The sequence below is a fragment of the Talpa europaea genome, assembly GCF_964194135.1.
Source record: "Talpa europaea genome assembly, chromosome: 7".
Taxonomy (NCBI): domain Eukaryota; kingdom Metazoa; phylum Chordata; class Mammalia; order Eulipotyphla; family Talpidae; genus Talpa; species Talpa europaea.
Window position 1 is genome coordinate 86,303,287 of NC_140074.1, and position 106,804 is coordinate 86,410,090.

The window sequence follows — 106,804 nt, forward strand, 5'->3', positions numbered from 1 at the left end:
ATGTGACCCCAGGGTCTGGGCTCACTGAGATGTTGGTCTTTTTCTTATGGTTTCTCCAGATGCTTCCCAGGTGGGCTGACTTTTTTGTTTTCATTGATTCACTCTTATTGACAGCACATTTGTCTGGCAGGTGCAAAGGTAATCAAGGGCCTTGCCTCATCGAATTCGCAGACCTGTGGGAGGAACCAGGAAACTGTAGATGACAAAGGAATGCCAAGTGCTGTAATGGAGGAAGGCACAGGGGTTGTTAGGAACACAGAACAGGGCCCCCTAATCTAATCTGTGGTGGGATCAAAACGAGGTGGCTGAATATTGACTGTCCAGGTGGAGAAGGGCAGTCAAGACAAAGAGAATAGAGTGTGCCAAAACTGGTAAAAGTATTGCTTTCAAGTCTTCGACCCAGATTCTTCTAAACTCATTGTCGTGTGCTGTCTCTCCCTGCCATCAATATCATTTCTACCTGTGTTCTATATTCCATAGTTATATAGGTATTCCTGCTGGCAACTCCTTTATGGAGACGCTGTCCCTATTTACATTGCACAGATCTGCCAGTGTGCTTTTCTAAATGACAACTCTGAATCTGTTGCTACTTTGTGTGAAGTTTTAACAGTCTCCAGGTGTTAAAAAATGCCAAGTAGAGCTCACAGCATAAAACAGTACTGCAGTATCATCTTACCTGTGCATATTGAGCCTTGTATTCCTGGAATGCTCTTCAATTCTTTTCAGGATCTCAGACTTAAAATGTGTCCCCTTGGGGGCCTCGCTGGTGGCACAGGGGTTAAGTCTCAGCACTGCAGTTATCCTCAACCATTGTAATACTAGTTCCATCCCTGGCCAGGGAGGTGACCCACATGGCACAGCAGACTTCTCCTGTCTCACCTGATGCTCCCCTCAGCAGTGGATTTCTGTAGATCCACCTGTTCTGCTCCCCACTCTGTCTCTCGTGAGTCCTCTCACTCCTCGCATCTCTAGCCTGCACCCCAGCTCTTGTATACATAAATAAATCTTTAAAAAAAATAAAATGTGTCCTCTTTTCTGACCACCACGTTTCCTGTCTTCATCTACAGTACTGTCCTTTATTAATCTCCATAGCAGTTCTTACCTACTGTATCATGATCTTTCATTGTTAAGCATGTTAAGCATCCCAAGCTAGACCTCAAAATTCAAGTATCTAGTCTAAGTGGCATAAATGTTTTATTATAATGACTTACGTTATTATTCCAGAAATACTAGCTGCCAGGCTGTAGGGGCAGGAATGGCACGGAACTGGATCTCTATAACCCGAGCAGACGGGGTAAAGGAGGAGAGAGTCCTGGAGCCCTCAGTGGCTTTTGCATGCTTTTATTGGGATTTACCAGGTACAGGCCTCCCAGCCCCCAGCAAGTCTTTACTCTGTCTGGGCTCTCAGGCATTCTCTGGTGGTTCTGCTTCTGCTTCTCTGCTTTTGCTGGCGTCCCTGTGACGCTGCCCTTAAAAGCCCAGTCTAAGCCCAGTCTTAGCCCACGTGAATCCCACACCCCACTCCAGGTGCCCGACGTCAGGCATGCATTCAGGACCGCAGGTTTCCATCATTTATCCTAATGGCGGGAGGGCAGAAAAGCCTGATACTTTGTTTGTGTGGGACCCTCTATGGTGGCCGGGGATAGAAATAGCGCTGCAGAAGCTGCCGGCAGCCAGCTCTCAACCGATGTGCCACCAGGTGAGGCCCAAAACCTGATACTTTTTACCTTACCCTACAATCCACCCTCTCAGGGTTTTCTGCCAAACAGTCTATACAAGCCGTATACGTTTCTCTTGGCAATATGAACACTGCAGCCATGGCCCACAAAAGCAAATAGTATGCATAACAATATAACAACAAAATACAACAGAACACAAGTTAGTCCAGGCAGGGCACCAACCTAGTGGCAAAAGACGATTACTGACACCAGCAGATGATCCACCAAATCTGATGCTGAAGGCACTGCTCATACGAGGGAGAGGAACCACTCACGGCATCTACTGTCACACGCCAGGAGCCATCAGGCTTCCTGGCCTTCTCTGGCTGTAGTGTAAGCCACAGGCCGCATACCCCATCCACCCCCAGGAGGCACTCACTCTTGGACTGGCGATTCTATACTGTTGGAGGTAATTGCCCAATCCTCAGGGTTTCTGTCTGCAGTTACTCCAACACTCGGCTTTCATAGCCACCAATGCGACATACAGACCCCTGCACTCAGGCCAACCCATTGCACACGCACACGGGTCAGGGATCTGTGGATACAAGCTCCACATGCGGCCTCTCTTGGGTCCCCTCTTCGGCTTGGGCTCCACCACCAGCCACGTTCCTCACCAATCCCTCAAGGACAGGTTCCTCAGCTCCTCACCCTCACTCAACCATGAGCAGGGCATCACCCACAGCTGATTTTAAGAGACTCACTGGCCTTCTTGAGCTTACTTAGGCTGCTTAACAGCCGCTCATAGCTTCCAAATCTCCGCATCAGCTTTTGCCTTTCTAAATTGGCTTTTTCCTCTGCCTGGCTGCAAAGAACTTGCCGAGAGCTTCCTTCCTCAGCCAACTGTGGGCTCTTATACCAAGGCCCACTGGCCATGCCTTAATTTTAAACGATACCATACACCCTCAGGGTTCCCAAAATGTCACCTGCCAAGGTTCCTCCACCTTCTGACAGGATTATTAGTCCATTAGTCCAAGTTCATTCGCTTTTCCCTTTGTCCACACTGGCGAGCTCCGAATCAAGGCCCTCTCTTCCCCGATGATTCTTGCTGCCTCAGGGGTTGTTGGCTGGTACTCTAGGGTGTCACCTCCTCCAGGCGAGGTGTCGTCCTGCAGCTCCCAGACCTTGTCCATCTCCTGTGTCGCCATGACACGTCCAGCATTGTCACAGACAAACACAGTCTGCTACTCCTCAGTCCCTCCATGTCTTCAGAGGGCTCCATACCCATCTGCATGGATCATCTTGCCGTCTTACACCAAATATAAGGGCAGGAATGGCAAGGAGCAAGATCTCTATAACCAGAGCAGACGGGGTAAAGGAGGAGAGAGTCCTGGAGCCCTCAGTGGCTTTTGCAGGCTTTTATTGGGATTTACCAGGTAAACAGCAGGCAGGGGTACTGGGGGCCGGGAGGCTGGCAGGCCTCCCAGCCCCCAGCAAGTCTTCACTCTGTCTGGGCTCTCTCGTGCTTCTGCTTCTGCTTCTCTGATTCTGCTGGCGTCCCTGTGGCGCTGCCCTTATAAAGCCCAGTCTTAGCCCAGGTGAATCCCACCTACATCGGCCCACACCCCACCCCAGGTGCCCGCCATCAGGCATGCGTTCGGGACCGCAGGGTTCCGTCATCTATCCTAATGGCGGGAGGGCAGAAAAGCCTGATACTTTTTACCTTACCCTACACAGGCATAGTGCTAACTGCCTTTATATGGATTATCTCTCCTAATCCTCTCAACAACCTTATGGTTCAGTATTTTACAGCTACCTCCATTTTACAGATGAATCTTAAAGAGGTTAAGTGCCTTATCTGGAAGCACACAGCAGCTTGTGAGGATTCAGGATTGAAATCCTAGGAGAGAACTATGGTCACTGTGTTGTATCCTCAGACCTCTGGAATAGGAATGGGGGGAGGGAGGTGGCAAGAATGGTGGAAGCAGACAATAAAGAATAATCAGTTGGGGGCCTCCCTGGTGGCGCAAAAGGTTAAGCACCACACTATGAAGCAGACCCGCAGCCTCTGCAGCACGAGTTCAACACCAGGCCGGCCAGGGAGCAACCCACATGGCCTGGCAGACCTCTCCTGTCTCGCCCGCTGCTCCCCTCAGCAGTGTGTGTATTTCAATCTGCCTGTTCTGCTCCCAGCTCTGTCTCTGGTGAATCCTCTCACCCCCCTCATCTCTGGCCTGTACCCCAGCTCTTGTATGCATAAATAAATAAATCTTTAAAAAAAAAAAAAGAATAATCAGTTGGCTCTGAGTTATGGTCTCACAAAAATAACATACCTCTTCTAGACCCACTTTATACACATGGGCCTGCTCTGGGGAAGGGGGATGGGAGAAAAGGCGCCTTCCCTGCCGTTGGGTGACTCATTGTGACCCTGGCTTAGTCACAGTATGTCACCATAAGCCAGCAGCAGAAGCCATTTCAATGTGAATGTTGGCCCTTTGGGAAGGAGTGCCTGATCTTTATTTCTCCAAGCTTTGAGACAGAATATTTCACCCAGAAACTGCCCATGGGGTTCTGAGGTCATGCCTCTAAGCCTCCTTACTAGGGTACATGGACATGAGGGGGGAAAATATTTGTTTATTTATTTTAAAGATTTATTTATTTATGTATACAAGAGCCGGGGTATAGTCCATAGGTGCAATGGATGAGAGAATTCATTTCAGACAGAGTGGGGAGCAGAACAGATGGATCTACTGAAATACACTGCTGAGGGGAGCAGAGTGAGACAGGAGAGGTCTGCTGAGCCATGTGGGTCAGCTCTCTGGCCGAGGATCGAACTCATGGTCCATCGGCTGCCAATAGATAACTTCATAGTATTGAGACTTAACCCCTTGTGCCACCAGGAAGGCCCCCTGTAGGGTAAGGAAAAATGTCAGGCTTTTCTGCCCTCCTGCCATCAGGATAGATGATGGATCCTTGTGATCCTGAATGCAACCCTGATGGCGGGCACCTGGAATAGGGTGTGGGCAGATGTAGACAGGGTTCACCTGGGCTGAGACTGTGCTTTTTAAGGGCGGCGTCACAGGGACGCAAGAAGAAGCCGAAAGAGAAGTCAAGAAGCGGCAGAACAAACAAAAGAGCAGAGAAGCAGAGAGAACACCAGAGAGCCCAGATAGAGTGAAGACTTGCTGGGGACTGGGAGGCCTGCCAGCCTCCCGGCCCCCCAGCACCCCTGCCTGCCGTGTACTGGGTAAATCCCAATAAAAGACCTGCAAAAGCCACTGAGGACTCTGCCTCCTCCTTCACCTGGTCTGCTGGATCAGAAAACCTGCACTGTGACCATCCCTGCCCTTACACCCCCACATACATTTTGTAAAGCCAATATTACACTAATACCAAAACCAAACAAGGAAAACACAAAAAAGGAAAACTAAAGGCCAATCTCTTATAAACACTGATGCAAAAATCCTCAATAAAATCCTAGCCAACAAATCCAACAATGCATCAAAAAGATAAGACACCATGACCAAGTGGGATTTATTCCAGAGATACAAGGATGGTTCAACATCTGAATATCAATTAATGTAATCCAACAAATCAACAAAAAGAAAAATAAAAACCATATCATCATATCAATAGATACTGAGAAAGCATCTGACAAAGTTTAACATCCTTTATGATGAAGGCCCTTAAAATTCTCGGGATAGAAGGAACATACCTTACCATAGTAAAAGCCATATACAACAAACCCACAGCCACTATTATTCTCAACAGTGAAAAGCTGAAAGCCTTTTCCTTACTCTAACAGGATGGTCCCCAGGAAAGGGGGAGGTTCCAGGTTTCCTGCCCCACCCAAGGAAGGGTGGAGCTGAACAGGGAGAAGAAGCTGCAGAAGGGATGGAGGAAGGAAGGAAGCAGGATGGAGAGCCAGAAGGAGACCTGGAGGAGGCACATGGAGCCGAGAGACACGTGAAGAAACTGCGCTTGCCTTTTGGTCGTGGACTGGGTGACACAGATGTGGGTGAGAGGCCCATAGAAAGGATAACAATGGCAGCTTTTATCTTGATTTTGATTTTGCTCTTTTCCTTCCCGACTTGTCTGGTTGTTTCTGATCCTTTTCTGTGGATCCCCACTGAAAGGTGCTTAGGACTTGTAGCAAGCTTTGGGGACTTGCTCTGGGCCAATTCTGCTTGGGTGGACTTTTACCCATGAGGGGACGGGTAACTTTTGGGTGCTTGATTTAGAAACTATATTCTTTGCCTTTCCTGTATTGTTTCCTAATTGTATTAAAGTTCCTTTTCATTAAAGTCTCATATGTTTTGTGTTGATGCGGCAGATGGCAGAACCTATTTAGAGCAGGCAGGTTTGGGGGTCTGGGGTGCCCCTCTCCCTGCCCTGTAACATTACGATCTGGATCAAGACAAGTATGTCCATTCTCACCACTGCTTTTCAATATAACACTGAAAGTCCTAGCCAGAGCAGACAGACATACATGGAATCCAAATAGGGAAAAAAGAAGTAAAACTATCATTATTTGCAGACAATATAATAATATACATAGAGAATCCAAAAAACTCCACAGAAAAACTAATCAAAGTAAGTAAAGTAGCAGGGCACAAAATCAACACACGAAAATCAGTAGCCTTCCTATACGCAAACAATCAATCTGTAGAAGAAATTAAGAAAAACATCCCTTTTATAATTGAAACAAAAAAATCAAATACTTAGGAATAAACCTAACAAAAGAGGTGAAGGACCTATACAAAGGATACTATAAAACACTGTTAAAAGAAATAGAAAAAGAGTGCCTCCTTGGTGGCACAGCAGTTAAAATCTCAGCACTATCAAGCTATCACCAGCCAGAGTTCAACCCCTCACCCCCTGCCAGGGAGCTGACCCACATATGGCACAGCAGACCTCTCCTGTCTAGCCCGCTACTCCCCTCAGCAGTGTGTTTCAGTAGATCTGCCTGTTCTGCTCCCCACTTTGTCTCTGGTGAATCCTCTCATCTCCCGCACCTTTGGCCTACACCCCAGTTCTTGTATGCATAAATAAATAAAAATAAATCTTAAAAAAAAATAGAAGACGACGCAAAGAAATGGAAAGATATCTTTTGCTCTTGGATTGGAACAATTAACATTATCAAAATGGCCATCCTACCAAGAGCAATTTATAGATTCAATGCTATTCTGATAAAAATGTCAATGACATTCTTCAAAGAAATAAAAACAAATATTGATGAAATTCTTATGGAGCCACAAAAAACCTCAAATAGCCGAAGCTCTCCTGACAAAAAAGAAAGAGAATGGAGCTATCACACTTGCAGACTTCAAACTATACTACTGAAACAAAAATATACATAGAGACCAATGGATTTGAATAGAAAACCCAGAAATAAACCCACATATTTATGGAAAGCTAATCTTTGACAAAGGAAAGGAGCAAATAATATGCAATGGAACAAGGACAGTTTGTTCAGTAAATAGTGCTGGGAAAACTGGACCGCTACTTGCAAAAGAATGAAGCTAGGCTACTACCTCACACCATGCACGGAAAAAAAAAAACCCAACTCGAAATGAATAAAAGAATTGAACATGGGGCCTCCCTGGTAGCGCAAGGGGTTAAGATGCAGCCTATGAAACTATCCCCAGCCACTGTAGCATGAGTTAGATCCCCAGCCAGAGAGGTGACCCTCATGGCACTGCAGACTTCTCCTGTCTCACCCGCTGCTCCCCTCAGCAGTGTATTTCAGTCAGTCTGCCTGTTCTGCTTCCCACTCTGTCTCTGGTGAATCCTCTCAACAACCCCCACCTCCCCACCAGTAGCCTATGTTTTGTAAAATGCCTCATATCTCAAATTTGTGTATTTGCTTCCTTGAGGTGTTATTTAACCTGTTCCAATACTCCTCATATTTCCTGCAAAATGATAGCTACAGTCGGGTTCTTTTTTTATTTTTTTAAGATTTATTTATTTATGCATACAAGAACCGGGGTACAGGCCAGAGGTGCTGGGGGGTGTGAGAGGATTCACCAGAGACAGAGTGGGGAACAGAACAGACAGAGGTAATGACATACAGCACTGAGGGGAGCAGCGGGCAAGACAGGAGAGGTCTGCTGTGCCATGTGGGTCACCTCCCTGGCCGGGGATCGAACTCATGCTGCAGTGGCTGCAGGTTGCTTCATAGTGCTGTGTCTTAACCCCTTGTGCCACAAGAGAGGCCCCAAAATAAATCTTTAAAAAAAAAGAAAGCAAATATTGTATAGAAATGAACAATGATGTAATATGTGTGTATGTATATTTATACATATATATATAAATTATAAAAAAAAGAAAAGAAATACACTGCTGAGGGGAGCAGCGGGCAAGACAGGAGAGGTCTACTGCACCATATGTGGGTTAGCTCCCTGGCTGGGGATCAAACTCAGGCCACAGAGGTGATAGCACTGAGAGGTAACCACTATGCCACCAGGGAGACCCCCAAGGAGAACTTTGGGGAGGAAAGTGTGTTGAGAATGAAACCAGGAGGCTGGACCTTCCTGAAAAGGTCTGTGAGACGTTCCCAGTTACAGGACTGTTGAGAACGAGTTGTTTTGCTGCCATTTAAACCTCTCTCCTCATGGCCCCCATCTGTAGGAAAGATGCTCACACTGATGCCTTTTGCAGGGAAAAATCCAGGAGAAGGGGCCAACTTCCTTGTCTCTGTCCTCACAGAGTTGAGAAATCAGGGATATCTGAAGGCGGTGAGGGGCAAGTACATTTATCTTCTCTTCTGCTCTCTTTTCTCTGGTCCTACTGACCTTTCTCTACCTCTGACAATCCCCCAGGATTTATACTTTCTTTAAAAAAAAAAAAAGATTTATTTATTGACACATACAACAACTGGGGTACGAGCCAGAGGTGGGGTGGCTGAGAGGATTCACTAGAGACAGAGCAGGGAGCAGAACAAGCAGATCCACTGAAATACACTGCTGAGGGGAGCAGCGGGCGAGACAGGAGAGGTCTGCTGTGCCATGTGGGTTGCTCCCTGGCTGGTCGGGATCAAACTGAATTCATGCTGCAGAGGCTTCGGACAGCTTCACAGTGCTGCAACCCAACCCCTTGCGCCACCAGGGTGGTCCCCCTGGCTTTGGTCTTTTTTGTCTGTGCCATATCCCAAGTGCCTGGCAGAGAGCCTAGCACATATAGGCATTATGTAAATATCAGTTGAACGAAAGAATGAAATGAGAGTCAGTTGAGGCTCTTAATTCAGAGCAGAAATTAGCTTCCTGTAACAGACAGCTATCTCCTAGAGGTCACTGAACTTCCTGCAGGATGTGAGCTGGGGGCTAAAAGCATTCTTGGTTCTCTCTCAAAAGAACAGAGTCCTTGGCTGGCATCTGGGTTATTTGTGACATCACTCTCCTGTGCATTCCAAATCTCTAGAGAAAGGTGTGTTATCTGTTGGTTAGAAAGCTGGTAATTGCACCTGATGCAATGCTTCTTATCTGTCAACTTCTTGGAGCCACTTTTACTACTGATAGTGGGCAAATTACTGTGGTGTTTGCATTTTGCTGTCAATTGAGTGTAAATGTCAGAATCTAGGTGTGCTTATAGGACTGACAAGTCCAAGAATCGTACTTGCCATCTCATTCACTGAGAACTTCTGCACAAACTCCTCAGTAGGTGGCCTGACTTCAAACTAAAACTTTTCTTTAACCTGGTACCTACCATTCCTTCTACAACTCTTTCCTTTTGGGAAAACTGTTAGCCATCTGCTGATAAACTTAGTGATTACAGCTTACAACACTCATTCTCTTAGTTCTGGATACAACTCCACTTTTCTTTTGGGGAGTCATCTGCCCCCTTCTTTTGGCTCTTTCAGTCAGCTCTACTTACGATGCTAATGCTAATTCCCCTTTCTGTCCAAATCATTTTGGATTGGATTTGTCACTTGCAACAGAATTTGGAGATGATCCTTTGAGACTCACCTCAAATGTCACTTCCTTGTGAAATGCTTGCCACCCCTCATCCCCAGCTGAGTCAGTTTCTGTCAGGGTGCACTTCGGTGCCTACACTTTCCATACTGGGCTTCGTTTCTGCCTGCCTGACCAAGGACACACTGGTAGGGACCATGTGATGCTTCTCTGCAACTCACACCACCAGGCTGAACAGCCCATCGGTAGATAATCATGAAGGGGTGAGTCCAAGTGCAGCTAATGATCACCCTTGCTTTTTTCCCCCAGAGAAACTGGGCCTCCTTTCTTTTGGGGACAAGGCAAAATTATAATACAGGAACCCTGGTTGCCTTCTAGGGATCATCTCCCTTTCCTAGCATTGACAAGGACACCAGTGTTGGCAAACATATTGCTTTATTTAGTGTTTCTCTGGATTACAGAAGTGTCAGCAGTGGGCCAAGACCCCAAGGTGGACCCAGAGGCAGCTGGGCAGCCCCAGAACCTCTGAGGAAGTGGGGGAAGCAGCAGAAAAAGGCGATGCCCCTGCCGCTTCTCCCAAGGCCAGCCCCTTCCCTAGGCTCCCGGGACAGGGAGGGGTAGGTCGGGAGCAGTATGGGCCCCAGATCTTTGAATTGGGGACAACATGTGTAGGCAAGGTGTGTGCCATCCTAAGGCATGAACTTGGAAAGAAGTACTCTTCATACCTGGTGGCCCCCAAAGGTGATTGCTGGTCAGGAGCCACATGCACCTTTAAACTTGAGCCTATTTCATGGGGTCCCTGTCCCTGGGAGAGGCAGTGAGGTGTGCTATAGATAGGGCTGCAGTCCTGGCTTTGACCCAACCTGCTGGTTGACCTTGGGCAAGTCCCTTCCCTATTTGGGTCCCTGTCTCCTGCTCTGTAACACCAAGAAACTAGACTAGATGATGTCTCAGTGTTCCAAATTCTATGTCTAAGACTTTTTCCCCCACTCCAGGATGCCCTCATGCTGGATGATGATATTGAGAAGGCATTTTTAAGGCAGGAAGAGGGGGCTGCTGAGGTGGTCTCAGCCCCCACGGGGATGTTGGAGTGGACTGCAAAGGTACAGGTGTGCAGGCAGGCAGGTGGACAGACAAGGTGCCAAGGGAATGAGGACAGGGTGGCCTGGGAAGGGAAGAGGGCACTAGGGCCCAGACCACCTGACCTCTCAGCTATATTCCCTGCCCTGCTGGAGTCAGGGAAAACACATCCAGTGTGTCTTGGGTGGGAAAATGGCTTTTTTAAAAAATAGTTTCCTATAAAGCATCAAAAAATCTCAGAGAAAACCTCAGCAAAAGTTCCCTTCTTTCAAATATTTGGCATTGGCAGTGGGGCTGGCATGGCTGGCTCTGGCCCCGGCTTTCCTATTGCTATGGCCCGGCCTGGCCCACTCCTGGGGCAGCTTCCTGGGCCCCACAGCTCCCTCAACAGAGCAGTGAGTAGAGGTGGGAGTTTGTCAGTGGGCTTTGAAGTATCCCTGGGTCCCTGTCTGGAAGCTTGAGTCTTTGGTAACTGGGAAGGGGCAGAGGGGATAAGCAAAGCATTGGGAGGTGGGAGGAGTCCAGGGGGTGCCTTCATCACCGAGAGTTCAGCCGTGGTGCCACCTGTGGGGGTGGAGAAGGCCAAGTGGCGAGCGGGAAGCAGACAGAAGGTGGTTCAGGCATTTCTTTTCCCTGGTTAGATACATGTAGCAGCAGTCTGGGGAACACCCTGGCCTCCATTCTGGATACCCAGATCCCAAAATAATAGGAATCCCTTCCCAGCCAGAGTGGGCCACTTCTCCCACCCAGCACAACTGTAGTCCCCCTAGGTTGTCCTTGCTTCCCCATGCTGCCATCTTTACGACTCTCTACATTGTGGGGACACGTGTGGCCTTCTCTCCAGCCCTCAATGGGCAGTGGGGTGAAGGGGGCAGTATAGTGCCCAAACACAGCAGAGGAAGCCTTGGTGTCAGAGGCTCCACTCTAGCCCTAAGGCTGTCAGCAAGAAAGCAGGTGGTATCTGCCAGGCCCCACTCACCACAGCCAGGTGCCCATTCTTGGCCTTGGTGATGAGCAGTTCTGAGCCAGGTGTGAAGTCGATAATGCCATCTCTGCCAGGGCCCCCTGCAAAGGTGATGCTGGAGGGAAGGGAGTGGGTGAGTATGGGTGAGTTATGCCCCTATGAATATGTGCCTCCTACAACCCCTAACCCCTCACCTGCCCTGGTTGATGTTGATGTTGTTCACCCGGTCAGCACTGAGGGCCGTCTTGGTCAGTGTTTCAATCACATGGTCACTCTGCAGAACCACATCGCCCTGGGGGGCCCAGATCCAGGAGGGGTGAGGCCTATTCAGAGCTAGAGAACCCACCCCCACCCCGCCTCCCAGTTCCCAACCTTCTGTTTATTGTCTTCACGCTGTACGTGCAGCACAAAGAGGCTGTCGCTCAGACTGCTGACAGAGATTCCTGAGGGGGAAGGTCAGAGGTCAGAGGTCAAGGGTCAGAGCAAGGTCCTCCCTATTCAGCCCCTAGTCTGGCTTACCGGTTAGGTTGGCATAATCGATCCTCTGCTTGACTTTGGCATCCTCTACAATGACCACGGCGTTGGGTGTCAGCAGCAGCTGCCGGGACCGGGGCTTGTAGCCCTTTCGGTCATATTTTACTACAGGCACTGCATACTGTGGACAGAGGGCAGGGCAAGGGGCAGGCTGAAGGGATTCCAGGGGTAACTCCCTCACCCTCTGCCCACGCCCTAACTCCTTCCACCCCACCCCCACCACCCCTAGCCCTTGGGCAGCAGAACCGTGCAGGTCTCACCTGAATGGGCTCAGAGCCTAGGGCCTGCAGCACTTTGGGGCTGATCTCATCTGCACCTGCAACCCAGATGGGGGACAGGGACGTTGGAGGAGAGAGGGGACTCAGATGGCGATGGCGGGTGTCAGCACTGGAAAGGCAGGAGCTCACCAAGCCGTGTGTTGATGAAGAGCCTAGGGACACTCTGAGGGTAATTGTCCTTCTTGCCTTTGAAGATCTCACTAGCTACCGCTTTTTGCTGCAGCTAAGAAGACACAGGTGGGAAAGGGGTGGGGAACATCATGAGGTGGGGGGCCAGTTTCTAGAACCAAGACAGTCTCCATCATACTCTGGTCCCAGCAGCAGGAGGCTGAATCCTGCGCCAAAACTCCCATAAGCCCCTGTGGGAGGCCTGCTCTGCCTTATCCCCACCCCCGACCAGACAGTGCTCTCTCCAAAAGGGCGGTGACAGCATTGTGAGGGTCCAGGTCTGACTTTGGGGATAATTCCCCATCAAGCCTTGAAGTCCCAGAGATTCAGCTCTAACCTGAGATCCTGAGGTTGCCAAGGTACCTATCACTACAGGTTACTACAGGTTATCTGAGCTGGGCTGGTCCTTCAGTATCACCCAATACTGAGTTGGGACAATGACCATCAATGTCTGTCTCTAGAACAATGGCAGACATTCCAATCAATCAGAGTGAAACAGCAGCCTTTTCCACACAGGGCTCTGGGCACCTCTCTCAAAGCAGTGGAGCTGCCCCAGAAGACGAGCTCTATTTGCCACCCGGAATCTACTCTAGCCTCCGCTTCATCCATGAGGCCAAACAGGGGTGGGGATCCATTTGAGGTGGCATGGTGAGGGGCAAAGTACCACCTCAGGCCATCACTCTTCTGGTGCCCGCTGTTCCCCCTACCCCACTGGCTTGTTCACGCATGTCTCCTGGCTCTCCATACCTGCTGCTTCCACTCGGGCCTGATGTTCCGGCAGTACTTCCACACCATGTTCTTCATGCACAGCTCCCGTAGAAGTTCTGAGGCCTATGGGGAGGAGTGAGGTAGCGCGCCCACCCTGACAGCCAGGCTCCCTTCTGTCTAAAGGCAAAAGGTAAATGCCTCCTCCATGGCCCAGTCCAGCCCTCCTGGCTAATCCTAGTGGTTCCAAAGTGAGCAGGGAGGGCCCACAGACCTCACCTCACGCAGAGCAGGGGGGGGTGTGGGCCAGGAAGTGTCTAGGACATTCCTTGGCAGCTGCCGCCTTAGGTTGAGCAAAAATGAGGTGCGCACGTGGTCCAGGAAGAAGGCATTCTCGGGGCAACGTGGTGCGTGGCGCAGGATAAAGCCACGGATGAGCCTGGTGGATCCAACAGGGGTGCAGGTGAGAAATATGGCAACAGGCCCCCACACAACTACTGCTCTACAACCCTTTGCTGTGCCCTAGTACTAACCTCCGGATTGTCTGTGCTGCCCACTTCCTCTTGGCGGCCTTCCTCCGGCCCAGCGTTCCACGCCACCAAGACTGGATGCAGATGGCTATGAAGACCACAGATCACTGATCTATGTCTCCTCACCCCAGTGGCCTGCCCCAGCCCCTCCCTCTCGAATACCCCAGGGCACCCAAACCTGATCGCTTCACCCGGAGGAACTTCTGCCGCCAGTGGAAACCCCTCCAGGTGGCCTGGATCTTCGTTGCTGTAGTTAAGAAAGTCAATTGGCCAGAGTTCTGAGGAAGCAGCTGGGGTGGAGGGATGGGGGGAAGTTGGCACTGTCAGAACTCACTAGTGGCATGAATGAGGGAGTGGTTGAACAAGCTATTGAGTGAGGATAAATAAGTTAAGGGCAAATAAATGACAGAGAGTAGGAGGAAGCAAAGGAATGTGGGAACACGCTGGGAGTTTGTATGGGGCAGGACAGATGGTGGGGGCTTGGACTAGGAAGGAGGAGGCAGCTGAACGTGGGTGTGGCAGGCTTCCTGGAGAAAGAGCCCAAATGCAGTGATTTCTTTCCTGCTCCCCAGAAGGGACACCACTGGGACAGGAAGGGTGGGGCCTCTCACCCAGGCTTTGCCGCCGAACCTCCAGGGCATCCTCTGTGGCAAACAGGGTTTTGGGGAAGCGGATGAAGATCTTCGTCCTGGGAGGGCAGCGGTGATCAGCCCCTGGTGGCCACCCCTGTGGCCCTCAGCACCAGGCATATGCACCACTCACCTGCCCATCTTGTACTCTTCTGGCTTGTAGCCAAGGTGCCTGACCAGCACAGCCACCCCTTCTTGGGGCCGTCCTGCCCATATGGGCCATGTCTCTGGGCACAGTGACTTGTACCTGGGGACAGAGGAGCAGAAATGCACCTAGTCCCTTCTCTGGGGGTACAAACCAGCTTTCCCGGGCACCTGCTGGGAACTCCCACTTGTTCACAGAAAGCCTGGAAGGTCATTATTACTGTAAAGATGAGGAAAGCAGGCCTCCCTGGTGGCACAGGGGTTAAAGTCTCAGCACTTTCAAGCTACCACCAGCCACTGTGGCATGGGATTGAGCCCTGGCCAGGAAGCTACCCACATGGTGCGGCAGACCTCCCCTGTCTTGCCTGCTGCTCCCCTCAGCAGTGTATTTCAGTAGATCTGCTTGTTCTGCTCCCCACTGTCTCTGCTGAATCCTCTCACATTCCCCTCCCCCGCACCTCTGGCCTACATCCCAATTCTTGTATGCATACATAAATAAAAATAAATCTTAAAAAAATATGAGGAAAGTGAGGTATCCTCATCTGCCTAAGGCCACGAGGCTAGAAAGTGGCAGAGAGGGAACTCCAGACCCTAAACCAGGATAACCACAAAACTGCTATATCCTAGCTAAGTCAACCGGAAACTCTCCTCATAGACTTCTACTATCTCCTCTGGCGGCAAGCATGTGGATGTATGCCTCTCAAGGCCCCTAACCAGGTCTCTGAGGACAGGGCCTGGGCAGAGAGGCAGGGGTGTTTTTTCTACTAAGCTTGACCTTGGGGTGCTGCCGCGTGGGAGGCACTGCAGCTTGGAGGCTCAGCATCCTTTCTCTAAAATGGAGCCAGAATCCTTGTCCTCTCTCCCTCCCTCCCGGGATCTGGGTTTCTACCCTTTCACCCCCTTCCCCAGGCGCTGAGCCAGGCCCCGCCCCCACCTCTGCAAGAAAGCCTCGTATTTGCGGCGATAGGCAAAGCCGGCTCTGCGCACGCGCAGGTTCTCCATCAGCCCTAGGTACTTCACCTGGTGCCTGATCAGCACCTCGTCAAAGCGGCCTGCGGGAGGGGTAACGGGCGGGTTAGCGTGCTGGTGACTGGAGGGAATGCCCAGCCCCACAACCCCAAGGACTGGGAGGGGCCTACTGGGCTGTTTGGCGTCATTGGGCTTGATGCAGCGGATGTAGGCGGGCTCCTTAGACCTCAGGATCTCCACCAGCTGCAGCAGACTCATCTTGAACTGGGTGGCAACCTAGGGAGCCAAGGGTGAATGGGAGGTTGGCCTGTACCCTCCCTGGGGCAAAGCTGCAGATCCTGCAGAGGCCTGTCTCTGGGGGAAATACTTACTGATTCCCACCCCCACACTTGCTTGGGCTTCAACTTCCTTCCACCACCCCTCCCTTACAATAAAAGAAGGGGCCAGACTGCCTATGCCTACTGGCATCCCTCTGTCAGGGCTAGAGACCTTAGCTTAGGAACCTCATTCCAGTCTAAAAATCCTGCGCAGGAATCCTTACAACCTTAATCCACATCTCTCTTTGGCAACTACTCTTTCTATAATTTCAGGGTCACAGTCCTGAACACCTATGTGCTCAGTCATTATCACCGTACACCGTTTTGCAGGACTGCCAAGGCTTTCAGGCCTGTGGGAGAAGCAGACTCCTCAGCAAACACCTGTAACCCAGCCCAGTTCCATTTGTGACAAGGATGTATGCTGGGATGTTCTAGGAGCAAGAAGGAACAACCAATCCAGAACATGGAGCTATAAGCACGCAGGGATCTATGTTGGGAGTAGGAAAAACATTCTTAGAGACAGTGCCGTGAGTCACAATAGGAAGACTGAATTTTATCCTGAGGGAAAGAGGGAGACAAAGAGGAACTTGCAGAGAGGGAATGAAAGGAACAGATCTGTATTTTGGAATGTCTATAGCAGTTATGTGAAGGACAGTTGGTATGGGCGACTAGGAAGCCAGGAGACCAGGGAGGATATGGGGATGGGGCTGAGGGAAAGTTGAGTTATCAGGCAGCAGAAATGGGCAAGATGCAGTGGCTTTTTGGATGAGGGAGATAGGGGAGAGCAAAGAATCAGGGATGCTGCACAGGTTTTGGGACTGGGTGCAGGGTGATCCTTGCCATGAGTTAGGAATACAGAAGGAGCAGACCTTGGCGACAGGACAATCAAGGACCATCACAGACCACTGGAGGTGGGGTAGTGTGGGCTAGTTGAAGGATGTGTGGATCTGCAGCCTGCGGGAGAGACCTGAGCAGGAGTGGATGGATCCTTGTGGTGGGGGAGGAGAGGTAGGCACCAAGGTCACACTAAGGTACAAAAGGGGATAAGGGACAGAGGGCAGGGTCCCCAGGCATCAGCGCCATACAACACACTGTCTGTCTCCATGTCCTTCCTGCCAAACACGTCTCAGCCTGCAGCATCCTGGCTTCTACCTGCTGACCTCACTTCCTGGGACCGCCCAGGCACTCCTCTTGCCAAATTCAATAGTCACACCTTTGCACACAGTTCACTGGCATTCTTCCCACATCTGGCCACACCTGCTTTTCCCAGCCTATCTCCTTGATGATCTCTTCGGTTGACCTCCTGGTTTTTTGGTTGTTTTTTTTTTTTTGACTGTGTGTTGGGCTCTTTTGCTGCCTACAGTTCTCTTCCATAGGTCCACCTGACAAGCACCTACTTATTCCCAAGTTATCTCAAAATACTTCTCCTTCAGGAAACCTCTGTGGCCTTGTGACCCCCTTCACTCCTTCAGGCAATTTGCTGCTCCCGCTTCTAAGTTTCTAAAGTAGCTTGTGCACATTTCTGTGAAATCACCTCTTCATTTTTGTATCCTAAGTGTGTAGCAATGTTTGCCACAAATGTCTTCTGGGTGAGTAAATGCATTCACGCACCCACACAGACACAGGTGTACACACATGGGTCCACTCTTAGAGACAGGTGCACACATAGGCACACACACCCAGAAGCAGACATAGGATGCACAGGCAGCCTCCCACAGACACACATGGATACACACACAGGCACAACAGACACCCAAGCTCACATGCGCACTGCCAATACCCAGTTCATGAAGGTACGAGTCCATGCACACCCTCAGACCCATGCCCCTGGGTCCCCTAGCCTCCGTACCGTCTCTGGCCGCTTCTTGTCACTGAGCTCGCTCCGCTCGAAGCACTGGTTCATAATGGGATTCTCTGAGCTGCACATGACCTGAGAGGGTAGAACAGGGGGTCAGGGTGGAAGCACAGGGGCAGGCAGTACAGATTCCCTAGGGCAGAGGTCCTGCAGAGCCTGAGCCCGTCCCAAGCCCGCCCTCCACTCCCATCTGCCTTACTTCCTTCAGGTTTCTGAAGAGAAGGTCATTGTTTTTATCCAGAAAACCTGGAGGAGAGAGCAGATGTGAGATGAGGAAATCCCCTTTCTCCTGCCACTGTGAAGATCTAGCCCCAGGGTCCTCACCTGTCACACTGTAGGTCACCTCCCCCGCGTAGTGCAGAAGGCGAAACTCCCCACGGTCCAGAGATTTCCTGGTGCGCTGGTCAGCCAGCTTGTGCCTGGGGATGACAGGGAAAGGAAATCACAGAATAGTGACCTGAACTGTGCCCTTTGCTGCTGAAGAGACTTCAAGCAAAGAAGTAGGCATCTAGTAAGGGGCAGGATGTTCCAGGGCCATCCCACAACTCCCTGTGCCAGGTGGTAGAGAAGGAGAGCATTAGCCTCCCTGCACAGAGGTGGCCACTGAGGCTTCAGGAGGCCTTGGCCGGGGTCCCACAGTGCCAGGGCTACTGGGACCCCAGGTCTTGGCACTGCCGGGGCACACTGGGCAGAGGGCTCATTGTTCACTGCTGTGCTGGTCCGCGGCAGGCTTACTGCACAATGACTGCGGGTTGAGCGCTGCCTACTACATTTTAAGAATGGAATTTGTCCCAGGAGATGACTCAAGTCTTATGTGTGTTTATACCCTTTAGCCCACTTTCGTCTTTTAAGAACTATTTCAAGCAACTAACCAGAGATACAGACATAGATTTAAGACACAAAGATGTTTGTGGCAGTCTTGTTACTCTAGCAAAGCCTGGAGGCTGCCCAGGGGCAGTGAGAGTAGGCATATCTGTGGGTTAGAGCCTCTGGAGAAAGTATTTTAGTTTTTTGTTTGATGATTCAGGAAAATGCCCAGGATATAATATTATTCTGAAACTTATACACAATATGTTCTCCACTAGGGGAAAAATGTATAGAAAAAGGCAGGAAGGAAATGCCTTGAATTGTTAACAGTGATGACCTCTGGGTGACAGGATTTCTAGTGGCTTATTGCATACATTCCAACTTTTCTTGAACAAACAATATTATTTTTACAGTTAAAAAAGATTTTTAATCTACTCTTAAGCAAAAAATGCTTAGGGCTTTGGCGTTTGACAGCCCTGGGGACTGTCCCAGCTCTGTAACTTACTAGATGTGTGACAACCTGGGGCAAATGGCTTCACCACTTTGAGCCTCAATGAGCTGGAGAAAGCCCCTCGAATGCCTCCTTACAGAGCTGCTGTGGGCTAGAGGGACGAATGTGCACAAAAGACACAGGACAAAGGCGTGACCCAGGTCCTTGTCTTTGTCTCTTCCTTTCCCCACTTTAGGGGAATTCCTTAAATAAAAAGCAATTTCCAAATAAGGAAGCCAAAAAAATCTTCACAAGTTTCATTCTTAAAAAAGACTGAGGAAGCCACGCTGCTTGCTTGTGGATGTACTGCAAGCTGCTCTGTGCACCTGTCCTTAACTTAGCATCTCCTGGTGGCTGATGTTTCTGACTGTGGGAGAATCCCAAACTTCCACTGACTGCCCCAGGCAGCCCTGCACCCCACTCACGTCAAAAAGTGTGGATGGTGCTTGACTGTGTCCTCCAACTTCTCCAGGAAGGTCAGATCAGTGGCTTCCCCAGGACGCAGACACTCCTCATCCTGGGGGATGTGGCATAGGGTGAGGGGTGTATGGGGGAAGAGGCAGGTAGCACAGAGGATTCAGGGACACAGTGCTAGGAGGCACAGACACAGGGGAAAGGGGCAGATCATGGGGCCTCCCATAGACATACACCAGGGCCTCGCATATATGGGGCCAGCACCTCAGCTCACCCTCTAACACAGCCCTGCCCTGGCCTGCCCTGCCCCTGTTCAGACCCAAACTCTGTGAAAAGACCTGGAAAGAAGGGAAAGGGGTGTTGTCCTCCCACCCGGCTCTCAATACAAGGCCTGGGAGGAGCAGAGGGCTCACCAAAATGGAGATGATGCCCTTGAACTTCTCCTCCACCAAGTCACAGATGATCTTGTTGTTGAAATACTGGACAGGCTCCCACTGAAGGGTAAAGGGTAGGAAGGCATCATCATGGGGGGCATGGCACTCTCTCCAGGGATGACCGATGCCTGGGTTTTCCTTTGGGGTGTCCATAGGGGCACACCTATAGGCTTGCACTCACCGCGATGCCCTCTGCCTCATATTCCTCCTGTTCTGACTTCAGGGTGAGCTCAATGAAGAGCTGTTGCAGTTTTTCATTGCAATAATTGATGCAGAACTGTTCAAAGCTGTGAGGGAAACAAACACAACCCAATAGCTCAAGAGGGACACAGGAGGAGCAGGGGGAAAAACATGACAAGGCCCCTGAGCAGCTAAGGTAAGAATCACAGAGCAGGGCCCCTGTTGGCTGAAGGAGTCATCTGCAGGAAGGAAAGAGGTAGGGGGAGGAGGAGAAGGACCCGGATAGGGGAGAAAGGAGAGAGTTGGGCAATGGACAGAGGGGCGCGCTGGGCAGAGGGACACTGACCTGTTGTGCTGAAACACTTCAAAGCCATAAATGTCCAGGAGCCCAAGGACCGTGGTGCTTCGCCAGCTGGGGCTCTCAGCATCCTAAGGCAGAGATTCAACCCAGAGCATGGGTCCCCATGTTGCCAACCTGTAACCTCCAGCCCCAGGCTGGCCTGCCCTTTCTGCTGTCTTGGAAGCAGCGAGGGCTGAGCCCTCACCTTGGAGGCCAGCGACTTGTTGATCTTCCCGACCAACCAGGTGAAAGTGCGACTGTACACGGCCTTGGCAAGAGCATCTCGTGCATAAGCAGCCTGTTCCAGGTTCAGTGGGCTCAGGAGCTGCCAGTGCAAGACAGGAGGTGAATACCACAGACCTCTTCCCATCCTGCACCCTCTCAGGCAGAACACCAGGAAACCAGGACCACTCTGTCCTCACTGCTCCCAGTGAGTCTGAGAGTTAGGGGTGATTGTGGGGGGAGCAGGCAACAAGCGAGGACATAATGGTCACAGCAGAGGGAGGGTGGTTTAGGGACAAGAGGCCTCATTCCTGAGGTAAGTGTCTCGGGTTCCAGCCTGACTGTCACCCTCTTCCCATGTGATGTGGGCCTTCCTGAGCCACCCGCCTCATGTCATCTCATCATGGCAGGAGTAGACCAGCAGAGCACACTAGGGGACAGGGAAATGATGGGCATGGGGGCTGTCTTGGGACACCTGCCTGCCCTTCCCCTTCCTGAGGCAAAGATTTGGCCTCACCTCTTCTCCCTTGGCAATGATCTTCCTGTGTGTCAGGGCTTCCCGTAACATTGAACCTTCCACACCAAGGAGCTGCCAAGAGATAGGGTGGCCATGGTGAAGGTGTATTCCCCTTCACCCCATCTTCTCTCCCTAGCCCTCTGCTCACCCCCCTCACCCTAGTCAGATACTTGAGCTGGTTCTCTGTGGTGACCTGGGCGTTGCTCTCCTCATCGGCAGCAAAGTGGATGTTGCCCAAATGCAGGACACTGGCCACAATGCTCAGCAGGTCCTAGGGGGAGGGTCAGGGGGCAGATGAGGGTTACAGGAGGGGCAGAGAGCACCATGATGGCAGCCAGTGGATGGTCAGACAGCAGGGAACAGATGGGGAAGTGAATAAGAGGAACAGGGGGCTATATGTGGAAATGGGTTGTAAAAGTGGCCTGAGATTTTCAGGTTGTAATACTCAGCAGAGGCCTCACCTCCACCTCCTCCTCAGTGAAGTCAATGACTGCCAGAGCCTTCCTGACGACCTTCCAGTCGCTCTTGTCATTGATGGAGGACACTTTGGCACACTGGCCCTAGGGGAAGGTCGAAGCTGGGTTACTAGCCCTGGCACTGTGCTCCCTGGGTAGCACTTGCCCTGCCCAGCAGCTGCATACCTTCACCAGGTACAGGTAGCTCTGGGGGTTCCGTTCCAAGCCCAGCCTGCGTAGGGTCTCCTCCTCACCCCCCTCCAGCAGCTGGTAGAAGACATGGAAGTTTCTCTCCCCGTGATTCTGGTGCACTACTCGGGACTTCTCCAGGAGGTAACTGAGGATGTGGCCACCCACAGGAGCACCCTGGGCAGGCAGGAGGTTCAACAGCTCAGGGGGCCTGAAGGATAGAATGCACCTTCTTCTCCCTCCCACAGGCTCCTGGGCTCTGATGCCAGCTCTGCTGCTAGCTGCATGGGCTCAGGCACGTGACCCCTTCTGGCCTTGGTTTCTTCATCTAAGAAGTGAGGATATTCAGCCCTATCTACTTGGCAGCTCCACCTGGATGTCAACAGGTCTGGAAATAAACTACTAATCATTCCCCTTCCTCAAACTAATTCCTCTGAGTGTGTCCCCATCTTGGTCAATGGTTACTCCATCCTCTGGGTGTTCAGCCAAGACATTTAGCAGTCCTCCTGCCACCCTCTTTTCTCAAGTACCTCACATCCAATCAGACAGCCAATCCTACAGCCTTACCCTTCAAAACACCCAGAAGTCAACCACTGCTCCCCACTGCCACCACACATCCAATCTGTCACCTAGATTTAATAAGCATCAGCTTCCTAGCTGGTTCTCTCCCTCTTTTTAAAAAGATTTACTTTTATTTATTTATGCTTACAAAAACTGGGGTCTAACCCGGAGGAGCAGAGGGTGAGAGGATTCACCAAAGACAGAGTGGGGAGCAGTACAGGCTGATCTACTGAAATATACCGCTGAGGGGAGTAGCGGGTGAGACAGGAGAGGTCTGCTGCTCCATGTGGGTATCTCCCTGGTCAGGGATTAAATTGCCGCAGTGGCTGGCAATAATTTGATAGTGCTGAGACTCCCTGCGCCATCAGGGAGGCCCTAACTGGTTCTCTTACCACCTTTTAAAAGCATAAACCAGGGCCTCCCTTGTGGCGCAAGGGGTTAAGACGCAACTGATGAAGCTATTCGCAGCCAGTGCAATCCCTGGCCAGGGAGTGATCCACGTGGTGCAGCAGACCTCTTCTGTCTCGCCCGCTGCTCCCCTCAGCAGTGTATTTCAGTCGTTCTGCCTGTTCTGTTCCCCACTCTGTCTCTGGTGAATCCGCTAACCCCCCACACCTTTGGCCTATACTCCAGTTCTTGTATGCATAAATAAATAAATCTTAAATAAATAAATAAAAGCATAGACCAGAACAGTTTTTTAAAAGGAACGTCATCATGACATCTTTCTCTTCCAAACCCTCCAATGACCCCCCACCTTCCACTCAGAGTTAAAAAAAAAATGCTCTTACAAAGACCCAGAAGGAAGGAAGTGTACCATTTGACCTCGTCCCCTGTTCTTTGGCCCCTCACTCTCCTCTCTAGCCCCTCTGACATCCTTGCTCTCCTTGAGCACACCAAATACCCTTCCACCTCAGGGTCTCTGCACTGGCGATTCCCTCTGCTGGGACTGTCTTTAAAAAATAATAATAATAAAATAAAATAGTAACTTTCCCCACCCCTTACCTTGTTACTTTGTTTATTTTTTGCTATGGCATCTGTTACCTAAGTTACACCTTTCTGTTTATTGTCTATGTTCCCCAGAGGCAGGATTTTCCTCTGTTTTGTTTCCCTTCTGTACCACCAGCCCTGGACCATACAGTAGGTACTCAGTAAATATTTAATTTACTGATGCCAAAGACCTGGGTGCCTACTGAATGGAATCCAAATCCCCCTGCCCTTACACACCCACAGGTACCTTGAAGTCAAACTGCACATCCATGTACTTCCCAAACCTGCTGGAGTTATCGTTTCGGAGGGTCTTGGCATTTCCAAAGGCCTAGGAGTGGACAGGGGTGTGAGGGATGCCCGGCATGTTTTCCCAGCCCCTCCCTCCCCTCAGTTGCTATAGTCCCCTCACCTCCAGCACGGGGTTGCTTTGCAGCAGCCTGTCACGCACGGCACCACCCCGCTCAGGGGCTGGGCAGGTCTCAGCATAGAACTGCAGCAACCGCTTGGTGGCCTCTGTCTTGCCTGCCCCGCTCTCCCCAGAGATCATCACCGCCTGGTCCCGGCGCTCCGTGCGCAGTGCCCGGTAAACAGTGTCAGCCACTGCAAACCTGGGGCAGAGGCACATCAGGAGCTCAGAGGTGGCAGTCTCACAGGTGGGGCCACTCCCACAGCTAGTTGGAGTTCATTTGTGACTGGATGCTGTGTAGGGTTCTGGAGGATAGAGTCTGGGGAACCCTCAAGACTAAGGATCAAGGGAGCACCTTCACAATTGAGCATGAAGGTCACTTACAGGATGGGGGAGTTAGAGGTCATTCAATTGGAGATTGGGGTGACTCATACCTAAAGCTGGAAGGTCCCTCAGAGGTGGGAGTCAGAAGGTCACTGAGGTTGGGGGACTTGCCCAGGAGGAGTTGAGGGAAAAAGTCATGGGTGTGAATTGGGTGGGGGCTGGGGAGATCTTGCCCAGAGGGAGTTGAGAGATTGATCTTGGTGGAATGTGAGGTCACTCTAGGGTGAGGGGTTGAGGGATTGTGGTATTCCTCACAGATGGAGCAGTGATTCATCTCAAGTGGGGGTCAGGTATCATCTGAGTGAGGGTCAGGTGAGGTCATCTCTGATGGAGAGGAAATGGGGGTCACTCACAGGTGAGGTGGCACCTCATAGAAGCTGACGCCACGGTAACGCTCCATATGTTGCCGGGTGTAGATCTGTAGGTCCCGGTAGGGGTTGACAGAGACCAGGACAGGGCCAATGTATGTCTGGGGGTGGAGGGTGAGAAGTTTTTCCCAGAGGCCCCTGATGCCCCTTTCTTCCTCAGCCCTGCATCTGTACCCCCCAACATCCCATAGTCTTCCCGCTAGGGCCTCACATAAATGAGGTTCTCCCGGAACCGTCGCCGTAGGTTCTCGATGAAGGCTGCCTCACTGGTAAAGTTCTCCAGCAGCACAAAATCTTGCACCCCTACCCGGTCACGGGCAGTCAGTGCGCTCTCCATGGTTACCCGTATCCCGTCACTGCCCAGGGCCTGCAGAGAATGGACCATGGGAGAGCGTCAGATCTAGCAGGGTAAGGTAAGTCTACTTTCCCCCTCCTGCTGAACTGAGAGGGAAACCAGGGACACAAGAACAGAGAACATCCAGGAGACAGACCATGCTGGGTCTATATGCATTCTTTGACATGCTGGGTCACAAGCAGCCAGTACATGGAATACTGAGGACATGGGTCACACAGAACAGAGGCCACAGGGGACTCAGACACAGGACACTAGAACCCAGAGGACCCAGAGGACATGGGAATAAGGCCACTGAATGCAGGGAGGTGCTGGTTTTGTATAGAGGAGACAGAATCACCAGAAGGAATTCCTTGGAATAACAGAAAGAATGCTCTGTTGACCTTGGATAAATCCCTTCCCCTCTCTGAGTTGATTTCTTCTCAATGAGGAGTTGAATAAGAGCAGGTGACCTCAGGTCCCTGAGCTCTGAGCCATATGTGACAGTTGCTTTGGAGGACAAATGGCTTCAAGTGAATTCCGAATGGCATGCAGGGTAGGCGATCTCACTAACCCCTACCCACTAAAATGTCCAGGGACCAAGCAAGAGACCATCCTGAGGCCACAGGAGAGGAACTACCCCAGAGGGCCTCCCATCCCAGCTGGGCTCAACATCCACCCCAGAAAGGGGGCCCTCCCTCCCATAGCTGGACCACACCCTCTCCTCCAGCTGCCAGGCTCACCCTCCTCCGTCAGAGAGCCCTGAGAAGCCTCAGAGGGTGGGGGTTTTACCAGGGAAAGTCCAGATGCCTCAGGGGCCCAACAGAGGGTGAGACATAGGGCTCAAGAAGGCCCTCACCCCACACCACGCTCTCCAAAGAGGGTCTGAGGTGCTAGGAAATTGACACCAATAGTGTCAAGGGTCAGGGAAGAGCAAGGTGGCCGGAGGGGTGTGTGTGTACATCCCAAAGGGGCCACCAGGACTCCTCCAGTCCCAAACCACCCAGATCTCCGAGGCATAGTACCCCTCCAAGTCTGGATTCAGGGGCCTGCCTCCCTTAGGCCTGTCCCTCACCCCCACCCCCGATCCTGCCCCAAGCTGCTGCCAAATCTGGCTGAAGCCCCCGCCCCCTAGTCCTCGGGGTGAGGGGTCTCAGCGCTCACAGCAGTCTGGGGAGCTCCTCGCCCCGCCCCGGAGCGAGAGTGCCGCGGCCCTCCCTACCTCAGCCTCCTTCCCCTGTAACTTTCCGGGACATTTTTCCACCCGAAATTCCTGGGCCGCGCCCGCTTCCTGGCAGAGCCGAGGCGGCGCCACGAGGCGGGGAGGGCCGCCCGGGACCCCAGCCCTCTCCTCCACCCCCGCTCACCGACGCCCGGTAGCGCATCCTGCCCGGCCGGCTCCGCGCCCTGCTTCGCAGCCGGTGCTCGCGGCCCGGGGCTCGGCGGCCGCCGCGGCGTCAGGGACGGAGGGAGGGGAGGGAGGGGAGGGAGGGGCGGGCCCGCCCCCCGCGCCGCCCCCTCCGAAAGCCTCAGAAATGCGGGACTCCCTGGCTGCCACCGCCCCTGCCCGGGACTCGGACTCCGGGGTTCCTCTCCAGCAGGTGTGGGCGGGAGAGGGGCGAAGGGGGATCTCCGCGCGGGGGAGGGGGCAGGGGCAGGCGGGCGGGGTGGGGGCGGGGCTCCCCGCCCGGCGGGGGCTCCGCCTGAGTCAGGTTTTCCAGGAGGCACGTCTTTGGTTCCAGGGTGGGGCCCGGAACCCGTGCGGCCGCGGCGTCTACACGGACCCGGAACTCACTTCCGGCTGTCTACACGGCGCGCCTGGCCAGGCGCGGAACAAGGCCTGAAGCCCGCGGGTCCCGCAGGAAGCAGGATTTCCCTCCCCCTCTGACCCATCCTAGAGCCCCGGGAAAGTTAAAAATAGAACGAAATGTCCAAATACGGCCGGCGCGCCTAGGCGGGCGGAGCCTGGGTGCGGGGCACTGCCCACCCACACACGCTCACTGCCCACCCACACGGGGGTGGGCCCCGTGTTTTTAGGCCCCAAGAAAATCTGTTTAGGTTCCCGCATGAACAAAGATCGCGCGCCCTGGGGCCACAGAGCGCCTTTGCTGATCGCAGTGTGTGCTTGTCCCCTGTGGAGGTCTGTTTCCCAGCTGGGAAATCCACATTCGATTTCCAGCATTTGGGACCAAAACCCATCGAGGACACCAGCAGGTCTTCATTTCTCTCTCCTTTGGAGAGGCTGCCCTCTCCTGCCACTCTGGATCTCAAGTTCTGCTCAAACTGAACCAGCCCCCAGCAGCCCCACTCTGGCTGGGCTCTTGGGAGGCACCGGCCTGAGGGGTGAACCAGCTCGGAACCTACCCCTGGTGAGGGTGGTGATTGCTAAGGCTTGCCAGGCTTAGCTGTTATAAATTGTGACTGAGCGCAGGGCACTTCTCAAGAGCCTCTTCTTCATCCTTAAAATGAGGCTAATACCTGCCTAAAAGGGTCGTTGAGAAGGCTAAGATAAAGCCTGGGGCACTTCCCAGATATGCTATAAAGATCCTGTCCCTCTCTGGGCCGGACATTCATTCCAGACGTGCTTGGGGCAGACCTATTAAGGTCCTGGGCCCGCCCGCTCACACTTCTTATCTGACGGGGAAAGCCCCTCAGGCATGTCTGCCTGTTAGAGAAAGCTTTCGAGAGAGTGTTACCAGTCTCCACCTGATAGATAAGGAGCCCGAGGAGCGGTAAGGGCTGACCCTGAACTTGTCTTAGGCGGCAAAAGACCGAGCCGGGGCGCCCTCGGCGGAGCCAAGCAGGTGCTGACTGCAGCGTCCGGGGAAGGCTTATTACCCCCAGAGCAACAGCCGGGCGAGCCACGGCCCAAGGGACCCCGCTGGGGGTCGGGGGGGCGCCAGTAGGAAGATGGGGCCCTCTGGAATGGGCAGGGGGCGAGAGATGGGAGTGGAGGGGGAGGAATATTAAAAGCCACAGGCTGAGACGAGCTCAGGGTGGGAAGGGGCGCCCTCCGCGGTGCCCCGTTTTTAAATCTAGGCGGGAGCGGGAGAGGACTCAGCCCCCAGCCCACCCGGGAATGGGGAGGGCCTCAGAAGGCCGTGGGAAGGACATCGACCGAAGCGCGGCTCGGGTGGTAATGGGGGTACGCCCCCAGCGCAGCGGCGGGTCGGGGACCTGAGGGGGAGGAGCCCGGGAGCAAGGCGGAGCCTCGAGGCCGCAGCGCCCACCCCGCCTGCTGCCGCGTCAAGCGGCAGGAATGAGGGGAATCCGCGTGCGGAGGGGTCCGGCCAGTCATCCCCCAATCTCGCTCTGCGCCGCCGCATTCCCGGGATGCCCGATGGCGCCCCCACAGCCGCCGCCCAGAGGCGGAAGGAGGGGGCGTCTCCGCCGCAGGGCGGACCTGAGTGAGGGCACCAGCCCCCGGCAAGCCCAATCTGCCCGGCCCGCCCCGCCTCCCTGGTCCGCGCCCGCCGAGGATGTGGGGAGTTGAGGATGTGAAAGACGTCGCGACCAAAGCTGCAGCGCCAGGCGCTTCAACCGTCTAAGCGCTTTCTTCTGTTACACCGCTCAGTGCTCCCCAGCCAGGACACGAGGGGTGTTATTACTCCCATTCTACAGACGGGAAAACTAAGGCTGAGCAGACGAATGCCTTGTTCAAGATCTCAGGACTGTAAAGGAGGGAGGGACAGCACTCACTATTCTTGCAGGGCTGCTCTGAGGGGGTGGGGTGGGCCGATTCCCAAGCTTCTCTGTAAAGGCTAACATGCTCCCAGCCAGACTGTGACCTTCTTCAGTGACCCCGTGACCGCAGTGCCCAGTCAGTGGTGACCACACGTAGGCTTGAGGAATAGCAGCTAGGGGGCAACCACACCTTTGGGCCCCTCCAGCATGGTCCTGAGTTTAGGCACTGGCAGCAGGCTGGAGTCCAGCCAAGGTCCCAGAGTAACCCAGGGCTTGTTTCCCAATACTGTCCCAAGCCTAATCTCTGGAGCAACGGGGAGGATGGTGAACAGCCTCAAATATTCCCCCATGCCAGGACCTGGCAGGTCTGGAGAGGATATTCAGAGGAACACCAGAAGACTGCCATAAGCTGGTTTCCACTGTGGCAGCTTCATGGTCTCTTGGGACAGTGAAAGAACCACAACCTACACCTCTCACACGGAACAGGTACTCAATTGACTCTTAGGAGTGGGGTCAGGAGGCTGCCTCCACCAGGGATTGTTTCAGCTCAAGAGAACTGTTTTGAGGGGAAATGTGGGAAAGAAAGGTGTGGACTCTGAGACACTACCTGATTGCACACAGGGCTGCAGATCCATGAGCCTTTGACCTTCCAGACAGTTCTGCTTGGGAGTCCAACAAAAGTAAATGGAGTATCTTCCCCCTAACCGATCCTCCTGTCTGACACCCCTTACAAATAGAGAGGAGGGAGGCACTTCCAGCTAGTCATCGTGGGCTGGCATAAAAGGCCTGTTCTCCTCCTTCCACTCTTAACACCAAGGATTCACCACCTACTAAAATCTCTCCTCTGTTCCTCCATCACAACTTGGCTTCCCCATCAGGTGGCAGCCTCCTAATTGGGCCTCCCAACTTTTCTCCAGTCTGTGGTATTTACAAATGCAAATCAGATCAACCAACATCTGTTAAGAGAATGAAGATTTATAGAGGACCCTACAAGTACCAAGCCCCTACCTCAGACCCACTGTTTTCTGTCAGGCTCCTGTGTAGAACTCCAACAGGACCCCACAGTGCTCATTTATCCCACTGCTCCTGCTTCCTGTTGTGCAGGAGTGGCCCTCTCCAGTCGCTCCTCACCCCCGGCCTCCCTCACCACCACACACTCACTCGCTGGAGGTGCTGCAGGAACCCCTGCCATCAACCGCAGGTGGCTCTCTAAGCTTTTTGCGTTTGCACCTGCAGCTTGCTGGGCCCAGAGGTCCCTACACTCCCCCATCCCCACCTGACTGACTCTTAGTCATCCTTGAAGACTCAGCTCAGGTATCACTTCCTCCAAACCCATGCCTGACTCCCCTCAATACACAGCTCCCTCCTTATCGCACTGCGTTCTAACTGCCTGCTTCCTAGTCAGACTCTCCCAGGAGACTACTCCCGCCTGCTCAGGCAGAAGAGTGCAACCAAGGCCAGCACATAATAATTGGGGGCTCAGTAATCCTCTGAATGAATGAAATGAATCACAGAGCTCAGGAGTGTGAGCAGGAGGCCGGGACGTGCGGGTCAGCCATTCATTCTCATTCATCTCTGAACCCCCACACCCCCCACACAGGCGCCGCGGCGCGAGGGGCGCAGGAGGAACCAGGCCCCGGGGGGCGGAGAACGGGAAGGGGCGGGGCTCCGGCTGCCGCTCCGGAACCCACAGGCTGAGCCAGGCAGCCAAAGGGGCCCCAAGGGCGGGCAGGGTGTATGGGTCCGGAGACCCAAGCCGCTCCTCCCTGCCCTCCCGTGACCCACTAGTAATATAAGTCGCCACCAGCCCAAGTCCTGGCGCCACCGGCTTCTGGGACCCCCGCAAGGGTCGGAGGGGCCGAACCGACTCTGGGCCCGCGATCCCCGGGCAGGCGACCCCGCTTCCCGCACGGTACCTCCGGGCCTGGCTCGGCTCCCGCCGCTTGCCCTTTCCCCCATCCCGCCCGCCAGAGGCCTCTCAGGGCCACGCGGCTGCTGTCCGCCTCGCGTACCCACCGACTCGACTCTTCGGGTGCGCAGGCGGGCGGGGGCCAGTCTGGGCAGCGTGGCCGGCTCTGGAGTCCGCGGTGCCGGCACGTTCTCCCCGCCCAGGGCCCGCCCGGGGCCGGGCCGCTGCCTGTCGTCATCCCGGGCAGGGCTCAGACCCGGCGCGCGCGCGCCCTCGGCCCCGCCCCGCCCTGGCTGGTCCTGGAGCTGGCCCTTGCCCGGGTCCTTGGCGTTGGCGGAGACTTAGAGACTTAGTGCTGTGCACTGTGCAACTAGCTTCCAGGACAAGGCACACCAGTCTCTCCCTCCCTCCCTCCCTCCTTCCCTCCCTCCCTCCCTCCCTCCCTCCCTCCCTCCCTCCCTCCCTCCCTCTCTCTCTCTCTCTCTCTCTCACACACACACACACACACACACACACACACACACACACACACACACACAGCCAAAGACCCTACCCACTCGCTGCAGTGCCGGATGGGTGGGTGCCTCTGATGGGGTTATCCCTCCTCATCCTGGGGACTTTGCAACCCAGAGTAAGCCCGAGCCCCGGCCCCGCCCCCCCCGCCCCCCCCCCCAAGTGCCAGGTCAGGTCAGTGCTACCCCTATTGTGCCTGGTTGTGCCTACCTCTTTCCCTTTACCCTCCTTGCTGGTCTGCTCTACTGCTCTGAGCTGGCCAGTTCTAGTTCTTCAGACAAGAGGGGGTAGGGAGAGGCATTAACAGAGCCTAAGCACCGCTAGTCTTAACCTCACGGCAGCCCTGTTACCTAGGGCCTGCCGGTTCATAGCTCAGCCCACCGAGGTTCAGGGAACTGAAGAAGGAATTCAAACCCAGATCCCTACTTTGAAAAACCCTGCTTTTGGTGGCCCCTAAACCTTTATCCCTTCCATCCATTTACCTCTTCTTATCCAGGCTATTTCTGTCTTACCCCAGAACCCCTCACCACCGCTCACCTTTTCCAGAGGGGATTGCTTGAGGTGGGGAGGGGGGCAGATTCTGGGCCCTGGGGAGATACTGCCACCCTTCCTCCAAGCCCAGAGCATCCCAACTTACAGGTTTGCAGGACTTGTGGGGATGAACCACACGGATGATCTCCCCGGTGGGTATCAGCTCCACTTGCAGCGCCATTCTACCCTGTGGACAGCCAGCGTGCGGAGCACCCGGGGCCTCTGAGCAGAGCCTGCCTGCCCACTGACTCTCACTGCTCCCAGAGCCAGGAATCTGGTCACACGCTGGGATGGCCACTTGGTTCAGCTTCAACTCCAGCCCCAGGGGATGTGTCTGGTCCAGCGTCTCAGGACACAGCTGGAGCAGCCCAGGTCTGATTGGGAGGCCTCTTGGCCCAGCGGGTTGGGGCAGGAAGAGGAGGGGCTGAGGGATGGAGGAAATGCCTGTTGTCCCAGGTAACCAGAGAGGCTGATACAGACACCCATGGGGGACCCACGACTCCAGGTCAAAGGGTAGGAGGGCTTCCCCCCCCAGCAGCTCCATTGCCAGGCCTCTCCTGCCACCAAGTCATTGATGTCAGCCAGAGCGTACAGTTACCACTCCCCAAACCAGAATGCACATCCTGCTGTAAATCAAGAGTAACCATTAATAAGCATGCCCTCAGCATGTCACCCCAGCTTGCCTGTCTCCCACTGCAGCAGGTGAGACCCTGGAGTTTGAGAGGCCAGGATAGCTGGAAGCTGGCCATGTTGGGCACAGAAGGTTGGTGAGAGGCAAGAGGGCACTGTCAGAGGGCCCTGTCTCACCCTCCTCCAGAATCTCAATTGCTTGAGAGGTTGGTCCTTGTGTTCCCCGGCTGTGGACACTTAACCCTGTTCGCTTCTTACCCTCAGGTGCCCCCCACCCTGAATGTTCCTGTTTTTCTATCTTTATTGTTGCTAAATCACAGCTGACACTTTCCTGGCCTGGGACTAAGCCCTCCAGTCGCCAGTCATTCCTTATAGGAAGTGAGATGGGGAAACGGACCTTTCCAGAGGGAGAGGCTGGCATGGGAGGGGCTGGAACACAGCAGGCCTGGGCTGGCCTTGACAACCCCAGGGCAGGCATCTTTCCCCAGGCACCCATCCCCTCCCTCCCCAGTTTCCCCCGCCCAGGAAAGGCTAGCAAAGCTTCCTTCCTTCCTCCGGGAAGCACATCTATCCAGGGCAGGCTCATCCCAGGCGGCCACACAATAGCCCTTATCAGCCGTGGAGCCAGGCACAGAGACTTGCACACCAAGTCTCACACATTTCCTGTTTCCACCCAGCGGGTCAGGGCTGGGCCTAGAGCGGCCATATCCTGGCCAGGGCCAAGAGGAGGGAAAACACTCCCCCTTCCTGCTCCCCCTCTCACTCACTGTAGGACTCAGTCCTTCAGGGCTAGGAGGGGCCCTGCAACAGGAGATGGGTAGGGACCTCTGAAGAATTACTGGGAAGGGGGGTGGGCATGTGGAGCACAGCATGCTCCCTGAGCACCAGAAACAGGGGGAACCTTGGATTCAGAAGCCCCAAGATCAGCCCCAGGGCTGCATAAAACAAAACAAGGTGGTAGGTATAGTGTTGCTTTAATTGTCCTCTCACAATATTGTGAATAGGTACATTACTTGTACTTTACAGACCACTGAGACTCCTATGTGGGTGACATGGAACTAATTCAAACCCAGGTCTTGATGCTATTCCTGTTTTTGCAGCCCATGTTAATTTCCAATGAGCCCATGTTCTCTCTCTGAGCTTGGTTTCCCTGAACTAATGATGTGCTTAAATCCTCTTTTCCCCCACAAGGGGCAAGGTGGGCAAGTATGAGGGTTCATGTTTCCTCAGGTGTGTGTATAGTGGAGGCAGTATAGAGGGGGAATCTCTTGGGGGAGAGGCAGGGCAGAGAGAAAGAAGGTGACATTTTTGATCATTTAACCCAGGACCAGGGCTCAAGACTAAGGAAGTGGCGCGTGAGGACAGTGAACCAGTAGGAACAGAGTAAGCACCTTCTCCAAGTTGTCACTTCCAAGAAACCCATTCTGCTTAACAGCAGAGTAAATGAAGTGTCCAACAGCATAGATGGCATGCCTCAACTGGGTGAGGCACCCAGAGGGCTGTCACTCCAGAATCTCACCACATTCCCATCTGTCACTTTGAGTTACAAAGTCTAGTCTGGATCTACAGAGCCCTTGTTCTGGAGTCTAGAAACACCCCGTGTGCCTCTTCCCACCAGCATCATCAAAGAGTCACACACAAGTGTAAAAGCCATGTTTCTAATTATTCTCCAATATAACCAATAGAGTACAGTCAGTCACGGCCCTCGAGAAGCCAGGGGAGAAGTTCTTGATAGTACACACAGATTCCATGATGTGTACTTCTGTAGAAATTACAAGCAACTAGAGCATCCTTCAGTCTCAGGATGGACATGAGAGTCACAGTGCAGGCTCCCTGAGGTGTTCTCTCCAAGAAGGGCCACTGAATCAGAAGTGGATGGAGGCAAGTGGTGGGAGTAAGGACAAGTCATGTCCACGCAGCAGCTGGAGAATGCTCTCTGAAGACCTCCAGGGCCAGATTCTAAATATTTTGGTTCTCCCACTCCCACTTCTGGGTCCCTGAAGAGTTGAGAGGGGCAGTTTCTTGCCAGTGACTGCTGGTAAGGGTAGGGGCAAAGAAGCTCTATTTAGCAAGGACCACTCTGGGAAAATCTGTGGCCACAACTCCTCTACCACCTGCCAAACCTTCACAAGAAGGCAATTTGGGGGCCTGACCAAGCAGAAATAAATCTGGGTCCAAGTATGTGCTCAGGCCCTGGAACTTCCTAGGTAAGATTCCTTGGAAGGTGGGGAGGCATTTGTGCTGGCAGAAGGATATTCAGCAACCTGCCCATAAGCCCTACATAAAAGCCTGGGTAGAGGGCCCCTCTACCCTGCCATCTTAGTCATACTGCCTCTGCTGAGAGGAGGAATGATCCCAGACCCTCCACTATCCCTCAGGGGAACAGGTCATGTTCATTCCAAAACTCCTGGAATCCAGTGCTGCTTACGCCAATCGGTCTATGGAGTCTGTACAAATGTGAGCATCTCCCTTCCCCAGCAGGCCCAGGATGGCATGACAAGAATGCAGGTCTGTGCCAGATGGGGCATGTGCCTGGTAGGCCTGCTTGGTTGGGACTGGAAGTGTGTGGGGAGGAAAGTCAGGAACGGAGATATAGCCCACATCTGGTGGGCTGTCCCCAGGTCTTCAAGTTTGTTGACAAACTAGCTGGTTTCACTCACACCTCAGCAACAAAAACCTGTATTTAAGTGGTCAACTCTAGAGGTGTAGACTAGAGAGAGCAAAGGAGTGTGGCTAGAGCTCCCCCGGGAGGTGGAGGTTACTTGCTGCCTCATCAGGGGGTGGGCTGGGCCCCCAGAGCTCCTGGCAGTGGTAGGCAGAGCTAGCTGCCAGCTCTGGCCTCCGTCCTGGATTCACTCTCATCCCGGCTCAGTTCTGTGGTTGGGCTTCACCTGGTAGGTCCTCCCCCAAGAAGGTATGAGGTTGGATCTGCAGGGATAGAACAGATGGTGAAGGGAAGGGGAAAGAGCAATGCCTCTTTCCAATGCCTCTCCATCACTCCCATTACCCAATGTATGTAGCTCCACGGTCTGGTTTGGCACCTAGGCCTGTGGCTTTCAGAGACTTATGATGGACTTGAGTACCCTTCCCCTTCAACCCTCCCCTCATGGCACTCCTTACCTTGAAGGGTTTGCTTATTCCCACCACAGAATGTAGACTATTGCTATAGTAACAAAGGAGAAACTTATCCTCAGTCTCAGGGACATTGCTGATGTTGATGTATACCTGTAAGGGGGGATGGACAGGAATGGAGTCCTCAGGCCTTGGCCCCACCCAGCTCTCAGTGGCAAGTTATCCAATCCTCTGTTCCTTCCAGAAGACAGGAATGCCCAGAAGAGCCTGTCTGCTGGAGATGTAGACTATCACCTTAGGAAGGTCAGATACCTGGTTCAGCCTGTCGCTGGAGAAGACTTGATTGTCCTTGACCCAGACATAGGACACATAGTCATTAATGTGGCGCAGTCCTACCTGTGGGAGGAGGATTGGGTAGTTAGTGGTCTGGGAGGACAAGGGACCTATAGCAAGTCATAAGGAGATGCTGTCATTCCTAGGGCTGGCCCTCATACTGTATGCTCCACCCCTTAGTTGCCACCCCTAGTAGGTACGGTGAATGATGGTGAGCTCTTCAGTTTTTGTGTCCAGTTCCCACAAATGCTCAGGGTAGATAAACCAGAGGAGTATGGTTGATAGACTCCCCACTACCACATTACCTTGTACAGCCCAATCCAGTCCCAGGGGCTGCTGAGGAAGTCTGCAGTCAAGAAGTAGCTGATCAACATGTCGTTATCCATAGTCCACAGGCCCTCAGGTATCAGGGTGATCAGCGGGGCAGACACCAATGGCTTCAGCTACACACAGGGATGGGAAGGGGGTTGAAATCTCATAGCATCCTTCTTTTCTTTGCAATGAATGTTTATACTGTGCCCTTCGAACATGGCAGGGTCCATAGGGGGAGGAAGGGTACCTGGGGCATGGGCATAGGACTCAGCTAGACTGCCCTGACAAGTGTCAGACCTTGGATAGTCAACTAGAAAGAGAAAGGACCAAAGGCTTGTCAGAGTACAGCTGGCCTTGCCAGGGCAGGTGGAGCTGAGCAGCAGGTGGGTGCTGAGAGCCAAGTGCTGAGGGGTAAGAGTGGGAGGAGAACAGGGGAGTTGCAGAAGTTTAAGAAAGCTGCCAGTTAGCTGGCCTCCAGGGTTCCTGACTCAAAGGCCCAAATCTAATTTTGCAGAGGGGGATGGAGTTGTGTTCCAGCAAGAATAGCTATAGGCATGTGGAAACACTCAATAGGATAAAGACAGAAAAATCAGCAGGAAAAGGTGTAGACTTAGGGCAGCCAGCAGCTTGAAGGAGGTTAATGCCACCTTGATCACTAGATGGCAAGATACAGGATGGAGGGAGCTCCCCTTGCAACCTGATCCACATACGTTTAGGACAAATAAAAGTAAGGCCTACTTCATATAGTAAGTAATAAGTGTAATGGAAATCATTAGCCCCAAGGGACAGTAAGAGGAAATGGAAACCTATTCACTAAGGGTTTGAACACATTTTTGACAGACAGCCATCAACAGCTCCTAAGAAGAGCTGGGATACCTGACCTGAGAGGAAAGGCAATCATGTCCTCCTCCAGGTGTTCCCTGGGGATCTAGTGATATTAGAGTCCAGGGCTGGGGGGTTTGGGGCTGTGGCCCAGCATGGTTCTCCTCCGCCCAGTGCCAGGCAGCCTAGAAGTTCACCTCCAAGTCAAAGGTGCCGGTCACAGGTTTATGGTCACTGATGCTGTACATCATGTGGCTGATGTAGCTCCTCAGAGACAGCAGGAAGTGGGGAGCCAGCTGCCTGTGAGTGTGGGGATCAGCTTGGGGCTGCCGCTTCAACCTCCACAGAATGCGGTCGGTCCATGCAGGCTTGCGTTTTTTCTCACTGGGGTAGGGAGGAGGAAGAATGGGGAGAGAAGAAAGGGTTGGCACAAGAGCAGGAAGGTACTCCCCTGAGCCTTCTGGAGCCACTGACATCAGGATCTGTCAGTGGCCATGTAGTCCCTGGGCCAGGTGGAAGGTGCCCAATAGAATCAAAAGTGAGCTGGCTTTTATCAGACTTGGCCCAGGCCCCTCAGTCTAGTCTACATTTTTAAGGCTCAAACTGTGACTCAGAAACATTCCATTTCAAAGTTTTTCTTTACAGGTAGAGAAACTGAGACTTAGAGGGGAATGTTCCCAAAGTCACAAAGCCACTAAGTGGCAGAGCCAGGATAGAAGGTGGCATGACCACAGAGCATGTGTTCTAAATCACCAGGCCAACCCATCTTAGGTCGCAGCTTCATCTGTAAAATGGAGATAACAACAGTTACCTCATCAGGTTGCTGAGACAGCTGTATGAGATAAACATCATTTGTGAGAAATCACAGAAGTATTTAGCATAAAACTTGGTACAAAATAATCTCTCTGCAGGGCCTCCCCTGGTGGTGCAGCGGTTGAGCGCCAGGCTGCGAGGCTGCCAGCAGCCTCTGCAGCGTCAGTTTGTTCCCCGGCCGCCAGCGAGGGTCCCAGGAAAAAAAAAAAAAATTTTCTCTGCAGACACTGACTATTCATGATTTTTTGTTCTCAAGAGTCAACTAAGGACCTTCTTCCCCTGGTGGCGCAGGCGGTTGAGCGCAGCCCTGTGAAGCTGTCTGCAGCCTTTGCAGCACCGGTTTGATCCCGGCCAGCCGGTGAGGGTCCCACATGGCAGGGCAGACCTCTCCTGTCTCACCCGCTGCTCCCCTCAGCAGTGTATTTCATCAGTCTGCCTGTTCTGTTCCCCGCTCTGTCTCTGGTGAATCCTCTCACTGTCCCACGCATCTGGTCTGTACCCCAGTTCTTGTATGTATGTATGTATAAATAAATAAATAAATAAAGACAGCCACTTAACTTAAAAAAAAAAAGAGTCAAATGAGAGGGCTTCCACCTGTTCTTCACACCAGCAGCTTCCCTAAGGAGCTGACAGGCCGCACAGCCCTTGGAGACCAGAGTGCTTTCCTTCTCTAGGTAATTGAAGTTGCCGAAGCCGTGTAAGGCTTTGACTCCTAACCCAGGCCTGCCCAAGCAGCTACTGTGGAGTTCTGAGAGCTAAATGGAGAGCCTGAGTTCTGGAATGGGGAGGACGGTTGCTGTATCTGGGTTCCTCCCCCTTGGTTTTTTTTTTTTTTTTTAAAGATTTATTTATTTATACAAGCACTGGGTACAGTCAGAAGCGGCGCTGCAGAGGCTGCGGGCAGCTTTGCAACCTAACACTCAACCGCTGCGCCACCGGGGAGGCCCCCCCCCTTGGTTTTGAATGAAGACAAGTAAAGCCTAGTAAGGTGGTTCCCTACTTTAAAACCTTTAGGAAGTCTCCCTTCCCTTCAGAGTATTGTTCCAGTTCCCAGATATGGCTTTCTTTCAAGGTGCTCAGGAGTCAATGCCCCATCTGCCTTACTTCCCACCACTGCCAGACCCACCATACCCTGGCAACTCTCAAGAATTTGGGCCTTTAGTTTTGCACTTTTTGCTGCCTGGAACCCCTTCTTCACTTTGGAGGGCCCAATTCCAACACTGTTTTTGTCATAAAGCCACCCTAACCTCCCCTTTCTGCTTGTAAGGCATTTACACCTGTACTTCTACAATTATGTCATAGTGTCTTCTGTTTCCCAGTCAGTGCATCAGTTATGAGTTCTGAGGACAAGGCCTGGAGTTTCCTGTGTATCCTCCACATTATCACAGAGTCTAGCACACAATAGGTCCTCAACAAATGCCTGTGAAACCCAACTAAATAAAAACCTCCAACCTGGATCTCCCTTCTCAAAATGTCCTTCAAATCCTAATGGAATCAGTTTGAAATGCTATTTTTGTTTTTTGCTTGATTACTGTTTTTCTTTTTTTTTTTTTAAAGATTTATTTATTTATTTATACAAGCACTGGATACAGTCAGAAGCGCGGGAGGGTGAGAGAATTCACCAGAGCCAGAGCGGGGAGCAGAGCAGGCAGAAGGACCAAGGTACACCGCTGAGGGGAGCAGCGGGCGGCAGGAGAGGTCTGCGCGCCATGTGGGACCCTCCTCCGGTGGCCGGGAGCAGCCGGGGATTGAACCAACGCTAGAGGCAGCTTCGCAAACCAGCGCTCAACCGCTGCGCCACTGGGGAGGCCCTACTGTTTTTCTTTTTAATTTACTATTTTTTAAAAAAGATTTATTTTTATTTATGCATAAAAGAACTGTGGTACAGGCTAGAGGTGGAGGGAGTTGAGAGGATTCACTAGAGACAGAGTGGGGAGCAGAACAGATAGATCGACTGAAATACACTGCTAGGACAGGAGAGGTCTGCTGCGCCATGTGGGTTAGTTCCCTGGCTGGGGATCAAACTCACCCCGAAGTGGCTGGCAATAGCTTTGATAATGCTGAGACTTTAAGCCCTGCGCCACCAGGGAGGCAATGATTACTATTTTAAATAAACTCCTAGTGTACATATCACCACAACAGTTTTCTAACAGTATAGACAGAATGGTATCACTGTTGAACTCAGAGTCTAGAATCAGAAATCAGTTAGGAGATGGTGTGGCCCTGTTAATTAAGAGCTCTGTGGTCCTGGGTTGCTGAGCACAAGATTGGGGGAGACTGGCACACCCTGATAGGGCATGGAAGTTCTTCGCCCTTCCTCAATATACTGCACATCTTTTTCATCTGCCTATTTCTGAGTTATATTCTTTTTTTTATTAAACATTTATTTATTTATGCATACAAGAGCTGGGGTACAGGTCAGAGATGCGGGGGGTGAGAGGATCCACCAGAGAGAGAGCGGGGAACAGAACAGACAGACTGGGGCCTCCCCAGTGGCGCAGCGGTTGAGTGCTGGGTTGCGAAACTGCCCGCAGCCTCTGCAGCGCCGGTTCGATCCCGGCTGCTCCCTGGCCACCGGAGGAGGGTCCCACATGGCGCGCAGACCTCTCCTGCCGCCCGCTGCTCCCCTCAGCAGTGTACTTCGGTCCTTCTGCCTGCTCTGCTCCCTGCTCTGGCTCTGGTGAATTCTCTCACCCTCCCGCGCTTCTGACTGTACCCAGTGCATGTATAAACAAAAACAGACAAACAAACAAACAAATAAATAAATAAAATGCCTCATTTGAAAAAAAAAAAAAAACAGACAGACTGACTGAAATACACTGCTGAGGGGAGCAGCGGGTGAGACAGGAGAGGTCTTCTTTGCCATGTGAGTTTCTCTCTGGTCATCTGGGGATCAAACTCGTGCTGCAGAGGCTGCAGACTGCTTCACAGTACAGTGCTCAACCCCTTGCACCACTAGGGAGGCCCAAGGTTATACTTTTTTTAAAGATTTACTTTTTTAATTTTTTTTTTAAGATTTATTTTATTTATACAAGAACCGGGGTACAGGCCAGATGCGTGGGAGGGTGAGGGGATTCACCAGAAACAGTATGGGGAACAGAATAGGCAGACTGACGAAATACACTGCTGAGGGGAGCAGTAGGCGAGACTGAAGAGGTTTGCTCGCCATGTGGGTTGCTCCGAGGCTGGCGGGGATTGAACCAGCATTGCAGAGGCTGCGGACAGCTTTACAGCACCGCGCTCAACTGCCTGTGCCACCAAGGAGGCCCTATTTTTTAATTTTTTATGCATAGAAGAACTAGGGTGGAAAAAAAAAGAGAACTAGGGTATAGGCCAGAGGTGGGAGGGGGTGACAGGATTTACCAGAGTAGAGTAGGGAGCAGAACAGACGGATCCACTGAAATATACTGCTAAGGGGAGCAGCTGGTGGGACAGGAGAGGTCTTTTCGCAATGTGGGTTAACTCCCTAGCTGGGGATTGAACTCAGGCAGCAGTGGTAGCACTGAGACTTTAATCCCTGCGCCAGCAGGGAGCCCCCTTGCGTTATGTTCTCTTATGATAAATCAGTGATCTTTTAGTTAAAGAAAAAAAAATAAGCTATATATCCTTGGGCAAGTGACTTCACTCCAAGCCTCAGTTTTCTTCAACTCTAAGATGGAGTGATAACAGCACTTACTTCAAAGAGCCAATGTGAGAATTAAATAAACTAAGGTGCATCAAGGGAGTGGTCAAGAAGTGCTAACTGGCTAAACCACTTTTGCTTTCGGGCTTCCTAGATTGTTTAGACCTTTTCCTCTTTTGAGGAATGTTCAGAGGACATTAGGATGTGGGGGTATTCCCGTCCCAGAGACTACTGAATCCACTTTGGATTTTTTTTTTAAAGATGTATTTATTTATGCATACAAGAATTGGGTTACAGGCCAGAGGTGTGGGGGTGAGAGGGTTCACCAGCGATAGAGTAGGGAGCAGAAAAGGCAGACTGAAATACACAGCTGAGGGGAGCAGTGGGGAAGACAGGAGAGGTCTGCTGTGCTATGTGGGTAGCTCTCACATGGCCGGCGGGGGTTCAAACTTGCCTGGGGCTCTAACTTGTGCTGCAGTGGCTGTGGACAGCTTCACAGTGCTGTGCTTAACCTGTTGCACCACCAGGGAGGCCCACTTTGGATATTCAGTGCCTAGCAATGCTTAGATTTAGTAATAGACCACATGAACATACCACTCTCCCTTTCAAAGCATTTTCTATCCTTAACTTCCCTATCAAGGTTAAGGGTCCATACTTGCTGTCACGGCAGGATACTCAATTCCTGACCACAGCCTGGGTCTCCTTCCTCCTCAGTACCTCAGATCATCTCCATTTCCTCCTTGCCACAGCTCATCACTAGGTACAAATGTTGTTCATTCTTTCAACCTACCAATCTAAGCATTTACTGAGCCCTTATTATATGCCAGGTAACTGGGGATACAGCAGATGGGATTGATAAGGTCCTCAAAGAGCTTGTTTGACAAACAAGAAAACAAATCAGCAAAATAAATATGTACAAATTAAACATTACGTAAATCCCCCCAGTTCCCATTTCTAAAAATAATAGCTAAAATAGAGTCCTTCTGTGCACTGTGATAGGTGTCTCACAGACTGTTCTAATCTTTCCAATAATCCTGTTACAAGTCACATTTTTCTCCTATGGAAAGCTGAAACTCCGAGAGGTCACCCTGTCCAGGTGGAAGCTGGATGCCTGCCCAGGTCTGCTGACTTAAGTCTGAGGTCTTCCACTGCAGTCCACTGTCCCTTCTATTCTGTGTGGTCAATTCCCAGCAGACAGAACTGTCTTACAGTATGTATTTTGGGAGAGGGATTTACTAATTTTTTTTGCTAAACAGTTGTGTCCTAGTATAAGAATTATTTCTGGAGATTAGAATGCCTTTACTTAAACCAAACAGCTCTGCAAGTTTCTTTTGGCTTAAGAGCCTAGAAAATAGCCAATTTAATTGACCCAAAAATAGTGCTGTGTCCCATTTTTGGGTCTGTAACCTTTGGCATTCTGTAGATAGCTTCTACAGTCTCATATAACTAGACACAGGTCTTGATGAGATTGATTCTTTTTTTTTTTTTTAAGATTTATTTATTTATCCATTCATTTATTTAATTATACAAGCACTGGGTACAGTCAGAAGCTGGGAGGGTGAGAGAATTCACCAGAGCCAGAGCGGGGAGCAGAGCAGGCAGAAGGACCGAAGTACACTGCTGAGGGGAGCAGCGGGCGGCAGGAGAGGTCTGCGCGCCATGCGGGACCCTCCTCCGGTGGCCGGGGAGCAGCTGGGGACTGAACCGGCGCTGCAGAGGCTGCGGGCAGCTTCGCAACCCAGCTCTCAACCACTGCACCACCAGGGAGGCCCCAATTCTTTTTTTTTTTAAAGATTCTTTTTTTAAAAAAAAGATTGATTTATTTATACAAGAACTGCGGTACAGGTCAGAGGCATGGGAGGGTAAGAGAATTCATCAAGACCTGTGTCTAGTTATATGAGACCAAAGACACTGCTGAGGGGAGCAGCAGGCAAGAACAGGAGAGGTCTGCCTTGCCATTTGGGTTTCTCCCTGGCCGGCCAGGAATTGAACCCGTGCTGCAGAGGCTGCAGAAAGCTTCACAGCTTGGCGCTTAACCCAATGCACCACCGGGGAGGTCCTTGATGAGACTAATTCTAATATCCTCTGCTCACTGCCTAACAGAGATCGGTTGCATTCATGTAGAATGTAACAAAACCCTATTGCAATCCCTGACTTTTACAGGATTTTCCGCCCTCAGCCCTTTCACTCTCCTTTGTAATAGAACTGACCTCGTTTCTCATTACATCTTGGCTCAGGGATGCTGCCATGGCTGGGCAGAGCTGTGTACCATGCCCAGCAACAACTCAGTCACTTGCACAGCTGGGTCAGGATCTGCTCAGGGTGCCTCTCATCAGTGCTGCTGACTGACTGGAATGCCTGCCTTTCCTTCTGCCAAACTGCTGCCTTCTTGACAACCACTGATTGACCCCTCCTGGATTCAGCTGCCTGCATTACCACTGGCTTCAACTTCCTTTGGCACTTCCACACAGAGTTCTGGAATCCTCTATTGGCCAATTCCTGGACTTAACAGTGTTTGAGTCTCTTTGCCATGGGTGGGTCCCTCTACTAGACTGACTACTCCTTAAATACTGTATCTTTTCCTTTTGTTCTCTGAGGCACCCAATTCAAACATATACCAGGCACCATGCTACACCCTAAGGAGGGCCAGAAATCAGATTCAGTCTCTGTGCTGAAGGCAGTATAGCAAGAAAGGCACACTATCTTAAAAGCAACACTCTGTGTATGCAAGGTGTGGAGACAGCATTAGGGTAACAGAGAAATCTTAGTGAGATGGGGGAGGGTCAGGGAAGGCTTCCTAGCAGAGATAATGTCTGACCTGGGTTGTTTTTTTTTAAAAAGAGATTGATTTATTTATGCATACAAGAACTGGGGTGTAGAACAGAGGTGCGGGAGGTAAGAGGATTCACTAGAGACAGAGTGGGGAACAGAATAGGCAGAGCTACTGAAATACACTGCTGAGGGGAGCAGTGGGCGAGACAGGCGAGGTCTGCTGCACCATGTGTGTTAGCTCCCTGACTGGGGATTGAACTCGTGCTGCAGTGGCTGCAGAGAGTTTCACAGTGCTGTGCTTAACCCCTTGCACCACCAGGGAGCTCCCTGAACTGGGTTTTCAAGGATGATTAAGTCTGATTAGACCAAATGTTTCTGTTCTCCATATGTGGCTCAGGCCCTGTCCACTGCAGGACCTCCTAGCTGCCTCTAGACCATAGCCCCAGCTGGGACTATTTCAGTTATGATGTCCCTTTATTAAGTCCCCCATTCCTGTCCAGACATTCCTGTTTTTCCTGGGCTCTGGGGGAAGAGAATGGTCATTACTTACTGTTACTAGCTTACTTAGATATTCTGAGATTCAGTTTCCTTATTTATAGAGTCTATCTGATGAGGATATGGCGCAAATGAAGTGAAGTCATTAGATAAAGCCCTTTGTAAAATGCTTGCACATGTAAGTGCTCAGTAACATCTGTCACATGTGGACTGTATGTATTTACTAGGTGGAAATAAATATTTGCCCCTCCAAAGACAGCCTTTGCTGTCTCTATCTGTCCTTTTTGCTGCTATTGGCCAAGACTGGCTGAGAATTCCATGGCACTGTGGGTCAGAGGGAAGCACTGAGGGCCACATGGTCCAGGAAATCAGGTTGTTTGAGCCCACGCTCTACCATCGCCAGCTAGGGAAGTTCTTTAACATTTCTGAGTCTCTCTAACCAATGTCAGTCCCTGTCAACTCCAGCCAAGTTGCAGGTGTGCAAGGGCTCCCACTCTCCTGGTGGTCCCACCACTATAGCCATGGGCAAAGGGCCACCTGGCCACACGGCCCCTCGGTAACTCTTTTCCTGCCAGCAAATGAGGAACAGGTGGAGGGTCTTCCCGGCTGAGGCCTTACAGCTTCCATAATGGCTTTCATTTCTGATAGATGGCTAGGAAAACTGGCAGTCTCCTGCAGCTGTGGAGTGGGGCCAGCCAACCAGCTGGAGCCTGCCCTCTTACCTCCTTCTGGCCTGCTCTGTTGCCCAGACTGGGCCCTGTTTTTACGTGTACTGCCCTGACCATCACCCCACACTTCTTGCTCCACACTCCTGAAACAGTTCACCCTCTCCTCTTTCTTTGGCAGGAACACTGTGCCTCTGCCATACTAATTGCAGCTTTGGGCCAGCCATTCTACCTCTTCCCTGACCTGGATGTGGAGAGACCTACTCACAACCTAAGTCCCAGAGGCCTGGGCTGCCCTAGAGGCACCTTCTACCTCCCGCAACACAGTCCTGCAAGGAGGAATGAATGAAGGAGCTGTTCCAGGTGAAACACAAAGCCTCCTAACACGTAAGGGATTCTTTTTCTTCAAACAGTTGAGGATATTTGCCCTAAATTAGGTTGGGGACCTCTTTCCAGAGCTGCTTTTGCCCCTCTCTCTGCCTAAGCCCTGTGCGTTGGTGGTTACCTGGCCTCTTCTCAGCTTTGTTGAAAGGTTTTCAGTAAAACTACCACCTGAATACATGAATCTAAACATAACAACAGCAGTTATCACAGTCTCAACCTCATAAGATGGGGACTGCTATCATCACCATTTTATAGATATCAAAACTGAGGCTTTGGTATCTTACCCAAGGCCATACAGCTGAGAGGCAGAGCTGTGTTTCTACCTACGAGCCGCACCATCTCTGTGCTGACACCCATACAACTCTCCAGAGTACCGCTACTCCTTCATTTTCCAAAATGGGACCTGGACTGCTCATGGGCTGGGGTAGGGGGGCTTAATAGCAATACATGGTTGAGTCAAGCTTTCTGCCCCTCCACCCTCAATGTCTGGGGAGGACCAGAAGGTCCTAGGAATTGGGATCAGGGGTTACTAGAATACACAAGTACAGGCCCTTGAAAGTCAGGAATCAGTTGCCCCCACTCCCACCCTGGCTGTTTGACCCCTCCCCACCCTCACTAGCACTGGCTCTTCCTGCTGTCTCTGCAGGCAAACTGGGACAGCTCTGACAGTTGGCGCCTCCTGAAGGAGGCACCAGTCCTGAGAGGTGATGACTGGATCTATTCCTGCTTTCTTAACACTTCTATTCTGAGGCAGCTCTTGCTGCTATTAGGGCCATCACAGTCTGCCTTCCCAGGCCTTCTGGCCTCCCATTTCCACCTCACAGGCTAATTCCAGACCTGCTACAGGCTGATCTTCTCCCGGGAAGCCCCCTCACCTGGTGTCATAGTTGTTGGTGTTCCTATCAAACTTGTAGGTGGGTGGGAAGAGCAGGGGGCCCTCCTGGAACTCCCGGAGCAGTGGGTCACATTTCTTGGCAATGCTGAGCTGTAGAGAAAGGCACAGTCCCATCTCCCAAGAATCCTGACCCACTGGCTTACCATACCAGATCCATTCAAGAGCTAGCACATGCCTTCATGAATGAGTGGGGCAAGATTCAAGCAACGCCACTTCCTCACTGGCTGCCTCAGTACCCCAGCCCCTAAGAGAAAAGCTGAATTCTTCCATAAACAATACCCTACAGCCTGCCATTTCCCATTCCTTGGACCATACAGATCAGGCTTTGAATTTCATCTCTCTGGAAGAGATGTGTCAGAAGGAAAGCTGGGGCACCCAAAGTCCCCCCAAAGGGTGGTATCTCATCTGCCAGGAGGCAAGCAAGCCTGGGGATGGGAATGACAACAGGCATATAAGAGGGTTGGTGCAGTGCAGGGCCATGGCAGGCCAAAGCCTTTCTGGCTCCCATACCTGGCAGCTACAGCCCTTAGACTCCTCCCTGTCCAGGAACAGGGATTTCGGAACCCTGGGAAAGAACAGGTGCTAGGGAACCTGAGCAATGCACCACACATTTCATGTTGGACCTCTTCCAGGGCTCAGATCACCCCTCCGCCTCCTCCCCCGATTAGATACCTACCTGATCCTTCTCCCACAGGTCACTGTAGCACTCATTTTTTATGGCTTCCCGAACAAACTGCATCCCAAGGTCCTCAATCCGAAAGTTCATGTCTCCAAACCAGAGAATGAGGCTTCAGAAAGGAAGGAAGTCAGCCTAAGGGTCTATAATGGACAGGGCATGGACCCAACAGGACTGTACTAATGACTTTTACCCTACCATGTAAGCGAAAGCGTTCATCCTAGAGGGCAGATGGCAAATATGGAGCATCCTCTAGCCCACCCTTCCTCCTGCTCAACTGGCACCAAGCAAGGCTGAGAAACAGCCCTTCAGGTGATCTCAGGAATCACAAGGTTCCTTGACCTGGGATGTTTAGAAGTGTCCAGGGTTTCTAGAAGGACAGTGCATGGTAAGGGAAGGGGACCTGGACCCAAGCTGGCAAAAACTTAACAGGAGAGCATATGATTCATCTGGGAGGAGTCTGGGAGAGACTGGGACATGAAACACAGACTAACTGGTTGGGAAGCTCGCCTGGGTTGGTATGGGTGTGAGGGCAAGGGCGGCAGTTTGCAATTGCATGCTCACTCATGGTCCAGGATGTTGGGGATTTCTTGACTGTCAAAATTCTGCATCTCCAGGATTCGGTCAAAGTGTTCTAAGCGCTGGTCGTTGTTGCCCAGGTGTGGGGGCAGGTGGCAGTTGATGATGCTGACATAGTAGCCGTAAAGCTTCAGGCAGGTATTGACGCCCCCTTTGTTCCCCTGGTAGGACAGGTGGGCAGAAGGGTGGGAAACACCTCTCTTTTCCCATCCTAGGCCTGAGGGGAGATGATGGTCTCACCTCCTGCAGGATCTCTCAGAGCCAGACACTCAGCTCCTCAGAGTGACCTCTCTGTCCCCAGAGCCCAGCTCACCCAGCCCAAGGTCTCAGGGATGTGCCCTCTGAGGTAAGAAAGCAGGTAGGCAGGGCACTGGCCCAGACAGAGTGCAACGCTGATTTTACCCCTTGTTCCCGGTCCTTCCCAGTGAAGGGAGGCCCCCCCGTCCATGATATACAAAACAGTTTGGTCCTTACCCAGTACCCAAAAAGGCCGGTGGGGGTAGATTTAGTAGAGAGGATCTGGATAAAGGGCAAATGCTGATACTTGGCAAAGACCAGTAAGAGGAGTCCCTGCATGCGGACACAGGAGACCTGCAGGACAGGGAGGGCAATGGTCATGCATTTCTCTGCACAGGCTGAATGTATCCCTGCCAGGCCCTACGCTAGGGGTTCTAGAGGGCTCTGAGCCACATACAATCCATGCCCCAGGGTCTATGGTATCTCAGAGTGAGTCTCAGAGTTTCACTCCCCTTAGCTACCAAATGATGCATTCTGGGAGGTGGGAAAGTTTTGGTTTCTGTCCTTGGGCCTTAGGGTAGAGGTGAGAGAACACAAGGCTTCTGGGAAACCCTGGCAACAGGAGGGCATCTTCAGAGGTAGTCCCATTCATGCTAGGTGCTCCTTTCACAGATGCCCTTGGGAGGTCCTCTAGATACTCTTGGGTTGGCAACCTGAGGGCAAGGGCCTTCATGAAGAACATAGCTATATAGAATATTGGTTAGTTAGTGAGATCTGAGCTCAAATCCTGGCTTGGACTCAGCATTTTATATGGAACAAGTATCTCAGCCTATTTTCTGATTGATAAAGCAGGAATCTATCTCATAGATACTAGAAGGATTAACTGGTGGCTATGATTTTTTGGTTTAAAGATTTTTTTTTTAAAGATTTATTTATTTGTGCATACAAGAACGGAAGTACAGGCCAGAGGTGTGAGAGGATTCACCAGAGACAGAGTGAGGACATACAATGCTGAGGGGAGCAGTGGGCAGGCGCCATGTGGGCCACCTCCCTGGCCAGGGATTGAATTCGTGCTGCAGCAGCTGCAGATAGCTTTATAGTGCTGACGCTTAACCCCTTGTGCCACCAGGGAGGCCCCAGTTTAAGGATTTTTTCCCCCCATTTTTAAAATTTTATGTATTTTTTTATATCATTTTTCATTTTTGCACAATGTATGCATTTTCATCTTGGTTATAGTCCCCATACAATTCCCATCCGCCTTGTTTTGATCCTACTCCTTCCTCCCCCCAGCCCCGAATTTAAGGATTCTTTTTTTTTTTTTTTTAAGATTTATTTATTTATACAAGCACTGGGTACAGTCAGAAACGTGGGAGGGTGAGAGAATTCACTAGAGCCAGAGGGGGGAACAGAACAGGCAGAGTGACGAAATATACTGCTGAGGGGAGCAGCGGGCGGCAGGTAAGGTCTGCGCGCCATGTGGGACCCTCGCCCGGTGGCTGGGGATCGAACCTGCACTGCAGAGGCTGCGGGCAGCTTTGCAACTCAGCGCTCAACCGCTGCACCACCTGTGAGGCCCCGAATTTAAGTATTCTTAAAAGCCAATGCAGGGAAAGGATATCAGAGAGCCTCTGGGATGCTGGAAATATTCTGTATCTTGATCTGACTAGTAACATGGGTGGATATACATATAAAACCCCATCAAACTATATACTTAATTTCTGCAGACCTTACAGCTCAGTGAAAAACAATGAAGACAATATCTTCCCCCCTTTCCCTCCCCCAAATAACTGTAGATTGTGGGCAGTTGACTGTCCATGAAGGCAACGCAGAGGGAGGGCGTAAGTATGAGTGTTTACAGGTTGTGGGGAATAGCTACCCTCAATTGGTACATTTCATATTGAATTCAATCTTCACACTAACCCTATAAGGAACCACTGTTCTGTTTAACAGATGAAGGACTAAGGCCCAAGGAGACCACGGCATCAGTAGGACTACCTGTGCACGACATCCAAGGAGTAGGCCTGCCCAATTCTTTGTTCTCTGTGCTCATGGAGTAGGAGTGGGAATGGTCACAGCCAGTGACCCTCTCCTCTCTCAGCTTCAGGCTGCCTACACCCACCACCCGAGTAGCTGTTTCCGGAGCAAGAGGTGCAGAGGCCAAGGAGGAAATCCCCGGGTGGGGAGCCTGACTGGGGCCTTCCAGGAATTATGAAACTTGATCCCGCAGGCCAGGCACTCTGGCACAGTGAAGGAATCAAAGCGGGGGAACCCCAAAGCCAAGACTTAAGTAAGGGAAGCATGAGAGCCCAGGGTTGGGTAGATGTTGCTACAAATGTGTCTGACCCCACTCTCTACCTCTAGTCCTGATTTCTCCTCTTCCCATGTATATGGGATAATGAAAATGGGGGAAAAGGCTGGACTATGAGGAACAGATTCCCAGGGAACTGAAAAAGATTCAACTTAATCCTAATCTCAGAGCAGGTTAGGGTGACTGAGCTCTACCACAAAGGCACCAGTTCACTTTGGAAACAGGGAGGGGGCAAGGAGGCTTGGTGAGAAGGAGGGTGGAGTGGGACTGCAAAGTCTCAGATTGGGAGAAAGGGTGTGGCTGCAGGGAAAGGCAGGAGACTAGGAGGGGAAGATCTAGTTGAAGGAAATGAAGTAGGAGGAGCTAAGGAAGGGTCTAGAGGGAGGTGGCTCAACCTGTGGTTGGCAAATTCCTGTTTAAGGAATAGGCGGCAAGCAGGACTCAACCCTTCCCCTCAATTCATGGCTGGGGGAAGGAGGGTCATCTGCTTTGGGTGTCAGGTCCTCAGGCTGGTCTTCCAACCCCAGGAGGCTGCCTAGGTAGAAGGGGTTGTGTCCCTGCTACAAGCTGAGCTAATTTCCTTGGCTCAATTCCATTCTACCAATTCCCTGCCAGTGAGCCTGCAGTACTGGGAAGGAAGTAGGGTGATGAGAGAAGTGGTTCTGCCCTGTAAAAGGATCAAGCTCCAAATTTGTGGGAGGTGATTTGGAGTGATCCAAGTGCTGTGGGGCTGGCATTTTCTAGCCCTCGGCAGTAGGGCCATATCTCTTATTCCCTCTTCCCAGCTTTGCCCTCCTCAGGAAGATTCATAGTTCCTGCCTCGGCACCCACAGCCAAACTAGGGTAAACAATTAATTCTGAAGAAATCGTCACCCAGGGTAAAGAATCAAGGTCTTCTGGTATTTTCAAGAAGCACTGCACCAGATGCTTTAAAGAGTGTGTGTTTCATCCCTTAGCTACGCAGGGCAGAGAAGTTATGAATGCTGCAATCTACACGCTTCCTGTGGATTCTCCTAATGTCTAGAGACTTTGCAAAGAATATGGGTTCTTCAGACTGAGAACCCCTTTCTTTTATACTAGCCTTCCCTTTTATACTAGCCTTTTATATTAGCCTCTGGGGCCCTAAGAATTTGAGGTGCATGTACTCCATGCCCAGAGGACACCCTCTGATATCAGCCTGGTATCAGCAGGCTAGCTATGGGATACGAATCAGTTTTAGATTTCATACTATAGCAATACAGTATAATAGTTAAGATACCTATATTTCAAGAGAGTTCAGACATTAAAAGAATGTATGTAAGAGGGCCTCCCCGGTGGCGCAGCGGTTGAGCGCTGGGTTGCGAAGCTGCCCGCAGCCTCTGCAGCGCCGGTTCGATCCCCGGCTCCTCCCCGGCCACCAGAGGAGGGTCCCGCATGGCGTGCAGACCTCCCCTGCGGCCCACTGCTCCCCTCAGCAGTGTGCTTCGGTCCTTCTGCCTGCTCTGCTTCCCGCTCTGGCTCTGGTGAATTCTCTCACCCTCCCGCGCTTCTGACTGTACCCAGTGCTTGTATAAATAAATAAATAAATCTTTAAAAATAAATAAATAAAATAGTAACTTTCCCCACCCCTTACCTTGTTAAAAAAATAAAAGAATGTATGTAAGAGCTTAGTTTTGACACAAAACACTAAGCAAACACTGGATAAGTGGTAGCAATTATCATACTCAGAGATTTCAGTCTGGTAGAAACTGAAGGCTGGGGTAGGATAGGCACTGAGGTCTATGCCTGTTATGCGTCCCTTAGGAATTTTCTCAACCTGAAAAATATCAAGGTGTTAAACTAACACCTGGGTCACAATTTTCAGCTCCAGCTACTTTAGAAAGGCACAGGTAGGCAGGAGCTCCAGGGAGCCAGGTGCAGCTGAAGTAAGGCTTTATATAAATGAGAAATAGCATAAAAACCTTATAGGGAGGGCCTCTCTGGTGGCACAAGGAGTTAAGACGCAACCTATGAAGCTGTTCACAGCTGCTGCAGCACGAGTTCGATCCCCGGCCAGGGAGGAACCCACATAGCGAGGCAGACCTCACCTATCTCACCTGCTGCTCCCCTCAGCAGTGTATTTCAGTCATTCTGCCTGTACTGTTTCCTGCTCTATCTCTGGTGAATCCTCTCACCCCCTGCACCTCTGGCCTGTACCCCAGTTCTTGTATGCATAAATAAATAAATCTTAAAAAAAAAAAACTTATAGGGAGGCCAAAGGACTGCGATTAGTGACACCAGGTGAGACACATTTTCCAATTACCCATGAACTTGTAAGTTACCTTGACGAAGCATAGAGGGGAAAGCACATCCATGAAGAAATTGCTCCACGAGTCTTCAAAGGCAGTGTCAGAAAGGAGGCTCATGATCCCATAGTTCTTTTCCTGCAAACTGTCCATCCCAAGTCAGAAGGTGCCCCCCTGATCTGGAGGGTACTGCCTCTGCCAGAGATATTTAGTACTGCCCTCACCAGAATTTCAAGCCTTGGGTTCTGCTCTCCCTCCCCTAGATGCTGACTGCCAACCCTCTGCCATTGCAGACCCAAGACAAGAGATACTGACTGGCCTTGATGCAGGCTGAAAGGTCTTAGTGTTCAGACTCCAGAGGTTATAGGGGTTTCCTATGGGATAGCTTGGGACTGGTCAGGTTTAGCTGGTATCTCCAATAAAGGGATGGGTTAAAGGACGCTGCATGCACCTACCCAATGACATACATGTCCAGATTCAGGTTCTGATTGTTCAGCTGCAGCAGATCATTCAGGTCTAGAGGGGGTGCTGCAGAGGCCACATTCCATGTCACAACGTGCAGGCTATGGAAGGAATGCAAAGGGAAGAAGTGGAGAAAAAAGAATCTTTGTGTCCAAGTAATAGACAGGGGTACTAATGACTGTACCACTGTAATCATAATAGGAAATGAGAGTTTCTGCATCTGCTGATGAGAACAGGGCATTGAACTATAAATTTTTTGTCATCTTCCCCTTTATGACTTTGAAGCAGAAAATTCCCACCAGGCATTGGCTTCTCCAGGCAGGCCCACAGCTGCCCATACCTGGCAGGACTGGTGCTGCTGACAATGGGATAGCTGCCAAAATGGGCCCAAAGAATTCAGCATCAATCAAAGGAAGTGGGGAGGAGGGGAAGAGTAGATACCCAGGTATTTATTAATTTCACCAGCAATTTACATCTCAGCAATTATATACGGCTCAGTCAGCACCTTCACAGGCCCCACTCTTCAATCCACAGGTTCCTAAAACTAGCAGAAATTCTGGAGCTTCAATTTTCACCTTGTGAGATGCCTCAGCACTATACGAGGGGAATTAAAAAAAAAAAATACAGCATCACATTCTTTACTCCATCCCAGAAGATCACTGGAACACAACCAATTCTGGGAGCCTAAGGAGGAAGAGTGTAAACAGGTTTCTCAAAATCTCTCTCAAGAGTCTTCCCTCTCTTGGGGAAAGTCATCCTCACTTCTACTTTATTTAAGGCCTAGGGAAGCAACAGCACTAGGTCAGCAGCTTCCAAGAAAACTGGATCATGTCAAGAAGCTCAGGAAAAGGAGAGACCTGCAGATCTCTTCAACTGAATAGTCAAGCAACACTTGGAGGAAGCCCCAGACCCTGCAAAGACCAAGAACAGCAATCCTAGGTACACCATGAGAAGGACCTGCAGCAGATGAAAATCTAGAACAGGAGAGGGTACAGGGGGATGGAAGAAAAGGGCAGGATGTCCCCAAAACATCTCTTTTCCACCAACCCTTGTTCTTAGAAATTCACATTCTAAAAAAGCACAGCTGAAAGGAACTCTAGACCACTTAGAGAAACTTCCTGCCTCTCCCTAAGAACAGCAACAAAACAATACAAAAATCACCTTCCTAGGCACTCAGCCAGAGATTCAGCAATTCATTTGTTTACGGTCTCCCCCTGCTGTCCAACTGAAGATTAAGGAAGGCAGTCCTTTTATTCCAAGGCCCCTTGTTTTTCCAGGTACTCATTCTAAGTGAATCTAGAGCAAAAGCAGGCATTCTTGTCCCCACTTTCAGGCCCCACAATTAGCAGCAAATTCTTGCATCGTGACTTGCACTAAGTAGGTGATTAGAGTTGTTCCTCTTCAAAGAGTAAGCATGAGATCAGACACTATCACTTCACTAAGAACCTTATCTAGGTCAGATTGCAGGAGGTCACAAGGTGATCAGACAGACTCCATGATGTATATACTGATCACAGAAGGAACAAGAATTCCACTGAGCTGAGGGGAGAATGCTGTTATGTTTTGAACCTCAAGTAGCCCAACACGATTACTACCTCCAAATGCCAAGTGGGACACCTTCTTGGGGTCGTCCCGAGCTCGGCGGAGTGAGCTTGGAGGCGGCGCGCGCCTCAGGTCTCACAATGCCCGGTTCACATTGGCCTGGGAAAATTTGGGGGCCTCTGAGCCAGAAGCAGCCGCTTGCCCCAGACCCGTAGTCCCAACTGGGTCTGAGGCAATGATCTCGCCCCCGGCAGGCCGGCGAGTCCGCCGCAGCCTTCCTCACCTGAGCTTCCTGCCTTTCGGTTCTGTCGGCGTCCGTGGGTTCACGGTCGCCATCGTCCCCACGCGGCGGCCCAGCCGGCTCGCGAGTCCCCGCCCCAGGCGGTCCTGGCCTGACAGCCCCCTCCCGGCCGCAGATCCAGGCCAGCTCCCTCTCGCCGCCGGAATGTTTTTCTTCCGGATTCTGACCCTCCGCCTCGGCTCTTAAGAGGCGGGGCCTGAGCGCCGGGAGGGCTCTGGGTGGTGCGACTCGGGAGAAGGGGCGGGGCTGTCCGGCGAGCGCGAAAAGGTGAAAGGCTGAGAGCGAAGGCCCTTCGGGAATCGGGGACGTCAGAGAGGCGGGCCTTCGGGTCATCAGCACTCTACGTAACACTGCCCCGCCCGGCGTGCGAGGGCGCGCCCGCCCAGACGCCGACGCCGCGGCGCCTCCGCCCACCCGCGGCTCCCAGGGAGCCCCGCGCGAGGCCGGCCGGGAGGAGTGTCTTCCGGCGGAAGCGCGCGCCGCACCCGCGCCAGCACGCTCCTCCTCGTCTCCTGTCAACGGTGACGGACTTGGGCTCTGACCTCGGCGCTGCCCTCCCTCCAGCTTCCCAAAGCCCGGAAACCCAAAGGGCGGGGGTGGGGTGAGCTGGGTTACTACAGCTACTGTCCAGCCCCCGCCCCCGCTGCAGGTAGTCCTCACGTTGGTCATTGAACTCCGTTCATAGGTTTCCACTCCCACTAAGTGATTTTTTTTTTTTTTTGCTTTTCAAATTGAACATTAGGGGGTTACTGGACTCTTAGACATCAATGAATGAAAAATCAGCCACTGCCTTTATTTTACGGCCAAATATGAAATGAAGATTATTTACTTTGCCAAAGATTCACTATGATTTCCTTTTAATCACTGGTTCTTAAATATTTTTTAGAAGTGGGAATGGGGGAGGGAAGGATGGTGCAGGGGATTACTTTGAAGATCGAATGAGAGCCATGATTTCCCCCAGAATATGCACACATAGTTTTACAAATTTCATGAGGCTCACAGACTCGAAACCAAGAACTCATACTTGAAACGTTTTGCTTGGCAGGATGGGAAAAAGATGTGAGGAGGGAAAGCAACAGCATGAAATAGAAAATGGTCAAATTATTTTCAGATAAGCAATGTTTCTGTAAATAACAAGGGGATAATTTACCTGCAAAAATTTTCAGAACTATCTTTTACCTTTTCCTAATTCTTCCCTGGTATGAGGGACATCAACCAGAGTTTAGGAGTTCTAAGTTGTAAAATGGCCATAAGGACATCACCAATAAGCTGGACTCCAGAAAGCTCTGTCTAGGATTTTATTAGACTGCTTCCCCCCTACCCCAATATACCTGTATTGGAAGATTGAGACAAAAAGGCACAAACTCACATTAAATAAACATGTAATCTAATCAAGTCTACAAAGTGAATTTTGTAAAAGTAGCACTAGGAACAAACCAAAATAAGTCAGGGAGTCCCAGCAGGGACTATAAGAGAAACTGGGAAGATATACATGTGCCCACAATACTGACCCTGTCCCTGACCTCTGGGTGAAAGTCAGAGTCCAGCACCCCTCCTACAGAGGCACTGCTGCTTCCAACTGGGACTATGACCCTGCAAATCTAATGAAGCCACTGGTCTGAAGGGGCGTGGCACATCATCAGGTACTACCCTTGGAGCTGAGGCTTTCATCATAAGCCCCTCTGGTAGTCAGTTTTGGGGGGGTTGGTTAGAAGGAAAGGGGGTTACTTAAAAGAGGCCAACACTGTTGCCCAGCAGCAACACTATCCATGGGGATGAAATAGACCAGGGACATTCCTCCTTTATATTTATGTGAGCAGAGCCCCAGATCTAGGCTGACTTCAGGAAATTCTAGCTCAGCTTGTGTGGATGCTTTCAAAGTGGGGCAACAGGGTGGAGGTGGGTGGAGCCAGAGAAAAGGTAGATAAAGAGCGAGCCCCCACTAGAGCTAAAGTGATATGCTATGGATCTCAAATGAGAGCTGAAGGAAGGAGTCCTCTGCTGACCCTCAAACCACATGAACAACTGTCTGCTTAGAATTATCTTCATTTGTTTCTCCCAGGATAATCTACCTCTGGATTTCACCTAGTTGATGAATGAAAAAGGGATAGCTGTAAGCACAAATATAATTATAGCTAATACAGAGCTTATAGGAAAACATTTACATTTTTCTCCAGTTGGCATGCCTCTTCAGCTTTCCCAGTCAAATGCTACCAGCAGTTGTGATGCTAATAACCAACTGAATTGCTGCAGATTTGTAACTAGAGACCCCACAAGGTGAGGAGACTAAAAGGAAGGTGAAAGGGGACAGCTCTTGGTTCCAAAGGGGCCTCAATGAAGGTCAGAGTTAACCACAATAGGAGTCTGAATCTCTCCATCCTTGTCCCAAGAGGGTCACAGGGAAGCATCCATTAGGATGTCACAGGTACAATCCTGAGACACTACCTTATTGCACTTAGAAATGAGTAAGGCAAGACAAATTGACAAAAACATAAAGGGTAAATCACCCCATCCTACTTTTTGCTCCCCAGAGAGATTTGGTCTCTCATAGCAGTTGCATCCAGGCTTGCATGAGCTTGGGTCACTGCACACTTGGCCAACGTACTTCACTAGGTTTGGGAAATGTCAGGTGGTACCACAGCTATCTCAGACTCTCCCAGCAGAAGGCATACTCAGGTTTTGCCAGGTCACAGAAAACAAAGTACTTAGCTTCTATTCCCTTAGCCTGGACTCTCACCAGCCTACTTTGGTAGAGTTCTGTACTATAATCATTACCTGATTTTGATTGTCTAGGGCAGAACTCAGCACAGGGGCACAGGAGCTGAGTTCTTGATCCCCCACATTCCTTTCCAGCAACTGGAAACGAGGACACATATTGTACTGGGAAAAAGCTTTTTGCATGCGTTTTTTGCAGCATGAAAGATTAGGACTCTTGTGTCCTGACCAGCCTCAAAGACAGAGGACGGGAATCTAAGAAAGCACAGAGAAAAGAGGATTATTGCTGAGTGGCAGCACCAGCCCAAAAGGGAAGAGGAGCATGGACATACAGAACTCCCCAAGGTGGCAGACTAACTAGTATATATGGGGCAGACTCAATTCTAAGGGCCACACTGGACAGGTCACTCCAGGTAGAGTTGACCTGGGCAAATTACGGCTCAGCAGAGAGATTCAGACAGAGTGGGCAACAGGAGGGCTGAGAAGCCATGGGTGTTTCTAAGAATAGTGGCCAGAGATGCAATGTCTGGGCAGGGGTTATTTGTATTTGTAAAGATTTCACAAACAGACTGGCTGGGCCTTGGGTACTTCCCTGGTGCCTACAGCACTCTAACAATGGGACACTGGGGGCAGAGGTCAGAGTAATGAAGCCACACTGTTATTCTATGGAATTGGGGAGGGGGGGACTCTAATTTTTAACTCATCCCCCTGTCCCCAGGTGAGCATTCAAAACTGCAAAGATCTGCCCAGGAAGCAAAATACCTTATTTATCCCAAGGTTGAAAACAAACAAAATTTATATCATTTAAATCACCACATCGCAAAAGTCAGCTATTTTGAAAGACTAAAAATGTCACTTGGAAATAAAGGGTGGGGGGGGGGGGACACACAGAAATGGGTGAAAACACAACATGAGAGAGAGGAGCTGTAAAGACAGCAACCTACACGCCACATATCTCAGAGGAGCAGGCTCCCGTACACACGGGCTTCATAATACCAGACGGTCTATTTGTTCACAATATTAAAGGGCATCTAGAATCAGCTACAGTAAGGGATGGAAAGTTGCCTGAAGAATGGGCACAGAAAGGCTGCGTCCGAAGATGGCCTGTCACTCGGGAGGGTGGAGCTGCTGGGCCTTCCTGTTGACCACTGTCTTGCAAAACTAGAAGAGAAATACAATTATTAAGGAAGCAACAGGGGAAAATAGAAACACATTGTAAATCATTACTGATGGAAGAATTTCAAAAGGAGGAAGGATGCCAGTTGGTGTGGCAGGGGGTGGAAGGAGAGAGGAAACTAAGGTCCAAACCGTGACGGAGAAGCTGACATCGCAACAATCCCTTCATGCTACCCTCCTATCTCCCAGAAGTTCTCCTCAAGCACATCGGGCAGGGAGAGAGAGAGGTCTACATCACTGCTGGTGACACCCAGGTCTCCTCAGCTCCTTGGTGCTATAGGACAGCCAGTATTTATTCAATAAAGCAATCCTTTCTCAGAGTCCGGTGGGAGCAGAGTGAGGTTTTTCATTCCATGATCAAGCCCACTCTAAGATGCTGGGAAGAGAGCAAGTCTGGAGGTGTGCAGAGCACTGGGGGACCAGCGCTAGGAACTAACAGAAGGAAGGAGCTTGGGGAAAAGCGACAACATGAAACAAGGACATACAGGTCCTATGGCCTGGACAGAAATACTCTCCAAGCATCTGAAGGAAGCTGGCTCTGCTGACGACAGCTACTTAGTATGGGATCAAGGGATATGAAGAAGGAAAATAAGCCCAGACACAAGGATGAATGCTAGAAGAGCAGTCTGGTCAGCAAATTTTCCAGGGGAGGGGCAGGGAATGCAAACAGGAGTTAGGAACTGGCTCTGGCATGGGAGGTATAGGGAGCACCCCAAAATGCCTATTTCAACTTGAGATCATTTAAGTTATAAGAGGAAGAGAGCAGGTAAGTTTTGATTCTGCATCCACCCCCACCTACGCCCCCAACCCTGTCTTACCATCCTGTCGGTCTCTATCTAGCTAGTTCTTTATAAAAATCACATCTTCCTGAAATAGTCTACATCATAATCTCTTTCAAATGGAAGCCTGAGAGTACAGCAAGCCTATTAGTGATAGTCATCACTATTACTAGAGGGCAGGATGAGGAAAGAAGCAGGTTTTCTGACTCCACAGTGAACTGCTGAGGCCCTGAGGACCTACAGACTTGTGTATGTATGATATGTAAGCAATTCAGTACATACAGTGCAGAGGGGGAGGGGTGGCTTTAGTCATCCGCTGTCATTCCTTTCACTGGGTCCTTTTGTCTCATCTGGAAGAGAAAACACAGGAAAATTTGAAGGCTCTTGCTACCATAGAACTCCAGCACAAACATGTCCTGCCCTATCAACCCTGCCAAAAGATAGGGTAGAGCATTTTTTATGCACAAAGCAAATCAGAAATATAGAATTCTGCACATATAGCCAAAGTAATACCATTTATGTCTCTGTCACTGGTCCCCCCATCCATGATTTCTACTTCTCCCTGCCTCCCTGGATTGGATGTTTAGTTATTAAGTTCTCCTCTCTCTCATTCACTCAGCAAATATTTATGAAACATCTCTTTTATGCAAGGCACTGCTCCAGGGCTGGGGATTCAGCACTGAACCAAAAAAAGATCAAGTCTCTCAAAGAGATTATATTCTGGGGCAAGGTGGGGAGAACAAACCATATTCCAGATGGATGGTTAATGGCTTTGGGGAAGCTGATTATGGAGGCCTCACCTCTCTGATAAGTGATGTTTGAATAGAGACTTGAAGGGAACGAAGGGGGAGAAATCCTGTGCTTCTTGGGGACTGGGAGAGGAGTGGTATACTGTTCCAGGCAGAGAACACAGAATTTCCCTCTCCTGAACTCTGCTTAGAGGCTTTGCCCAGCAATCAGACAAGTAGTGTGGCACCAGAGCTCAGCACAAGAAAAAAGGGGGGCAGATCTCAGCTTAACAGAAGTGCAGAGCTGTTGGAAAACAGGACAGGATCTTCTCTGGAAGCACCAAACGCTCCCTGTCACTTAGAAGGCTGCAAAGGAAATTCTTGGGAATACAGTGGAGGTGCTCTCTCTCAAATCCTTTCCAAGTTGAAAATTCTACTTGCAGAGACTCTATAACATAGATGTATTTTCACTTTTCATTAAATATTTCTTCACTATTCATTAGTTTTCTGCTCAACTTTCATTCCTTATTCATTCAACAGACTTTGAGCACATAAGAGCATGTCCTCTGGAATCAGACTGGATTGTATTCTTGGCTCCTCATTAATCATGATCTTAAGCAAGTTACTTCACTGCTCCCTAAGTTTCAATTTCTGTAATATTAGAGATAATAACAGAACATATGCCATGCAGTGAATGTTAAAAATAGCATGGCAGAGCCCTTAACATGGAGTACGCATGCAGCACATATTACCTATGTTGTTATTTCTTGGTTCCAAATACAGTCCTTTAGCAAAGGGATGTGAGTATACACAAGCTCTGAAACTTTTAAGCTACAGCCTTCCTCAGAGTTATGATTTATATGCTAAAACAATAATAGTGGCACAGTTTGCAGTGATTCTACCTCAGCAGAAGTTTTTCTCTAGGAAACATTTTCAAAATACAGCCCTGCCACTTTCAAATCTATGGATGTGAGGGCCTCCCCTGGTGGCGCAGTGGTTGAGTGCTGGGTTGTGAGACTGCCCACAGCTTCTGCAGCGCCAGTTTGATCCCCAGCCACCGGCAAGGGTCCCACAAAAAAAAAAAAAAAAAAAATCTATGGATGTTATTCCCTCCTCCTCCCCCCATTATAATTAAGTATGCATAGAACCTGGCCATGGTAAAAAAGACTCTCCTGGTCCTCCTGAGAGTCTCTGATATTGACTCCCCATTGACAACTATTATTGCAGTTATGCCAAATTTCTTAGCTTGGTCTTTTAGGTCAGAGATTCCTCATATTTGATCAAATAACTGTTTGGGGTACTTGTAGATTCTTGGTCCCAGACCTGATGAATCAGAACCTACAGGAGATGTATCATAAATGAGTCATAAAATCAATAAATCTTATAAGCCTCACTTTATTGCCTCCAGCTAAGAGCCTCTGTTCCAAATGGGAAAGTCTGTGTTTGACAGCAACCCAGTATGTGCATTTTCATAGAGGCTTTGCCCAGTCAATCAGGTAAGTAGTGTGAGTTTGGCACAAGAGAAAAATGGGGTAGATCTCAGCTTAACACAAGTGCAGAGCTACTGGAAAATAGGATGGGGTCTTCTCTGGAAGCACCAAATGCTCCCTGTCACTTGGAAGGTTCTGAGCTCCACCTGGAATGCCTGTTCCTTGTAGACTTTGCCCAAAACTCACTTTCCTGAATGATATCTTTCTATTTTTATTGATCCTGTAACCTCAGTTATCTATATTAGTATTAACCTGTTAATATATTACGAGTTCAACAAATTAAAGATTTTCCATCATGACAGAAATCTGTGAAGGATAAAGGTACTGTCATATATTTTTAAAAGATTTATTTTTATTTATTTATGCATACAAGAACTGGGGTTGGTCCTCCCTGGTGGCACAGCAGTTGAGCGCTGCGTTGCGAAGCTGCCCGTCAGCCTCTGCAGTGCCGGTTCGATCCCCGGCTGCTCCCCGGCCACCTGAGGAGGGTCCCACATGGCGCGCAGACCTCTCCTGCCGCCCGCTGCTCCCCTCAGCAGTGTACTTCGGTCCTTCTGCCTGTTCCGCTCCCTGCTCTGGCTCTGGTGAATTCTCTCACCCTCCCGTGCTTCTGACTGTATCCAGTGCTTGTATAAAATAAATAAATAAATCTTAAAAAAAAAAAAAAAAGAAAAAAAAGAACTGGGGTCCAGGCCAGAGGTATGGGGTGAGAGGATTCACCAGAGACAGAATGAGGAGCAAAACAGGTGGATCTACTGAAATACACTGCTGAGGGGAGCAGCAGGCACGACAGGAGAGGTCTGCTGTGCCATGAGGGTTAGCTCCCTGGCCAGGGATCAAACTTATGCCACAGTGGCTGGCAACAGCTTGATAACCCCTGTGCCACAAGGGAGACCCTGCTGTCATATTTTTTAAAAAAACTACTGTAGTGCTACTTTGGGACTAGAAGTATATGATGAACATGATATGTAAGATACATATAAAAATAACTATAGGGCCTCCCTGGTGGCACAAGGGTTAAAGACATAGCACTATTAAGCTATTGCCAGCCACTACAACACAAGTTTGATCCTCGGCCAGGGTGCTAGCCCACATGGTGCAGCAGACCTCTTCTGTCTTGCCTGCCGCTCCCCTCAGCAGTGTATTTCACTACATCTACCTGTTCTGCTTCCCACTCTGTCTCTGGTGAATCCTCTTACTCCCCTGCACCTCTGGCCTACACCCCAGTTCTTGTATGCATAAATAAATAAATCTTTAAAAAAAAAAAAACTATAGGTGTAAAACTTGCCTGGTTTCATCCCATGAATAGGCCTGGAAGCAGCAATATCCCAACAGTACCGAACACACCTAGCACTCAGACACCACCCGGGGCTGGGTCATGGAAAGAATAAAAAGAGACTGGAAACCCTTGTTGTACTTCAGATGAACAACAGTAACTTCACTGGAAAGGCAGAATACAATGAAAACAACATGGAATCTATGACATTCTGGCCTAAAATACATAACCTGAATGTAATCATGCAGAATCACTGGGCAGACCCAAATTGAGAGATATTCTACAAAATGACTATCCTATGCCTTAAAACAAATGTCAAGGGCATGACAATCCAGCAAAAACTGATGAACTAGGGCCTCCCCTGGTGGTGCAGTGGTTGAGCGCTGGGTTACGAGGCTGCCCGCAACCTCTGCAGCGCCAGCTCGATCCCCGGCCACCAGCGAGGGTCCCACAAAAATAAAACAAAACAAAAACAAAAAAACTGACGAACTGTACCATATTAACAGACTTAGAAGGGTGTACTGTGTGACACTGGGTTGTACCCTTTGTTCCACAGAAATGGGTTTTCTGGGAAAAGGGGTATACAGATCCTTTGTATTCTCCTTGCAATTTTCTTTAAAATATTTTTCAAAGTAAAAAGTTTTTAAAGATAACAACCTGCTCATTTAAATGTCTGCTTACTAATGACTGTCCACATATATTTTAAATAATCAAAGAGGCTAAGCATTTACTATCATGGGAGCAAAGCTCCTTGGGCTTAAAGACCCTGTATACCTTGAGGGTTCACTGTCTTGCTTTAATTTACTAATGCAAAGCCAGATCTTGTTTTCATACTTCTGATGTAAGACGCAACTTCCTACCATGCAACATGACTGTTTCCTTTACTCCCAGAGACATGGGGCCCTCCCCAGGGGGGGACTACTGAAATAAAAATGCGTTATTTCATTCTTATAATGAAATGCTCTAAGAATGCTTATTTTCCTGTTTCCTGGGGCTTAAATAACATGAGAGATTTTATCTGCTGTTTGTAGTGTTCCTCAAATCAAGTCCCTAAAGGCTATATATACACATATAGTCAAAGAACATGAAAATAGAAACTCCAATCAATCCTGGTTTTTGTTTTTCAAAAACAGTGATTTCCCTTGGAAATAAGGCCAGGGGGTGGAGGAAAAGTTATTTATTCATTTCTTTATTTATATGGATGTCTATTTTTTTAATATTTTTCTACATCTTTTGAAATTTACCATTAATTTGAAATGGTAATTTTTTTTTACCATTAATATGAAATACTCCTTTAAGCAAAAGCATTAATGTCAAGACCTGGTTGTGACACTGCAAGGAGACATGGGCCTCTCTGAATTACTTCTTATAATTTTTTTTTTTATTGATGCATACAAGAACTGGCTTGTAGGCCAAAGGTGGGGCAGGAAGGAGTCACCAGAGATAGAGTGGGGAGCATAAGAGGCAGATCTACTAAAATGCACTGCTGAGGGGAGTGGATGAGACAGGAGAGGTCTGCTGCGCCATGTCGGTTATCTCCCTTGCCAGAGATCGGACTTTAACCCCTGCGCCACCAGGGAGGCCCCTACTTCTTACAATTGTGTGTGACACTTACAATTACCTCAAAATAAAAAGTTGACTATAAACCAAAAGTAGTTAAACAAAATTAGTTTAATACACTGAAAAGTAACCACAAATCAATTAGCCTTCCTAAAGGAACACAGGTTTGAGTCACATGCAGGGTTGTTTATAGAACCTCTTTAAGGGCTTCCCCTGGTGGCATAGTGGTTGAGAGCTGGGCTGTGACACTGCCTGCAGCCTCTGCAGTGCCAGTTTGATCCCCGGCAGCAGGCGAGGGTCCCACATGGCATGACAGACCTCTCCTGCAACGCCCGCTGCTCCTCTCAGCAGTGTATTTCATCAGTCTGCCGTTCTGTTCCCCGCTCTGGCTCTGATGAATTCTCTCACCCTCCCGTGCTTCTGACTGTGCCCAGTGCTTGTATAACTAAATCTTTAAAAAACACACACACACAAAAAAAACCTCTTTAAAAAGCCACTCTCTTTATAAATAGATTTAGTCCTTTGGGAACAAATTTTGGCAATAAATAGCAAGAGTCTAAATTCTTAAATTCCATTTGTAGGAATTTATTCTAAGGAAATATTCCTCATGACCCAAAAGACTGCGTACACACAAATCTTCATCACAGCATTATGTGTAACAGTGAGAGCCAGAAATTTGATGAAAATTCCAACATGGGATAATAACAGCACACACTGCAACCTGCATGTTGCAGTGAGAAACAAGAATGTGAAAAGGGCCTCCCAAGTGGCGCAGGGGTTAAAGACACAGCGCTATCAAGCTATAACTAGCCACTGCAACATGAGTTTGATCCCTGGCCAGGGAGCTGACCCACATGGAACAGCAAACCTCTCCTGTCTTGCCCGCCTCTCCTCTCAGCAGTGTATTTCAGTAGATCTGCCTGTTCTGCTTCCCACTCTGTCTTTGGTGAATCCTCTCACCCCCTACATCTGGCCTACCCCCAGTTCTTGAATGCATAAATAAATAAATCTTTAAAAAAAAGAATGTAAAGAAACTTTTTTAGGGGGAAAATGCTTTGTTATGACGTTCAGGGAAAAAGTAACATATTCCCTTTTTTTTTTTATATACAAGAACTGGGGTACAGGTCAGAAGCGCGGGAGGGTGAGAGAATTCACCAGACCCGGGTGCAGAACAGGCAGACAGATCGAAGACACTGCTGAGGGGAGCAGCAGGCGAGGCAGGAGAGATCTGCTGTGCCATAAGGGGTTCTCCCTGGCCAGTGGGGAATCAAACAGGCACTGCAGAGGCTGTGCACAGCTTTGCAGCGCGGCGCTCAACTGCTGTACCACTGAGGAGGCCAAGATATTTCCTTTTTTTTTTAAATTTTTTTTTACATCATTATTCATTTTTTTTTAAAAAGATTCATTTATTTATATAAGATCTGGGGTACAGGTCAGATATGTGGGAGGGTGAGAGAATTCACCAGAGACAGAGCAGGGAGCAGAACAGGCAGACAGACCAAAGACACTGCTGAGGGGAGCAGCAGGCAAGGCAGGAGAGGTCTGCTGTGCCATGTGGGTTTCTCCCTGGCTGGCTGAAAATTGAACCTGCGCGCTGCAGAGGCTGCGGACAGCTTCATAGGGCGGCGCTCAACCCGCTGCGCCACCAGGGAGGCCCCAAGATATTCCCTTTTATCCAAATTCAGCAATGGTATTTTAAGACCAAGCAGGCTCTTGCACATACAATACATCATAACTAAGCAAAAGTATGTAGAAAGTGATTTGCTTCCCTTTATCAGTCTAACCACCAGAACTTACAGCTACCATAATTCCAAACTGGAAACTTGGGGATTAGTTTCCTGTCAGGCACTTCATTGCACAGGGGCACTTGCACAGTCTTTGGGAAACCAGTCTAGAGTTTAAGACTTAAAATCTAAAACTGGCAGTGATCCATCAACCAAAGGCCACAAGATAGAGCAAGGGCCCTCTACATCAAGACTCAGTTGATGAGAAAGGGATAGGCACTTTTACAAGCAAGGTGGCCGAGTGATGGTTCCCAAGGTGGGCCGCTGAGCAAGAGAGCCACATAGCCTCTCTGATCTGAAACCAAGTCTAAAAGGGATGGGCTAGCATGGGGTCAGAGGAACCATGAAGACCCACAAGGGAAGGCAGGGAAAGAAAACACTGTAGAGTCTTAATTACATGCTTTTAACACCCACGGATCTTTCCTATTTCCAGCAAATGTGCTATATAGTCCAGTAAATAGGGAGACAGATTTTCTTGAAACTTGTCAAATGAATTTCTTCTCTTCTCATTATCTATAGTTAAAAGCCAAAGGACTAGGGCCTCTCCTGGTGGCGCAGCAGTTGAGCGCTGGGCTGCGAGGCTGCCACAGCCTCTGCAGCGCCGGTTTGATCCCCGGCCACCGGCAAGGGTCCCACATGGCGCGCAGACCTCTCCTGCCGTGCCCACTGCTCCCCTCAGCAGTGTATTTCATTGGTCTGTCTGTTCTGTTCCCCGCTCTGGCGAATTCTCTCACCCTCCCGTGCTTCTGACTGTACCCAGTGCTGGTATAAATAAATAAATAAATCTTTAAAAAAAAAAAAGCCAAAGGACTAGAAGGCACTTGTTAAGTGAGGCAGAAGGTATCCTCAGCTTCACTGAGCCTCAGTTCTCTACCCACAAAATTACAATAATAACTTTGTTGCAAGTTACTATAAGGATCTGATGACATAATACATATAAAATGCTTTATCACACATGACAGGCTCACATTAAGACCTCAATAAATATTAAGTGTATGGGCCTCCCCGGTGGCGCAGCGGTTGAGTGCTGGGTTGCAAAGCTGCCCGCGGTCTCTTGCGGCGCCGGTTCGATCCCCGGCTGCTCCCCGGCCACCGGAGGAGGATCCCACATGGTGCGCAGACCTCTCCTGCCACCCGCTGCTCCCCTCAGCAGTGTGCTTCAGTCCTTCTGCCTGCTCTGCTCCCCACTCTGGCTCTGGTGAATTCTCTCACCCTCCCGCGCCTCTGACTGTACCCAGTGCATGTATAAACAAAACAAACAAACAAACATAATAAAAAAAAAAAAAAAAAAAAACAAACATGCCTCTATTTAAAAAAAAAAAAATATTAAGTGTCTACTAATAAGAAAAATATTTGCATTATCACCATGTTTGTAAAATAGTGAGCTCCCCATTATAGGAGGTGATTAAGCATATGCTGGTGGGGAAGCTGCAGAGACATACAATCATTCTAAATGATCTTTAAGATGCTTACTTTCACTTTTGAGATTATGACTCTGTCAAGAGAATGAGGGACAGGAAGAAAAAAGGGAGGGAGGGCCTCCCTGATGGCGCAAGGGGTTAAGCACAGCACTGTGAAGCTGTCCACAGCCTCTGCAGCCATGTGGCCGACGGGCCAGGGAGCTACCCACGTGGCACAGTAGACCTCTCCTGTCTTGCCTGCTGCTCCCCTCAGCAGTGTATTTCAGTCAGTCTGCCTGTTCTGCTCCCTGCTCTGTCTCTAGTGAATCCTCTCACCTCCCCTCCTTCTGCCCCCCCCACACCTCTGGCCTGTATCCCAGTTCTTATATGCATAAATAAATAAATCTTTTTAAAAAAGGGGGAGGGAGAGAAAGAAAGAGGTGGAGGATGGGGAGAGGAGAGAGGTCAAGAAAGACTGGTCTCCTACAGGCACCTATTTTTCTGACACTTCTTTTTTAGGCCCTAGGACTAATCTCTTGATCCCTTGTTTCTCAAATCCTTGAGCCTCATTCAAGAATGGTGGATCCACCCCCATAGGGACTAGCAGCAATAGCCATGGCCTTATAGTGACCCCTCATAACTCACAAAAAAATCCACCCACACTAGACTACTAGGCAGTGTTTAAAAAATAAGTCACACCTCCTATCGCAAACTTGCAGATAAGTCATGACATGCATTTATTGCTATTACTCCCCTAATCCCTTCTATGATGACAGCGAGGGAATAGAAATAGTTAAAACCAGAAAGATACAGAGCAGACAATAGCAGATAAGAATAACATTTTGAAAGCTGGAAAGAGGACTACTGTGCAGAGCAATATGAGCTGACATGTAAGTGCCTGGGAAAGGGGGAGGCAAGGAGCAGACCAGTCTACACTGCGGGCTCTAAAACACTCTGAAATTAGAAGCACCAGGTCTGATCTGAAGGTGGGAGTTCAGGTAGAGCTGATAATAGGCTACTTGTTTAAAAGTCCAAATAGGGCCTCCCCGGTGGCGCAGCGGTTGAGCGCTGGGTTGTGAAGCTGCCCGCAGCCTCTGCAGCGCCGGTTCGATCCCCGGCTGCTCCCCGGCTACTGGAGGAGGGTCCCACATGGTGCGCAGACCCCTCCTGCCGCCCGCTGCTCCCCTTAGCAGTGTGCTTTGGTCCTTCTGCCTGCTCTGCTCCCCGCTCTGGCTCTGGTGAATTCTCTCACCCTCCCGCGCTTCTGACTGTACCCAATGTTTGTATAAATAAATAAAAAAATAAATCTTTAAAAAAAAAAAAAAAAAGAAGCTAAATCCTTTAAAAAAAAAAAAAAAGTCCAAATAAAGAACAGTTTGGCCGTGTTCTCTCCCCAGCTCTCAGCGTCAAGCAACCACTCCCCTTCCCGCAACAGCAAATCCAGGGGGTACACTCTTTTTTTTTTTTAATTTATTTTTATACAAGAGCTGGGGTACAGGCCAGAGGCGCAGGAAGATGAAAGGATTCACCAGAGACAGAGTGGAGAGCAGAACAGGCAGACAACCGAAATACACTGCTGAGGGGAGCAGGGGGCAAGACAGGAGAGGTCTGCTGCGCCATGTGGGAATCTCCCTGGCCGGCCAGGAATCGAACCTGCGCTGCAGAGGGTGCACACAGCTTCACAACACTGCACTCAACCCGCTGTGCCACTGAGGAGGCCCAGGTTCACTCTTGGAAGGCACTGTGGAAAGCCTGAATTTGAACCTCAGGCTCAGCAAGGGGCAAAGTGGTCCAGTTCAGAATACTGCAGAATAAGGAGGGATTACTTTAAAGCCAGTCCGGGGTAGGTGAGCCCACAGGACCCTTTTCCAGCTGGCTCAGAATGCTGGCTGCCTGCTCTATGCAAACTGAGCAACCCAAGAAAAAGACTCAGGATCCTGAAGTAGGGATCCAACAGTGTAACCAACCATTTTCCCTGCAGTGAAGCCCTCCCACTGATTCAGAGATTCCAGTCAGATTTTAGAGCATAACAGATAGGGAAGACCACCAGTCACTTGAGGAAAGCCCCTAACATGAAACTGAGTCTACCCTGAAAAAGGAGGTCAGGGGAAACAAAGAATGTTCAGGAGACAGAGAAACCTCAGAAACAAACAAAAAAACTTTAAGGAAGATGATGCATGTAGGAAAAAGGGAAAAAATAAGAAATAAAGAACACAGAACAAGAAATATTTAGATGTATTTTTAATTCAAGAGAAGAGAAAGTTAACAACATTGGAAAATATCTTTCAACAAGTAGACAAAAAAAGAAAGAAAATTAGAAGGTCAATTCATGAGGTCCAACTTCTGACTAATAAAAATTCCAGAAGGGGAACAAAGAAAATAGAGGGGAGGGCCTCCCCGGTGGCGCAGCGGTTGAGCGCTGGGTTGCGAAGCTGCCCGCGGCCTCTGCGGCGCAGATTCGATCCCCGGCTGCTCCCCAGCCACCGGAGGAGGGTCCCACATGGCGTGCAGACCTCTCCTGCCGCCCGCTGCTCCCCTCAGCAGTGTACTTTGGTCCTTCTGCCTGCACTGCTCCCCGCTCTGGCTCTGGTGAATTCTCTCACCCTCCCGCGTTTCTGACTGTACCCAGTGCATGTATAAACAAACAAACAAACAAACAAACAAATAAATAAAATACGTGCCTCTTTAAAAAAAAAAAAAAAAGAAAAGAAAATAGAGGGGAGAAAATTATGAAATAGATATACAAAAACATTTTCCAGAACCAAAAAGATCTTTAGATCAAAGTGTTTACTGAGTGGGAACAAAATGTGTGACAATGCAATGCTATCAGCCACATCCTACAATGCATATACATACCAACCAACAAACTGTCTGTGAATGACTCAAAACCAAAATTTAATGACATAAACATATAAAACTAAGCTCACAAAAAGAAGCCACCAAATTCTTTTTTAAAAAGACAGGGTTCATTTGGGTAAAAAGAAAGACAAAGTTGCAATAATATACGCACCAAAAAATGAATGAACCCAAGATTATGACACTGAAGGAGGGGGCAGGAGGAGAATGTGCGCGGTGGATGGAGCCAAAGTGCACAGGAAAAAGTCAACTCTTAATATTCAGAGTGGAGAAGCACAAGTACATTATCAGGAAACATGGAGTGTCCAGAATAAGAACTACCGTAAGAATTCTAAGAGGCTGGGGCCTCCCTGGTGGCACAAGGGGTTAATAAGCACAGCACTGTGAAGCTGTCCATAGCCTCTGCAGCATGAGTTTGATCCCCGGCCAGCTAGGGAGCCGCCCACATGGCGCAGTGGACCTCTCCTGTCTCGCCCGCTGCTCCCCTCAGTGTGTTTCGATAGATCTGCCTGTTCTGCTCCCCACTCTGTCTCTGGTGAGTCCTCTTACCCCCTATACCTCTCTCTGGCCTGTACCCCAGTTCTTGTATGCATAAAGAAATAAATCTTTGGGGGGGAAAAGTAGTTTAAAAAAAAAAAGAATTGGGGCCTCCCCGGTGGTGCAGCGGTTGAGTGCTGGGTTGCGAAGCTGCCCGCAGCCTCTGCAGTGCCGGTTCAATCCCCAGCTGCTCCCCGGCCACCGGAGGAGGGTCCCGCATGGTGCGCAGACATCTCCTGCTGCCCGCTGCTCCCCTCAGCAGTGTACTTCAGTCCTTCTGCCTGCTCTGCTCTCTGCTCTGGCTCTGGTGAATTCTCTCACCCTCCTGCACTTCTGACTGTACCCAGTGCTTGTATAAATAAATAAACAAATAAATAAATAAATAAATAAATAAATAAATCTTAAAAAAAAAAAAAAAAAAAGAATTGTAAGGGGCTGCCTCTGGGTGCAGTTCACAGGGGCTGGGCAAAGGAAGAATCTTAGAAGCTTCTTCCTTAAAAGTCTGGGGTACTGCATGAGTTTAAAAACTATACAAATACTTTTGGAAGTGATGGGTATTTGTGGCACTGATTGTGATGATGATTGCACAGGTGTCTAGCTATCTGCAAATTTATCAAGGTACATACATTCAGTAAGTGCAGCTTTTCTATCTGAATCATACCTCAATAAAGTGTTTTTTAATTAAAACAATAAAACCACGAAAACAAAACTCTGGTAAAAATATTTTTAAAACGAGGAGAAAAAAACATCTAAGCCTGAGGTACAGATAGCACACAAAGGTCTAGTACAGTTGCTAAAGGGTTTCAAACAAGTCCCACGATAATATGGATTTGATGAGTTTTCTCTTCTGCAAACTATTTACAAATTCCAATTTCAGAGAAGATTCCTGTATTTGTAGTCATACTGGAGGAGCTTTTGGCACAATTCTCCAGAGAATGAAGAAACATGCAAAAGCAAGGGGTGGGGAATTAAAAAAGAATCCCCTAATGATGAGGGCTCTCAAACTTTGGGTTTGAGGGAGGCAGACCTAGTAGATCCTCCAGAGTTTTCCCAGCTCCAAGAATTCAAATTCTACCCAAAGAACAAAAGGTTGTCAGCAAATGTTTCCATGAACCCATGTGCTTTAGGTTGGTCTCTGTCAGGTAGTAGGTGGTTGAAGCTCCAGCCTAAATCTTCAAGGCTACTCTGTGTGGTAACTTTTTTTTTTCTTTCTACTGCTTCCTGAGGATCCTTAGCAGAAGAATCAGGAATTGTGTCCAAAATCCTGCCACTTCCCTGCCAAATGTTGCTGAATGAATAACCAAACATCTGCCTTCCACAGGAAATAAGTCAGCACACTACTTAACCAGTGAGTCAGCTCAGGAAGTATATTGGGGGTCGGGGGTGTGTGTGTGCCCGCATGCACACGTGTGTATGTTAAAATCTATTCCCCATGTGGTTCCAGATGAGGGAAGAGCTCCTGGAACACATTTCCAAGCAACAGGAACACAGAGAAGGGGGGAGCAACTTTATGACATGAGGCACCAGGGACACCCAGGCCTGCGTCTCACCCAAGGTCCTACAGGAGAACTGGGCAATGCCATGCAAAGCAATGCCTGCTGGACACTCAGGGAGAGGGGGGAGCAGTTCTTAGAAACAGAGCTTCCTCTCTTATTTTTCAGCCCTAAGGAGAGAAGAGGCCAAGTGATGAGGAGCTTTGGCTCCTACCCTATGTCACCTGCAGGAGTATGCCCCCAGGCATGGCTCTGAACTCTCAGCACCTTCACTTCTTCTGAGTGTGGGCCTCACAAGTCTTATCAGGATCACAGGAGAGTGTGGAAAGGTCTGGTGCATAGTGAGTACTTGAATATTATTTACTGACAATCTCCTCAGAATTAGCATTGCAGGAAGGCACCCCCAAATGAATCACGAGTGCTGGTTCTTCAGGATCCCATGGAGTAAACAGACTTCCTTCTGGGATCCATGCCAACTAATCTCATCCTACCCTCAAAAGCCCCAAACTCAAAAAAAGTGGCTCCAGACAACCACCCAGAGTAGTATTCTATATGTGCTGTCGCTGTCCTCTGTGGCTAATGTTTGAGAGACTCAGGGGTCTGCTGGTCTGCCTCTTCCCAGGGTTACCTCCAACTCTTCAGTCCAGCACAGTTCCTCTACTGGGCTCTGAAGAACAGCTGCAGCAACGATCTCACTCACTTGGCATTCAGTGCACACCAGCACTGTTGTCTCACAGGTATGCCAAGATCTCAACTAGTTAGCAAATCCAAAAGCACAGACTGTTTTCTTCCTATAGTTCCCAAACTGCCTGGCATTATACCATACCCACAGTAGATACAGACATATTCCTAGAAGATGAACTGCCCCAACGTGACTGTCTCCCTGTTGTCCATGTATTTATTTAGTTGAGAGCACTAGAGTCTCATCTAAGGTCTCACTTACCTCATCCAGCTGTCTCTTCGTCTCCTCTTCCATCCTTCGAATGTCGTCCATAGTCAGGTCAACCCACTTATCGAGCCAACAGAACAGCTGCCTGTGGAAGTTTGTAAACAGACGCCTCTCTTGCTATAAAAAGGATAGACCCAAGTTAGAACCCAGAAGGTGAAGTCACCACTGCAGCTGCAGCTTCCCAGGATCCCCACACCAATACCCGTACTTTACTGGGGCAGTGGGGGAGGAGTGATGCCTGGCTTATGTGGTTCAGCCCTTAAATCCCACAGTGACTTTTGCCTTCACATACCTAACAGGTATGGCTTCCATAGGAGGATGGTACACAGGTAGGTCCTGTGCTCAAAATGCTACCAAGACAGATAACCCATGAGTGCACAGGTAAGCCAAGGTTCCAAAACAACTATATCAAGTTTACCTTGCCTTGTGTCTGGAGCATAAATCCAGGTTAAAACTGGTGAGCAGGTGCTTCCCCAGTGGTGCAGGGGTTAAAGTCTCAGCGCTATCAAGCTATTGCCAGCCACTACAACATGAGTTCAATCCTGGCCATGGAGCTAATCCACATGGCGCAGCAGACCTCTCTTGTCTTGCCCACTGTTCCCCTCAGCAGTGTATTTCAGTAGATCTGCCTGCTCTGCTCCCCACTGTGTCTCTGGAGAATCCTCTCACCCCCCGCACCTCTCACCTATACCCCAGTTCTTGAATGCATAAATGAAATATTAAAAAAAAAACAACTGGCCAGCAGCTATGACATGGGCCCTAAGAGTGAGGCTCTCACACACTAGAGAAAAGGCTATAAAATATAAAAAACTCCATAGGTCTGCCTTGTTAGGTAATTCAGCATGCCGGAGATTTTGGTTCACAGTGCCTCTTGCCTTTTGGCTTCAAGAAAGAAGAAAGACTGAGTTTTATTTGCCACTCAATCATAGCAAGCTCCTTTCTGTTTCCTTCTTTTGCCCAGACTCTGTCCCTGTCACATGGTGCCATTGGCTGCACTCTAAGACAGGTGCAAGGGTAAGGAAAGGTCTGGAAAGCCAAACTAAAATATTCTGATTTGGTCTCCCTAGGATAGAAGTCACATGGGTTGCAAAACTATTTTTGTTGGGCAAGGACCTCCCACCACCCAACACAGACATGGGGAGAGCCTTATCCTGGTCACTTACCTTTTGTATAGGCCTTACCCTGGTCACTTACCTTATGTATAAAGTTTTCCACTTTGTTCTGCAGACCCCACCACTTGAACTTGACAGTAACCAGTTTATATGCACACATGTATGGGCAGTCTTTCTGGTTTACAAGTTCTTGCTATATTAGAAAAACATCCACAGACAGGTAACTAAGAAGCCGCTCTGGCTCTGTTAGCCCAGCCCCAGCCATCACCCTCAGGGGCCCACCCTCAGAGCCCACCCCCCTGGCGGTGAGGGTGTGAACTGCACCTTCCAATTGGGGCCCAAGGGTCCTCGGCCTGTTTTGATAGATTTAAATTTTGCTGGGTCTTCCTCTGCCTTGTAATCCTAAAAGAAGTTGGAGAATTTGAGTTGGAGGAGGGAGGGAAAGGGGAAGAGAGAATGAGGCGGGGAGGGGAGAGATCAGATTTTCCATCAGAGCTTACTTTATACCAGTTCTTAAAGCTGCTGGCACACAGAAATTACAGGAAAATGTTATAAACATGATATAGAGCCATTTACATTGGCCTCAGAGGAGAGCTCTGTGATTTTCTCTGCTGGGGTTTGTTTTCAATATTACAAGTATGAAAGTGTCACCAGGCTGTCTGGGCAGGCACATATGTCCACTATTTTAAGACAGGGATTTTCAAGCTGGGGTGAGCTTCCAAATCACCAGGGGAGGTTTTTTCTTTTTTCTTTTTTTAAAGATTTATTTATTTATTTATTTATTTATTTATTTATTTATTTATTTATTTATTTATACAAGCACGGGGTACAGTCAGTCAGAAGCGCGGGAGGGCGAGAGAATTCACCAGAGCCAGAGTGGGGAGCAGAGCAGGCAGAAGGACCGAAGTACACTGCTGAGGGAGCAGCGGGCGGCAGGAGAGGTCTGCACGCCATGTGGGACCCTCCTCCGGTGGCCGGGGAGCAGCCGGGGATCGAACCGGCGCTGCAGAGGCCACGGGAAGCCTCGCAACCCAGCGCTCAACCGCTGCGCCACCGGGGAGGCCCCAGGGGAGGTTTTTTCAAAATAGATTTCTGGGTCATTCCTACCTAAAATCCAGTGAAAAACAATGTCTGCAGTGAGGGCAGCATAGATACTTTTTGAAACCTCTGCCAATGGCTCTCAAATGCAATCAGAGTTGCCATCTTTCCTAAAATCTTCTATTCTCAGCTCCCTCTGGCTAATTTTTTTTTTTTAAGAACTGGCTTGTTTTAATAAAATCATTATTGAAAATGTTTAACATATAGACTCCTCCCTCTTGTGTACTACTGTCAGTCTCGCTTCACTGACTTATAATGTAGTCAAGGCTGTGTGTTATTTGACTGTAATAGAAGTTTAATCTTTGACAGTTTCTATACATTGAATAATGTGGGTTCAGGAAAAGCAAAGTCATCTCACCATCTACTTAACAAAAAATAACAAATCACATATATATACACATTTCCCAAAACTGGGCCTCCCTGGTGGTGCAAGGAGTTAAATCACAGCACTATGAAGCTATCCAAGGCCACTGCAGCAGGAGTTCAATCCTAGCCAGGGAGGTGACCCACATGGCACAGCAGACCTCTCCTGTCTCGCCTGCTGCTCCCCTCAGCAGTATATTTCAGTCAATCTGCCTGTTCTATTCCCCAATCTGGTGAATCCTCTCAAACCCCCCACCCCTATACCTCTGGCCTATATCCCTGGTTCTTATATGCATAAATAAATAGATCTTTTTTTTAAAAAAAAGTATTTGAAAAATCCAACCGTTTGACAGTGGAGGTGGGGTTATTAGGTAAGGAAACATGAGATGATTATAATGTTTTTTTTTAAATCCACAAATCAAAATATCTCCGTCACTACAGTGACTCCAGAAAAGAGGTATCACAGCTCTGGGATTTGAAGAGCTAACACTCATTCCCTATCAAGGGGCAGAAAGCCAAACTCCTGTGCCCTGATCCCAAAGGCCTCTGCCTGATAGGAAGAACACTGCTCAGGAGGAACCTGCCCCTTTCTTTCCCTAAAGAAATAGTTCCTGGCAACACAGCAGTAAGCAGGACAGATCTGGCCCCTACATTCTTCAAGGTTATGACACAGCAGGGGATTGTTCACCCAGGAGCCTGCTGCAATGTCTGTTACTCTGAGAAACTATCACCAACTTCTTGAGATCAGGAGACCTGTCTGCACCCCTCACCTGGAATCTTCGGAGCCTAGAGTAGCCCTAACACAATAGGCATGCAACAAATGTTTTGCAATTACGGATTTGGAAAAATAAATTTAAGAACTATTGTTCTAAATATTAATTTTAAAACTATAACAAACAATACTCAAAAGAGAACTTCCTTTTGAGCCAAGATGAGTAAGGTTTCCTTGTTTCTTTGACACTAAAAAATCATTTCTGCATTTCAAAGGCCACACAAGTCTCTAAACAGTTCCTACCTTGCTAAGTACTTGGCTTCGATCTGCAATGTCTATATATATGGCTTCCACATGTTTCCATGTCTCAGGCTCCAGCTTATGCACCTACAAGAAGGAGGGAGGTCACTGGTAGTTTTTGTCATCTGCAAAGCGTCCTTTACCCAAAATGGACACCCAGGAACGGTTATTCCCATAGCCACATCTGTGAGATTCCTATTGGTAAAGAATTACATATAAAATTATCCAAAGGAAAGGGAGGATGACTTTTGAGTGGACATACATGTGAGAACTAATGCTCTGATTTTTTTCAGGCTAAGTACCATGCTGGCAGGTCAAAATACGCTTAGGGCTATCTGGAGTACCGATATTCTTTCCCTGTGTTCCCCCTTTGTAAAGACTGAAAGACTCATCATTCATGAAATATTGCCTGTTTAGTCATATCCTGTTTATTTTGAAGCATTTTAAAAGTTACTTAACTCAAAGAGGTTGTACATGTACATGGTATGAAGTTATGATATAAATTCAAAATATACAAAGACTATGTATTCTTTTTTTAACTTGGCCTCCAGTCCCATCCAGAGTAATACAACTGCTACCAGATTCTCTGCACAAACATCCACGTACAGAGAGTCTTCTTTTCATGTAAATCTCATACACATATGCAATGGTTTGATTTTTTTTCAGTGAACAACATCTTTAAGGTTGTTTCCTACTGGTTCTTTTTAATGGTTGCATAATATACCACTATATGGCTCTACCACAATTTATTCAATAGTGTCCTAATGATGGATTCTCATGTTATTTTTAACCTTTAGCTACACAAAGAATGCTGTAGTGAATCTCCTTGTATACAAGTTATTTCATACATGTGAAAACATAACTGTGTGATATTTTCTTAAGTGTAGAATTGCTGGGGTACAGCATAGTTGTATTTTTAATTTGAGGAATTCTTGGCAAATTGTGTACAGAGACTGCAGTTTTGATGTCTTAAACATACAGGTCGTTGTGCTTAGAGTTGCACTTCAGACCAATCCCAGCATGACAAGAATATCCTAGAAGGAGTTTTAGAGATCATATTTGGTAAATTAAAGATAGCAATCCCATGTTTGTAGGACAGCTCCAGCATAGGCTGTTGCCTTCCTAGCTAGGAAAAAGGGGGCCCTGGAGAAGCCCCCATACTAGGAATGGAGAAGCTAGGAAAGGAAAATCAGAGCCTCAACATCCTACCCTGTGACTTGGGACTTGGGGGCCTGGAAGCTCTGAGGGATCTTGGGAAGTGGTACTTACATTCTCCTGGGTGCCAAGATCTGGTTTGTGCCAGGTTTCAATTTTAATCAGAAAGTCTTCTTTCATGTACTCATTCTGAAAGGCGAAAACAAAATACCTTACAGTCACCAGGCTCAAAGGTGAAGAGTACCATGCCCCATTACTAGATCATGGGCAGCTGAGAGATTTCAGCCTCTACCTTACAATAACAGATACTTTTACTGGGAGCCCATGATATGCTAGGCACACATCACCTCATTTAGTCCTCACTCCAGCCATGCTTTAAAAAAGAGGAAAGTAAAGTTCAAAGGGGCGAGGTGACTTGTCTAAGACCATAGAAATAAGCCTCAGAAAGAGCTTGCCTGATTCAGAATCCATGTACATAACCACCTTACTACACGACCTTATGCTAACCACTAATCTAGTGGTTCATTAGTTGTGTGAGGCGTGCATAGGAAAGCTGCCTAACTGACCGCCAATATTCATCACCACCCCTTGCCTCCAACCAGCCTTTAGGAGGCCTGATGGTCTCTTCTCAGCAATTTAACCCTGCATGTTATTATTGTTTTCCTCCCTTACTTTTTAAAAATTGTAAGTACTGAAAGGATGAACTCTCACCAGAAACTGGATTCCCAGAAATTGCCTACATTTATTAGCGGGGACAAGGCATCTGGACAAGGATGCTGAAGGGCAGAGAGAAGGGGCAATGGCAGCAGGAAAAGAAACCTTAATTGATTTCACAGTTTTGCCAAAAGTTAGTGGGAACGGCACAACCAGGGCAGCTGAACTGAAGTTTCTGTACAACCCCATAAGGGGTGACCTGGAGAGAGTAGGGGAGAGCCTTGGGTAATTCTGTGCATGTGAGAACCAGCGCCAGGATGCCCCAGTCATGACTGCTGTACCTGACAAAGTCCCATGCCAATGCAGCTTCAGTAAGAGGAGACTTGGCCAATTAACAAGTTCCTCATTAGGACTGAAGGATTAAACCTCAATAGCTCCCAAAATCACTCAAGAGAAAAGAGGAACAACCAAGAACCTTAAGTGCAGTTGCATTTTAATTTCTTCTTATAAGTCATCCACAGTTCCCAACCCCCACTCCCACCCTGAAAATACTTACTGTAATAACTGCTCCAAGGCAAGGACATGGAAAGAAGAGAGAAAAAGATTAACGAAGAGAAATCAATACCTGCCTCTCCCCCCTGGGACCACGGTAGCAGAGTCCTCCACTCTCTTAAGCTTATTTCACAGTCGCCCTCTAAGCCCCAGTGAGTGCATTTGGTTCTTCAGATTTGCCAACCCTCAAGTTTCACTCATATAAAAGTCCCAAAAGACCAAATCTGGTATTTAATTAAAGTGATATGACTATCAGCCCCTTGGGATTCTTTCCAGCTCAGCAAGGAAAGGGACTGGCTATGAGGAGCTAAGGCATTGAGACCCATCGCTCTGCATCAGACCATCACTTGGTGGCCCCCCACTTCTTGGGGCACAAAGTAGGAACACTTTAGGCCAGCTCCTGTCTATCTACATTCTGCATCTTTCATCTCACTGTAACCAAACCTCTCACCTCTATACTCCTGCTCATTGTAATAAGACCCCCTCGGAAAGCACAGATCAATTATTTATCAGAGAAAATGTCTGTGGCTCTAATGTCACTGCACAACAGACCAGACTAGCTCTCATCCTGACAACAGCCCAGTTCATGCTGCACCCTTTGAATTTAGGAATTATCTCAATTTCTTTTTTTTTTTAAAGATTTATTTATGTATACAAGAGCTGGGGTACAAGCCAGAGGTGCGAGGGGTGAGAGGATTCACCAGAGACAGAGTGGGGAACAGAACAGGCAGACTGACTGAAATACACTGCTGAGGGGAGCAGCGGGAGAGTCAGGAGAGGTCTGCTGCGCCATGTGGGTAGCTCCCTGGCCAGGTATCGAACTTGTGCTGTAGTGGCTGTGGATAGCTTCATAGGTTGCGTCTTAACCCCTTGCACCATGAGGGAGGCCCAGTTATCTCAATTTCTGATAGATGCCACACTGCTATGTTCAGACAGTCATGGGGCCAGTAGTCAAACTCTGTAATTCTACAACTGAAACTAAGGTTACCTGTGGGATGGAGATGAGAAAGGTTGAAATATAAGGACTAAATCCACCAGGTACAGAAACAATGCAAGAGGTTATTAGTAATTTCTTGGAATCTAATGAAATGTACTTGGAAGAAAGCACCAGATTTAAGGTTGTAACTGAAAGGTCCATAATGAAATAACTGCCCTGTTACCAGCCTGAAGAAAATCATGTTAATAAAATAGGAAATGATGGGTATAATATTCATCAAGGGCAAGTCCTGGGAGGCCAGCTGGGAAGAAATCCCTAAGCACTATCCTGAGAGCAGCAGCCCTGGACGGCCCACGTGGCACATCAAGTAGCCCCAGCCTAGAGTGGAGATGGCCGCGTCGGGCTGGTCTAGTTGAGGACACCAGGTGTTAAGGTTCGCAACAAGGGACCTCCCTGGTGGTGCAGGGGTTAAAGACAGCACTATCAAGCTATAGCCAGCCCCTGTAGCACGAGTTCAATTCCCCAGCAAGCCAGGAACCTCTCCTGCCTTTCCCACTGCTTCCTTCAGCAGTATTTCGGTCACTCTGCCTGTTCTGTTTCCCGCTCTGTCTCTGGTGAATTCTCTCATCCCCCACACCTCTGACTTATACCCCAGTTCTTGTATGCATAAATAAATAAATCTTTAAAAAAAAAAAAAAAAGGTTCACAATGATTCTGAATCCATGTCATCCAAGCAATCTTATCCTGCTAGTATGGCCTCTAAAGAGCAGAAAGTGCTAATCTGGAGTCTGATCTCTTAAGGAAATGGACACCTTTCGCTACATGTTTGCTTTCTGATTATAATTTGATTTTCCATGCAGAAGAGTTCACAAGGAAAGAAAGCTCTGATCAGCAAACAGGAATAGCTGGTTGCATTAGTAATGCTGTATTTCAACATGACTTGGTACATTGGCATTTGGGTTTTTATACAATATTCTTTGGGAGACCCTGAGAAATGGATCCAGTGAGTTCCAACAAACTGATGACCTTCACTGGCCTTTAATGCCAACTTTGATGGCAAACAATCTTTCTTAGTCCTGCTCCTCTCAACAACTTTGTATTCACAACATTCCCTTTCCTTCAAACTATAACCACAGGTACACTGGAAAAATCTCAGGAAATCCTTTGAGGTTATAAAATAGGGTCTCCAAATAAGACCAATAACATACTTTAAAGCTGTGGCTTAGCCAGACTGCATTCAGTCAAGAGGTAAGGTTAGATGGAGAAATATTTATTTTCCTCTTCCGCCTTTCATTTCACAGACTTACCCCTTCATGTCTCAACCCATCACAGCATCAGGGAAGGAGACAAAGAGAAATAAGGTAAGAGGACAGGAAGAGTAAAAAATTAGTTAAGTATTCCAAATCCATTTTTTATTCCACTCAGAATAAGGTTAGAGCCTTCCAAAGGGCATGGGGAGTTTTATTCTACACTCCTACATCCATCTCACCTCAAACTTTGATCTGCTTATGTCAAGCTAAAAAGTTTGAACTAATAATCTCTCTCCCATTAATCCCAGAGGGAACTAGTAAGTAGTCTTCCTTGTTTAGATCTTGTTTTAAAGGAGCCAATGTCTAGCTAAACAAACCTAAGGCTCACTATCTACATTCTGTACAAGGGTGGATTCCGACTGTGAGGTCAGTACCCACTAAAGAAATCGATCTGCTGTCAGCCTATTTCCCACCTCTCTTCTTCATGGAGTTTTTAGAAATAACATTTTTCTTTTGGCCAAGGATCAGGACATCAGGACAACATGTGAACTAATATTTGGTGTCCAGATAAATGCCCCTGTCATTGGCAGCACATTCTCCTCAGAATTACACAGAGGACAGAGACATCTCTCAGTGGGCACAAACTGTGTGCCCAGAACCCTGCCCCAGGCATAGGGAAGTCCACACTATCTGCCTGTCTCCTTTATGCCAAGTTGGCTAAGGTTCTCATGATGCACATTTAGTGCAACTCTCTCAGACATCAAGAAAATTCACCTTTGGCCCAAGACCAGATTCACCCTGCCACAGTGACATGTTCTTTTAAGAAAATGTGAGTGTGCCTCCTTTTCAAGAAGTCAACAGCTTCCTGCCTGATTCTTAGAGAGTAGTGATGTTTGTATTTTCAGTTACAGCAATAAAATTTTTAAGTGTTGCACTTCCCAAGTCCCACCAACGACTGCTCACATCCTGATACAAGGTTCTTGAACTCAAGTAGGCTGTGGAGGATGGAAGAGCAATAACTCTGTGCTCTAGACTTTAATCATTCCCAAAGTCCACAGGATAAGGACCACATGGGTGGAGCTTCTTCATCAGATACAATGCAAGGAGCGCCAGGACCCAATAAATAAGGCGACTGGAGCAGTCCACGCAAGCAGAGGCTGGCAGAAGGAGCCTGTCACCAGATAGTCTGTGTGAACAGATATAGGATGGCTGGGGAAATGGCCCCTCACCTCACGGACAAGAGCCAGGAGGCCTCTAGGGACCCCCTAGGATATGTCCAGTACTAGCATGGGCCCTTCAAGAAGTCTATTCTTTTTTTTAAAAAAAGATTTATTTTTTTATGTATACAAGAACTGGGGTTCAGGCCAGAAGGGTGAGGGTGAGAGGATTCACCAGAGAGAGTGGGGAACAGGACAGGCAGATTCACTGAAATACACTGCTGAGGGGAGCAGCAGGCGAGTCAGGAGAGGTCTGCTGTGCCAAGTGGGTTGCTCCCTGGCTGGGGATTGAACTCATGCTGTAGCAGCTGCAGATAGCTTCATAGGTTTTGCCTTAACCCCTTGCACCACCAGGGAGGGCCCCAAGAAGTCTATTCTTATATGGCCCTCAAGACCTAGGAATTCTAGAAAACTAAGAGTCTGAACTACTCAAAGGATATCCCAGAATATCTAGAATAGAAAATCCTCTGTGGAGATTCATTTCTTTTGGGGGGCCTCCCTGGTGGCACAGGGGTTAAGATGCAACCTATGAAGCTGTCCACAGCCACTGCAGCGCAAGTTCGATCCCTGGCCAGGGAGCTACCCACATGGTGCAGCAGACCTCTCCTGACTCGCACGCTGCTCCCCTCAGCAGTGTACTTCGGTCAATTTGCCTGTTCTGCTCTCCATTCTAGTCTCTGGTGAATCCTCTCACCCCCCAACACCTCTGGCCTGTACCCCAGCTCTTGTATGCATAAATAAATAAATCTTTTTAAAAAAAATTCTTTTTTCCTTTTTAAAGATGTATTTTAATTATTTATGCATATAAGAACTGGGGTGTAGGCCAGAGGTGTGGGGTATGAGAGGATTCACCAGAGACAGAGTGGGGAGCAGAAAAGGCAGATCTACTGAAATACATTGCTGAGGGGAGCAGCGAGTGAGACAGGAGAGGTCTGTTGTGCCATGTGGTTTAGCTCCCTGGCCATGGATTGAACTCATGCTTCAGTGGCTGGTGATAGCCTGATAGCGGTGAGACTTTAACCTCTGAGCCACCAGGGAGACCTTCTAGAAACTCTGAATAAAAGGTTGGCCAAGATCAAGAAAATAACTCTACCTGACTCCCACATTTGGAACATGGAGTTTTAGCATAAGCCATAAATTAATCTGGAGCTCTTATTAGTTCTGCCATCTTATCCTCACCCCCTGAATCTGGCATGCACTCACACTTCCATAAGCTATCAAAATTCAAAGGGAAAGCTGTTTCCAAATCCTTTATCATCAAAACTTGGGCTTATTTTCACTTTCCTCCAATAATACCCATGTTTCCTTTGCTACCTTCTTTTGGTGCTTGGTCTGGCCCTTCCCCAGGGCAGGAAGGTCACCCTCTGGGCCCTTCCCACAACTGAGTTTCTCAAGAGTCCCTAGGTCGCAACTATAGTTTTCAAGCCAAACATAAATATATCGCATTAAAACTAAAGAAATTTTTTAAAAAAAGGTAGGCCTCCCTTGTTGCCTAGGGGTTAGGTCTCAGTGCTGACACTGCTAGGGCCTGAGTTCGATCCCCAGCCAGGGAGCTAACCCATATATAGTGCAGCAGACCTCTCCTGTCTTGCCCGCTGCTCCCCTCAGCAGTGTATTTTAGTAGATCCACCTTTTCTGCCCCCTCCTTTGTCTCTGGTGAATCCTCTTACCCACCCCTCACCCCTGGCCTGCACCCAAGTTATTCTATGCAAAAAAAAAAAAGAAAAGAAAAGAAAAGAAAAAATTTCAGTATTTAACAATAAAGAAGTTACTTTAAAAGATCACAGTACATTCATACAGTAGGATATTAAGCAGTCATTACAAATTTTTTTCCCCCTGAAGATTTATTTAGTTATTTATACAAGAACTAGGGTACAGGTCAGAAGTGCAGGAGGGTGAGAGAATTCACCAGAGCCAGAGCAGGGAGCAGAACAGGCAGAAGGACCGAAAACACTGCTGAGGGGAGTAGCAGGCGAGGCAGGAGAGGTCTGCTGCGCCATGTGGGCTTCTCCCTGGCGGGCAGTGAATCAAACCGGCGCTGCAGAGGCTGTGGACAGCTTCGCAGCGTGGCGCTCAACCGCTGCGCCCCTGGGGAGGCCCACAAATCTTTTAAAAATGGTCAAAAAAAAAAAAAAAAGTCAATCACATAGTAAAAGGGAAAAGGTTCTCTATTTACTGAACAATTAATATGATCCAAAATTTGTCTAGAAAATATGTCTGGAAACTTTAAATATATGTGTAGATGTATGCATTTTAATAAAGGACTAGAAGAAAAGACACTCAGATATTAACAGTGACCATTAAGGGATGGAAGAATCTATCCCTTGTCACTATGTATTTCCTCACGTTTACACAGAAAACATTACTTTTGTAATTAGTAAAAACAATCAAAATTATCATACCATCCCCAAGTGAGAGCAGTTGGTTCTATGCTGTGCTGGGCCATGACTACTTGGGAGCTGCCTCCCAAGTGCTGTCAGATGGTACTAGACAAGACTGATACCACCGGCCCAGGGAGTCCCCAGACTTATCCTTCTAGTGGCTAATGTGGAAACTGAAGGTGAGCACAAAACCCCTATTCAGCAACACCCCTGGACTTACTCATCAATGGGAGGTGGGGTGGGGACCAAACTCCAGCTTCTAGTGGGTGTGTACTCACCAGTTCTGCAATAAGGATAGGCATTCCATGCTTTTTCATGGATATTCAGGGCTCCCTCTGGGGCCAGCATTCGAACAAATGTGGGTACTTTGCTAATGAAGAGAAAGGGAAAAGTTAGAGGACAATGCATTTTACAGCTTTTTCAGTGAGGAGGTGACAAGCAAATTTCCATGAGATAAGCAGGTTACTTCTATGTGTGAGAAGCCACCCATCAGAGCCTGACAAGGCAGCTTGGCTGGCTGATAACATCCACCCCCACAACTGACCCCTACTTCCCACCAGGTACAAGTCAGCAGGTCAATCATTACATTGTAATTACACATCTTTCCAGAGCTCACTGGGCCAGGGTATGATACTACACACTACAGAGATGAAATACCTCCACGGGGGTACAGCCTGGGTTTGCGAACCAGTGTGGGCTGACTAATTTGGAGTTTGGGCTCCAAGATGATTGGTTCTGAGGGCCCAGGAGGCCCTCAGGGTATCCACCTTCCAAAACAAAATACTTTAATTCTTATCTCAGATTATGGAATGCATGTATAGTATGTGCCCATTCTGTTTTGTTTTTTTTTAAAAGGTACATATAGGGCCATCCTGGTGGTGAGGAGTTAAAGTTTCAGTGCTATCAAGAGCTATCGGCAACCACTGCAGCATGAGTTCAGCCCCCACTAGGGGGCTGACCCACATGGCACAGCAGATCTCTTCTGTCTCGCCCGCTGCTCCCCTCAGCAGTGTATTTCAGTCAGTCTGCCTGTTCTGCTCCCCACTCTGTCTCTGGTGAACCCTCTCATCCCCTGCACCTCTGGCCTCTACCCCAGTTCTTGTATGCATAAATAAAATAAAGCTTTTTTTAAAAAAAGGTGTATATAACCCTCTTCCTTAGTTTTTAAGCTAATAATCGATGCACACTAGCTGGCTCCAATAATCTCATCAGCTTTAGTGCCTGAGGCCTAAAAATAAAGAGCAAGAGTACTCAGAGAAATTATCTGTAACTCAGTCATTGCCACAGTCAAGTTTAAGTACTTCCATATGCTAGGCACAGGAATACAGTAGAAACCACACAGATGTGGCTCCTGCCCTCAAAGAGTTCACATTCTTTTTTTTTTTTAAAGATTTATTTATTTATTTATACAAGCACTGGGTACAGTCAGAAGCGCGGGAGGGTGAGAGAATTCACCAGAGCCAGAGCGGGGAGCAGAGCAGGCAGAAGGACCGAAGTACACTGCTGAGGGGAGCAGCGGGCGGCAGGAGAGGTCTGTGCGCCATGTGGGACCCTCCTCCGGTGGTCGGGGAGCAGCCGGGGATCGAACCTGCGCTGCAGATGCCGCGGGCAGCTTCGCAACCCAGCGCTCAACCGCTGCGCCACCGGGGAGGCCCAAGGAGTTCACATTCTAATAAGAGGAATTTAACTAACTAGGCAGAAGATGACACTGTCAGCATATTTCATATGAGTGAGCACAGATCTCTGTGAGGGAGGGCAGAGCACCCTGGGTACACAGTGCAGAAAGCACAGTGCCTAGGGGAGGCTCCTCGGGGAAAGTGAGAACTAAACAAACAGAGCAGATTGTGAACTGGACAAAAAGATGGGAGAGGGGTGGGAAAAGATGAGGGGCAGGGGAGGGAGAGAGAAGTGCAAAGTAGCTGGTATAGGTATAAGGTAGAAAATACAAGAAAACTAAGGGAGTGGTAAAGAGTAAGGACATTATCCTGAAGCCATAGAGAAGTTGCCCATAGCTTTTAAGCAGGGAGCAACAGATCTGCCTTCAGGATAAAACATTCTGAAGTTGTGCAGAGAACTGAAATGCAGCAGTGACCCAGGCAAGAGATGACAGAAGTAAATGGAAAAGGAGATACTGAGGAAATGGAGTCAAAAGAAAACCTGATTTGATATGAAGAACGAGGAAGAGGATGGTGGGGACCCCACCACGTTTCCAACTGGAACTAGATGACTAACAGGAAGGCTCTGGTCTTCCTGAGGAGAGATGGTGGTGGCATTCAGCTCTGTGGTGTTTTGTTTTTAGGCTTTTTTGTAGTTGGGTCTTTTAGTATTAAAGGAAGAGTAGGGGGGCCTCCCTGGTGGCGCAAGGGGTTAAGCACCGCATTATGAAGCAATCCACAGCCTCTGCAGCACGAGTTTGATCCCCGACCAGCTAGAGAGCAACCCACATGGCAAAGCAGACCTCTCCTGACTCAACCCGCTGCTCCCCTCAGCAGTGTATTTCAGTCAGTCTACCTGTTCTGTTTCCCACTCTGTCTCTAGTGAATCCTCTCACCCCCCGCATCTCTGGCCTGTACCCCAGCTCCTGTATGCATAAATAAATAAATCTTTAAAAAAAAATAAAGGAAGAGTAGGGGTGACAGTAGCTCAAAGTTGACACCCTCTCTTGTGAGGAAAAAGGTAAGACAGGTCCCACCTTCCATCTACACAGGTCTCCCTGCCACTTTGGTTGGACCAGCTGAGTCTTGAAGAAACAACTGGCTGCTTCTACTAACCTCACTATCTCTTTTCAAAGTCCTCTCTAAAAATACAAACAGAGGCCTCCCTGGTGGTGCAAGGGGTTAAGACGCAACCTGTGAAGCTGTCTGCAGCCACTGCAGCATGAGTTTGATCCCCGGCCGGCCAGAGAGCAACCCACGTGGTGCAGCAGACCTCTTCTGACTTGTCCACTGCTCCCCTCAGCGGTGTTTTTCAGTCAGTCTGTCTGTTCTGTTCCTCACTCTGTCTCTGGTGAATCCTCTCACTGCCCCCCACCTCTGGCCTGTACCCCAGCTCTTGTATGCATAAATAAATAAATCTTTAAAAAAAAAATACAAACATACCATGAGGAAGGTATATCTTGAGCCCTAGATCAACTGTGAATGGCTAAGTTAGTGAGCCATTCAACTCACAGTAGAGATGGAGGCAGCCAAAGGGGAAGGATAGAGAAAAAAGAGCACACTGGCAAGGAGATGGGACAATGGTGAGACTTCCCCCTGACACCCAGTGCTGTTTCCTCCTGGCCCCAGCCCTCACAAAATCCTGGACCCCTCTGGGGTAGCAACATCTCAACAGTAGGATTTTACCAAATGAAAATGAAACTGGTCTCACTTCATTTTCAGTGACTAGAAATTATGATTCACGTTCAAGGGCCTCCCTGTTGGCATCAGATTTAAGTCTCAGTCTTATTACCACTATGGCCTGTGTTTGATCTTTGGCCAGTGAGTTAATCCACATATGGCACAGCAGACCTCTCCTGTCTTGCCTGCTGCTCCCCTTAGCAGTGTATTTCAGCAGATCATCCTGTTCTGCTACCCACTTTATCTCTCTCTTTATCCTCTTACCTCCCTGGCCTGCACCTCTGGCCTACACCCCAGTTCTTCTATGCATAAATAAATAAAACTTTGAAAATAAATATTCAGGTTCAATTTTCATAGCAATGTGGATGAACTTAATACTGAATGGTAAAAATGGTGTATTTTGTGTAATGTATATTTTACCACGATTTAAAAAATACACTGATTTTTTTCTAGTTCTGGATAGATTCAATAACTATCTTGGTTTCTAAACTACCTGGGTTCAACTTCCATCCAAGCTATGGTATGTTTACTACAGCTTTTTTTTTTAAAGATTTTATTTATTTATGCATAAAAGTGCTGGGGTACAGGCCAGAGATGCAGGGGGGTGAGAGGATTCACCAGAGACAGAGTGGGGAACAGAACAGGCAGATTGACCGAAGTACACTGCTAAAGGGAGCAGCAGGTGAGACAGGAGAGGTCTGCTGCGCCATGTGGGTTGCTCCCTGGCCCTCCAGGGATTGAACTCCTGCTGCAGAGGCTGTGGATTGCTTCATAGTGCGGTGCTTAACCCCTTGCGCCACCAGGGAGGCCCCTACTACAGCTTTTAATGCCTTTGGGTCCACTCATAGCTTACAAAAATATTATTGTTTCGGTTAAGAATTCAGCCAATTTGTGTGGCTTATTGCGGATTTTGGTACACAAATAAGTTCAAACTTCTTTTTAAAATATTTTTGCATTTGACTCAAAGAAATGTCCCAAAATTTCTTGGATGGCTGACTTTACAATATTAGAATTTAAAATGCTAACTGACTCAGCAATTCCACATTTATGAACATGAACAAATATTATAGATTTACACAGAGGTATTTCAAAATATTTGGACAGAAGACATTTTACTGGAGTACAGTATGGAAACATCTGGAAATGACAGTACACATACATCAAGAGAGGACTGGCAAAACAACTTACAGGACATCTATACAACATAATATTATGTTGTACTTGAAAAGAATGAGGCCAAATATGCTGACAATGAAAGACAGCTATGATACGATAAGTAACAAAAGAACAAAGATGAGAAAAGTATGGAAGAATGATCCCATCTATGTAAGATAACAATAAAGGAAATAAACACCCATTTACACACACTCTGTACTTCCATACTCACAGACAATGAAAGGGCCCACAAGAAACTAAACACTGTTACCTCTGGGGACTAGGAGCCTGGTATGGCAAGTATTACTTCCATTTATGTAAATATATATAATAGACCTTTAAATGAGTAAAGAAGTACCACACCCACTCTCACAGTGAAGCAACCTGAACAACCAGCTAGCAACCTGGAAACACCCCCAATTATCCATTATCTCCACTTCAAAACCAGGCCGCCTCCCGGCTCTACCGTGCAGTCACGTACCTCTGTAAGTGGTAGATCTTGTGAGTGTACTGGCCTTTCTCACCGTCCTTCTCGTAAGGTTCGTTCACCAGGACCTCCACGCCTTCACCACCACCCGTTTCATTTTTGCTGGCCTCAGCCACAGAATACAACTGTCCTACCTGATACTAAAGGAACAGAGAAGAGGAAGTTATTGTCAATGCAGACTCTTTTTAACAGTTACACATGTCAATAATTGTCCAATTACAACCCTTTGGGATGCCCTCATCCGGGAGTTCATTCTGAAGTCTCCCATGGGGCCTCAGCCAAATTCACCCAAAGCAAATGAGTATGCTGCTCCACGGCCCCTCTTTAGTCACCAGCGCGTTTAATTTCGTCCTTCTCACTTTCACATCATCGATCAAGGCCGGCGAACATACTGAGCCTCTCGTTAATATCCAGAAAATGGATTCTAGAGTCCACAGTAGCTTTTGCCCTGGATCTGCCTCTGGTATTAAGACCCCAAAACAAGGTCTGGGTTGGTTGCTAGATATCTTTTTATTTCATTCATTTAAACCAATTGTAGGACATGACATTCCCAGTGCTCGATGAAATCCACGACCTCTGCTGTAAAACTGGCTCATGTTCTAGCTTTTTTCTCCAATGTTGGGCCCCTCCTCACCTTGCCAGCAGCTCAGAGAACAGTCCTGTGGGCAAACAAACCTCCCCATGCTTTCCAGAATTCTGGTGGGGCTGAAGCAAGTGCCGTGTTTCCTGTGTTAGAGAGCACAGATTCCTACCCTACAGTCTGGGCTGGCTGGGAGCACCCTCTGTTTTGGCAATGACTAGATGGCAAAAGTCTGGTTTTCCTTTATTTGGGTCACATGCCACCCTATCAAGTCACCAGTCAAGATCACTGGCCTTCTCTGACCCCCTCAGGACAACTCAGTATAAGGGCCAATGACCGGGGCAGTGCTCAGGCCTGGCTCTTTTGCCTTTTCTCTGAGGGAAGATAAGATGAAAAAAGAATAAGAAGCAACAGTTAGTGCAGGAAGTTACATCTAAACAAAAGGATGTTATCTTCCCTATCACTGCTAACCAGGCAGAATTTAGGGCATATGAGAGAAAGGTACTTGATTGCCCAAGTTACATGTTGGGGGCAGGGGGATGTAAATACAGGTTTTCCTCAACTTCTATGACCCCTCCTCAAACTCCTGGTACTTACCAAGAATGTAAGATACGTGTTTTTCTCCCTTTGAGATTAAAATACAAAGGCTATGTTTCTGGGTAGCTGCTACTTAAACCACCACCTGTAAGAGGAAGGAGAGAAGCAGCTTCTACGGCTGCTTCACCTCAAATCTGGGAGTCTGCTCTACTGGGCAGGTTCCTAAGCACTACTGGGATATTTCTGGGCAAAGTCTGGAAAGTGAAGTAGCAGACCAGGACAAGTCAATGTTTACCACAAATCAGAAAGAGCCCTAACACTCAAAGCAAAATCCCAACACAAAATGCCAAGAAAAGGATTGAGTTAATCCCATAAAGAGGAACATCTGGGTGAGAGCCAGGCACCTTGACCTAGCTAATCCTGAGGAACATCAATGCTACCCCAATGCCCCCACAGAACCCCAAGCTGTCCCTGTACATCCCCTAACTAAAGCACACATGAAAACCTCTCTCAAGTGGGTCAGGGTTTGGCTGAACGGGGGGGGGGGGGGGGGGTTCCTAAGGAGGAGCAGTAATCTGTTTCAGAGAAGAGTCACAGGAACATCTAACCACTGACTCAGCAATCCTAAAGGGCAGGCAGAGAAAAGAGCCTGGTGGAGGGACTGGGCTGCTGGCTGGTGGTACTGCTTGGGGAGGGGGCCCCCAGGCAGAGACTAATTCCCTTCATTTGCTTCCTTCTCAGCTACAGGAATCAGAGGGCAGGCTCTAAGAGGATCAGGCTGTTGGGCTGGCATCTTCCCTCTAATCTTGCTTGATATTCTGATCCTTTAATCCCAATGAGACAAGTGAAGGCAATTTTGTTAATCCAAAGGGGTAAATACGACTGTCTCCATGAGCTACAAGTGAGGGACACTTCCTGTCAGAGGGTTCCCTTTGGCTTAGAGGCTCTGCACCTAGGAAAGTAAAAAGCAGCCAGACTCAGATGGGATGGGCTGGGTTGGGAGCTAGAACATGTCATTAGGCAAAGAGCTCCAAGCAGGTCGGGGTTCCAGCCGCCTTAGGCCAGGACAATGTTCCCTGCTTTTGAGATCTGTCCTCTTGTCCCGAAGAACTAAAACACTCAGCTATGAAAAACAGAGAGCCCAACATTTTGGCAAACTGGGAGTGGGAGTCCAGGAAGACATAATCCAGGAAGACATAGCCTGAAACACTGACATGAAAACAGATTACGAAAAGCAGCACAGCTGTTAGTCCTACCTACATGGCCTTGCCAGGTTGGGTACCTTCAGGGAACAGGGATATCATCCCTGCAAATGACAAGTAACACAGACCTGCTGACAGGAGAGGATGGGGGAAAAGGGTGGGCTGACCTGTCCCAGGAACCAATGATGGACACACCCATGTCAAGCAGCCAGGGTTTTCTTGCTGTGCTGCAGAATCCCCAGAAATCCTGTGGAGGCTGGTCAGAGAGAAGTGAATTCTGATGCCAAAACACTGATTCAGGCCTTCAGGAGTGTTATAAGACACGGCCTTCTCTTTTTCTATTCCTTCTCCCTTCCCTACAAATCAGAAAATTCTGAGGGTCTGATATCATGGCCTCCAATTAGGAAGTGAATCCCATAGTCATACGATGCTAGGCTGTTCTCACGGGAAGAGTCAGGATGGGGTTATAGATAAAATCTCTACAGAGGTTGACCATCACTTGCTTCTTCTGGGCTCCCCATTCAAGATTTTCTGATCTTCTAGAACTAAGATCAAGTCATCGAAAGAGCAGATCCTATTTCAACCCCAACCAGGTCAAGTACTGCTTTCTCATCAGTGGTTTCTGTTGAGAATGGGTTAACTACCACCAGGGAGACAGGAAGACAGAAGAATCCTAACCAGTACTTATTTCCCAAGTTTTTGCTTAGACTTTAGGCTCTGTTGGCCCTGCCCCACCACTTCCTCAATGCTTAAAAAAAAAAAAAAGAGGTCACAAATTAAAAAGTACCAATTGCAGATACTCTCATGGTTAAGTTTCCCTTTCTCCATTCTGGGGCCACACCATAAGCAGTCAGTGTTTGGGCCCCTCCAGCCTTACTGCAAAGCAGCCAAGAGTTGCTCCCAGACAGTACTGGTCCTCCTTGGTCTGTAGCACTTTTTTTTGAAGACAGCCTTCAGTGCATAAAGAAACTCCCTGTAAAATGATTCATTTCAGGGCCTCCCCCGGTGGCGCAGTGTGCGAAGCTGCCCGCAGCCTCTGCAGCACCAGTTCGATCACCGGCCAGCCACCAATGAGGGTCCCACATAGCACGCAGACCTCTCCTGCCGTGCCCACTGCTCCCCTCAGCAGTGTATTTCATCAGTCTGCCTGTTCTGTTCAGGCTCTGGCTCTGGTGAATTCTCTTGCCCTCCCGTGCTTCTAACTGTACCCAGTGCTTGTATAAATAAATCTTTTAAAAAAAAAAAAATGATTCATTTCATCCCTAAACACCACAGGGAGGGACCGCTTGTTCCTGGGGCACATCTTCCTAATCTTCCTAACTGGACAGGTGGGATCATCATGTATAGCAGAGTGCGCTGTACAGAGCATCATCAGACCTGCAAGAGCTGAATTTCAGGGCCTCCCTGGTGGTGCAAGGGGTTGAGCACAGCATTGTGAGGCTGTCTGGGACCTCTGCAGCAGGAGGTCAATCCCCGTCTGGCTGGGAAGCTGCCCACGTGGCGCAGCGGACCTCTCCTGTCTCACCAGCGGCTCCCCTCAGCAGTGTATTTCAGTCAGTCTGCCTGTTCTGTTCCCCACTCTGTCTCCAGTGAATCCTCTCACTCCCGGCACCTCTAGCCTGTACCCCAGTTCTTGTATGCATAAATAAATAAATCTTAAAAAAAAAAAAACAGAAAGCAAGGCCCCTAGGGGTTAACAGGGTGCTCCAAGCCAGCGTGACAAGTACCAGTCCCAGCACATGGTTTCTGGGCCTAAGGTATATCTCAGGTGTATCCAGGGATCAGAGCATCAATCCAGTCATCCCTCTCTCTTCAGCTTCCTCAACCTTTTTTCTCAGAACTCCAACATCATGTTTGAGGCCGACCTCTGGCTCCTTCCCCCAGGTCTCCACTTATCAAATGTGCAACCTATGGGAGACAATCCTCTGGGGCTAATGCCAGCCTACCCCTTCTGGGGGCAAAAAAGCCTGGATATTTGTCTCATCTGAAGTGTGCTGCAGGCTCTGTTGGCCCGATTGCATTTTTCGAAGGTCCATTTCATATTTGGAACAGAGTAGAAGTTATCACAGGAGCTTCATGCTGACACTGCAGGAAAGAGTGACTGAGGGCACTATGCTGGCTGACAAACATCATACCACCTTGAGCTAAACTGGAAGCTGGGAGCCCTGTGGATTCAGAAGGAAGCAAAGAACAAGGCTGTGCCAGGAGAGGAGAGTGAAGGAAGTTCAGAGAAAGGGTGGGACAAGGGAAGATCTGCAACAAGGAAAGTTTTCTGCTGTCCAAGAGACCAATTCTGAGTCAGCGTGGCCTATGAACCTTGTGGCAAATCCTGCCAGATCCCCATACATAGGGACACCAGGTTCAGGAACCATAAAAGGACAAAGGGCAAGTCAAGCCCATTTGTTATTCCCTGCCCTCCGTAAAAGGAGGTTCTGGGTCTTGGTCTTCCCAGAGTGTGGCTAGGGAGGGCCTTAGAGATTTCCTGCCCTGCTGGTTTGTTGCACAATCAGAGAGAAGCACACACACTTCCCAGCCAAGTCATAGAGGTTCCAGAAATGCACACACTTGATTCTCCAATAGCATGTCCCAAAACAGGCACAGTCCCAACAGGTAAAAGTGGCTGGTTAATTCCCTATTCAGCCATCGAGCATGCCAACAGCTTGAGGCAAATTGCACACAGATGCCCAGATCTACAAAATAAATGCCTTTCATCAGCGGAAAGTGGCACTGGGAAAATTCACCTGGAGTGCTAATTATCTACGCCAGAACAAATATGAAAACTATAGAAAGAGTAGTGGGTTCTCAGAGCCCCATTTAGCTAATGATCACAAACTATATACAACTATGGATAAAAAGGAAGAAAAAGCACTTACCTCATCTACAGACACAGGCAGGATAACTCGACTAGGAGAAAAGGAAAACAGTATCAACTTCAGGTTCTGAAATCTGCCCAACACTCTGAAAGCATCATCTCAGAAAGGTGGTAAACATTTTGTTGCATATGACATTACACTCACTGTCAAAACCAGCAGAGAAGGGCCCTTGAGTGCTTTGAGGCTAGGACCCCCTGTGCCCTTCTGGAAACCCATTTAGAATTGGGTGATTCTGTGCAAACCTGCCCCACCACCAGCTATTTCCCCGGCTTCACACTGGAGCCATTTTCGTCTCCCCCACTAATATCCTCAACAAAACTTATCAATGAGTCTAGTAAAACCCACCCCTACCTACTCCAAAACCAAGATGAGGATTCAAATCCAAACCATCAGGCCCTGGAGTATCTCCCTATCTCCCAACAATAACCTTCAAGGTAAAAGACTTGAAGGCTTAATCACCCTGATTACACACCGACCATATATGCCAAGGTATAGGACATTGCAATGCTAGCTACTACCACAAAGTCACAATGAAAGAACACCCAATTTGGGTCCTGACACCCAGAAGCTGTCCGAAGGCACAACTGATCAATTTCCTTTCCTCCTCCATTTTAATGACCAGTGATTGTGGGAGGTACCACCAATAACCTGACAGAGAGGCCCTGGTCAGCACACTGGTCAGAACTCCATGGAGGTATCGGGCTGGTGGCTTGCATGTGTCACAAAGAGCAACGACAACCCCAGTTCAAGGATGTGAGGTCAGAGAGCTGAGACAAAAAGGCTTGCTTATATTCATACAAATCAAGGCAGCTTCCAGGTTTAGAGTCTCCATTCCCAGACTCCAGGCGGGACCCCGCGGGAACCTCCAGCATCTTGTGTGCTTGGGAGAGCATGAGCTGCTACACTCTCCTTCCTATGCATCACGTCCACCAATTGTTATCTTAGCTCCAGGCTGGTAAATAGTCTGCTCAGTATTTTCTTAGTTCCACAAAAGTCCCCTAGGTAGCAAGCAGCACAGAGAGGGGTCTGAGACAAACATCAAAGTAAAGACACGGATTCAAGGAAGAAAGTAGCAGAGAAAACAAAATGGGCTCCAAGTCTTTACAGCCTGCTAACTCCCCTCCTCCAGAAGGACTCAAATAACGTAAATCCTGCAGGTTACTGGACGCCACCACTAACGCTCTCCTTCCATTAGAGAAAGCCGACGGTGCAGAAAAATACTTCCAACTTGGAGGCCAGAATTTCTGCACCCTCAGAGGAAACTTCCTAGAAAACAATAAGCCTTTTATCTTCAATAGCAGCAGTAACAATTACATCCAAGAATTTTCAGAAATCCAATCAAGGGGAATCCTGTTAGAGGAAGCGTTAGAAAAATCAACAGAGACAACCTTCAGATCCTGGGTGGGCACCAAGTCTCCCTCCAGAAGAGACTGGCATCAGTCAGTTCCTGACAGGATGCTCTGAAACTACTTGCATTATAGCCATATACCTTTCTCTCTGGCTCCTTGGGAGCAACATCACTTCAACAGCAATAAGGTGCAATTCCAAAGGCTAGGGCCACAGAGGCAGTGCTGGGCTGAGACTGGAGCTATGCTCACTTCAGTGTGACCTTCACTTGCACCCTTCCCAGAGCTGCAGCGCTGCAGCCACAGCCAAGGGCCTCAGATGCCCCTTCTTCACTCCCCATCCAGGGATAGACACATGTGCCCCATCATACACAGGGCACTAGGAAGGAAGGAAACAGATGCCAGGCAGGTTCTGCATCCCTAGTACCTTAGACCTTTCCCTGGCAGGCTTTAAGGGGAGAAAAAGGAATAGGAGGAGAGGAGCTTTCTTCAAAACTCACTCAGATTTTTTCTCAAAGTCGCTTTCCTTCCCTACCTGACCTTCTCATAAAACTACAGGTATCTACAGACCTATGTGGGAATCGAAAAATTTATCAAGAGCATATAAGTATAACATCTGAAATTTGCAATTAAGTATATTTAAGTTCCAATGAAAGAGAATAAAATCAAAAGAAAAAAGAATCAGCAGAATGGGGAAAGTCTGTTGTCTGGACATTCAAGATTAAAAAAGCCAAGTGCATCAGGCTCTCTTCCTGCAGGCATCCCAAGAAACCTTCCTCCCCACCACAAAAAGTTCTGATTCTGATTGGATCACCAGACTGGATGTCCAGAAAGAAAGGTGGAAGGGTCTTAGAATCTCGCTTTTCAGATGAGGTGTCAAGCTGAGATGATACTCTGCTCCCTTTGCCAGCCAAAGCTCCACACTATGTCCTAAATGTCCTAGACCCCTCCAGGGAGCAAGATGAAGAGGAGTCACTGAAAAATGGAGACAGCCCTCCACAGCCAGCCCTTGTCTACCTATCAAGTGAATTCTACCAGTTGCTTTCTACTTAGATGCCTCCCTCTTCTGGACTTCCTGGGCTCCTGGCCCACTACTGACCACTGCCTTCTCAAAGGAAGCACAGATTCACTGTAAATTTTACGCTCCCATCCACTCACCCCAGTTTGAAGAAAAAAAAAAAGTCACGAGATGTTGACTTGGTACCAAAAGTTTCAGAGATGGGTCATCTCGTATTTGAAATTTTAGCAAGGTAAACATTCCCACCTGTCACCCTGCCCCCTGGATTTCAGCAGCAAGCCCATCTCCCTGTCACTCCTGCCAGAAGTCACTAGTTTCCCAGGCCCCACTCACTACTAAATAACACCCCTCAATTAATAGCTTTATGGAAACCTCCTTAAAGCAATTTCCCCATCTCTTTTCACCAACACTGAGAATCCCCTAGAAAGAGGTTGTTCCTGCCCCCCACTTCCACTACAATAAGTATGTTCATTCACAAACATACTCTTTTCAATCTGTCCTCTACTCTGGTAACAAACTAATTCTCTCCTTCACCAAAACTCCCTTGTATCACTAGACCCCTGCCCAAAATTTTCTGGACCCCTCGTTGAAGTCCGAAGCAAACATCCTAAGTTTTTTCAAATACCTCCTCCCCTACACCTATCATTTGGGCACCAAGTCATACCACCAGTCCCCTCTACTATCTCCTTAGACCTCTGTCACCCAAACCTGGCAGTGACTGCCTAGGCCTTTCCCTGTGTCCATTGATTAGGATTCCCCTGATGCTCAAGACAGCCACTCCTCACACCCCAGGTTCCCCTCAGCACTCCTCCCCATCACCTCAACTCCTTTTTTGAAGTCGTTTTTATCTGATCTCCTTAGTACAGTTCAGTCCCCAAACCCCTCCCAGCATCACTGACAGCTCCGCGGGCCCTGCATGCCCTTGTCTAACTGCTCTTCAGCCCCTCCGACAACTCCTCCCTCTCCCGCCGGTGCTGCCGGCCGCTCCTGCAGTTCTGGCTGGCTCCCTCGACTCTCAGCCACCCTGGAGGACCACCCCACGTCTCATCCAGTGCCCTCGGGCCCCTCAGCCCCTCTTCATACCCTGTCCGCTCTCACTGTCCCCTTGACCCCACCTGAGGCCCTGTTCGGCCCTCATTGTCCCCTCGGCCTCTCTTCCGGAACATTCGGTCCTTGGGCCCCACCGCGGCTGCTGTCTGGCTCTCCATCCACTTTGCCCACCCTCCTCAGGCCCTGTCCGGCCTCACTGTCCCCTCAGCCTCTACTGGGCCGCCAACAGCTCGTCCAGGGCTCCCCGTCCCCTCGGGTCCCGTCCTGCCGCTGCAGCCCCTCCGCCAGGCCGTCAGCCTCCGAGGTCGTCATCCCCGACTCTCCCTTCCTCCTCGCTTCCGCACGCACGGTGGGCACTCACTACTCCTTGAGCAGCACCATGTCGCTTCGCGGCTCGGCGGCTGCCCGCTGCCCGCCCGGCCTCCCGCCCGCTTCCCGGCGGCCGCTCTTCCCGTGGCCCGGCCCGGCCCGGCGGCCTGTGCGCCTTCGTCGTGATCTGCTCCGTCCCCGCCGCTCTCGCTGCGGTCGCCCCACCGGCTCCAGCCGCCCGGCCTCGCCGCCTCCCTCCCGCTGCCGACGCCGCCCGGAGCTCCGGTTCCGCAGCGCCGCGCGGGGGCGGGGCGTCTCTGCGGCAACCAGAGCGTCACACGCAGCGATGCGCGCTGACCTCAGCGCGGGGGAGGAGTCTTTTCGGGCCCGCCCCCTCCTCTTCTTAAATGGGCCGCGACCCGGGCGTCGGCGTCAAGGTGGGCCCCCCGCCGCGCGCCGAGCGCTGTGGCTGGAATTGGAGCCCACCGTCGTCCAGCTGTCGATCGTCAAGGGCCCTCGGGACTTCTTTTGTGCCCCGGAACAGATGTACTGACTCTCTTGGGCCTCCCCAGATGTACTGATACTCTTAGCATCTAGAATAAGATTGTGTCCAAAAAAATATTAGTAATAGCCAAATGTACGTGCAAATGCTCTTCTAAGTGCTTGACTCCTCGTGACAGCTCTCTCAGAAAGGTGCTATTATTGTCCCGTTCACAGGGAGGGAAGGAGGCAGAGGTTGAGTCTTGTTCAAGTCCCAAACTAGCCTGTGATAGTGCCCGTATTTTCACCCTGCACTCAGCATAAACTCAGTCATTTAATAACTATTTGCTAAGCAGCTGCTGTGTCCCTAAACCAGTGCTTTGTTGAGAGGATGAACAGGTAAGGTCTAGCCATTAAGGAACTCTGGGACCATTGGGTGGATGGGTGGGAGGGTGGAGGGGGTCGAACTAGGCCAATAGAATGAAAAGGGCTCTGAGGGGTGAAATTACAGGTTTGATGGGCTCTCACTGGAAGGTGTGTAGTCAGAGAAGGCATCCGGGAAGAAGAGGTTCCAAACTTAGATATACAGGGACTGGGAGGAGCAGAGGAAAAGCTAAAGCTGGAGGCAAAAGGCATGTGCATGTCAGCAATGGAGAGGCAGGTCTGCAGCATAAACTGTGGGGACTGAGGAGCTGCTGGAGCTTTGCATTTAGGGGGAAGAGGTCTGGCAGATAATGACAGGTGTTTGGAGTTTATTCTGAGGGTATGGTGGGCATGGAAGGGTTTTTAAATTTTTGGTGTTTGGGCTTCCTGGTGGTGCAGGCTTTAAGTCTCAGGGCTATCAAGCTATCACCAGCCATTGCGGCATGAGTTCGATCCCTGGCCAAGGAGATATCCCACATGATGCAGCAGACCTCTTCTGTCTTGTCTGCTGCTCCCCTCAGCAGTGTATATCAGTAGATTTGCCTGTTTCGTTTCCCACTCTATTTCTGGTGAACCCTCTCACACGCACCCCCCCCCATACCTTGCACCTCTGGCCTAGATCCCCAGTTCTTGTATGCATAAAATCTTTTAAAAATAAATAAATAAAAGTTTGGTGTTTGAAGACTCTCTCTGCGCGCTGGGGAAAGGGGATGGAAGGCTCAGAGCTCACAGGTAGGTAGACCAGGTAGGAAATTTCTGCAGAAATCCAGGCAGAGGTGGACTAGGATAATGACAGGAAAGGGGGGAAAAGAAGGAGGAGTAATGGATTCAACAGCAACATGGGGGTAAAACCAGCAAGACTTATTGACCAATAATTAATTGGCTGAGAGGGTAAGAAAGAGGGAGGAAAGGGAAAAACCTTTCCAGCTTGGGAAACTGCGCAGGCGATATTGCCTTCAGGCAAACACAGGAAAGGCGGATTTACACAAGGGAAGATACTGACTCCAGTGTTGGACTGGTCAGGCACCCAGGTGATGGTAGGGACTTGGGAAGGGAGGGTGGAGCAGGTGGCCATATGGCTGTCAGGTTGTGACTGGTACCCTAGGTTAGCCCAGATATTGCACCTATTGGTCAATCATTCATCAAATCCTAGAGTGGGATCATGGATTGCCCGAGAAATCGAAGCCCAACCCTTCAAGGGAAGGCCAAGAATGGAAACATTATGGCACAAAATCCAAGATTAAGTGAGTGGCCTGGCCCCTGGTCCCCTGGCCCCTGGTCCCCTGACCCCTCACTGTATGTTTTTTCTCCTACATAATCAATGAATAGTTACTGAACAATTGCCAGGTGCTGGCTCTCTCCAGGAAGTAATGAGACCCTGCTCTCTGGGAGTTTGTAGTCTAGTTGGGAAAACTATATTTATTCATTCACTCGATAAATATTGATTGAGTTCCTGATCCTGTCCTAGACTTTTTTCTAGGCACTCAGGATACAGTGGTTGACCAAGAAAAGCGAGATCACTGCCTTATTCAGTACGCAGGAGATGGGGGGAGGGGGAGAGGGGGCAGAAGCACAGAAATAACTTCGAGACAAGGTAAATGTTATGAAGAGGTTGTCAGGGTGACTATGGGTGGTGGCTGCATTAGTCAGGTGGGCAGGGAAGAGTCAGAGGAGGCGATGTTTAGGCTGAGACTTGAATGACTAGAGGAATTCTTGCTAAGCTGACTCAAAATTAATAAGAGAATGGAGTTTGGAGGGCTATACTGGGTAGTGGGGAGAAACAAAAAGCAAAACAATGATCTAAATACCTGAGAAAGAGACTCCCCTCTGGAGGAACCCATGAAGAGGAGGCCTTGAACTTCAGAGAACTGTACCATTGACTAGAGGTAGTTTTCTACAAAGAACAATGCTGGAGAAGGTCCAAGGATGGGTCTTCTGGGCTGAAGAAGCGTCCCGGGACACGGGGAGTTTGAACCAGGTTTGCTAGGAGGAGGGAATGGTATCTTTGTTTAAAGTGAAGTTTTGTTGTTTTTTTTTTTTAATAGAGGCATGTTTATTTATTTATTTATTTATTTGTTTGTTTGTTTTTTGTTTATACATGCACTGGGTACAGTCAGAAGTGCGGGAGGGTGAGAGAATTCACCAGAGCCAGAGCGGGGAGCAGAGCAGGCAGAAGGACCGAAGTACACTGCTGAGGGGAGCAGGGGGCGGCAGGAGAGGTCTGCGCGCCATGTGGGACCCTCCTCCAGTGGCCGGGGAGCAGCCGGGGATCAAATCGGCGCCGCAGAGGCCGCGGGCAGCTTCGCAACCCAGCGCTCAACCGCTGCGCCACCGGGGAGGCCCGGGAATGGTATCTTTGGAGGGAAACTAGTATCTACCAAGGTACAGAGACAGAATTCTACACAGATGGAGTTTGAGGGGCTGGAGAGGCCAGAACAGGGCCTCTGGCTAGAGCTCAAATGGTTCATGTCAAGGGCACACTGACCCTGAGGCACACTGGGCCTGAGAGGGCCTTGTGCACACTAGAGAAGTGTCCCCTGCACAGGGGCAGTCATGTGCAAGCTTTAGGAACCCCCAGCCTCATTACCCTGGTTCAACTGTTAGCAGAAGTTGTCATTCTCCCTTCATTTCTTCTCTTTTCAGAAATATTTGAGAGCTGACCTCCTTGGTGGCATGGGTTCAAATCTCAGGACTATGAAGCTATCACCAGCCACTGTGGCATGAAATTGATGGTATGAGTGCGATCGCCGGCCAGAGAGGTACCCACATGGCACAGCAGACCTCCTCTGTCTTGCCCGCTGCTCTCCTCAGCAGTGTATTTTGTCGGTCTGCCTGTTCTGTTCCCCTCTCTGTCTCTGGTGAATCCTCTCACATCCCACACACCTTTGGCCTGTACCCCAGTTCTTGTATGCATAAATAAATAAAACAATTCTTAAAAAAGAGAAATATTTGGGCCTCCCTGGTGGCGCAGCGGTTGAGCGCTGGGTTGCAAAGCTGCCCGCGGCCTCTGCGGCGCCGGTTCGATCCCCGGCTGCTCCCCGGCCACCGGAGGAGGATCCCACATGGTGCGCAGACCTCTCCTGCCGCCCGCTGCTCCCCTCAGCAGTGTACTTCAGTCCTTCTGCCTGCTCTGCTCCCCACTCTGGCTCTGGTGAATTCTCTCACCCTCCCGCGCTTCTGACTGTACCCAGTGCTTGTATAAACAAAACAAACAAACAAACATAATAAATAAATAAAAACATGCCTCTATTTAAAAAAAAAAAAGAGAAATATTTGAGAGCAAAATAGAATAAATAAATAATAAAAAGAAATATTTGAGAGCAAACTTCAGACATGTCTTCCTACCCCTCCACGTTTCAGCGTGCATTCTAGAAATACAAATATTTTCTTACAATTCCATAATGCCAGTGTCATACTTTACAAAATTAATAACAGTTTCTGGATATTAGCTCGTACCTGGTTCATAGTCAGTTTTCTCAAATTAGCTAAAAAATACTATTTTGTCATTTCTTTAGGTAAGTTCTGTACCCAAAAAAGGTCTGCATTTGTCTCCTGCTTTTTTCAGGTGCTCCATTTCTTACACCTCTTTCACTCTAGCAGGCTTTGGCTTCAGGTGTGCAGGGGCCATGGCGCTCTGCCACTGCGCCCCACCAATAGTGCCACTGTGGAAACAGACAACTTGGTGCCCTGAGCCTTGGGGTCCTGGCCCTACCCTTCCCACCTGTGAGACCTTAGGCAAATTATTTAACCTCTCTGTGCCTCAACTTCTCATTTGTCACATGGGGGCAGTGATAATGCCTGCCTGGTGCGATTGCTGAGACACATTAGGTGAGGTAACTCACATAAAGCATCTGTGTACCCCCTGGCACATTTCCATATCATTATTATAGAGGGAAGGGGTTAGGGAGGAAGGGAGGATGGACACTACTGCCCCTCAAAACTACTTTTCCAGGGCCTCTCCTGGTGGCGCAGGCGGCCCAGTGTTGTGCTTTGAAGTGGCCCGCAGCCTCTGCAGCACCGGTTCTATCCCAGCCGGCCGGCCAGGGTCCCACATGGCGCGCCAGACCTCTCCTGTCGTGCCCGCTGCTCCTCTCAGCACTGTATTTTGTCAGTCTGCCAGTTCTGTTCCCTGCTCTGTCTCTGGTGAATGCTCTCACCCTCCCACGCATTTGGCCTGTACCCCAGTTCTTGTATAAATAAATAAATAAATAAATCTTAAAAAAAAAAAAAACAACTACTTTTCCATGCTCCAGGCTTACAGGAGAGAAAGAAGTGACTCAAGGGTCACATAATCTGTCTCTGGTGTTTTTGTCTTTCTCTTTTGCTGTTTCTCTCTACCGTCTGTCTCGTTATCTCCCTCCCATCCTCTCTCCTCTCTGTATATATTTCTTCCTTCTGTCTCTCTCTTTATAGTGCCTATGTCTTTTTATCTCTCCTCTGTATCTCTCTGTCCCTCTATCTCCCTTACTATTTCCTTTTATTTTCTCTCTCATTCTGTTTCTCTGTATCTCTGACTCTGTCTCTCCTCTTTGGTCTCTCTCTGCCAGTTCCTCTCCGGACTCTCCCCTTCCCTGTGGTCTCGGTCTTTGTTACTCTGTTCTGGATAATGCACCTTTGGCCTGTTTCTCGTCTTCCCTTTGCAAATGTCCATTTCCTCCCTATCTGCCTGCTCTCTGTTCTGTCTGGTTTCTCTCTCATGCCTTGGTCTTCGTGTTTGTTCATCTCATGGTTCAGGCCCTGAGGTGGTTCTGGCTGGCAGCCCTTGTTACCACCGTGATCACAGTCACATCTGTAATGTATCTCTACATATGTCGGGAGACTGTGTTTCACTGTTTCCATCTCTGCCCTATCCCTTCGTGGCTGGTGAAAGCATGTTCTCCTCCCAGCCCCTGTCTGAGTGTTTCAGCTTTCTCTCTCTCTCTTTAAATTTCATCCTCCAAGTATTTCTTGGGCAGCGGTTCCATGCTCGACACCATTCTGGGCACTGGCGGTATCACAGTGGCCAAGGCAGGCAGGTGCCAGCTTTCAAGGAGCTTTTGTTCTAGTGGGGAGTCAGACACCACACCAAGAGCAAATGCATGATTCTGGCTGCCTGGCTCATCCCACTGGGCAGAGGCGTGTATGGTCAGGCCAGGCCCCAAATGGGTGGGGACTTGGGCCCATGAGGACAAGCTGGCTCTGCACTGTGCTTTCCCTGGCAATTTCCTGCCCTAAATAGGGACGTGGGTCACTCTAGAAACCAAACTACAGTGTTTATCCCATGTGTTCACTCACTCATTCTGCACCAGGTGTGGAGAAAAGTGAAAGGAAAAAGGTCCCACAAGGAACTTCAGTCTAAAGCAGGATGGGGGCCTCCCTGGTGGTGCAAAGGGTTTAGACGCAATCCATGAAGCTATCTGCAGCCAGCGCAGCACAAGTTCTATCCTCAGCCAGGGAGCTGCCACATAGCTCAGCAGACCTTTCCTGACTCGCCGGCTGCTCCCCTCAGCAGTGTATTTCAATGGATCCACCTGTTCTGCTCCCCACTCTGTCTTGGGTGAATCCTCTCACCCCCCACACCTCTGGCCTGTACCTCAGTTCTTGTATGCATAAATAAATCTTTGAAAAAAAAAAATAAAGCAGGACGGTCTATCTGCTGGAGACAGAAGCAGACAGCAGTGACTTACTTACCCAAAGGGGTAAGGAGGCACTTTCCCTCCTCCTCCGTTTCTCTCTCCTTACCTCTGACAGTGTTTGGCCTGCATAGTGTTAAAATCTATTTGAGCAGCTGTGATATTTGAAAAACTGTTATTAAGTCAACATTTGAAGATCAGGATTTTTATATAAAACCCAACATTTCCAGTTTCTCTTGAAAAAATTCAGAAGATCCAGCAACACTATGGTTGTTCCCAGCAGGCCAAAATTAGCAGGAGCTGCGTCCCCTGAGAGAGGGACTACAGCCTCTAGGTCCTCACAGTCCCCACCGCATCCTCCTGGATCCCTGGCCCAGGGTCAAGGTCTAGTTCCCGTGTCATTGCAGAGCAGCGTGATACAGGTGCGCTGTGGCTCTGCTTATATTTGAGAAATAGTTCTCTGCGCTGTCTCCCTCAGAGGCAGGACAATGAGTTTGCAGTCCTGACAAGTAAGAGTTCCCGTGCGCACCCACCTAGCGTCTCCCTCCCTGGCTATGCAGGGCCCAGCTGCTCTTCCCCAGAGGACCCCCCACCAACCAGGCCATCCTCAGCCCTCCCCTTGAGGGGGCCTCAAGGCCTTCCACTCACAGGGATAGGACCACCTTCTCCCCTTCCTGATGGGGGACCTCCCTGAACCTTCTCTGGGGAAACCAGAGGTTCTCTCCCTCCCACTGCCTCTGCCCAGGGCCTGGTGGAAGGCTGGCCAGATTGATGGGAAATCTGTAGGAAGAAGAGTCATGTCCATTGCCTGGAGATACAGGAAATAGGGCAAGGATGAGCTCCCTTCCTGTAGAATCAGAATTCACCAGCAATGTTGGTTGTTGTCCCATCCAAGAGATCCCTTATTCTGTCCCTCCTCGCCTCATCAAATGGCAGCACAAAGGCCAAACCAGAGAAGCCGGCCCCCGGTGAAGGCAGCAGGCAGGAGAGGAGGGAGTTAGGGAGCTCGGCTGGGACAAGTGGCAGGGAATCTGGACAAGGACAAAGGGCGAAGGGATGTGTGACTTAGACACAGGAGCCAAGGAGGAAGCAGTTCTTAGTCATTCTCTGCATACGTTTATTGAGTGCTTACTGTGCCGCAGGAAGTAAGCCAGGTGCTGCAAACAGTGAGGGGGCGGAGGAGTCAGGGTCAGCTGCTGAGTTGTCAGTGACGCAGTGATGTGTATTGACCCTGGTTAACACAGGGAACAGATAACCCTCAGGCACTCTCGGGGCCAGG

General features: G+C 49.2%; 3 protein-coding genes across 3 annotated transcripts; all 3 read right to left on the reverse strand.

Moving 5' to 3' along the window:
• Positions 1-11,182: 11,182 nt before the first annotated feature.
• On the reverse strand, positions 11,183-31,641 carry MYO1C (myosin IC; the record flags this gene model as incomplete). Its single annotated transcript, XM_084237523.1, has 32 exons — positions 11,183-11,209; positions 11,625-11,724; positions 11,804-11,901; positions 11,982-12,052; positions 12,129-12,264; positions 12,404-12,459; positions 12,551-12,644; positions 13,337-13,420; positions 13,574-13,733; positions 13,828-13,912; positions 14,003-14,071; positions 14,436-14,512; positions 14,587-14,700; positions 15,532-15,649; positions 15,737-15,842; positions 17,733-17,813; positions 17,938-17,984; positions 18,063-18,157; positions 19,461-19,552; positions 19,863-19,943; positions 20,065-20,170; positions 20,410-20,492; positions 20,609-20,728; positions 21,143-21,214; positions 21,300-21,413; positions 21,604-21,702; positions 21,784-21,963; positions 23,582-23,662; positions 23,744-23,942; positions 24,478-24,593; positions 24,704-24,859; positions 31,567-31,641. 32 exons carry the CDS (start codon positions 31,639-31,641, stop codon positions 11,183-11,185), a joined length of 3,192 nt encoding a protein of 1,063 aa, XP_084093649.1.
• Positions 31,642-34,958: 3,317 nt separating this feature from the next.
• Positions 34,959-54,679, reverse strand: INPP5K (inositol polyphosphate-5-phosphatase K; the record flags this gene model as incomplete). The annotated part of the gene is made up of 12 exons (XM_084237856.1): positions 34,959-35,018; positions 35,211-35,315; positions 35,475-35,558; positions 35,801-35,938; positions 36,827-37,013; positions 46,256-46,365; positions 46,952-47,063; positions 47,516-47,691; positions 48,005-48,121; positions 52,376-52,484; positions 52,795-52,902; positions 54,627-54,679. The coding sequence occupies 12 exons, from the start codon at positions 54,677-54,679 to the stop codon at positions 34,959-34,961; spliced, it is 1,359 nt and encodes a 452-aa protein (XP_084093982.1).
• A 4,940-nt stretch (positions 54,680-59,619) lies between these two features.
• PITPNA (phosphatidylinositol transfer protein alpha) lies at positions 59,620-99,082 on the reverse strand (the record flags this gene model as incomplete). Its single annotated transcript, XM_084238505.1, has 11 exons — positions 59,620-59,664; positions 73,382-73,504; positions 74,582-74,692; positions 74,824-74,901; positions 76,976-77,059; positions 78,242-78,316; positions 79,338-79,345; positions 85,397-85,488; positions 90,090-90,235; positions 95,288-95,318; positions 99,063-99,082. The coding sequence occupies 11 exons, from the start codon at positions 99,080-99,082 to the stop codon at positions 59,620-59,622; spliced, it is 813 nt and encodes a 270-aa protein (XP_084094631.1).
• Between the last annotated feature and the right edge of the window lie 7,722 nt (positions 99,083-106,804).